The sequence below is a fragment of the Hordeum vulgare genome, chromosome 5H (assembly GCF_904849725.1).
Source record: "Hordeum vulgare subsp. vulgare chromosome 5H, MorexV3_pseudomolecules_assembly, whole genome shotgun sequence".
Lineage (NCBI taxonomy): Eukaryota > Viridiplantae > Streptophyta > Magnoliopsida > Poales > Poaceae > Hordeum > Hordeum vulgare.
Genome location: NC_058522.1, coordinates 566231694 through 566375075, shown reverse-complemented (window position 1 = coordinate 566375075; position 143382 = coordinate 566231694). Strand labels below are relative to the sequence as shown.

The 143382-nt window shown below is 45.6% G+C and overlaps 8 protein-coding genes and 1 pseudogene across 12 annotated transcripts; 4 read left to right on the top strand and 5 right to left on the bottom strand.

Moving 5' to 3' along the window:
- The first annotated feature begins 33810 nt into the window (after positions 1 to 33810).
- On the top strand, positions 33811 to 39146 carry LOC123453120 (kinetochore protein NDC80 homolog). The gene is made up of 4 exons (XM_045129886.1): positions 33811 to 35010; positions 36601 to 36847; positions 38468 to 38614; positions 38704 to 39146. The coding sequence occupies exons 1-4, from the start codon at positions 33863 to 33865 to the stop codon at positions 38881 to 38883; spliced, it is 1722 nt and encodes a 573-aa protein (XP_044985821.1). The 5' UTR covers positions 33811 to 33862; the 3' UTR covers positions 38884 to 39146.
- Positions 39147 to 43573: 4427 nt separating this feature from the next.
- Positions 43574 to 51469, bottom strand: LOC123397334 (annotated as a pseudogene).
- Positions 51470 to 56926: 5457 nt separating this feature from the next.
- Positions 56927 to 59438, top strand: LOC123399286 (calmodulin-binding receptor-like cytoplasmic kinase 1). Its single transcript, XM_045093703.1, has 5 exons — positions 56927 to 57759; positions 57923 to 58080; positions 58162 to 58327; positions 58442 to 58531; positions 58668 to 59438. The coding sequence occupies exons 1-5, from the start codon at positions 57354 to 57356 to the stop codon at positions 59237 to 59239; spliced, it is 1392 nt and encodes a 463-aa protein (XP_044949638.1). The 5' UTR covers positions 56927 to 57353; the 3' UTR covers positions 59240 to 59438.
- A 2078-nt stretch (positions 59439 to 61516) lies between these two features.
- Positions 61517 to 84733, top strand: LOC123399284. Its single transcript, XM_045093702.1, has 3 exons — positions 61517 to 62149; positions 62275 to 62361; positions 83815 to 84733. Exons 1-3 carry the CDS (start codon positions 61529 to 61531, stop codon positions 84625 to 84627), a joined length of 1521 nt encoding a protein of 506 aa, XP_044949637.1. The 5' UTR covers positions 61517 to 61528; the 3' UTR covers positions 84628 to 84733.
- A 2225-nt stretch (positions 84734 to 86958) lies between these two features.
- Positions 86959 to 94161, bottom strand: LOC123453117 (protein DEFECTIVE IN EXINE FORMATION 1). Its single transcript, XM_045129884.1, has 13 exons — positions 93853 to 94161; positions 92282 to 92392; positions 91779 to 91861; positions 91413 to 91530; positions 91132 to 91343; positions 90254 to 90705; positions 90088 to 90158; positions 89344 to 89600; positions 88857 to 89038; positions 88142 to 88425; positions 87923 to 88040; positions 87625 to 87807; positions 86959 to 87533 (listed from the first exon to the last, which is right to left on the bottom strand). Exons 1-13 carry the CDS (start codon positions 93987 to 93989, stop codon positions 87216 to 87218), a joined length of 2526 nt encoding a protein of 841 aa, XP_044985819.1. The 5' UTR covers positions 93990 to 94161; the 3' UTR covers positions 86959 to 87215.
- Positions 94162 to 97684: 3523 nt separating this feature from the next.
- On the bottom strand, positions 97685 to 99757 carry LOC123399283 (cytochrome P450 709B1-like). Its single transcript, XM_045093701.1, has 4 exons — positions 99379 to 99757; positions 99080 to 99303; positions 98742 to 98989; positions 97685 to 98625 (listed from the first exon to the last, which is right to left on the bottom strand). Exons 1-4 carry the CDS (start codon positions 99677 to 99679, stop codon positions 97821 to 97823), a joined length of 1578 nt encoding a protein of 525 aa, XP_044949636.1. The 5' UTR covers positions 99680 to 99757; the 3' UTR covers positions 97685 to 97820.
- Positions 99758 to 102347: 2590 nt separating this feature from the next.
- Positions 102348 to 117790, bottom strand: LOC123453115 (cycloeucalenol cycloisomerase-like). Of its 2 annotated transcripts, XM_045129879.1 has the most exons (8): positions 117521 to 117790; positions 115916 to 115999; positions 109026 to 109067; positions 108485 to 108595; positions 107643 to 107714; positions 107305 to 107496; positions 106606 to 106703; positions 102348 to 102819 (listed from the first exon to the last, which is right to left on the bottom strand). In XM_045129879.1, the coding sequence occupies exons 1-8, from the start codon at positions 117695 to 117697 to the stop codon at positions 102630 to 102632; spliced, it is 966 nt and encodes a 321-aa protein (XP_044985814.1). In that variant the 5' UTR covers positions 117698 to 117790; the 3' UTR covers positions 102348 to 102629. The 2 variants fall into 2 exon arrangements, with proteins under 2 accessions (XP_044985814.1, XP_044985815.1); XM_045129880.1 differs by lacking the exon at positions 107643 to 107714 and having other exon boundaries at positions 117521 to 117779.
- Positions 117791 to 126838: 9048 nt separating this feature from the next.
- LOC123453112 (protein GRAVITROPIC IN THE LIGHT 1) lies at positions 126839 to 128992 on the top strand. Its single transcript, XM_045129877.1, has one exon. The coding sequence runs from the start codon at positions 127277 to 127279 to the stop codon at positions 128753 to 128755; it is 1479 nt and encodes a 492-aa protein (XP_044985812.1). The 5' UTR covers positions 126839 to 127276; the 3' UTR covers positions 128756 to 128992.
- Positions 128993 to 129595: 603 nt separating this feature from the next.
- On the bottom strand, positions 129596 to 133183 carry LOC123453113 (transcription termination/antitermination protein NusG). 4 transcript variants are annotated; one of them, XR_006632702.1, is made up of 8 exons: positions 132714 to 133183; positions 132167 to 132345; positions 131361 to 131682; positions 131176 to 131258; positions 130458 to 130592; positions 130300 to 130370; positions 129921 to 130100; positions 129596 to 129837 (listed from the first exon to the last, which is right to left on the bottom strand). XR_006632702.1 is itself a non-coding variant. In XM_045129878.1 (5 exons), exons 1-4 carry the CDS (start codon positions 133131 to 133133, stop codon positions 131178 to 131180), a joined length of 1002 nt encoding a protein of 333 aa, XP_044985813.1. In that variant the 5' UTR covers positions 133134 to 133183; the 3' UTR covers positions 130296 to 130592; positions 131176 to 131177. The 4 variants fall into 4 exon arrangements, 1 of the variants encoding a protein (XP_044985813.1); XR_006632701.1 differs by having other exon boundaries at positions 130300 to 130592; XR_006632700.1 differs by lacking the exons at positions 130300 to 130370; positions 130458 to 130592.
- Between the last annotated feature and the right edge of the window lie 10199 nt (positions 133184 to 143382).

Genomic DNA, 143382 nt, shown 5'->3' with positions numbered 1-143382 from the left:
GCATCGATCTTGTGCTTGTTGGTGAACTCCATGATCATGTAGTTGGCGTTGAGTCCACACTCCACCATCCCTTGGCACTTGAAGACTTGTTGCTTCATTGCTTCGAGCCTCGCCTCCACGCTTCCGGTCTTCTTGGGCCCCTCAACATCACGGATGTGCAACATCCCCTCACGCATCTTGATAGATTGAGGGTGTTGCAGCACTCCCGCGAGGTAGGGATTGATGACCTTCTCGAAGATCTTGTCCTCCGGAGCTTTTGGGGACGTCATAGCGATCTAAATCTGCAGCAGAAACAGGCTCGAAACGAAAACAGAGGAAATTTGCGTGATACGAGATTAAGACCTTACGGGAGAATATATAATGATTTTTTCCATACCAGAAAGAGTACTCCGCAAGAAAACAGAGTCCGGGAGGCACACGAGGTGGCCACAAGCCCCCCAGGCGTGGCCAGGGGGTGGCCCACGCCTGGCAGGCTTGTCGCCTCCTCGTGCGCTTTCCGGACTACTTCAATTTTTTCTATTTTTTCAAAATATTCCAAAACGGAGAAAAAAAATCCTACTAGAAAAGTTTTAGAGTCTGTTTACTTACCGAATCACATACCTCTTCGTTTTCAGAGTCTGAAACAGGCTGATAAATATCCCCTAGGTATTCCTCCGGAGTTATGGTATTGATAATATTGCTTTCAACATTTATGGGAGTACCTGAGATATAATGCTTGATTCTCTGCCCATTTACCACTCTCGAAAAATTACCTTTCGTGTTGTTGATCTTGATGGCACCGGAACGATATACTTCCTCAACAATGTAAGGACATTCCCATTTAGAGAGAAGCTTGCTTGCAAAAAATCTTAAACGAGAATTATATAGCAAGACATAATCGCCTACATTGAACTCACGCTTTTGTATCCTTTTATCATGCCACCTCTTAACCTTTTTTTTTGAACAACTTGGCATTCTCGTATGCCTGAGTTCTCCATTCATCAAGTGAGCTAATATGAAATAACCTCTTCTCACCAGCAAGTTTGAAATCAAAGTTGAGCGCTTTGATTGCCCAATAAGCCTTATGCTCTAGCTCAAGAGGTAAATGGCATGCTTTACCGTAAACCATTTTGTACGGGGACATGCCCGTGGGATTCTTATAGGCAGTTCTTTAAGCCCACAGTGCATCATCGAGCTTCTAAGACCAATTTTTTCTAGACCTATTCATAGTCTTTTGTAGAATTAGTTTAATCTCTCTATTGCTTAGCTCTACTTGACCACTGGACTGAGGGTGATAGGGAGACGCAATTCTATGATTGACATCGTACTTAGCAAGCGTTCTACGGAAATCACCATGAATGAAATGTGAACCACCGTCTGTCATAAGATATCTAGGGACTCCAAATCTAGGGAAAATAACTTCTTTAAGCATCCTGATAGAGGTGTTGTGATCAGCACTACTAGTTGGGATAGCTTCTACCCACTTAGTGACATAATCGACAGCAACTAGGATATGAGTATACCCGTTGGATTTTGGAAAAGGTCCCATATAATCAAAGCCCCAAACATCAAATGGTTCAATGACAAGTGAATAGTTCATAGCCATTTCCTGACGTTTACTGATATTACCTATTCTTTGACATTCGTCATAAGACAGGACAAACTTACGGGCATCCTTGAAGAGAGTGGGCCAATAGAAACCTGATTGCAATACCTTGTGTGCAGTTCTATCTCCCACATGGTGTCCTCCGTAGGGCTCAGAGTGACACTTCTGTAGGATCTGTCCCTGTTCATGTTCAGGTACACAACGTCTACTAACACCATCTACTCCTTCCTTATAAAGGTGAGGATCATCCCAGAAGTAATGTCTTAAATCAAAGAAGAATTTCTTCTTTTGCTGGTATGTGAAACTAGGTGGTATGTATTTGGCAATGATATATTTTGCATAATTAGCATACCACGATCCACTACGTGAAGTATTGATGACATTCAATTTCTCATCAGGAAAGCTATCATCAATAGGTTGTGGGTCATCAAGAACATTCTCCAACCTAGACAAGTTATCTGCTACTGGGTTATCAGCACCCTTTTTGTCGACAACATGCAAATCAAATTCTTGTAGCAAGAGAACCCATCTGATAAGTCTAGGTTTAGCGTCTTTCTTCTCCATGAGGTACTTAATAGCAGCGTGATCAGTGTGAATAGTGACTTTGGAATCAACTATGTAAGATCTGAACTTTTCACATGCAAACACGACTCCTAAAAATTCCTTTTCCGTAGTAGCATAGTTTCTTTGGGCACTGTCTAGAGTTTTACTAGCATAGTGAATAACATTCAACTTCTTATCAACTCTTTGCCCTAGGACAACACCAACAGCATAATCACTAGCATCACACATGATTTCAAAAGGTAAGTTCCAATCAGGCGGTTGAACAATAGGTGCAGTTATCAAGGCCTTCTTAAGTATCTCGAAGGCTTCCTCACAATCATCGTCAAAGACAAAAGGAATATCCTTTTGCAAGAGATTGGTAAGAGGCCTAGAAATCTTAGAGAAGTCTTTAATGAACCTTCTATAGAAACCAGCATGACCAAGGAAACTTCTTATACCTTTGATATCTATGGGGCATGGCATTTTCTCGATTGCATCAACCTTAGCCTTATCGACTTCAATACCTCTTTCAGAAATTTTATGTCCTAAGACGATGCCTTCATTAACCATAAAGTGGCACTTCTCCCAATTCAAGAGAAGATTGGTGTCTTTACATCTCTGCAAGACTCGATGAAGGTTGTTGAGGCAATCGTCAAAAGAAGACCCGTAAACGGAGAAGTCATTTATGAAAACCTCAACAATCTCTTCACAAAAGTCAGAGAATATAGCCATCATGCATCTTTGAAAGGTGGCAGTGCCTTACATAAGCCAAAGGGCATACGTCTATAAGCAAATGTACCGAAAGGGCAGGTGAAAGTGGTTTTCTCCTGATCAGATTGTGCAATAGGTATTTGGGAGAAACCAGAATAACCATCTGGAAAGCAGAAGTGTGTGTGTTCAGATAGTCTTTCTAGCATTTGGTCGATAAAAGACAAAGGGTAATGATCTTTCCTAGTGGCCTTATTCAATTTCCTAAAATCGATCACCATCCTATAGCCAGTAATTATCCTCTGTGGGATCAATTCATCCTTATCATTAGGGACAACGGTAATACCTCCCTTCTTAGGGACGCAATGCACCGGACTCACCCAATCACTATGAGCAACATGATAGATAATACCTGCTTCCAGGAGCTTTAGTATTTCTTTTCTTACTACCTCTTTCATCTTAGCATTTAATCTCCGTTGATGATCAGCAACTGGCTTGGAATCAGGATTAGTTTTAATCTTGTGATGGCATAGAGTGGAACTAATGCCCTTAAGATCATCAAGAGTATATCCAATAGCAGCACAGTGCTTTCTCAGAGTTTTTAGTAACTTCTTTTCTTCATGCTCTGAGAGGTTAGCGCTAATTATAACATGATATATCTCTTTTTCATCAAGATAAGCATACTTAAGAGTATCAGGCAACTGTTTAAGCTCGAACACAGGATCACCCTTTGGTGGGGGTGGATCCCCAAGCAGTTCAATAGGCAAATTATTCTTAAGGATACGATATTGTTCTAAGACAACTCTATTTATCTCGTCCCTTTCATCCATATGCATATCATTTTCATGCTCAAGCAAGTATTGCTCTAAAGGATCAGTAGGAGGCACGGCAATAGAAGCTAGGGCAATAATTTCATCCTTACTAGGCAACTCTCTTTCATGAGGTTGTCTACCAAACTTGGAGAAATTGAACTCATGTGACACACCTTCAAAGCCAACAGTGACAATTTGCTTCTCACAGTCAATATTAGCATTGACAGTATTGAGAAAAGGTCTGCCAAATATGATGGGACAAAAGCTATCTTGTGTGGTAAGAAGAACTAGGAAATCAGCAGGATGCTTCGTTTTACCACACAAGACTTCAACATCTCTAACAATTCCCACACGGCAGATAGTATCTCTATTGGCAAGCTGAATAGTGACATCAATGGGTTCTATCTCGACAGGTGCAATCTCGTCTTTAATTTCATCATATAAGGATTGAGGTATTGCACTAACACTAGCACCCACGTCACATAAACCATGATAAAAATGATCTCCTATCTTAACAGAAACAACACGCGTGCCAACAACAGGCCTATGTTTGTCTCTAGCATGTGGTTTAGCAATTCTAGCAGCATCTTCACAGAAGTGAATATCATGGCCATCAACATTGTCGGACAGGAGATCTTTGATAATAGCTATGCTAGGTTCAACTCTAATTTTCTCAGGGGTGTAGGTGTTCTAATGTAGCCCCTACATATCAAAGTAGAAGCTTTAGAATGATCCTTTATCCTAACAAGGAAATGTGGTTTCTCAATGTAAGCACTGGGAACAATAGGATCATTATAGGCAATGAATTTCTCTTCAACTGGATTGGGTTTAACTACATTGACTTCTAAGGGAGGATGATATTTAAACCACTACTCTTTAGGGAGATCAATATGAGCAGCAAATGATTCACACAATGAAGCTACTATCTCAGAGTCAAGTCCATACTTAGCGCTAAAATCACAAAAAGTATTTGTTTCAACAAAGGATTTAACGCAATCAAACTTGAAATTCATACCTGACTCCTTACCTTCATCAAGCTCCCAATCTTCAGAGTTGCATTTAATTCTTTCCAATAAATTCCATCTGAAGTCAATATCTCTCTTCATAAAAGAACCGGTACAAGAAGTGTCAAGCATGGTGAGATCATCATGAGGAAGCCGAGCATAGAAGTTCTGAATGATAATTTCTCTCGAGAGCTCATGGTTGGGGCATGCATATAACATTGATTTAAGCCCCCCCAAGCTTGAGCGATGCTTTCTCTGTCATGAGGCCAAAAATTATAAATATAATTCCGATCACGATGTACTAAATGCATAGGATAAAACTTTTGATGAAATTCCAATTTCAACCGATTGTAGTTCCATGATCCAGTATCATCACATAGCCTATACCACGTCAACGCCTTATCCCTCAAAGATAAGGGAAGGACCTTCTTCTTGACCTCATCCTCGGGCAAACCTGCAAGCTTAAATAAACCACAAACTTCATCTACATAGATTAGATGCAAGTCTGGATGTGATGTTCCATCTCCTGTAAAAGGATTAGCCAGCAGTTTCTCAAGCATACCTGAAGGAAATTCATAGCAAATATTTTCAGTAGGTGCAGCAGGTTGAGGAGCAACTCTTTGTGCTTCCGCTCGAGGTGAAGATACCCCAAACAAGCCCCTCAAAGGATTAGTTTCCATAGTGATAAGTGACAAAAAATTCAGCACACTATATAAATGTTTCCTTACCAAATTCCACTTACCAAAGACGCTTCACTCCCCGGCAACGGTGCTAGAAAAGAGTCTTGATGACCCACAAGTATAGGGGATCTATCTAGTCCTTTCGACAAGTAAGAGTGTCGAACCCAACGAGGAGCAGAAGGATCTCACAAGTGGTTTTCAGCAAGGTAATATCTACAAGCACTGAAATTATCGGTAACAAGTAGTTGTGTGGTGAGATGATTCGTAGCAAGTAGCAAGTAACAAAAGTAACAACGGTGCAGAAAAGTGGCCCAATCCATTTTGTAGCAAGGGACGAGCCTAGACAAACACTTATAGGAGGTAAAACGCTCCCGAGGACACATGGGAATTTCTGTCAAGCTAGTTTTCATCATGTTCATATGATTCGTGTTCGTTACATTGATAGTTTGATATGTGGGTGGACCGGCGCTTGGGTACTGCCCTTACTTGGACAAGCATCCCACTTATGATTAACCCCTCTTGCAAGCATCCGCAACTACGAAAGAAGAATTAAGACAAAGTCCAACCATAGCATTAAACTAGTGGATCCAAATCAGCCCCTTACGAAGCAACGCATAAACTAGGGTTTAAGCTTCTGTCACTCTAGCAACCCATCATCTACTTACTACTTCCCAATGCATTCCTCTAGGCCCAAATAATGGTGAAGTCTTATGTAGTCGACGTTCACATAACACCACTAGAGGAAAAACAACATACAACACATCAAAATATCGAACTAATACCAAATTCACATGACTACTTCTAGCATGACTTATCCCATGTCCTCAGGAACAAACGTGACTACTCACAAAGCATAATCATATTCATGACCAGAGAGGTAATGAGTAGCATCAAAGATCTGAACATATAATCTTCCACCAAGTAATCCAACTAGCATCAACTACAAAGAGTAATTAACACTACTAGCAACCTTACAAGTACCAATCGGAGTCGCGAGACGGAGATTGGTTACAAGAGATGAACTAGGGTTTGGAGATGAGATGGTGCTGATGAACATGTTGATGGTGATGAGTCCCCTCCGATGAGAGGAGTGTTGGTGATGACGATGGCGCCGATTTCCCCCTCCGGGAGGGAAGTTTCCCCGGCAGGATCGTCCTGCCGGAGCTCTAGATTGGTTCTCCTCAAGTTCCGCCTCGTGGTGGCGGCGAATCCTCCAAAAAGCCTCCTCCTAATTTTTCCAGACCGAAACCCTTCTTGTAGAAAAAGAGGGGGGCCAGAGGGCCAAGTGGGAGCCACAAGCCCCCTAGGCGCGGCCAGGGGGAGGCTGCGCCTAGCAGGCTTGTGGCCTCCTGCTGGCGCCCCTCTGGTACTTCTTCGACCCAGTATTTTTTATAAATCCCAAAAAAATACTCGTTGATTTTCACGGCTTTTGGAGTTGCACAGAATAGGTATCTCAAACTTGCTCCTTTTTCAGGCCAGAATTCCAGCTGCCGGCATTCTCCCTCTTCATGTAAACCTTGCAAAATAAGAGAGAAAAGGCATAAGTATTGTACCGTGAAGTGTAATAACAGCCCAAAAAGCGATAAATATCAACATGAAAGCATGATGCAAAATGGACGTATCATATGCCAGGACCGGAATTGGCAGAGCTAAAGAAACTATTGGACGAATTACTCCAAAAAGGATACATCCGCCCAAGCATATCACCATGGGGATCACCAGTACTGTTTGTCAAAAAGAAGGATGGAGGTTTGCGAATGTGCATAGACTATCGTCAGCTAAATGAGGTCACTATCAAAAACAAGTACCCACTACCACGCATCGATGACCTATTCGACCAGTTGAGTGGAGCACGAGTATTCTCCAAAATTGACCTCAGGACTGGGTATCATCAGCTAAAAATCAGAAAAGAAGATATACCTAAGACAACGTTCACCACCCGATATGGCATGTATGAGTTTACGGTCATGTCATGTGGACTGACAAATGCTCCATCCTATTTCATGAGCATGATGAACAAGGTCTTCATGGATTTCCTGGACAAATTCGTGGTAGTGTTCATCGATGATATCCTGATATATTCTAGGGATGAAGAGGATCACAAGCGTCACCTCCGTGTTGTCTTGGAAAGACTGAGATCCCATCAACTGTATGCTAAGTTCAGTAAATGCGAGTTCTGGCTAAAGGAAGTGGGATTTTTGGGACACATCCTGTCAGAACAAGGTGTGGCCATCGACCCCAGTAAGGTAACATCAGTGCTAAACTTGAAAACACCAGTCTCGGTGACCGAAGTTCCTAGCTTCCTGGGATTGGCAGGCTACTACCGACGATTCATAGAAGGCTTCTCCAAGATAGCCAAACCATTGACAGAATTGCTCAAGAAAAACCAGAGATTCATATGGACGACAGCATGCGAAAGCAGTTTCCTGGAATTAAAAACACGACTAACGACCGCACCTATTTTAATCCTCATGGATATTCACAAGAGTTTTGACATTTATTGTGATGCTTCCCGACGAGGAATTGGTTGTGTGCTGATGCAGGAAGGGAAGGTTGTAGCATACGCATCTCGACAGCTACGAGCGCATGAAGAGAACTACCTCACTCATGACTTGGAGCTAGCAACCGTGGTTCATGCCTTGAAAATTTGGAGGCATTACCTCATTGGACAACGGTGTGAGATATATACGGACCACAAAAATCTTAAGTATATTTTCACCCAGCCCGATCTGAATCTCAAGCAATGACGATGGCTTGAACTAGTCAAGGACTATGACCTTGGGATCAACTATCATCCGGGAAAAGCCAATGTGGTTGCAGACGCTCTTAGTCGAAAGCCAATCACGATAAATGCATTATTGGGAAGTATGCATCCGAGACTGCAAGAAGAATTCATTAGTCTCAACATGATACTATGCGGTCCAATTACCCCACAGACCCTGGAAATTACCCCCACCATCATAGAAGAAATCAAGAAAGCTCAAGGATCAGACAAAGGAATCAAGAAGATCAAAGAGTCACTGCCAAAAGGGAAGAACAAATCCTTCCGAGTAGATGACCAAGGCATCCTATGGTTCGAAAAACGGATATGCGTCCTCGACCAGAACAGCCTGAGACAGCAAATACTCAGAGAAGTGCATGATTCCGCATATTCTATTCATCCAGGAGGAACGAAGATGTACCAAGATCTGAGAAAGATATTTTGGTGGTCAGGGATGCGAAAGGATATAGCATATTATGTCGCCTGCTGTGATATATGCGACAAGGTTAAGGCGGAACACCAAAAGCCCGCGGGGTTACTATAGCCTTTACCGGTTCCCCAATGGAAGTGGGACGACATATGCATGGACTTCATTGTCGGACTACCCAAGTCGACGAAAGGCAATGATGCTATCTGGGTCATTGTGGATATGCTCACGAAAGTAGCCCAATTTATCCCAGTAAAGACTACCTTCAACGCCAACCAACCGACACAGCTATACATGTCCCGGATAGTAAGACTACATGGGGTACCCAAGTCGATCACCTCAGACAGAGGCTCTCTATTCACCTCAGCATTTTGGCTACGACTACACCAAGCCTTGGGAACCATGCTAAAACACAGTACCGCATACCACCCTCAGACGGATGGACAAACAGAAAGAGTGAATCAAATACTAGAGGACATGCTTCGGTCATGTGCCCTCACCCATGGGCCCAAATGGGAAGATAGCCTACCCTATGCAGAATTTTCCTACAACAATAGCTATCAGACAAGCCTGAAGATGTCACCCTTTGAGGCACTGTATGGCAGAAAGTGCCGAACCCCGTTGAATTGGTCACAAACAGGAGACAGTCGCATCTTTGGAACTGACTTGATGCTGGAGGCCGAGAAATAGGTCAAGGATATTCAGGAACGCCTTCAGGCAGCAAAGTCCCGTCAGAAAAGCTACTATGATCCAAAGCACCGAGAAGTGACCTTTGAACCAGGAGAATATGCCTATCTCCGAGTAACCACCATGAAAAGAGTGAGAAGGTTTCGCACACGGGGAAAGCTCGCACCGAGATATATCGGTCCCTTTCCAGTGATCACAAGAAGAGGCAGAGTCGCCTATTAGTTAGAGCTACCGCCCGAATTGTCATATGTGCATGATGTCTTTCATATCTCACACCTAAGAAGGTGTATTGCACCTCCAATTAAGCAGACATATATGAGTGAGCTAGAATTGGCTAAGGATGAGAAGGAAAGAACTACCAGGAGTAAGGTGGTTAAGTTTTATAAGGTACTATGGGAACACCACACTAAGGAAGAAGCTACATGGGAGAGAGAAGATTTCTCGAGATCTGCATATCCATACTTGTTCCCTGAGCAACCGAATCTCGAGGACGAGATTCATCCTAAGGGGGGTAGGTTTGTAACACCCTGATTTTTCAAACTTTTTCTTTTTAAAATATTTTTGAAGATCACTTGCATTTTGGTCGATTTTCAAATTCTCAAAGCAAGTTGGATTGTGAAATCTCTGATTTCTTGTCTCAAACAACCCAAAACCTTTTTCTTCTTACTAAAACCATTCTGAGATTTATTTGCAATATTTCATTCCTTCAAATAATTCTCTTTTTCTATTTTGGGAATTATAGCACCACTATGGGTTGTGAAGCAACCTATAGCTTGGATGAGCTTTAAGACCCAAAAAGTTTACAACATCTTCTCAATACCATATGATTTAAAAATATTCAAAAATATTTCTTTGTCCAATGGAGAATTGTGGCCAGAATAATTATTTCTTTTCTGACCAGAATTGTCCATTTGTGAAGCAACCCCATGATTCCTATTTTGGAAAATTCCCAATAAATTCCTATAGCTGCTAGGGATCATAAATAGTTGCAATATGTAAAGACATCCCATGGTTCAATACAAATTTTGAGCAAAAACACGTGGCTAAGTTTCTACTATAACTGAACCCTTGTGAAGGAAGTGCTAGCTAGGGGTGCACAATGGAGCTACAAATTTTTGGGCATGTGTGCTCTACCAAATGACACTTCCCCACCAAATCTCAGTGATAGCAAAGCTTGAAATTGAGTGCTAGGAGCTCATTTGTGTTCTGGACCAGAATGATGGTTTTCAAAGGAACTATATTCATTTGATCTTCAAACCTTGCCAATCTTTGCCAGTTTAGAGTCTTTTCTATGCTGATACTCCTAGACATCTTACCTAGCTCCAACCCCAACCCAATTGAGCCCTAAAACCACCCAAAGTCTATAGACAGAAACTGTTGTTGATGTTCCTAGTCGGAGGAGAGAGTGTATGATCAGGCAAGCAATGGATGGTGACTAAAGGGAGGCTGGTCGACGCAATGGACAAGGTCTCCAGGCCTGCATGGCATCAGGGTAGCCACAACCCTGGTGATCACGGTACTGGCATGCCACAAAGCGCGCTCTGCGCAACTCCAGTGATAGCCAAGCCGCCCCGAGCCGTCCTTCGCCGCCCCATCCTTGTCCTAAGCACCGACGAGGTCCCTGGTAGCCGCGTGGCACCTCCCGAAGCCTCTGGGTCGCCGGAGAGGGCCGCCGCCGCTCCCAGCCAAGCTCAGCCACGGGCAGCACAGTGGGCTTCGGCCACTGTGATCGTCCGCAAGCCATTAATGGCTCCGGACCCGTCTCGTCGCTCCCCTGACCTCCTCCATCACCTCACCCCCACGCCGCGACAGCCAGCTCGCCGTCCTTGCTCCAGTGGCAAGCCCGAGCCTCGCCGCTTCGGGAGAGCTCGGCAGCGCTCATCGCTGGCCTATATAAGGCGCTGCCCGAACCCCTCCTAGCCATCACCCCTTCCCTCTACCCCTGGATTAGCCCTAAAGACCCCCCAGCAAGAGCCGGGATCTCATCTCCCTCAGCTCCGGCGAAAGGCTCCGCCGCCAAATCGCCTCTGTCGCCAGCCACCTCCGCCCTTCCCCAGTCGAATCCAAGGCCTCCATCGTGTTCCCTTGGTCTCTCTGGTCCTCCTCGACCCTTCGGTGAGCCAAACCCCTGCTGGAACCGTCGCCGTCGACAACCACCGTAGCTTCCACCTGCCGGAGAAGAAGGGGCGACGCCGTCCGTCCACCTCCGGAGGAGCTACGGGTACAGGGGAAACCGGCGTCGAGAGCCCGATCCATTCCCGTCGTCTCCCAGCCCCGCCGTCGTCTCTATCGCCAGTGAGTGATAACCCACAAGTATAGGGGATCGCAACAGTTTTCGAGGGTAGAGTATTCAACCCAAATTTATTGATTCGACACAAGGGGAAGCCAAAGAATATTCTCAAGTATTAGCAGTTGAGTTGTCAATTCAACCACACCTGAAGGATTTAGTATCTGTAGCAAAGTATCAGTAGCAAGGTAGTGTGATAGCAACAGTAGCAACGGGAACCAGTAGCAATAGTGACACCAGTAGCAGCAAAGTAACGTAGCAAGGACCAGTAGGAAAAACTCGTAGGCATTGGATCGGTGATGGATGATTATGCCGGATGTTATTCATCATGCAACAGTTATAACACGGAGAGATATGTAACTAGCTCCAGTTCGTCAATGTAATGTAGGCATGTATTCCGTATGTAGTCATACGTGCTTAGGGAAAAGAACTTGCATGACATCTATTGTCCATCCCTCCCGTGGCAGCGGGGTCCTAATGGAAACTACAGGATATTAAGGTTCTCCTTTTAATAAAGAACCGGACCAATGCATTAACACTTAGTGAATATATGAACTCCTCATATTATGGTCATCTCCGGGAGTGGTTCCGACTATTGTCACTCCGGGGTTGTCGGGTCATAACACATAGTAGGTGACTACAACTTGCAAGATAGGATCAAGAACACACATATATTGACGAGAACATAATAGGTTCAGGTCTGAAATCATGGCACTCTGGCCCTAGTGACAAGCATTAAGCATAGCAAAGTAGTAGCAACATCAATCTCAAAACATAGTGGATACTAGGGATCAATCCCCGTCAAAACTAACTCGATTACATGATAGATCTCATCCAACCCATCACCGTCCAGCAAGCCTACGATGAGATTACTCACGAACGGTGAAGAGCATCATGGAATTGGCGATGAAGGAAGGTTGGTGATGACGATGGCGACGATCTCCCCTCTCCGGAGCCCAGAACGGACACCAGATCTGCCCTCCAGAGGAAGAACAGGAGGTGGCGGCGCCTCCGTATCGTAAAATGCGATGAACTCTTCTCCTTGATTTTTTTCCGGACGAAAGGGACTAAATAGAGCTGAGATTGGAGGCGGTGGAGCAACATGGGCCCCACAAGCCTGCCAGGCGCGACCAGGGGGCCCCGCACCTGGTAGGCTTGTGGGCTCTCAGCTCCACCCCTCCGGTTGATTCTTGCGCCGGTATTTTTTATATATTCCACAAAAAATCCCCGTAAATTTCCAGGTCATTCCGGGAACTTTTATTTCTGCGCAAAAACAACACCATCGCAATTCTGCTGAAAACAGCATTAGTCCTAGTTCCATTCAAATCATGCAAATTAGAGTCCAAAACAAGGGCAAAAGATTTTGGAAAAGTAGATACGACGAAGACGTATCAGTGAGCGCCGCTGGTGAGCCGCCCTCCTCTGTTCCCCTCCTCTCTCTCTATTTTAAAAAGGGAAGGCCCCACCCGTCAGTGTCTGAGGCCCGCGGCCGAAGCGGTAAGTGGAGGCGCCCCTCCACTTTACGCCTTCGACGTGGCCCCTCCCAGGAAATTCTTTTCTTTTATTAACTCCAGATTCAAACAGAAACTTTGACCATTTAAATCTTTTTATTTACAAGTCCAAATCACTTGATTCTTTTTACATTGAGTTGGTATTTAAATTTTGGTATTTTTCCCACACTCATAGAATTTCTGGTTAATAAAAAGGTATTTAATGATTTTCCTTTTCTTTTGCTATTTCAAACACATTTTCAGAGGGAAACTTTGAAGACCAGGAGTGTTTGAACAACCCCACTGATCAAGGCAAGCCATCATATCCATGTGATGTAGTTTTGCATAGCATAACTCACATCTTCATGCATTATATTTGCTTAAATTGTTAAGAAATAATCATTTAATAAATAATCATATAGAGATATATGCTTATGGTTATAAATCACTATGGTTACTATAGCATAGTGGTTGATCACGAGTCACCTGTCCAGGCATAATCGTACAACCACATCTTGCCAGTATGGGAAGGCCGTGACTTGGGCTGTCCACGTGATCTCTCACTGATATCCCCAAAGAGAGAGGGTTATGCACGCGTGCTACCTTGGCCCGGTGGGCGGTGATAATCCTGTGAGTCCAGTTAAGTTGAGTTGGGCCTGTCCCCGGTTGGGACAGTTTTGTTTGGCCACGATGGTGGCAGGTGTCATGAGGACACAGGGCCACCCAGGGCAGGACTCCAGAAGGGAGTGGTTGCCGGGGATATGATGAGGGAGTCATGGGTCAGGCAAGTTTCGTTGGAGCAATGCTGGTCCACCCGAATGGGATCACGAGGTCAGTGCTCCAGAGTGTGGGTAAAGTGTGCAACCTCTACAGAGTGTCAAACCTATTCGAATAGCCGTGTCCACGGTAATGGACAGCCCGACAAGACCTCAGTAGATGGTCAACTGTGTTGATGTTAGTAATAATGGAAGAACCCTCCAGTTGAATGGAGATGCTTGGTAAGCATTTCGGTGGTTGTGAGACAACCCCGGACATGAGTAAGTGGATATTATAAAGCCAAGTGGCATTATTCCTAATTTGTTGTCGTGCTATTGTTTGTTGCATTACTTGGTTATTATGAGCTTGCGAGTACATTCCAAGTACTCACCTGGCGTATCATGCCAGTGTTGGAATTATGCCCTAGAGGCAATAATAAATATAGTTATTATTATAATTCCTGTATCAAGATAATCGTTTATTATCCATGCTATAATTGTATTGAATGAAGACTCATTTACATGTGTGGATACATAGACAAAACACCATCCCTAGCAAGCCTCTAGTTGGCTAGCCAGTTGATCGAAGATGGTCAGTGTCTTCTGATTATGAACAAGGTGTTGTTGCTTGATGACTGGATCACGTCATTAGGAGAATCACGTGATGGACTAGACCCAAACTAATAGACGTAGCATGTTGATCGTGTCATTTTGTTGCTACTGTTTTCTGCGTGTCAAGTATTTATTCCTATGACCATGAGATCATATAACTCACTGACACCGGAGGAATGCTTTGTGTGTATCAAACGTCGCAACGTAACTGGGTGACTATAAAAATGCTCTACAGGTATCTCCGAAGGTGTTAGTTGAGTTGGTATGAATCAAGACTGGGATTTGTCACTCCGTGTGACGGAGAGGTAGCTCGGGGCCCACTCGGTAATACAACATCACACACAAGCCTTGCAAGCAATGTAACTTAGTGTAAGTTGCGGGATCTTGTATTACGGAACGAGTAAAGAGACTTGCCGGTAAACGAGATTGAAATAGGTATGCGGATACTGATGATCGAATCTCGGGCAAGTAACATACCGAAGGACAAAGGGAATGACATTCGGGATTATATGAATCCTTGGCACTGAGGTTCAAACGATAAGATATTCGTAGAATATGTAGGATCCAATTGATGGGGAACGTCGCATGGGAAACAAAAATTTTCCTACGCGCACGAAGACCTATCATGGTGATGTCCATCTACGAGAGGGGATGAGTGATCTACGTACCCTTGTAGATCGTACAGCAGAAGCGATAAGAGATCGCGGTTGATGTAGTGGAACGTCCTCACGTCCCTCGATCCGCCCCGCGAACAATCCCGTGATCAGTCCCACGATCTAGTACCGAACGGACGGCACCTCCGCGTTCAGCACACGTACGGCTCGACGATGATCTCGGCCTTCTTGATCCAGCAAGAGAGGCGGAGAGGTAGAAGAGTTCTCCGGCAGCGTGACGGCGCTCCGGAGGTTGGGGATGATCTTGTCTCAGCAGGGCTCCGCCCCGAGCTCCGCAGAAACACGATCTAGAGGAAAAACTATGGAGGTATGTGGTCGGGCAGCCGTGAGAAAGTCGTCTCTAATCTGCCCTAAAAGCCCCATATATATAGGAGGAGGGAGGGGGACCATGCCTTGGGGTCCAAGGGATCCCCAAGGGGTCGGCCGAGCCAGGGGGGAGGACTCTCCCCCCCCCCCCCAAACCGAGTCCTACTTGGTTTGGTGGGAGGGAGTCCTTCCCCTTTCCCACTTCCTCTTTTTTTTCCTTTCCTTTGATTTTTTTCCTTCCTTGGCGCATAGGGGATTGGTGGGCTGTCCCACCAGCCCACTAAGGGCTGGTGTGACCCCCCCCCCAAATACCTATGGGCTTCCCCGGAGTGGGTTGCCCCCCTCCGGTGAACCCCCGGAACCCATTCGTCATTCCCGGTACATTCCCGGTAACTCCGAAAACCTTCCGGTAATCAAATGAGGTCATCCTATATATCAATCTTCGTTTCCGGACCATTCCGGAAACCCTCGTGACGTCCGTGATCTCATCCGGGACTCCGAACAACATTCGGTAACCAACCATATAACTCAAATACGCATAAAACAACGTCGAACCTTAAGTGTGCAGACCCTGCGGGTTCGAGAACTATGTAGACATGACCCGAGAGACTCCTCGGTCAATATCCAATAGCGGGACCTGGATGCCCATATTGGATCCTACATATTCTACGAAGATCTTATCGTTTGAACCTCAGTGCCAAGGATTCGTATAATCCCGTATGTCATTCCCTTTGTCCTTCGGTATGTTACTTGCCCGAGATTCAATCGTCAGTATCCGCATACCTATTTCAATCTCGTTTACCGGCAAGTCTCTTTACTCGTTCCGTAATACAAGATCCCGCAACTTACACTAAGTTACATTGCTTGCAAGGCTTGTGTGTGATGTTGTATTACCGAGTGGGCCCCGAGATACCTCTCCGTCACACGGAGTGACAAATCCCAGTCTTGATCCATACTAACTCAACTACCACCTTCGGAGATACCTGTAGAGCATCTTTATAGTCACCCAGTTACGTTGCGACGTTTGATACACACGAAGCATTCCTCCGGTGTCAGTGAGTTATATGATCTCATGGTCATAGGAATAAATACTTGACACGCAGAAAACAGTAGCAACAAAATGACACGATCAACATGCTACGTCTATTAGTTTGGGTCTAGTCCATCACGTGATTCTCCCAATGGCGTGATCCAGTTATCAAGCAACAACACCTTGTTCATAATCAGAAGACACTGACTATCATCGATCAACTGGCTAGCCAACTAGAGGCATGCTAGGGACGGTGTTTCGTCTATGTATCCACACATGTAAATGAGTCTTCATTCAATACAATTATAGCATGGAAAATAAACTATTATCTCGATACAGGAATTATAATAATAACTATACATTTATTATTGCCTCTAGGGCATAATTCCAACAGTCTCCCACTTGCACTAGAGTCAATAACTAGCCCTCACATCACCATGTGAATTACATTGTAATAAATCTAACACCCATACAGTTCTGGTGTCGATCATGTTTTGGCCGTGGAAGAGGTTTAGTCAGCGGGTCTGCTACATTCAGATCCGTGTGCACTTTGCATATATTTACGTCCTCCTCCTCGACGTAGTCGCGGATGAGGTTGAAGCGTCGTTTGATGTGTCTGGTCTTCTTGTGAAACCTTGGTTCCTTTGCCAGGGCAATGGCACCAGTGTTGTCACAGAACAAGGTTATTGGATCCAGTGCACTTGGCACCACTCCAAGATCCGTCATGAACTGCTTCATCCAGACACCCTCCTTAGCCGCCTCCGAGGCAACCATGTACTCTGCTTCACATGTAGAATCTGCTACGACGCTTTGCTTGGAACTGCACCAGCTTACTGCACCCCCATTAATAATAAATACGTATCCAGTTTGCGACTTAGAGTCATCCGGATCTGTGTCAAAGCTTGCATCGACGTAACCTTTTACGGCGAGCTCTTCGTCACCTCCATACACGAGAAACATCTCCTTAGTCCTTTTCAGGTACTTCAGGATATTCTTGACCGCCGTCCAGTGATCCACTCCTGGATTACTCTGGAACCTACCTGCCATACTTATGGCCAGGCTAACATCCGGTCTAGTGCACAGCATCGCATACATGATAGAACCTATGGCTGAAGCATAGGGGACGGAGCGCATATGCTCTCTATCTTCATCAGTTGCTGGGCACTGAGTCTTACTCAATCTCGTACCTTGTAACACTGGCAAGAACCCTTTCTTGGACTGTTCCATTTTGAACCTCTTCAAAACTTTATCAAGGTATGTGCTTTGTGAAAGTCCTATCAGGCGTTTTGATCTATCCCTATAGATCTTAATGCCTAGAATGTAAGCAGCTTCTCCTAGGTCCTTCATAGAGAAACTTTTATTCAAGTAACCTTTTATGCTCTCCAAAAGCTCTACGTTGTTTCCAATCAGTAATATGTCATCCACATATAATATTAGAAACGCCACAGAGCTCCCACTCACTTTCTTGTAAATACAAGATTCTCCAACCACTTGTATAAACCCAAATGCTTTGATCACCTCATCAAAACGTTTGTTCCAACTCCGAGATGCTTGCACCAGTCCATAAATGGATCGCTGGAGCTTACACACTTTGTCAGCATTTTTAGGATCGACAAAACCTTCGGGTTGCATCATATACAACTCTTCCTTAAGGAAACCGTTAAGGAACGCCGTTTTGACATCCATCTGCCAGATTTCATAATCGAAAAATGCAGCTATTGCTAACATGATTCTGACGGACTTAAGCATCGCTACGGGAGAGAAAGTCTCATCGTAGTCAATTCCTGGAACTTGTGAAAAACCCTTTGCCACAAGTCGAGCTTTATAAACGGTCACATTACCGTCAGCGTCCGTCTTCTTCTTAAAGATCCATTTGTTCTGAATAGCCTTGCGGCCCTCAGGTAGTATCTCCAAAGTCCACACTTTGTTCTCATACATGGATCCTATCTCGAATTTCATGGCTTCTAGCCATTTGTTGGAATCTGGGCCCACCATTGCTTCTTCATAATTTGCAGGTTCATTGTTGTCTAACAACATGATTGATAAGACGGGATTACCGTACCACTCTGGAGCAGCGCGTGATCTCGTCGACCTGCGTGGTTCAACAGAAACTTGAACTGGAGTTTCATGATCATCATCATTAACTTCCTCCTCAACCGGCGTCGCAATGACAGAGGTTTCCCCTTGCCCTGCGCCACCATCCAGAGGGATGAGAGGTTCGACAACCTCGTCAAGTTCTATCTTCCTCCCACTCAACTCTCTCGAGAGAAACTCCTTCTCGAGAAAAGTTCCGTTCTTAGCAACAAACACTTTGCCCTCGGATTTGAGATAGAAGGTGTACCCAACTGTCTCTTTTGGGTAACCTATGAAGACGCATTTTTCCGCTTTGGGTTCCAGCTTTTCAGGCTGAAGCTTTTTGACATAAGCATCACATCCCCAAACTTTAAGAAACGACAACTTTGGCCTTTTGCCACACCACAGTTCGTATGGTGTCGTCTCAACGGATTTCGATGGTGCCCTATTTAAAGTGAATGCAGCTGTTTCTAATGCATAACCCCAAAACGATAACGGCAAATCAGTAAGAGACATCATAGATCGCACCATTTCTAATAAAGTACGATTACGACGTTCGGACACACCATTACGCTGTGGTGTTCCAGGCGGTGTTAACTGCGAAACAATTCCACATTGTCTTAAGTGAGTACCAAACTCGAAACTCAGATACTCACCCCCACGATCAGACCGTAGGAACTTGATCTTCTTGTTACGATGATTTTCCACTTCACTCTGAAATTGCTTGAACTTTTCAAATGTTTCAGACTTGTGCTTCATCAAGTAGACATAACCATATCTACTTAGATCGTCAGTGAAGGTGAGAAAATAACGATATCCGCCGCGTGCCTCCACGCTCATTGGACCACACACATCGGTATGTATAATTTCCAACAAGTCACTTGCACGCTCCATTGTTCCGGAGAATGGAGTCTTAGTCATCTTGCCCATGAGGCATGGTTCGCGCGTGTCAAGTGAATCAAAGTCAAGTGACTCCAAAAGTCCATCAGCATGGAGTTTCTTCATGCGCTTTACACCAATATGACCCAAGCGGCAGTGCCACAAAAATATGGTGCTATCATTGTTTACTCTAACTCTTTTGGTCTCAATGTTATGTATATGCGTATCTCTATCAAGATTCAATATGAACAATCCTCTCACATTCGGTGCATGACCATAAAAGATGTTACTCATAGAAATAGAACAACCATTATTCTCAGACTTAAAAGAGTAACCGTCTCGCAATAAACAAGATCCAGATATAATGTTCATGCTCAACGCAGGCACTAAATAACAATGATTTAAGTTCATCACTAATCCCGATGGTAGTTGAAGTGACACGGTGCCGACGGCGATTGCATCAACCTTGGAACCGTTTCCTACGCGCATCGTCACTTCGTCTTTCGCCAGCCTCCGTCTATTCCGCAGTTCCTGTTTCGAGTTGCAAATGTGAGCAACAGAACCAGTATCGAATACCCAGGCACTACTACGAGAGCCGGTTAAGTACACATCAATAACATGTATATCAAATATACCTGATTTTTCTTTGCCCGCCTTCTTATCTGCCAGATACTTGGGGCAATTGCGCTTCTAGTGACCCATACCCTTGCAATAGAAGCACTCTGTTTCAGGCTTAGGTCCAGCCTTGGGTTTCTTCGGCGGATTGGCAACAGGCTTGCCGCTCTTCTTCGAATTGCCCTTCTTGCCTTTGCCGTTTCTCTTGAAACTAGTGGTCTTGCTCACCATCAACACTTGATGCTCTTTACGGAGTTCAGACTCTGCGACTTTCAGCATCGCAAACAACTCGCCGGGAGACTTGTTCATCCCTTGCATGTTGTAGTTCAACACAAAGCCTTTATAGCTTGGTGGCAGTGATTGGAGGATTCTGTCAGTGATAGCTTCTTGCGGGAGTTCAATCCCTAGTTCAGCTAGACGGTTTGAGTACCCAGACATCTTGAGCACATGTTCACTGACAGACGAGCTTTCCTCCATCTTGCAAGCATAGAATTTATCGGAGGTCTCATACCTCTCGATCCGGGCGTTCTTCTGAAAGATAAACTTCAACTCCTGGAACATCTCAAATGCTCCATGACGCTCAAAGCGACGTTGAAGTCCCGGCTCTAAGCCATACAAGACTGCACATTGAACTATTGAGTAGTCCTCCTTACGTGCTAGCCAAGCGTTCTTAACATCCTGATCAGCCGTAGCGGGTGGTTCATCTCCTAGCGCAGCATTAAGGACATAATCCTTCTTTCCAGCTTGTAAGATTAGCTTAAGATTACGAGCCCAGTCTACAAAGTTGCTTCCATCATCTTTCAACTTAGCTTTCTCTAGGAACGTATTAAAATTGAGGATGACACTTGCGTGAGCCATGATCTACAACACAAATATATTCAAAGTGGACTTAGACTATGTTCAAGATAATTAGAGTTCAACTTAATCAAATTATATGCTAAACTCCCACTCAAAAATTACATCTCTCTAGTCATTTGAGTGGTTCATGATCCACTTACACTATCCCAAGTCCGATCATCACGTGAGTCGAGAGTAGTTTCAGTGGTAAGCATCCCTATGCTAATCATATCAACTATATGATTCATGATCGACCTTTCGGTCTCATGTGTTCCGAGGCCATGTCTGCACATGCTAGGCTCGTCAAGCTTAACCCGAGTGTTCCGCGTGCGCAACTGTTTTGCACCCGTTGTATGTGAACGTTGAGTCTATCACACCCGATCATCACGTGGTGTCTCGAAACGACGAACTGTAGCAACGGTGCACAGTCGGGGAGAACACAATTTCGTCTTGAAATTTTAGTGAGAGATCACCTCATAATGCTACCGTCGTTCTAAGCAAAATAAGGTGCATAAAAGGATTAACATCACATGCAATTCATAAGTGACATGATATGGCCATTATCACGTGCTTCTTGATCTCCATCACCAAAGCACCGGCACGATCTTCTTGTCACCGGCGCCACACCATGATCTCCATCATCATGATCTCCATCAATGTGTCGCCATCGGGGTTGTCGTGCTACTTATGCTATCACTACTAAAGCTACATCCTAGCAAAATAGTAAACGCATCTGCAAGCACATATGTTAGTATAAAGACAACCCTATGGCTCCTGCCGGTTGCCGTACCATTGACGTGCAAGTCGATATTTCTATTACAACATGATCATCTCATACATCCAATATATCACATCACATCATTGGCCATATCACATCACAATCATACCCTGCAAAAACAAGTTAGACGTCCTCTAATTTTGTTGTTGCATGTTTTACGTGGTGACCAAGGGTATCTAGTAGGATCGCATCTTACTTACGCAAACACCACAACGGAGATATATGAGTTGCTATTTAACCTCATCCAAGGACCTGCTTGGTCAAATCCGATTCAACTAAAGTTGGAGAAACCGTCACTTGCCAGTCATCTTTGAGCAAAGGGGGTTACTCGTAACGATGAAACCAGTCTCTCGTAAGCGTACGAGTAATGTCGGTCCAAGCCGCTTCAATCCAACAATACCGCGGAATCAAGAAAAGACTAAGGAGGGCAGCAAAACGCACATCACCGCCCACAAAACCTTTTGTGTTCTACTCGAGAAGACATCTACGCATGAACCTAGCTCATGATGCCACTGTTGGGGAACGTCGCATGGGAAACAAAAATTTTCCTACGCGCACGAAGACCTATCATGGTGATGTCCATCTACGAGAGGGGATGAGTGATCTACGTACCCTTGTAGATCATACAGCATAAGCGATAAGAGATCGCGGTTGATGTAGTGGAACGTCCTCACGTCCCTCGATCCGCCCCGCGAACAATCCCGCGATCAGTCCCACGATCTAGTACCGAACGGACGGCACCTCCGCGTTCAACACACGTACAGCTCGACGATGATCTCGGCCTTCTTGATCCAGCAAGAGAGACGGAGAGGTAGAAGAGTTCTCCGGCAGCGTGACGGCGCTCCGGAGGTTGGTGATGATCTTGTCTCAGCAGGGCTCCGCCCGAGCTCCGCAGAAACACGATCTAGAGGAAAAACTATGGAGGTATGTGGTCGGGCAGCCGTGAGAAAGTCGTCTCTAATCTGCCCTAAAAGCCCCATATATATAGGAGGAGGGAGGGGGACCTTGCCTTGGGGTCCAAGGGATCCCCAAGGGGTCGGCCGAGCCAGGGGGAGGACTCTCCCCCCCCAAACCGAGTCCTACTTGGTTTGGTGGGAGGGAGTCCTTCCCCTTTCCCACTTCCTCTTTTTTTTTTCCTTTCCTTTGATTTTTTTCCTTCCTTGGCGCATAAGGGATTGGTGGGCTGTCCCACCAGCCCACTAAGGGCTGGTGTGACCCCCCCAAATACCTATGGGCTTCCCCGGAGTGGGTTGCCCCCCTCCGGTGAACCCCCGGAACCCATTCGTCATTCCCGGTACATTCCCGGTAACTCCGAAAACCTTCCGGTAATCAAATGAGGTCATCCTATATATCAATCTTCGTTTCCGGACCATTCCGAAAACCCTCGTGACGTCCGTGATCTCATCCGGGACTCCGAACAACATTCGGTAACCAACCATATAACTCAAATACGCATAAAACAACGTCGAACCTTAAGTGTGCAGACCCTGCGGGTTCGAGAACTATGTAGACATGACCCGAGAGACTCCTCGGTCAATATCCAATAGCGGGACCTGGATGCCCATATTGGATCCTACATATTCTACGAAGATCTTATCGTTTGAACCTCAGTGCCAAGGATTCGTATAATCCCGTATGTCATTCCCTTTGTCCTTCGGTATGTTACTTGCCCGAGATTCGATCGTCAGTATCCGCATACCTATTTCAATCTCGTTTACCGGCAAGTCTCTTTACTCGTTCCGTAATACAAGATCCCGCAACTTACACTAAGTTACATTGCTTGCAAGGCTTGTGTGTGATGTTGTATTACCGAGTGGGCCCCGAGATACCTCTCCGTCACACGGAGTGACAAATCCCAGTCTTGATCCATACTAACTCAACTACCACCTTCGGAGATACCTGTAGAGCATCTTTATAGTCACCCAGTTACGTTGCGACGTTTGATACACACAAAGCATTCCTCCGGTGTCAGTGAGTTATATGATCTCATGGTCATAGGAATAAATACTTGACATGCAGAAAACAGTAGCAACAAAATGACACGATCAACATGCTACGTCTATTAGTTTGGGTCTAGTCCATCACGTGATTCTCCCAATGACGTGATCCAGTTATCAAGCAACAACACCTTGTTCATAATCAGAAGACACTGACTATCATCGATCAACTGGCTAGCCAACTAGAGGCATGCTAGGGACGGTGTTTCGTCTATGTATCCACACATGTAAATGAGTCTTCATTCAATACAATTATAGCATGGATAATAAACTATTATCTCGATACAGGAATTATAATAATAACTATACATTTATTATTGCCTCTAGGGCATAATTCCAACACCAATATGGGCATCCAGGTCCCGCTATTGGATATTGACCGAGGAGTCTCTCGGGTCATGTCTACATAGTTCTCGAACCCGCAGGGTCTGCACACTTAAGGTTCGACGTTGTTTTATGCGTATTTGAGTTATATAGTTGGTTACCGAATGTTGTTCGGAGTCCCGGATGAGATCACGGACGTCACGAGGGTTTCTGGAATAGTCCGGAAACGAAGATTGATATATAGGATGACCTCACTTGACTACCGGAAGGTTTTCGGAGTTACCAGGAATGTACCGGGAATGACGAATGGGTTCCGGGAGTTCACCGGGGGAGGGGGGGCAACCCACCCCGGGGAAGCCCATAGGCCTTGAGGGTGACACACCAGCCCTTAGTGGTCTGGTGGGACAGCCCAAAAGGCTCTATGCGCCAAGGAGAAGAAAATCAAGAGAGAAAGAAAAAAAAAGGAGGAGGTGGGAAGGAAGGGGGACTCCCTCCCACCAAACCTAGTCCAACTCGGTTTGGGGGGGGAGAGTCCTCCCCCTTGGACTCGACCGACCCCCTTGGGGCTCCTTGAGCCCCAAGTCAAGGTCCCCTCCCTCCCACCTATATATACGGAGGTTTTAGGGCTGATTTGTGACGACTTTTCCACGGCAGCCCGACCACATACCTCCACGGTTTTTCCTCTAGATCGCGTTTCTGCGGAGCTCGGGCGGAGCCCTGCTGAGACAAGGTCATCACCAACCTCCGGAGCGCCGTCACGCTGCCGGAGAACTCTTCTACCTCTCCGTCTCTCTTGCTGGATCAAGAAGGCCGAGATCAACGTCGAGCTGTACGTGTGCTGAACGCGGAGGTGCCGTCCGTTCGGTACTAGATCGTGGGACTGATCGCGGGATTGTTCGCGGGGCGGATCGAGGGACGTGAGGACGTTCCACTACATCAACCGCGTTCTCTAACGCTTCTGCTGTACGGTCTACGAGGGTACGTAGATCACTCATCCCCTCTCGTAGATGGACATCACCATGATAGGTCTTCGTGCGCGTAGGAAAATTTTTGTTTCCCATGCGACGTTCCCCAACAGTGGTATCAGAGCTAGGTTAATGCGTAGATGTCTTCTCGAGTAGAACACAAAATTTTTTGTGGGCGGTGATGTGCGTTTTGCTGCCCTCCTTAGTCTTTTCTTGATTCCGCGGTATTGTTGGATTGAAGCGGCTTGGACCGACATTACTCGTACGCTTACGAGAGACTAGTTTCATCGTTACGAGTAACCCCTTTGCTCAAAGATGACTGGCAAGTGTCGGTTTCTCCAACTTTAGTTGAGTCGGATTTGACCGAGGAGGTCCTTGGATGAGGTTAAATAGCAACTCATATATCTCCGTTGTGGTGTTTGCGTAAGTAAGATCCGATCCTACTAGATACCCTTGGTCACCACGTAAAACATGCAACAACAAAATTAGAGGACGTCTAACTTGTTTTTGCAGGGTATGCTTGTGATGTGATATGGCCAACGATGTGATGTGATATATTGGATGTATGAGATGATCATGTTGTAATAGAAATATCGACTTGCACGTCGATGGTACGGCAACCGGCAGGAGCCATAGGGTTGTCTTTATACTAATGTTTGTGCTTGCAGATGCGTTTACTATTTTGCTAGGATGTAGCTTTAGTAGTAATAGCATGAGTAGCACGACAACCCCGATGGCAACACGTTGATGGATAATCATGGTGTTGCGCCGGTGACAAGAAGATCGTGCCAGGTGCTTTGGTGATGGAGATCAAGAAGCACGTGATGATGGCCATATCATGTCACTTATGAATTGCATGTGATGTTAATCCTTTTATGCACCTTATTTTGCTTAGAACGACGGTAGCATTATGAGGTGATCTCTTACTAAAATTTCAAGACGAAATTGTGTTCTCCCCGACTCTGCACCGTTGCTACAGTTCGTCGTTTCGAGACACCACGTGATGATCGGGTGTGATAGACTCAACGTTCACATACAACGGGTGCAAAACAGTTGCGCACGCGGAACACTCGGGTTAAGCTTGACGAGCCTAGCATGTGCAGACATGGCCTCAGAACACATGAGACCGAAAGGTCGATCATGAATCATATAGATGATATGATTAGCATAGGGATGCTTACCACTGAAACTATACTCAACTCACGTGATGATCGGACTTGGGATAGTGTAAGTGGATCATGAACCACTCAAATGACTAGAGAGATGTACTTTTTGAGTGGGAGTTTGGCATATAATTTGATTAAGTTAAACTCTAATTATCTTGAACATAGTCTAAGTCCACTTTGAATATATTTGTGTTGTAGATCATGGCTCACGCGACATTCATCCTGAATTTTAATACGTTCCTAGAGAAAGCTAAGTTGAAAGATGATGGAAGCAACTTTGTAGACTGGGCTCGTAATCTTAAGCTAATCTTACAAGCTGGAAAGAAGGATTATGTCCTTAATGCTGCGCTAGGAGATGAACCATCCGCTATGGCTGATCAGGACATTAAGAACGCTTGGTTAGCATGTAAGGAGGACTACCCAATAGTTCAATGTGCAGTCTTGTATGGCTTAGAACCAGGACTTCAACGTCGCTTTGAGCGTCATGGAGCATTTGAGATGTTCCAGGAGTTGAAGTTTATCTTTTAGAAGAACGCCCGGATCGAGAGGTATGAGACCTCCGATAAATTCTATGCTTGCAAGATGGAGGAAAACTCGTCTGTCAGTGAACATGTGCTCAAAATGTCTGGGTACTCAAACCGTCTAGCTGAGCTGGGGATTGAACTCCCACAAGAGGCTATCACTGACAGAATCCTTCAATCACTGCCGCCAAGCTATAAAGGCTTTGTGTTGAACTACAACATGCAAGGGATGAACAAGTCTCCCGGCGAGTTGTTTGCGATGCTGAAAGTCGCAGAGTCTGAACTCCGTAAAGAACATCAAGTGTTGATGGTGAATAAGACCACTAGTTTCAAGAGAAACGGCAAAGGCAAGAAGGGCAATTCGAAGAAGAGCGGCAAGCCTGTTGCCAATCCGACGAAGAAACCCAAAGCTGGACCTAAGCCTGAAACGGAGTGTTTCTATTGCAAGGGTATGGGTCACTAGAAGCGCAATTGCCCCAAGTATCTGGCAGACAAGAAGGCGGGCAAAGAAAAATCAGGTATGTTTGATATACATGTTATTGATGTGTACTTAACCGGCTCTCGTAGTAGTGCCTGGGTATTCGATACCGGTTCTGTTGCTCATATTTGCAACTCGAAACAGGAACTGCGGAATAGGCGAAGGCTGGCGAAAGATGAAGTGACGATGCGCGTAGGAAATGGTTCCAAGGTTGATGCAATCGCCGTCGGCACAGTATCACTTCAGTTACCGTCAGGATTAGTGATGAACTTAAATCATTGTTATTTAGTGCCTGCGTTGAGCATGAACATTATATCTGGATCTTGTTTATTGCGAGACGGTTACTCTTTTAAGTCAGAGAATAATGGTTGTTCTATTTCTATGAGTAACATCTTTTATGGTCATGCACCGAATGTGAGAGGATTGTCATATTGAATCTTGATAGCGACACGCATATACATAACATTGAGACCAAAAGAGTTAGAGTTAACAATGATAGCGCCATATTTTTGTGGCACTGCCGTTTAGGTCATATTGGTGTAAAGCGCATGAAGAAACTCCATGCTGATGGACTTTTGGAGTCACTTGACTTTGATTCACTTGACACGTGCGAACCATGTCTCATGGGCAAGATGACTAAGACTCCGTTCTCCGGAACAATGGAGCGTGCAAGTGACTTATTGGAAATCATACATACCGATGTGTGTGGTCCGATGAGCGTGGAGGCACGCGGCGGATATCGTTATTTTCTCACCTTCACTGACGATTTGAGTAGATATGGTTATGTCTACTTGATGAAGCACAAGTCTGAAACATTTGAAAAGTTCAAGCGATTTCAGAGTGAAGTGGAAAATCATCGTAACAAGAAGATCAAGTTCCTACGGTCTGATCGTGGGGGTGAATATCTGAGTTTCGAGTTTGGTGATCACTTAAGACAATGTGGAATTGTTTCACAGTTGACACCGCCTGGAACACCACAGCGTAATGGTGTGTCCGAACGTCGTAATCGTACTTTATTAGAGATGGTGCGATCTATGATGTCTCTTACTGATTTGTCGTTATCGTTTTGGGGTTATGCATTAGAAACAGCTGCATTCACTTTAAATAGGGCACCATCAAAATCCGTTGAGACGACACCATACGAACTGTGGTATGGCAAAAGACCAAAGTTGTCGTTTCTTAAAGTTTGGGGATGTGATGCTTATGTCAAAAAGCTTCAGCCTGAAAAGCTGGAACCCAAAGCGGAAAAGTGCGTCTTCATAGGTTACCCAAAAGAGACAGTTGGGTACACCTTCTATCTCAAATCCGAGGGCAAAGTGTTTGTTGCTAAAAACGGAGCTTTTCTCGAGAAGGAGTTTCTCTCGAGAGAATTGAGTGGGAGGAAGATAGAACTTGACGAGGTTGTCGAACCTCTCATCCCTCTGGATGGTGGCGCAGGGCAAGGGGAAACCTCTGTCGTTGCAACGCCAGTTGAGGAGGAAGTTAATGATGATGATCATGAAACTCCAGTTCAAGTTTCTGTTGAACCACGCAGGTCGATGAGATCACGTGCTGCTCCAGAGTGGTACGGTAATCCCGTCTTGTCAATCATGTTGTTAGACAACAATGAACCTGCAAATTATGAAGAAGCAATGGTGGGACCAGATTCCAACAAATGGCTAGAAGCCATGAAATCCGAAATAGGATCCATGTATGAGAACAAAGTGTGGACTTTGGAGATACTACCTGAGGGCCGCAAGGCTATTCAGAACAAATGGATCTTTAAGAAGAAGACGGACGCTGACGGCAATGTGACCGTTTATAAAGCTCGACTTGTGGCAAAGGGTTTTTCACAAGTTCCAGGAGTTGACTACGATGAGACTTTCTCACCTGTAGCGATGCTTAAGTCCGTCAGAATCATGTTAGCAATAGCTGCATTTTTCGATTATGAAATCTGGCAGATGGATGTCAAAACGGCGTTCCTTAACGGTTTCCTTAAGGAAGAGTTGTATATGATACAACCCGAAGGTTTTGTCGATCCTAAGAATGCTAACAAGGTGTGCAAGCTCCAGCGATCCATTTATGGACTGGTGCAAGCATCTCGGAGTTGGAACAAACGTTTTGATGAGGTGATCAAAGCATTTTGGTTCATACAAGTGGTTGGAGAATCTTGTATTTACAAGAAAGTGAGTGGGAGCTCTGTGGCGTTTCTAATATTATATGTGGATGACATATTACTGATTGGAAACAACGTAGAGTTTTTGGAGAGCATAAAAGGTTACTTGAATAAAAGTTTCTCTATGAAGGACCTAGGAGAAGCTGCTTACATTCTAGGCATTAAGATCTATAGGGATAGATCAAAACGCCTGATAGGACTTTCACAAAGCACATACCTTGATAAAGTTTTGAAGAGGTTCAAAATGGAACAGTCCAAGAAAGGGTTCTTGCCAGTTCTACAAGGTACGAAATTGAGTAAGACTCGGTGCCCAGCAACTGATGAAGATAGAGAGCATATGCGCTCCATCCCCTATGCTTCAGCCATAGGTTCTATCATGTATGCGATGCTGTGCACTAGACCGGATGTTAGCCTGTCCATAAGTATGGCAGGTAGGTTCCAGAGTAATCCAGGAGTGGATCACTGGACAGCGGTCAAGAATATCCTGAAGTACCTGAAAAGGACTAAGGAGATGTTTCTCGTATATGGAGGTGACGACGAGCTCGCCGTAAAAGGTTACGTCGATGCAAGCTTTGACACAGATCCGGACGACTCTAAGTCGCAAACCGGATACGTATTTATTCTTAATGGGGGTGCAGTAAGCTGGTGGAGTTCCAAGCAAAGCGTCGTAGCAAATTCTACATGTGAAGCGGAGTACATGGCTGCCTCGGAGGCGGCTAAGGAAGGTGTATGGATGAAGCAGTTCATGACGGATCTTGGAGTGGTGCCAAGCGCACTGAATCCAATAACCTTGTTCTGTGACAACACTGGTGCCATTGCCTTAGCAAAGGAACCACGGTTTCACAAGAAGACCAGACACATCAAACGACGCTTCAACCTCATCCGCGACTACGTCGAGGGAGAGGACGTGAATATATGCAAAGTGCACACGGATCTGAATGTAGCAGACCTGCTGACTAAACCTCTTCCACGGCCAAAACATGATCAACACCAGAACTGTATGGGTGTTAGATTTATTACAATGTAATTCACATGGTAATGTGAGGGCTGGATTATTGACTCTAGTGCAAGTGGGAGACTGTTGGAATTATGCCCTAGAGGCAATAATAAATATAGTTATTATTATAATCCCTGTATCAAGACAACCGTTTATTATCCATGCTATAATTGTATTGAATGAAGACTCATTTACATGTGTGGATACATAGACAAAACACCATCCCTAGCAAGCCTCTAGTTGGCTAGCCAGTTGATCGAAGATGGTCAGTGTCTTCTGATTATGAACAAGGTGTTGTTGCTTGATAACTGGATCACGTCATTAGGAGAATCACGTGATGGACTAGACCCAAACTAATAGACGTAGCATGTTGATCGTGTCATTTTGTTGCTACTGTTTTCCGCGTGTCAAGTATTTATTCCTATGACCATGAGATCATATAATTCAGTGACACCGGAGGAATGCTTTGTGTGTATCAAACGTCGCAACGTAACTGGGTGACTATAAAAATGCTCTACAGGTATCTCCGAAGGTGTTAGTTGAGTTAGTATGGATCAAGACTGGGATTTGTCACTCCGTGTGACGGAGAGGTAGCTCGGGGCCCACTCGGTAATACAACATCACACACAAGCCTTGCAAGCAATGTAACTTAGTGTAAGTTGCGGGATCTTGTATTACGGAACGAGTAAAGAGACTTGCCGGTAAACGAGATTGAAATAGGTATGCGGATACTGACGATCGAATCTCGGGCAAGTAACATACCGAAGGACAAAGGGAATGACATACGGGATTATATGAATCCTTGGCACTGAGGTTCAAACGATAAGATCTTTGTAGAATATGTAGGATCCAATATGGGCATCCAGGTCCCGCTATTGGATATTGACCGAGGAGTCTCTCGGGTCATGTCTACATAGTTCTCGAACCCGCAGGGTCTGCACACTTAAGGTTCGACGTTGTTTTATGCGTATTTGAGTTATATAGTTGCTTACCGAATGTTGTTTGGAGTCCCGGATGAGATCACGGACGTCACGAGGGTTTCTGGAATAGTCCGGAAACGAAGATTGATATATAGGATGACCTCATTTGATTATCGGAAGGTTTTCGGAGTTACCGGGAATGTACCGGGAATGATGAATGGGTTCCGGGAGTTCACCGGGGGGGCAACCCACCCCGGGGAAGCCCATAGGCCTTGAGGGTGACACACCAGCCCTTAGTGGGCTGGTGGGACAGCCCAAAAGGCTCTATGTGCCAAGGAGAAGAAAATCAAGAGAGAAAGAAAAAAAAGGAGGAGGTGGGAAGGAAGGGGGACTCCCTCCCACCAAACCTAGTCCAACTCGGTTTGGGGGGGGGGGAGTCCTCCCCCTTGGACTCGGCCGACCCCCTTGGGGCTCCTTGAGCCCCAAGGCAAGGTCCCCTCCCTCCCACCTATATATACGTAGGTTTTAGGGCTGATTTGTGACGACTTTTCCACGACAGCCCGACCACATACCTCCACGGTTTTTCCTCTAGATCGCGTTTCTGCGGAGCTCGGGCGAAGCCCTGCTGAGACAAGGTCATCACCAACCTCCGGAGCGCCGTCACGCTGCCGGAGAAATCTTCTACCTCTCCGTCTCTCTTGCTGGATCAAGAAGGCCGAGATCAACGTCGAGCTGTACGTGTGCTGAACGCGGAGGTGCCGTCCGTTCGGTACTAGATCGTGGGACTCATCGCGGGATTGTTCGCGGGGCGGATCGAGGGACGTGAGGACGTTCCACTACATCAACCGCGTTCTCTAACGCTTCTGCTGTACAGTCTACGAGGGTACGTAGATCACTCATCCCCTCTCGTAGATGGACATCACCATGATAGGTCTTCGTGCGCGTAGGAAATTTTTTGTTTCCCATGCGACGTTCCCCAACAGCCAGATGCAGGAGAAGCCGAGGACGGAGGTCCTGATGATGCGTACTAGGAAGTGTCCACAACAGTGTCCGTGTGTATGGAGTTGCTGCTATGTTCTGCTACGATGTAGAAGTACTTAGTAGTTTCGAGGCCCCACTATGTCTCATAAATAATGTAGATACTGTTGTAGCACCAAGGGTGCCTTTGGCCTCACTATCATTGTAAGATATGTACCTGTCACCTTGTTCTATCAATAAAGTCAGTTCAGTTCTGTTTCAAGTTGTTGAGTGTTTCAAGAAGACATGATCTCTGGGTTAGAAACACTGGTAATCCGATTCATTGAATCGGGGTGCCACAATAGTTATTACGTTGAGTTTGCTCCCACTATTATGAATGAAAATAAGTTTGTTTATGTGGAGAGTGATAAATTTTCTATGCTTGTAGATCATGAAAAGAATGATGTATGTGATAGTTATATTGTTGAATTTCTTCATGATGCTACTGGAAATTATTATGAGGGAGGAACATATGCGTGTAGGAATTGCAATAATATCAAGTTTCCTCTCTATGTGTTCAAAGTTTTGAAGTTATGCTTGTTTTGCCTTCCTATGCTAGTTGATTCTTGCTCCTATAAATTGTTTGTTCACAAAATCCCTATGCTTGAGAGAGACCATCTTCATCCTACGCCTCCCACGGATTGAAACCTTAGGTCATCCAGTTGAGGGAAACTTGCTATTGTCATAAAAACTATGCGCTTGGAGGCCCAACACGAGTCTATAAGAAAAGGTTGTGTAGTAGACATCAAGCTTCACCGGTGGTTGCTATGGAGCTTCACCGGCGACGTCAAGATCTGCGCTGCAGCGCCCCGCGTTGCAATGAAGATTCACTCGCGCTGCAATGGAGCTTCATCGGCGGCTCGTTGCAGCGTCGCTGGAGCTAGAGTGGCACCCGCTGATCTGTAGCAACGGTCGCCGGCGGCTCGTTGCAGCGTCGCCGGCGCTGCAGTTGCACCCGCTGATCCGTAGCAACGGTCGTCGGCGGCTCGTTGCAGCGTCGCCGGAGCTGTAGTGGCACCCGCTGACCCGTAGCAACGGTCGCCGACGGCTCGTTGCAGCGTTGCCGGAGCTGCAGTGGCACCCGCTGATCCGTAGGAGCGGTCGACGGCGGCTCATTGCAACGTTACTGGAGCTGCAGTGACACCCGCTGATCCGTAGCAGCGGTCGCCGACGGCTCGTTGCAGCGTCGTCGGGTGCTAGCTGCTGGAATCAACGTGTGATAGGTTGACCGAATCAAACGGGTGGCGATCGTTGAATCCGATGGCCAGGGACCTGGCTGGCTGATCTGTAGTATAGCTGGCCAAATGGACCAGGCTAAACAGGCCGGCCGCGAACCCGCCGGCATTGCCTGCCATGGGTCATGCACGACACGACTTAAACGGGCTCGTGCGAGGCACGCGATACGCCTCGGGCTGTGCCTGGGCCTGAAGGCTGGGCACGCGGGCTTATTTAATTTTTTTAATATATATATATATACATAATATATGATCAATAGGTTTAAAAATAAGCCTGTAAGGCTAAAAATATACGGACCATCGTACTAATCGGACCAACATGCTGATCCGTTTAATAACTGAGTTGTGCCTGGGCCTGAAGACGCAACCCACAGGTTGACACGACACGACCCGATTAATAAACGTGCCGGCCGGGCCGGGCCTGTTTACCGCCCGTTGGGCCAGGTATATGCCTTTGGTCCCAAGTCCCAACTTCGTCCCAAAATCGAATCGCAAGCCCGCAATCTCCCGAGCAAACCCCAGAGCCCCAACTCCGGCACCGGAAATGCGGCGCGGGCGCGGCGGCGGCGGGCGGCGCCCGAGGGCGCCTCCCTCCTCGGCGTCCGTCGACCAGACCCCTATGACGGACCTGCCGTTCCACCCGCGGAACCTCGACCACGCCTTCTCCCGCCGCGACTCCGACGCCGTCAGCATCTGCAGCAGCCGCCCCTCCTCCATCCGCACGGCGGCGACCTCCCACGCCGGCGGGCCCATAACCAGCCTCTCCGACCGCGCCTCGCAGGCCGCCGCCCTCCGCGCCGTCAACGCCTACCTCGCCCCCGCCGCCATCCGCCTCCGCCCGCCCCTCCCGTCCGCCAAGGACATCGTCGCCGCTTTCCACCACCTCGCCCACCGCCTCCGCTACCCCCTCATGGCCGCCGGCTGGGAGGACGACCTCATCGCCCTCCTTCGCGCCCTCGCCTGCCCCTACAAGGTCACCAGATCCGCCCTCAAGGCCCCCGGGACCCCGCACTCCTGGCCGCCGCTCCTCTCCATCCTCTACTGGCTCACCCTTCTCTGCCGCTTCACCGACGGCCTCGACGCGTCCCCTCCCGACCCCGCCTCCAATGACCTCATGATGTACCTCACTCAGAGCTACTGCCTGTACATCTCTTGCTGTGATGAGGCCGCCGACTCCCTCGACGAGGACTACCACTCCAAGGCCCGCGCCCAAATCGATGAAAAGCGAAGAGACATGCAGGAACTGGAGAAGGAGCTTCAGGATGTCGAGGCGGAGCGGAACAAGCAACTGTCGGCGCCCTCTCGCCTCAAGGCGATGGAGGAGAAGAAGGATGCATTTACTGCCGACGTTCAGAAGTTTGAGGCGGTGGTGGAGAGCTGGTCCACCAAGATCAAGGAGAAGGAAGAGGCTTTGCTGGAGAAGGAGAAGGAGCTTGAGGCCAAGGTGTTGAATTGCCAGCAGATCATGGCCGAGAATGAGGAGCTGGTGAAACAGGTGGAGGTGCAGGTGGTCAATGTGAGGGACGTCAATAGGATGGCTAGGGAGATGCAAGCGGTGGAAAATGATATTGCCAAGTTGGAGAATATGAATGCCGCACTGGAGGAGAAGGGGTGGGAACTCGAAGCTGCGCTGGTCAGTAAGCTTGAGGAGATCGAGGGCCTTGCCGAGCTGTGCAACCAGTCCCTCAGAAAGTATGAATTCCCCCAAAGAACTTTGATCTCCTGATTCTTTGATTTTTTTTCTCCATATTTGTGTTTCTTTCACCAATGGTTCGATTGTTATTTAAGCACCTTAAAACTGATGTTAACTAAGTAATCATGCCTCTCTTATTTGATATGTAGAAATGTACTGTAGTACTTAAACAAGCATCTGTCTATTCTAATTCTGACATGGTGCTTCAAACCTCAATATGTTTGGTCTTCTTAAGCTCCATAGTTCAAATAGTAGTTCATTCGGAAAATCAACTAATTTTGTTCATGCCCAAGCGCTTCAATTTCTCAATGTCAGAAATTTATTTTTAAGATATTTTGCTTTCTTAAGGATATGCGGTCACGCAGTTTACAAGATTGTGCTTTAGCTTGCGACAGTACTCTCCTGACTGTGCAATTAGTCTTCCGTCTTTCTAGGTTACCTTTTACCTTGATGTTTGTCAGTCTTAAATTGTATTGCTGCTTGGTTCTTTACGGTTTAGAGTACACTCTGCTGGTCTGGTATATGTTCAATTATATATGTCAGGAGAAGGCCTGATTCTTTTATGGATGATGGTTGAGATGTCAGGTTAAAACAAGTGAACTGCAATAGTTATACTGTCAGCCACTTGTTATTGATATCTGCGCATACATATATTTCTGAATGAGACAATAAATAAGCACGTGCACAAGGCAGACCTCTAGTAGGTAAATGAGCTGAGTAGAGACGGTTCAATGTTGCAGTCTTACACATCAAAAAGTGCAGGAAAGTTGTAGGACGTCGTTTTTTATTCTTGCCCTTGATTCACCCTCTGTTCCTTATTCCTTTATTTAGTTCTGCTGTTGAACATGGTATCATGTTGCAAATCGATGACTTCATATGTGAAAGCAGTTCGAACTGTGCTATGAAGCCATGTGTGTACTCTTTGGTATTCTTTAGGAATCTGATAAGTACCGAATGTTTGATACGAGCACATGGCAACTCCGAACGTTTTCGACGGCAAGTTTAGTGATGCGAGGATGGCACCTTTAGTTGCCAAGCATGGCGACTTTCGTGCTTCAGTTTATTTTTTGACAGAAAATTGCCGTGCTTGCCAACTAACTTGCCTTGCCATTGAAAACGTTCGGAGTTGTGCTCGTACCTGACGTTGGTACTTATCATTTTTTTTAAATCTTTCTTTTGGGTGACACACGTTTATGCATACATACTTGGAATTCATGCACACTGCTCCTCTATTGCTACCATATAATATATCTCATGCCTATACATACATATTTAGGAAGAGCTTCTAATATGTTCTGCATCATTATATTCTTCATAATTGAGAAAAATAGAAATGAACATTATGCTACCATTTTTAATTAAAAAAACATCGCCCAGATGGATTTTGTGTAACGCGGTATTCTTAAGTATTGTCCCTCAGTGCTCAGTTAGTGGCAGACTGAAGCAAACAAAGATCAAGATATCAGAAAAGATATCATCTTATTGTGGTTCCCTATCTGTTGTTTATTCTGACTTCTGTTTTGTCAATTTATATGCAGAGCAGTAGAGCTTGTTTCCTTACAGTCAAACACTTCTGTGCCATTTTGCAGGTTGAAACCCAGGATTGATTTCCAGTACGAGGTAAATTCAAAAGGATCCTCCCCGGCTGAGATCCTTGGTACCACCTACAAAACCGCCCTGAAGCCCGCACTCAATGCTCTTCTTAGTGAGACTAACATGCTAGTTACCTCAAAGCATGGTGAGTCAGTTGATCTACAAAAGAAGTTGCAAGGAATTGTTAACATGTTGGAGGAGAAAAGGAATCATGTTTCTGTTCTACAGGCTAAACATAACGAGGTTAGTCAGCTTATACTGTATTTGATATATCATAGAATGAAAAAATAAAACAGAGGCATCAACTCCGTTTAACCCGTAGTATGTTCATGATTGACTTATAAAAACTCATGCATCAAAGTGGAAATTCTTTCTATATATCTTTTAGTGAAACCTGTTCACAATCCTGGCAATATGGAGGTTCTGTACCATGAGTTGATCATGGTAGCCCAGTAGTCTGAAAATGTTTACTCTGTTTCTCATTGCAGTGTAGAAAATAGTTGGCTTGTTATTTATGTGCTGTGCATCATGCAAAAAGTACTCATACTGAACTCTTTTTGTTATGGAAAGTCTCAAGTCAACACTGGCCAATGGCTTACTTCCTTGTCCTATACTCCCTGGCCATGTTTTGACTTCTGACATGGTCTCTAGTGTGCAATTTTGGCCGTTAGTTTTCATATGAATAGGTTAGCAGAGTCATAAGATTATAATTTTAATGAATATTTTCATGGCAAACCTAATCGCTGTTTTCACTCTGCCAATCCAAATTATAAACATCACTTGTCAAAGTTAGAGACGCGTTACATACATTCCCAAATAGAGATACTAAGTCACAGTAGTTACAAAGTTCCATTGACCTGCATTTATAAGGTTTGTTTTATTTCTCATCTGCTGCAACTGCTACTGTTTGAGAACCAGTGTTCTGAGGGTACATACAATAGGGTGATGTCAGTCTTCTCTTGGTAATGGCACTGCCGTGTAGGATAATTGCTGAGTTGTAAGAGAGAGAAGTGAAAAGAGTGGTGTACCTTTACTTAACTAAGAGATGTTCTCTTAGCGCTTAAGATAAGACATTTTTATTGATTGAGTCAGATGCTACATCTTGGTCTTATATTTAATTATCACCACAAAAATATAGGGGCATGCAAATATTACTAGCTAGAAATAACATAAGGAGATAATCCATTGTCTAACATGTTCACGTTATCATCTTAAATGACATGGAAGCTTAAGAGAAGGCTGCCTTGTCAACCACTGTGCATGCCCTTTAAGGAAGGCATCACCTATGAACTAGCCAAGCCCTCCTGCCTATTTGGCAATTAGGCCCTTCTGAAAAGTGTCTAGGGTCTTGGTGAACACTGAACATAATGTAATGAATGATGTTCATGTGTAACCTGTTACAAGTGGTATGCTATGCATCTTCACATGATCTTATTTGTGCTGCATAAACTGGTTAAGATGCCTAGCTTGTGTTAAACTCACACAATTAAGCTCTGCTCAGAATATGGATATTTCCCTGTTCCTGTGGGAAATAAAATGATTCCTGTAAAATTCTATCTTTCCAAAGAGTCCCTTTAGTTTGAAGAGAGTGGACTTTGTGCAACCAGTTGCCGCTACACCCCATTATTCAAAAAACTTCTTTTGGAGTTTCCAAAAATTGTAAACGGTTCCTGGAGTTGATGCCTACTTTTCTTTTCATGCAATTGTTCTGATTAGTTCATTTAAGAATTGATCCCTATTTTGCATTCTTGTCTCGTACTACAACAAAATCACAATGTCCGAGCTTCTGGATGATTGATGCAAAGCACTGAAGCCAGTTACACTTTATATGGTTGCTGTTTACATTTTAGTTTCTGATCCCAGATGACTGCTCAGATGGACTCACTGGATCGTGAAATCCAAAGCCATGTTTCACGCTGCGCAACCGATGCTAGAAAAATGAAAGACAAGTTTGAGGAAAAAGAACATCACCTGAACACCGTCGAGAAGGAGGCAGAGGTCTTTTTAAAGGTAAAACCGTCTTATAGACTCTCTCTGCTCCTGTAGCATGACTCACGATCCACTATCAGATAACTTACATCAATGTTGTGATTCGGCAGAACTCCGAGGAGGGTCTCCAAGCTGCGTTGAGGGAGACCGACGAAGAAACCCAGATGTGCGCCAGGGAGCTGCTCAAGCTCATCGATTCCATCTCGGAGTACAAGGAGTTTGTGGAGCTGTTGATTGCCGAGATAGTTGAAGAGCTCCACGAAAGCGCCGAAAACATGGCTTCGCTGTGATCCAAGACTCTGGTGTGAGGTCACAGGTTTGAAGCGAGTTGTATTTGGTGCTGCTGCTGTAGAGTTTGTCCGTACGCGAATAGGTACCTTATTGGATTGTTTAACGTCGTCTTCGTTGTAGTGTGATAGTTTGAGGGCTTGATTGGAGTTGTAGTCGTGCGCAGGTGAGATGAGTTTGGTGTGCGTGTTTCTTGCTGCATTGGCCAGATGAACATGCAGAGTACTCCCTTCATTCCCAAATATACAAGTCCTTTTAGAGTTTCCATTAGGGGACTACATACCGAACAAAAGCATGTTTATATACATCCGTATATAGATTTTCAATGAAATCTCTAAAAAAAATTATATTTAAGAACGAAAGGAGTAGTACTTATTTGTAAATACCTAAGCACCTAGTATGTGTAAAGAGGACCGGCGATAGAGAGGACGGGCTTGCCTGCTCCTGGAACGTGTGCCAATGAGACAACACCGTGTCCATGTATGAAATCACCGCGCCCACATATGAAATCAATGTGATCGTATGGAGAAAAGAATGATACGGCGACGGGGATGTGGTATGTGTCGTTAGGGCGTCCACCGTTGGAGATGCCATTAAAACGTGATGCAACCTGACAGTCTGTAAAACATCCTTTTTTTTGTAACTGATATGCAAATGTGACGCCGGACGTCCACCGCTCCCCCTCTTTACTAGGCCCTTGAAAAAAAACATATCCCTTGCGGCGCCGCACAAGCTCCAGAGCTCAGTTGCTCAAAAAAAAAAAGCTCCAGATCTCGGAGCTATGGCGATGGCGGAGGCGGAACAACTAGATGAATTTGAGTTCCTACCAGATCCCCTTGATAGTGATAGGTATGTTCCATGCCGTCGCTTCATCCTTTTTAGTTGGGCGCGCTGTAAGTAGCAGATCAGTTTATTGACATGCTCTTTTTTTTCATAGATTTCCCCTGCCAGATCTTACCGGCGGCCTCAATGATGGACACAAAGGCTATATCAGGATGGACGCAAAGGCAAAGGTGAGCTTCTACCCGTAGTGATGTGATGGTGTCCTGTTGTGTGTTGCCCATGTCGAGTGGTTCCATGGATTTGAGTTGTGATTACAAGCGAGCGAGTCGATATGACTATTTATTGTTTGCAACTTGGAATGCAAAGCTCGCGTTGAGCACAGCCGCCGTGCGTCGGGAGGTTCTGTTCACCCGACAAGACTTGAATAGGATTCGCGGAGAAGAAGAGAGACAATTTAGCTGTTCCTGGAGTTAGGCCTACATTCGAATCACTTGGCCACGGGTATGACCTGTACAACTTGTGCAGGTGTACTCTTTTCTTTTGCGAAAATGTGCAGGTGTACTCTTGGGAACAGTAATTGATTACGGTACAACAAGAGAGATTGCACGTGTACTCTTGATTCATATTTTACCTTATGAATGAATTGTTACTCTAGCTAAAAAAAATGTCAATATGTGTTGCTGTTTTAAAGATAGCTTCGGAGTTCGAATATACGCTTTGATGAGATAATCAAAGCTTTTGGGTTTATACAAGGTTTATTAGAAACTTGTATTTTCAAAGAAATGAGTGAAAGCACTATGGAATTTCTGATAAGTATATGTGGTTGACATATTATTGATCGTAAGTAATGAAGAATTTCCGGAAAGCATAAAGGATTGTTTGAAAGAAGTTTTTCAAAGGAAAATCTGGATTAAGCTACTTGAACATTGAGCATCAGGATCTATAGAGATAGATCAAGACGCTTGATAAAAACTTTCAATGAAATGCGTGCCTTGACAAGTTTTTAAAGGAGTTCAATATAGATCAGCAAAGAAGGAGTTCTTGGTTGTGTTGTAAGGTGTGAATTTGAGTAAGACTCAAAGCCCGACCAAGGCAGAAGAAAGAGAAATGACGAAGGTCATCCCCTATGCATTACCCGTAGGCTCTATAGTATGTTGTGCTGTGTACTGCACCTGATGTGTGTCTTGCCATGAATCTGTCAAGGGATACAGAAGTGATCCAGGAATGGATTATTGGACAACGGTCAAAAGTCATCCTTAGTAACTAGTGGACTGAGGATTTTTTTCTCGATTATGGAGGTGATTAAAGAGTACGTCGTAAAGGGTTACGTCGATGCAAGCTCTGACACACTAATCCGAATAACTCCGAGTAGTAAACCGGATTCGTACAGTGGAGCATTCATTTGGAATAGTCTCAAATGGCGCGTGGTAGCAACATCTATAGGATGACACAGAGATTTGTAAAGCTCACACGGATCTAAAAGGTTCAGGCCGTTTGACTAAAACCTCTCTCACAAGCAAGACATGATCAAGCCCCAGAACTGTATGGGTATTAGATTCATTACAATCACATAGTGATGTGGACTAGACTATTGACTCTAGTGCAAGTGGGAGACTTTTGTAAATATGTCCTAGAGGCAATAATAAATTGGTTATTATTATATTTCCTTGTTCATGATAATCATTTATTATCCATGCTAGAATTGTATTGGTTGGAAACTCAATAACATGTGTGGATACATAGACAACACACTCTCCCTAGTGAGCCTCTAGTTGACTAGCTCGTTCATCAATGATGGTCAAGGTTTCCTGGCCATAGACAAGTGTTGTCACTTGATAACGGGATCACATCATTAGGAGAATGATGTGATCGACAAGACCCAAACTATGAACGTAGCATATGATCGTGTCAGTTTATTGCTACTGTTTTCTGCATGTCAATGTATCTGTTCCTATGACCATGAGATCATGCAACTCCCGGACACCGGAGGAATATCTTGTGTGTATCAAACGTCGCAAAGTAACTTGGTGACTATAAAGGTGCTCTACAGGTATCTCCGAAGGTGTCTGTTGGGTTGGCATGGATCAAGACTGTGATTAGTCACTCCGTATGATAGAGAGGTATATCGGGGCCCACTCGGTAATATAACATCGCAACAAGCCTTGCAAGCAATGTGACTAAGGACTTAGACACGGGATCTTGTATTACGGAACGAGTAAAGAGACTTGCCGGTAACAAGATTGAACAAGGTATAGAGATACCGATGATCGACCATTATTGCAAGATCTTCTTTTCTTAATTTTCTGTAACAATACCTTTATTATAAAATCATTTATTTTCTAATTTTCTGTAATAAGATTTATGTTGCACAACCTTTTTTCTAATTCTCTGCAATAAGGCTCGTGTTGCAAAACCATACCTTTTTGAGAGCAATTAGTTAGCGAGCTGTCCTTTAGTAGCTTCCCAGCGATCACTCCCGCGCGTAGTCATTTGACGCGTTCTCAGCCGCCGTCACGTGTCGGGCTCTGAGTTTTTCCGTCGTATTTTTTTTTAAATTTTTTCACACGTGTTTTCGGCTTTTTAGAGTGGTTTTTTCACGTCGCGGTTTTGCTATCGCAAGAGGCACGACCGTGCCTCTCGAAAAGGGAAAAAACACGTTTTCTGTTTTTCTTTTTTTGTCACGAGAGGCACGATTTTGCTTTCGCGAGAGGCACGGTTTTGCTCCGTGCCTCTAGAAAAAAACGTGTTTTCAACTCTTCCTTTTTTAACGATAGGCACGTTTTGCTTGGTGCCTCTCGAAAAAACGTGTTTTCAGCTCTCTTTTTTTTAGCGAGAGGCACGGTTTTGCTCCGTGCCTCTTGAAAAAAAAACGTGTTTTCAGTTCTCTCTTTTTTTTGCAAGAGATACCGTTTTGCTTCCACGAGAGGCACGGTTTTGCTCCGTGCCTCTTAAAAAAAACGTGTTTTCAGTTCTCTCTTTTTTTTTGCAAGAGATACCGTTTTGCTTCCGCGGGAGGCACGGTTTTGCTATCGCGAGAGGCATGGCCGTGCCTCTCGGAAAGAGAAAAAAAAGTGTTTTCTGCTCTCTTTTTTGCCATGAGAGGTACGGTTTTGCTTCCGCAAAAGGCACGGTTTTGCTCCGTGCCTCTCGAAAAAAACGCGTTTTCAGCTCTCTCTTTTTCCACGAGAGGCACGGTTTTGCTCCGTGCCTCTCGAAAAAAAGCGTTTTCAACTCTCTCTTTTTTCAGCAAGAGGTACCGTTTTTCTTCCGCGAGAGGCACAGTCGTGCCTATCGGAAAGAGAAAAAAACACATTTTCTGCTCTCTTTTTTCGCGAGAGGCACGGCCGTGCCTCTCGGAAAGGAAAAAAAACGTTTTATGCTCTCTCTTTTTTCAGCGAGAAGCACGATTTTTTGCTTCCGCGAGCCTCTCGTAAAGAGAAAAATAACACATTTTTTTATGAGAGGCACGACTTTGATATCACGAGAGACACAACTTTGGTATCGCGACCGTGCCTCTCGGAAAGGAAAAAATGTCGGTTTTTTTATGAAAAATAGTTTGTTAAAATCTATCAAAACTGAATCTAGTTTTAAAAATCTCGACGCAAGAAACCCAACGGTGAAAACAGTTCATAATTTAAACGCGTGATTTAGAAGATAAAATGTTTTAAAAATACGGATCTACGAAAAAAGAAAATAAAATCAAGTTACTACAAATGACATGTATGAAGTGCGCCACTTATTGCAATCTAGAAAGATGATAATAATCATTGAAAGGTGTACTCTCAACCAACTAGGGATTTCGGCCTCAGCGTGGTCTGTATACAACAAGGAACAAACACAGATCAATCAATTTGCCCAGCTAGTCTCGTCGACTGAGACTTAGCACCTCCGTAAGACATGCGGAGTATGCTATGCTCTGCTCGGCCTCTCACCGAGGCCGAGAGCACTGGGCACAGTGACGTAAACGGATGGCTCCAGTTGAAACGAGGCATGGCCTCCGGCGGCCCGGCTCTGAGACGCCGCCGTCAGCCACTGCGACTAACGCCTGACCGTGCTCGCCGTACTCCCCTGGAGATTACTTGCCACCGACGTGCCCACGCTATCATCACCGTCCCAGCTGGCCGCCCATTCAGGCGGAGGCCACACGAACCTTGGCTTCATGAGAGGCACCTCGGGCGGCGCCGCCGACTTGGCGATGACCTGCACCACCTCGGGCATCGTCGGCCGGTCCGACGGGTTTGGGCTGCTGCACGCCAAGCCCAGGAGCAGCAGGCGTTCGGCGTCACCGCCAGCGTGGAGGCCGTCCTCATCCGGAGAAGAACTAGCGATAAGCATTGCATCCACGCACTCCATTAGCCTCCCCTCACCGTGGAGACGCCACACTCTATTCTCTATCCGTGATATGGACGTCGTCCTCATCCTCCGCCCATCGAATCAGCGCCCGCTGGCCGGTGACGACCTCCAGGATGAGCACCCCGAGCGCATAGATGTCGGTCTGCCGCGTCGCCTTGCCGCACACGGCGTACTCTGGTGCGTTCCGGCGTGGCCTGTGGCGGAGTTGCGACCCACGTCCACGGCGCAGGCCAGGCCGAAGTCACCGAGGCGGGCACGGAAGCTCGAGTCCAGCATCACGTTGCTCGCCTTGATGTCACGGTGGAGCACCGTCGGCTCGTACTCCTGGTGGACGTAGTGCAGACCGGTGGCTATATATGTCCCTGACGACTTCATACCGAGCAGCCCATTGCTGGATGGCCGCGTGAGTGCCTTGCACCCGTGTCTGCCCCTGCTGTCCGGGGTGGCCGCCGCCTCTGGGGAAGAGATGTTGGTCCAAACTGCCATTGGTCATGAACTCGAACACAAGCAGTGGCTCTCCTTTATTGTACTCCCTCGGTTCCTAAATATAAGTCTTTTTAGAGATTGCACTAGTGGACTACATACGGATGTATATAGACATACTTTAGAATATAGATTTATTCATTTTGCTCCGTATGTAGACCACTAATCAAATTTCTTAAAAGACTTATATTTAGGAACAGAGGGAGGATGACCAACCTGAAACACATGCACATTTGTGTATGCAGCATGAAAAATTGTCTTTGCGGCTTTGCATTATTGTACAATTAGATACGTTGCAACCTACAGGCTACAGATTATGTGTAAGTAAAGGCATAGCATATTTTCACGTCGCAAACCAATCTGCGGTTGGATGGTTGGAGGGACCGTCATATGCCCAGCCCATCAGGGCTCAAGTCCTGGTGACTTCGTAAATCTGAATATGACATGCCGGCCCAGTCTCTCGAAGGTACTCATAGGGGGTAGGGTATGCGCATGTGTGTGTTCATAGGGGTGAGTGTATGTGCGTGTATATGAACGCTTGCGTCTGTACCGTGTTTAAAAAAATTGTGCTCACGCTCACCGCCACTCGATATATATGAGATTCAAACCGCACTTGTTTTTCAAATTTGCAAACTTTTCACAATTTTATGGTTCGTCAACAATTTGTTCTGATTGAGATAAAATTTCAGGAATATCCATGGAAAACAGAAAATGAAATGATTTTCCATGCATTCTAAATAAACATATTTGAGGTTTTCTCTTTTTTCTTTTTCAGATGAATATGGTATTTTTTCTAAAAAAATTGTTTTGACTAGTAAAATTATGTATTTTGATATAGTTTTTCTGGAATATCTTTTATTTTCATACTTCACAACTTTAAAAATATAAAGTTCAATGAATACTAAATTTACTTAAAATGAATTCTTCAACAATTAATGAAAGTTAAAACTCAAATGTGTCTGCCTTTGGACTTTAGGGACCAAAATTGAACTTGATCAATAGTTGATGATCAGTGGTAGACTATTCTTGATAAACAGGGTGATCGGTAAAATAGTGCAGTCAACAAATAAAGAATATGTCCAGCCATCATTTTCTTGATTTTTCTTCATCTTAAAATCAGTAAAATAGTGATCCCATGGATGAAACGATGTGAGTTTTAATGAAATGCGCCCTTCAATCATATAGTGGTCGGGCACTTGAGATTCTTTTGACCCTTTGGAAAATAAAATCCATATAATCATTATCAATACCATTAATATGCCAATGACTTGGTGATCACAGTGATGAGATCTTTCCCGTCGACCCGAAAACACCGTAATCTATGTTGAATTTTAAAGGGATAAGTGTTTTTTCGTTCATCGGGTCTTCCCAAAGTTTAAAAATGCCCCCTCGACTCCACAACCACCAAAACTTAGTCCCTCAACTTTCAAGATCGAAGAAGTTTAGTCCCTCAAGTGATTTCCATATGACATGGAGAGTGTCTCGACGAACAGTAAATTCGAATTTTGTTAGCAAAAATAGACTAAAAAAACGAAATTTTGTGGGTTCAAAGATACTCGTGCGTGCAAAACGTGTGCAAAATTCCGTGCTATTTCGACGTTCCAAGACCTCCTGAACAGTATTCCGTGCTGTCAAAGGAAAAAGGATAAATTTGTATAGCAAAATTCCGTGTTGTACAAAATTCCGTGCTGTCAAAGGAAAAACGGTAAATTTGTATGTCCCTGAACAGTAAGTTCAAAATATCAAAGAGGCTTGGATAGGAAGGTGCTTGCAAGTTTTAGCGATCCAATTATATCCGAGCAGCTCTAGCAAAAAACAAAAACTGTGCACTTTTTTAAAGTGTGTTATGAGCCAATTTTTTGCTATTTTTTTTGAATTTAGTGTTCACCGATGGACTATTCACGTCGGACGGAAACTGCTCAAGGTACTAAACTTATCCGATTTTGAAAGTTGAGGGACTAAGTTTTGGTGGTATTACATGTTTTGTTGGATGTTTTCATACAAATGAAACGGTTTTTGATACAATTTGATTATATGTTATATACCTGCAAAAAGATAATTATATTATATTTAGCAAATACACAAATTCCTAGAAAGCATGTATAAACTTCTCTAACTCAGATTATTGATGTATGTGATGTATTTATTTTATGAACACAACAAATTATCCTTACATACATCACCAAAAATACTTTATATGCACAATTTCATAATTTATTACTACCACACAGGTATGGAAATAGTGGTTGTAGAAACGTATTAAGCACCATGTACAACGTTAGAAGAAGATCAGTGATTTGGTTGGCAACCTGATGAGTAGAACACATCGGTGAAAGAGTTAAGGGAGCACCACTGATAAATAATTATTTCTAAGTTGATGAATTATAACGCTGATTATTTATCTAATGGTAAAGCAACGTAATTAATCACATATCAAGTTTGTGGAAGGGTTAATCAATGGGTCACTGTGTTAGAAATAACGAATTTGCTAGTATTTCACATCTAGATGTGAAATAGTTATCTCACATATAATTTTCTAACCACATGATTTAGACATTAAGATTCACATTGTTTGATCTTTTTATTCGTTTGTTGTTGTTCTATACGGGTCACGTGTGTGAGGAGGCCCCGTCGCTTCTGTTTTCACAGCCTCGCGGGTTGCATCAGCGTGGGCTCCAGCCAGAAGTGATATTTATTTTTGTTTCTTTTTATCTTTTGCTTTTTTAACTTTTTCTTCCTATTCATTTATTTTTTTTCTATTTCATATTCTTTTAAATTCATGAATTTTGTTATGTTTTATTTTTCTTTTCTGTTTTCAATTTTTTTGAGTTTTTTAAATTTTAAATTTTTTTCATTTTGTTAGTTGACTATCCATCCCAATACAAAAGGGTTGTCTTTTTTTGTCCCGCTTGCATATACGTCCTTGACTCGTAACTCGAGTCTGAAATTTTTTCAGCCCCACATGCAATCCATCCTTGACTCGCAACTAGATTCAATATTTTTTGTTCCAGTTGCAAGTTTATCCTCGACTCTCAACTAGAGCTCGACCTTTTTCTTGTATTAGTTGCAAGTCCATCTTATGCTCGCAACTGGTGTCTAACACTTTTTTTGGTCCTGGTTGCAAGTCTATCCTCGACTTGCAACTAGGGCGGGACTTATTTTTGTCCTAATTGCAAGTCCAGCCTCGACCTGCAACTCGTTTGCGACCTTTTGTTTGCCCCAGTTGCAAGTCCACCCTCGACTTGCAACTGGATCTTGACTTTTTGTTCGCCCCAGTTGCAAGTTCATTCTCGACTCATAATTGGGCCCATAGTTTGTTATTGTTTCAGTTGCAAGTTCACTCTTGACTTGCAATTGGGATATCTTTTGTTTTTCATCCGAGTTACATTTCCACCCTTAACTTGCAACTCGTACCATTATTTTATATAGTTATCTTAATTACAACTCCACCCTCGACTCGCAACTAGACATGTAATTTGTTTTATCCCAGTTGCAAGCCCACCCCTTGCTCGCAGAGGGCATGTATTTTTGTCTTTCATCTTAGTTGCAATTTTATCCTTGACTCACAATTGGAACCGTAGTTTGTTATTCAGTTGCAAGTCGACCATTGACTCGCAATTGGTACAATAGTTTCTAGTTATCCTGGTTGCAAGTCCATTCTCAACTCGCAACTCAACTCATAGTTCTTCCAGTTGGAAGCTCACCCTTTGACTCACAACTAGACTTGTGATTTGTCTTGCAACATGCAACTTGCCCCGCCTCCTATCTAGTTTCATCTCCAACCTTACTATGTAAACCCGCTCGACCCAGTTGCATCTTCAAGCTAAACATGCAACTCATGCCCGACATAGTTGCATGTCCACTCTGGACGTGCAACTCATTTCCAACCCAATACCCCTATATAGTTGTAGTTTTGTTTTCCAAATATTGTTCATTTTTATAATACACACGGTATATTTTCCTGTATACACATGACGTTTTAACACACATTGGACATTTAAAAAATGCATGATGAATATTATTTTCAAATACAGATCCGAGCATTTTTTAGAATACATGATAAAACAATATTAAAATTCCTACTTATCATTTTTTTCCAAATGGTACGAAACTCTTAAAAAAATGAGAAAACATTGTCGTGACTTTTTTTCTGAAATGCGTGAAGTTTCTTTTTAAAAAATCACGAACATTTCTTTAAATGTTATGATTTATTTCATTGTATAATGCATTTTCTAAAGATCTCAAATATTATTTTGAAAAAACAAACATTTCAAAATGATAATATTTCAAACGAATTTTTTATTTGAAGTTCACTATTGAAATAAAAATAGAATACATGTATTCTTGTTTTGTAAAATTGTATTTTACACAGGGTTCCACACTCTAAAGACTGTTCAGGGATTTTTAAAAACTTCCCATGTTTTCAAAATTTGTTCGAGAAGAAATTGTTCGAAATACCAAACTTGTTCTTACTTTTCAAAAACACGGAATCATAAAGTTTATTCACATTACAAAAGTATTTTACAAAGTTTTAAAATTGTTTATGTTTTCAAAAGTATTCGAGATTTTGAAAAAATCACAATCTGTAAAAAAGGATTCGAAAAATTCAAACATATCTTTTAATCAGGACGCTGTGCTCTGTTTTTAAGTTTTGCCCGTTTCACAATTTTCATTAGAGGCTAGTTGTTGCATTGGTAGGAGCTGTTGGAACCAAGCGTGAATTGCCGAGTTTAAAGGCACCGTGTCTATTTACATTTCCTTTTGTTGCGCTCCATTCAAGAAAAAGGCAAATAAGAAGAACTACCGCTGCCGCGCTCCATTTAGAAAAAAAGACAAATCAATTTGTCGCGCTTCACTCCGGAAAAAGATAAAAATATTTTTGTCGTGCTCCATTCAGGAAAAAGACAAATAAAAAAACAACCGATGTCGTGCTCCACTCGAAAAAATGATAAATTTATTTTTACGGCGCTCCACTCAGAAAAAAGATGAATTTTCTTTTGTCGCGCTCCACGAGAAAGACAAATAAGAAAATAACCGCTGTCGCGCTCCATTCAGAAAAAAGACAAATATTTTTTTGTGCTCCACTCAGGAAAAAGATAAGTAAGAGAACGATGTCGTCCTCTACTCTGAAAAAAGCCAAATAAGAGATCGACCGCTGTCACAACTTGGACGAATGTTATAATATTATATATTTCACATCTAGATGTTATATAGTCAGACCCTAAAGTACACGTGCATCTTCCAAAACTAGAGAATGTCCTCTCCCGCGACCTCGTCGCCCCCGTGGGCGACCGACCGCGGCCAGCCTTCCCTTCCTCCAGCCCCACCCTCTCCCTCTCCTCTCTACCGCCGTCGCTAGCACCAGCAGCCGTCCTGGCCCCGGGTTCGCTGGTGGCGGCGGCCCCCTGACCTTCCCCTCACGGTGGCTTTTTGACGCGGGGCGGTGCTGCACCAGGGGTGCTCCTAGGCGATGGCGTTCCAGGTGGCGACGGGGCTCCTCGACGCGGCGTGGGCGGATGGCTGGGCGGCGGCAACGTCATTGGCGGCTGGGTGACGCTGTGGCGCGATCTGGCGGCGGCCTCTCGGCCCAGATCTGGGTCCATCTGGGCCTGGGCGAGCCAACGGCGGAGCGGGTCTGTGGCGGAACTTCCGGGAGTCGGTGGAGCAGCAAAGAGCGGCTCGATGCTAGTGGTGTCGTTGCCAGCCCGCTATAGCATGGCCGACAGGGCTTAGCGGGCCCGTTTTGGGCCCGACTGGGCCAGGGGTGGCCTGGTATGCCTTGCTGCCGGAGGTGCAGGCCTCCCGCACGTCGGCGTTGGAGGTGAATCTCCTCCCGCTCGATTTCGGAGCTACTGCTCCATCGTTTGGCGCAGCTCTACCGTCTTCTTGGCCTCGTGTTCGTGTTCGCAGTGAGACTGCATGGATGATGGCACCACTATGCTGGTGCTGGGATTATTAGGCGGTGGTTTGGCTAGTCGGCTCTGGTTGGGCGGTGGGGTTTGGAGTGCCGGAGAAATCCTTGCCGCTTCGTCCGGCTCCGATGCGGTGATACCGGCGGGTGCCACAATTCCTTCGTGAAGGGTGTCGGTGGTAGCTATTCCCTACCTCCTTTCACGTGTCGGGGGAAACCCTAGGAGCCTTGGCCGTCGTCAGCCTTGCCGTCCGCGTCAGCCTTGCCGTTGTCGTCTTCACATTCCTTGATGAGTTCCTTGACAAGAAGCCTTGGCCGTCGTCAGCCTTGCCGTTGTCGTCGATGTCGAAGAAAGGGAAGCCCTGGATCGTCGCGTTCCAGCGAACTCGAGAGCTGCGTACCTGCTTCGCCGTAGAGAGGAGGACGAACTGGACGTACGGGCCAACGCTGGTAATGTTCACGGGCACCTCAGCTATGTTGTTGTCAGGCTTGGGATTGGCTTGAAGGCCCGCGTAGACTGACAAGCTGCTCATCTCACCGTCGTAGTCGATCCACACCGCATAGCTGTTTGGGACAGCCGCTGCTAACGGATCGATATTGATATCCACAACAATGATGCCGCCATACTTCTCTTTGTTAGACAGCACACCGATCCTGACAGGGACGGAGCTGCCGGAGATGGAGGCGCTCCCGGATGTAGGGTTGGTGAGGTCGATCGGGCCAACATCTCTGGCCAACTCCATCAGTGCGGTAGTGTTTAGCCAGAAAGGGAGGATGACGAAGGCGAGGCCACTCCAGCTCTGGTTCTGCAGTGGCTGATAGACGATGGTGGTGCTGAACGACACCTCGTCGACCTCCAGCCCGTCGGGGCTAATATGCCATAGTCCTACCCCATGACCTATGGTGGACAACACTCGGCTGTCGTTCACGTCGGAGTCGAAATCGAAGTCGTAGTCGGAGTCGGAGAGGTTGGCGACATACCCGGCGGATACTTGGGCGAGCTTCCGACTATCGTGTGCGTGGTGGATATCGTCATTGGTGTTGGTGTAGGAGAACATGGTCAATAGGAGGAGGATGCCGTATAGACATGGTATGAGTATGACAAAATGCTTCAGCCGAAACCCGTAAGGCCATCTCATGCTTCGCCCGGTCTTAGCTAGCTAGCAAAGCTGCCTCTGTCCGCCTCACACACTCTCGTGCATCTTATCAACTAAAGCTTGCTTCTTGGTTACATACTACTAGTGGCCAGTGGGATCTTATCAACTAAAGCTCGCCCGGTCACAGAAGTTTGGATTAATTATGTCACTCTTGTAGAACGGAACAAATTTACTACTAGTATAACTCTCCACCAGAAGTTTGGTACTTCCTCCATTTAAGTTTATAAGTCCGGCACGTGTATCTAGGTCGTCAATTTGACCAACTTAATGAGAGACATATATTACAAAAAATATATCATTAGAAACTTTGAATGTTCTATTTTGTAATGATATAATTTTTATGTTAAATAATATATTTTATATAAGTCAAATTGACGACCTAGATAAGACGTGCATGCCTTATATGTGACGGAGGGAGTATGTTTGGGCGGAGCTATACGAGCTGCCACAGATCCAGCAAGTGTTTCAAACTTTGACCCGACGAAGACGGACTGCCCCAATCCTCAAACCTTCTAGTGACTAGTTGTAGATACGCCTAACTCTGAAGATCCCAAGTTTTTCCACATTCCAAGCCCAGCTGGTTAGTGGGAACCCTGCAGATGGTGTCTACATCTGGAGCAGCGAAGTTTCCTTCTATCATTCCCCGTTCCACGCATGTTCCAGTGTCCACATGCATCGATCAGTTCATCCAACCAAGACATATTATTCTTGCAGCAACGGAGTGATTTTCAGCTTTGGTTTCCGGCAAATTTATTAACTAGAACTTCTCTTCTCGGAAGGGAACAAATGGAAGATGGGGGCATATGGATCCGTTTTTAAAAAAAAATGATTTCAAAAATGGTCGAAAATCACAAAAAATGCTGGCAAAATTTTTGATGAAATTTTACACTCGCGTATATTGTCCTGGACAATTTGTTTTTATGCCCAGATTTTATGGGGAGTTTTTTATCCTTAATTTTTTTTCCATGGAGAGCGCCTATGGCTCGGGTGCTTGAAAATTTTATCTGTTTCAGTCGATTTTCTTCTGAGCCGTTGCATTAACATCGAAGGTACATCATGGAACGTTTCAGTCATTTGAAATACTTGCAAACCTGTTGTACAAATATATATGTACACTTTGCTTTGACAGGTATATTTACATCACACACATACATCATAATAAAAAATAGTAATAGAGGGGAAAAGGGGAGGAATTAAGGCCAAAACTTTGACTATTATATTTAGCAAGCAGCATACTAAATCTTAGAATTGGAATCACACAAAAAATTGCATTTGGTCATATCAAATTTATATAACATTTTGCAACGTGCGCTTTAAGATGTGGGTTTGTGATCAACCCAATGACTTGGTTAAACAAAATTGTTGCAGATCAAATTACTACATGGAAATTAAAATTTCATGAAGTCGGTTAAATAACAACAATAATAAATTCCATTGACACTAGCGAACTGGACAATCTACAAATGGACAAGAACAAACAAAAAAACAAAGAGACGGCTATCTATTAGGCATCTGAATTAGTTTTTGACATTCATTTAAATTCAGTGGGAACGTTAGATTGAAAATTAACGGTCATTTTTATGTGAAATCTAAAACAAAACTATTTTTCGAAGGATGAATTAATTATTGGCATTGGTATTAACATAAAAGAACCCAAAAAAGGAAATAAAATAAGCAATGATAGTGCTACTTTTTCAATCTAGTAAAATTTATAAGCAAACTATATACTACTTGTGTGTATACCCAGGCACACAAAATAAAAATAAAAAATTATAAGACAAAATTAATTAGTCGTATTGGTATTACCCTTAAGAAAGAAGAAAATATGAAAAAAAAATAAACAAATGGCAAAAAACTGCACACAATTTACACAAAATATACTTTTTATAGTATGCAAGAATAAACAGATAATAGTGAGAAAAAATACTTCCCATATAATTTACACACATATTATATAGCACTTGCATGCCTACACTTACACAAATACAAACAAAAATATACACAAAAGGGAAAATAAAAAATGACTAAAAAGTAAACTAAACAAAAGAAACGCGCTTAAAAACAAAGAAAAACTGATTGAACTGATTTTTATTAGGCACCTATAAAATATAAAACCCTAAAAAGTAAAAACCAATTAACCTAGAAGTGAAAAAAATAAGGAAATAGGAGAATAGATTGATGTCTAAGGAAGGAAAAAACTTGGGAGTGGTGTTACTCAGAAGAAGAACGTGAAAAACAATAGAAGCAAAAATAGTCTAAGGAAGAAAGAATTTTAGAAGTGGTGTTAGTTCAAAATTATGCAAAGCATAAAAATATACTAAAGAAATAATTGTGAAAATGATTACTGAAACTAAAAACATAAACAAAAGGTATTCTAAGGTAAATGAATTGAAGCGACTATATGTAAGGCAAACATATATATTTTTTGGTTTAAGTCACTCTTTCTTTGCAACATGTTACTAGATTTTTTATCACACATGTAGACGGACGCCAGGACCAGGCGGGACAGGCGGGCAGCCGCTGCAGGGCAGGGCAGGCGGCGGCAAGCGGCTGCTTCAGCCGATGCCTAGGCACTCCTAGCGGCAACAGCAATAGCCCAAGGTGAACGAGCCATCCATGATCCATCCACTCCTCTGATGCTCTGCATCCATCGTTCTTCCATCCGGCACTTCTAATCCATCCAATTGCCCCCAAAATTGCTAATTGTTTGTAAAAAAAAATTCTTTCCGGCGAAGCTCCAACCAGATTGCGAGAAGATGCAAAGGAAGGGGAAGGGAAAGCCAAATCCAAAGGAAAGGGGAAAAGGTAATTTCTCATTTTTTCTGAAATTTTGCAACATTTTTAACAGTACCTTGAAGCCTTTAATACAAGCAAATTGGAGTGACGTATTAATGTCGTGAATACTCTGGTTGTGAATTATAGGTTTGACAAGATATTTTGAAGTGCTTGGTAGTGGCAGGAGCTTGGTAGTGGCACTAGTTTTAGGTTGTTTTACGATTGAAATATGTCTATATTTTCATTGTACTATTTGGTTATTTATTTGTAGTGTGCATTGTTAGTGTGTGTTGACTCTTTTGATTCGCATCAAAAATATTCTTAGTGAGATTTTGCCCCACCTTAATTTTTTTCGTGTTCCGCCTCTGCATGTAGACTTGCACAACCTTTCCAAAAATAAGTATCTATATGATGTCTAGTGTTAAATCACGTTTGTGGTTGTGCACTTGGTTAAAAATGCCGACTGCAAACCAGATGTAGTACCCATAATATATTTTTCTTGCCATTAAACATAATCAAGAAACACAAAAATTCTTAGGTAAAATTATTTAGGGGCATTGGTGTTACCCTAACCTTTAGGGAGAAAGAAAATAAAGACAAAGTTTTGCACAAACATTATGTATAAATTATACAATTCCATAATATGCAAAAACAACTATATAAACATGTGTAGAAATTGTGTTAATTAATGCAAGTGGTAATCCACCTAATTATAATTACAAGCTGTGAAGCGAATGTACAACACCCACAATCACTTTTTGTTTCCATTACACATAATCATAAACTAAAGAAATTAGAATAAATTAGGGGCCTTGATGGGCCCTAGAAAAAGAAAGAAACTGAATAAAAAACAAAAGTTGTTCTAAATTAGATTGAATTAGGGGCACTGGTTCTACCATAAAAGAGAAATAAAATGAAGGAAACATAGCAATAAAAGTTATGATACTCATAATCTCTATTTATGTCCATTACAAATAATCATAATTTAAAAACAAAAGCAAAAGTTATGCTGAGGTAAAATTAATTAAGGGCATTGGTGTCACCCTGAAAAGGAAAACAAAAAAAACCTAAAATTTGCATACAGATTACGCAGAGTTTGCACCATTCTATAATATGCAAAAACAACTATAGATGTGTGTAGAAATTATGTTAACTAACATATGTGGTCATACTCTTGGTTAAAACTATAGACAACAAAGCGGATGTACGACACCCACAATCACTTTCTCTTCACATTACATCTAATTATAAACTTAAAAAATTGATGGTAGAATGAATTAGGGGAATTTGTATTACCCTAAAACGGAAAGAAAATTAATAGAAACAAAAATGTAAAAGTTATTTTAAAGTTCAATCAATTAGGGGCATTGGTGTTACATTAAGAAAGAAAGAAATAAAGGAAAATTAAAAAAAATTATTATAAGCTAGCATGGGTGCACTCATGTTATCCAAAAATAAAAAAATGAAGAAAAAATAATAAATATAAACACCCACAATTACCCATAGGGCCAATTCTTTTGAACGGCTTACATAATAAGTTGCCTCTCCACAGCTTAAAAAATAAGTCGCTCCAATATTTGTTAAGGCTTTCAACTTAGTAATCTTATATCTAGTTCAAAAGACTCAATGAATGAGGAAGGCGACTTATGAAAAAAGCTGGAAAGGAGGCGTTCATTTTTTAAGCCGCCAAAATAATTTGCCCATAGTATTTCTCCCCAGCAACCCGATAAACACACACACATAGAACACATGCACACATACAAGTGCGGGACACACACACAATTACCTTTATACATGGAATGTGGGCTGCAGCCCAGCAAGTACCGATCACCTTTATATGGGCTGCTACAGTTGGAAGAAAAAATTTGAGTAACACAAACTAAAAAATCAGGCATCTGACTATTAGCAAAACTGTTTTCAAGTATGCTAACATATCAAGTTTGTACCCTTCAAAAAAATCAGATTCATTAATTTTTTTTTGACTTTTTCATAAACTGCTAAAACAAAATTCCTAGAACATAGGTTATGGGGTTCATCTACAACCAGGTGTATCCTATAATTTTCCTTCTCTTCGGGCACTATGATCTTTTGAATTGATGTTCATTCTACCATGAGCTTTGGTATGTGCGAGGTTATGATTTGTTGGACAGCTGCTTTTTTAAGAGAAAAATGTATGGTTATGATTTGGTGAACACTTTGTCAATCTCATTTTCATTTTTGCATATTGGCGAACTAGATAAGCCTGTATTTTGGGTTTTTGGAAGCCTGATGGCTTGTCTTCCAAGGCTGCTTCTTGCATATATAAACTGCACCAAGATCCAACTGAGGTTTCCCATTTGCCTCATGAAAAGTCAACTTCCTTCATCCTTGTTCGAACCACCATATATACATATGTAATCTTGTACTACCTTCGTCTAGAACTATTTGTCACTGTAATAGATATATCTAAACGCATTGATATATCCATTTCAGCGACAAGTAAATCCACGCGGTGGGGGAGTACGACACAAGTGTTCACGGGACAGAGTTCACTGTCATACGTGTGTCTATGTTTATATCCTTAAATCTGTCATCAAATTCCCATTATAACCTCAACTAATTTCCCCCCAACTCGCACATGATTAGCACCACTACAACTAAGTCCCAAGACTAGGTCCTTGGTCCTTGTACCAACCAAAAATTGAGACAGGTGTGTGTGCAAACATTCCATGAACAACAACCAGCAAAAAAAGAAAAAAGGAACGAAAAATAAAAGTTTCAACCATGATAACATTCCTCGAAAACAAAACATCGGTACAGCTATTTGGTCAAACAAATCACCAGTTGCTGCTGGAATTGGGCCACAAGCAGCCAGCACGCGGGTTGACCCTGCAACCTCCGACGCCGTCGACCGTATCATTGCCCCATAATTCCGATAACCGATCAATCCCAACCCATCTCATCTCCATGTGAAGATACATGAACCACAATCAGCATCAGCAAGAAGCAGATCATCATCAAGGTCTGCGCCATGGAATCGTCTGCGGGGAGGAGGCAGCCGAGCACGAGCAGCAGCAGCATGAGCAGCCAGCAGGTCTCGGGCTTCAGCAACTTCAGCAAGGCGGCCTCCGACGGGTACCCGTACCCTTCCTCCTCGCCGGACACCTCGTACCGGCACCGGCGGCAGGCCTCGTCGCGCAGCGCCCCGTTTTCTTCCCAGCTGAGCCGGAGCTCCACCCGCAGCAGCAGCAGCAGCTCGTTCAAGGCGGCGGCGCGGGGCGTCGCCGGCGTGTTCGGCACCTGCTTCGTGCGGCGGGTCAGGAAGGAGACCGAGGCTGAGCAAGAACCGGAGGTCTCCCAGGTGTCTCGGGGGAGCAGGAGCGGAGGGTACTCTCAGGGGAGCAAGAGCGTCGGCTTCCATGTCTCCACGGATTCAGGTACCATTAGAACTTCTCACCCTCTGTTTTAGCCAGTAATTTCTTTGTTAACCATGATCTTCCTGTGGTTTAAGCACCAAATTAATCAGCATGGAAATCCTTGAGAAGATCAGACTGTTTATGGAATATGGTCTATGGATGTTGACAAATTTGATTGCAGCAGGGACAGGCAAGGAGAGTGGAGGGCTCACCGTTGCGGACGTATTCAGAGCGACATCGAACTTCAGCGAGAACAACATGGTCAGGGAGGGAGCTTCTTGCAGCGTCTTCAAAGGGAAGCTCAGGGACGGATCCCAAGTTGCCGTCAAACGAGCCAGAAAGGTCAGGAAAATAAAGATCATAGTAATATTTGGCAACTATCAGGAGCAACTAATATAACTGAATATTTTGGTTTATACGCAGCTAAACGGTCAGTATCTATCTGCTGAACTTGCCAGGGAGCTCGAAACGCTTCAGAAGATCGAGCATCACAATCTGGTGAGGTTCCTCGGGTTCTTCGAGCAGAGAGACGAAACACTGATCGTCGTCGAGTACGTCGACAATGGCTCCCTTAGAGAACACCTGGATGGTATGCATTTCAAATTGATCACTGACAGTGCTGAAATTTGTATTCACATTTCCAATTTCAGTTAGTAATACTAGAGAGATGTACTGACCAAAGATTTCTGCGAAATGTTCGCAGAATCGCGCGGAACCGGGCTAGAGCTTGCGCAGCGGCTCAACATCGCCATCGACGTGGCTCACGCCGTCACCTACCTGCACGAGTACGCAGGTAATTCCAATCAAAACTCATTGTTCATAACAGTAAGAAACAGAGGAAGTGAAAGATGACAGGCGGTATCAGTAGTATTGGTAGCAGAGTGTGCATGATGGTGTTTATCTGAACTTGGAAACGCATGGCATGGCAGAACGGTCGGTGATCCACCGTGACATCCGGTCGTCGAACGTGCTGCTGACTGGGGCGCTGGCGGCGAAGGTGGCCGGGTTCGGGATGGCGAGGGTGTCGGGCGACGGCGAGGAGGCGACGCACGTGACGACGCAGGTGGTGGGCACGGCCGGGTACCTGGACCCGGAGTACCTGGGCACGCTCCAGCTCACGGACAAGAGCGACGTCTACTCCTTCGGCGTCCTCCTCGTCGAGCTCGTCAGCGGTCGCCCGCCCATCGAGCGCCGCCGCGGCCTCGAGCCCCGCGCCACCACCAAGTGGGCGCTGCAGAAGTTCCGGGGAGGCGACGCGGTGGTGGCCATGGACCCGAGGGTGCGTAGGAGCCCGGCGTCGGTGGCGGCCGTGGAGGGGATGCTCCGGCTGGCCGAGCAGTGCGTGATGCCGGCGAGGCAGGACCGGCCGTCCATGCGGCGGTGCAACGAGGCGCTGTGGACCGTGCGAAGGGACTTCCACCGGAGGCAGGAGCCGCGGCAGGACGTGCCGGTCGCGGCGGCCGCCGCCGGGGACAGGAGCTCCGAGTGGGTCAGCCGATGACGACGACGCCGAAGTTGCCGTCCTTCGGAAAATTCCGACGCTGACCGGTGTCTATACCAAGGAAGATTTGCAGCTTTCTCAGAAGAAGACCATTACACGTGTAAAGCGAAACCAACTTATGAATTCGTATTTCAGAAACACTTGTAAAAATCGAACCAATAAAGCAGATATTTGGAGAAATTCTGCTTGCTGCTCGAAATATCCTCCGTACCTAACTATTTTTAGGTGGACGCTGAGAACCATTTGATCTGAACACTGAGACTTGTATAAATGGACTTGCAGCCAAAAAAAGAGTGTAAATGGACTAGCAGATACAGTATTTATCTGAATGCTATGGAACAATTGCTCATAACTGAAGAACGTGTGCCCGATTAGGATTAGATATCATTCGAAACTCTGGGATCTCAGGTTGAATTTTACTGCAAGCAAAGATCACCTCGTCATCTCACTCATAAAACAGTGAAGGTTTTATTTTCGATTATCATTCTCAATCCCCGGCCTCTGCTTTTAAAGAGGAAACTGAAAACCAGCAGTTCAGAATCTGGAACCTTCATATATAAGATAAAACTGAAGAAATACAGACCAGACCAACGCCTGAAGCCGAACAACAAACGCCATATGGACAAAACGCCAGGCCAGTCCGGCCATAGCATAGCCCTAAAACAATCAATTTTAGCTCCACAGGTTACCCATGGCTGCATTCAACGAACGTGCATGAATAAAATTTTTATTTTCCTCTTCAAAAGAAGGACGCGTACGTGAAACACTTGCTTGTGTTTTGTCACTCACTTTTAAAAGCATCTTCAACAGTCCGTATGTTCAATCGTTGGTATAAGTGTCTACATCAACAACCAACAACACATCATACAAGCTCTTCAATGGAGTGTATGTTAATCGTATGTAAAATAACTAAGCCGGTCCATTAAACATGAAAGAAATAACCATGCTTGCTTCGGAGCTTGTGCGTGAACCGTTGCTTCAAGTTCATACGATTTCATTCTCTTTCTTCTTTTATTATGCGCCATGTCATCAAAATCATCTATGTGGCAATATTACCAACGATGATCATACAACCATTGAAGATGCCCTAAGACGCGGAAACGCAGTTTCATGTTCAGAGCCGATACCCGAAGGACAGGCATCCAGTGACTGCCGTGTGGCAAGTCATGCCGTAACTGACGGAAGCCAGCCGTTGGATGAAAGATGAATAAACCAGATCAAACACTGTAGCAAAAGTAGTGCAGAAGATACCCATACCCGAAGCACCCGAATTACGAGCGCATGTAAACAAAGGCCCCACCCACAACGACTCACCGTCCCACTCACTCTCGAGTCTCCACAGCTTTCTCACCTACCCACCCTCCACAGCTTGTGTGGAAAACTCGGATTCAGGAGCACCGAACCCTTGGTAGAGCTGCTGCTTGTTCATGGGAAGAAGCGAGAAGTACAACTAATTGTGAGGTATGTCCCTTGTTTCTGCAGTATTTGATCCGTTCTCTCCTGTAAATTTCGTCCCTAGTTTTCAAGATTGAGAGCAATACCGTGATTTGTTGGCTCAAGTTTTACTTGTGTCATTTATCCAAACAAGAAATCGATAACAAAAACTGAGGTTGGGCTCCCGTGTCGCTCCCGCCCCGGCTCGGGAGCAATCCCTAGCCGCCGCCAGCAACCCAGTTAACACCCAGCCGGCAGCGGGGCCCCTTTCTCCTTCCGTCCAGAAGCGCAGGCGCGGGCCGGGGTCCTTCGGCGAGAGCGAGAGCGGCTGCGCGCGCTCGGGACGGCGCGGCTAGCCGGCGAGGTAACGCAGGGCGCGGATGCGCCGTGTGGTTGCGACGGGGGAGCTGCTCTGGCGCGGGCGTGCGGGTGAAGGGCGATCCACCATGTAAGTGTAGTGTTGTGATGCATTTAAGAGCTTTGTTACAAGTACGGACATTTTTACAGACAAAGCTGAGGTGGATTGTTTTGATTGATACTTAGATGAAGCCGGCCCCATCCTGAGAATCAAGGAGAGATTAGTGAGGGAATAAACGTATCAGTCCGTAACCTCCTATAAAAGAAATCTGTAGGTCTAGCATTTTTTGCATTTAATAGGATGTCGTTTTCTTCTTTTTCTTAGATCTACGGATCCTTTCCATATTGTTCTTTAGCTGCGTTTTGTTAAATTTAATTAAAGCCATCAACTCGTCGGATCTTTAAAAAAAAATGTTTATACTCTAGGCTCTAATAAATCTGACGCCGTGCAGTAACAAAATTATCTCATCAGATTCTCACAGGAACTTGTTGGCCTGAATGGAACCTGCAAGGGGGCGCACAGCGTCGTCCGAGGGCGCAGACGCCTACTTGATGGACCTGGACACGGTCCAGCTGCTTCTCCCCCCCGGCGACGGCGACGGCGACAGTGGGTCCCCTGAATTGGTGATCGAGGCGTCGCCAAGCTATCCCTGCATCAACCAGGACCTGGACCAGCACCTTGCTAATTATTCGCTAGTTCTACCCAGCACGCCTGAATTGGCGATCGATGGGTCAAGCTCTCCCATCATCGACTGGGCCGCCCTGGACAAGATACCTCTGTATAACGGCTCGTGCCTTGAAGTGGCTACCACCATTATCCCCTCAGATGCCGAAACCACCATGGCGTCCGAAAATGCGATGAGTGGCTCGGATTTGAACGAGCCGCTCCACCGCGACAACACCTGTCTTCAAGCGGCGACCATCGCTTCAAGCCCCTATGCTTCTCCCCGCACCATCCCCTCAGATGCCACAACCAACCACGTCGTCCCAAGGGGCTATTTGACTCAAGAAATAGAGGAAGCTATAAGACTTGCTATGGATACCCTGGCAATCAAGCGATCTTCCATGATAGAGCGTGTACTCAAGCCCTTTTGCTCCAAGATTCAAGATACCATTCAGGTAACCATACATCACTAATTGACCCGTAATACTAGTAATACATAGGACCCACAAGTATTAACTAGAGTGGGGACTACTTAGTTTTACTAAATTTTGGTATTATTTCTCATTGGCACGGCTCCTAGCATGTAGTGGAATCGACGATGAAGACCTACTTTTTGCAAAAAAAGAAGCGGACCATCACACATGTTTCAAGCATTCCACGTACAAAGGTAAGCAACATAAGAAATCCCAACTAGCATAACTTTGAGTATTTTTTTTCTATTATTTTTGAAACAAAGGGAGCGCTTCTACCTCATATACCTGAAAAAAGTTGTCCCACCAGTCACTTTTATTCTGGACCGCTAGATCGTCATCCAACGGCCCAAAACAGATCCGAACCATCTACGGTGATGGGGATATAGCCCTAGGGTAGGGTCATAGGCCTGCTCTATATGTCCTACCCAAAGACACCTCATTATTAGCTTAAGGACCACAAAGGAAGTTCCGACTGGATGGAGACAACATCTACTCCACTCGGTGTAGAACCACTCGGAGGATCCCTCATTCACTCGACAGTTAACTTCCACTCGGAGATGCCCGAAACCAGTCGACGCAGGAGACCAGAAGCCACTCCAGGGAGGCCAACGGGCAGGCATTCAGCTGGTCGTAGTAAACATCATTTATTACGTATATTATCACTAACGTACGCATTTAAACCCCACTTACCGCACCCTTGCATGTCGGACACTTATGAGGAACAACGCACTCTATATAAGCCACCCCTCGCTCTGGCACAAGGGTTCGCATCCCTGTAACACTTATATTTCCACTCGACACAAGCTCCAAGAGCACTCAGACGTAGGGCTATTAGCTCCACGCAGAGGGGCCTGAACTCATACAACATTGCCGTAGCTAGGACTCTGCCCTCTTCATTCGTACCCTACTCATCTACTGTCAGGCTTATACCCACGACAGTTGGCGCCCACCGTGGGGCAGGCGTCTAGGCGACTTCCGACAAGTTTGCATTTTCACTTCTTCATGATGTCTTCGAGCGGCGACCTGTGCTTGGGTCACGAGATCCGTTTCGGCGCACTCGTCTTCGTCGCCGACGATTCGGCATGGCTCCAGGAGGCGCCTCTCGATGTCGATGTGCTCCCAATTCGCGGAGCAATACACTTCCGAGCTAGTTCCTGCGGAGTTCTTCTCCGCCAACCGTCGATTTCGCTGTCGACCACACTCCCCGATGTACGTCGCCACAAGTGATCCGGCCGCTTGCGGCTTCAGTGCTGGGCGCGCCACGCACTGGCGAGTCAAGCGTCATCACCACAAGTTGCAGCCATCGAGCCCGCTGCTTCTCTGCACGGTGCCTCTGACTCGACGTCAGACCAGTCTGGCGCTCCTTCCGAGTGCGAGAGCTGCAGCCCAGTGGCGGAGGTTTTCATGGCCGGCTCACATGAGAGTCCTCACAAGTTCAGTCGCAACAAGCGTGAGACTGGAGAAGCGTCAGGTGGTCATCTCCGCCAGCGCCCTCCTACTTCCAGTCGACGTCAACAACCACTCTTCTCAAGCGGACCTCAGGACAATGTTGAGGTATTTCGCACGCCCATTCTGAACGTAGCTGCTGCCGTAAAGATAGCGGATTACATCCAGCCGACAAACTCAGAGGCAGACAGAGGCTTGGAGCAGATTCGCACTCTGCTGCAAGTGGCGCAGCAGCAGAGTTCTGTTGTTTCTCAATCGTTCAACATGTTACACAGCAATTATGGCGAGCAGATATGATTCAGACGGTCTATAGTCCAGGTTCCCCCTCAGCGTCGTAGAGGTGGAGATCGCTTAGATGATCGGCACAGAGACCAGGGCAGAATCCGCTTCCCCCCGGTAACATCATGATGATCTCCACCGGTCGCGCTCTCCTCCACGGAGTGGATCGTACGTGCCCCGGCACTACGACGAAAGGCGCTCGGTGGGTGATGAACGCGACCCCAGGAACGATGCAAGAGACTATCTCACCCAGAAGCGAGTTGATAGAGGCCGAGCCCATAGAGACGGCTATGACAGAGATCGTCCAAGTGGAAGCAACTATGTCATCTCCGGTCCCGAGTGTTTCAGCCGAGCAATCTACTCCGCTGATATTCCAACTTTAGGTTGGCGGACGGAATTAGCAAGTTCATCGGAGAGTCCAAGCCGGAAACATGGCTGGACGACTACCGAGTCGCAGTACAAATTGGCGGCGGCAATGACAACGTTGCAATGAAGCACTTGCCCCTGATGCTAGATCATTCGGCCCGTGCATGGCTGAATCAGTTGGCTCCCTCAAGCATATACCATTGGGCAGATTTGGCCCGAGTGTTCATCAAGACCTTCGAGGGCACCTGCAAGCGCCCTGCCGGCCTTTCTGAGTTACAGCATTGCATACAAAAGCCGAGTGAGTCCTTGCGCGATTACATCCAGCGTTGGACCACTCTCCACCACACGGTGGAAAATGTTACCGAGCATCAAGCAGTTTGCGCCTTCAAAGCGGGCTCAGGTACCGAGAGTTGTATCTGAAGTTCGGTCGGACAGGCGACATGTCAATGAGCAAGATGATGGAGATAGCAACCCGTTATACGAACGGGGAAGAAGAAGACTGCCTCCGTAGCGGTAAGGGTAAAGCAGTTGACACTAATGCCAATTCCAATCGGAAGCAGAAGCGGAAGGTTGAAGGCACCGTGTCGGCAGAAGCAGCCGCTCTGGCGGCAGGAAAATTCAAGGGGAAGGGCAAGAATCAGTTCCCTCCAAAGAAGTCGAAGAAACAATCGGGACATGATGTCCTAGATTTACCGTGTGCAATCCATACGAAGACAGATGATGAGGGCAATGTTATATTGCCAATGCATACTACTCGACAGTGCATATTATTGATCCAAGGATTCAAGGAGGATTAGTTGAGTGAAATAGACCCTGATAAGGAAGATGAAGAGGGAAAATATGTTTTTCCAGAGATCCAAGCAACTTTGATGATCTTTGCTGACGTAGAGAGCAAGAGTCGGCTGAAGGTTGTCAACCGAGAAGTCAACATGGCAGCTCCTTCCACCCCCACATACCTCAAGTGGTCGCAGACTGCTATCACATTCGTTCAGTCGAATCACCCAGCCCATATCCCCACTCCTGGTCGTCAAGCTCTCGTCGTTGACCCGGTGGTTGATGGCATTCGGCTTCGCAAGGTGCTGATGGATGGAGGGAGTGGCTTGAATATTATATATGTCGATACTCTCAAGGGAATGGGCATCCCGATGTCTAGACTCAGCGAGAGCAACATGCTGTTTCACGGAGTTATCCCTGGCAAGAAGGCTAAGTCACTCGGCCAGATTACGTTGGACGTCGTTTTCGGCTCTGACAAAAACTTCCGCAAGGAGAAGCTCACGTTCGAGGTGGTGGACTTTCAGAGTGCTTACCACGCCATCCTTGACCGCCCAGCCTATGTACGTTTCATGGCCTGACCATGTTACGTATACCTGAAGATGAAAATGTCGGGGCCGAAGGGATTTATCACTGTCACAGGGAATTGGCAGAGAGCATCAGAGTGCCTGCAGCGGGGCTCCAAAATCACCGATCAGCATATGGTAGTGGTAGAGCTCAACAAGTAAAGGAAGACAGCAGATCCTGCCGACCTAATGCGCTTAAAGAAGCCCGCTTCTGAGTCCAATTTCAGTCAGCGGGATAAGTCAAGAAAGTGAGCATCCACCCGACAGACCCCAACGCTGCCCCGACCAACATTTCAACAACGCTCGATCCTAAATAGGAAGCCAAGCTCATCCAGTTCCTCCTTGAGAACTGGGACATCTTCGCCTGGAAGCCCGCTGACATGACTGGTGTACCCAGGGAACTGGCTGAGCACCGACTGAGATTCGACCCGAAAGCTCGGCCCGTCAAGGAACACTTGCGTCGATCCGCCACGCAAAAAGGAAAGCAATCGACGAGGAAGTGGCTCGACTCCTGGAGGCCAAATTCATTCGCGAGGTCTACCACTCCGAGTGGCTCGCGAATGTCGTCATGGTCCCCAAGAAGGACAAGTCAATCCGCATGTGTATATATTTCAAGCATATCAATCGTGTCTGCCCGAAGGATCACTTCCCGCTCCCCCGCATCGATTGTTGACTCGACTGTTGGATGTGAGCGCTTATATTTCTTATATGCTTACTCTGGTTACCATCAGATCCGTCTGTATGGTCCAGATGAAGTAAAAACGTCCTTCATCACCACTTTCGGGTGTTTTTGTTACATCACCATGCCTTTTGGTCTGAAGAATGCAGGCGCTACATTCATGCGTATGATCCAGAAGTGTCTGCTCGACCAAATCAATCGGAATGTTGAAGCGTACATGGACGATATCGTTGTCAAGTCTCACAAAGGTTTCGACCTGCTGACTGACTTGGCAGAAACATTTGCCAACCTGAGAAGGTACGATATCAAGCTGGACCCAGCTAAGTGCACATTCGGCATTCCCAGCGGCAAGTTACTCGGTTTTCTCGTTTCCGAACAAGGAATCGACGTCAACCCCGAAAAGATCGGTGCTATCGTCCGAATGAAGAGCTCTGAGCGTGTGCATGACGTCCAGAAGCTTACCGGTGCTTAGCAGCACTAAGCAGGTTTATATCTCGCCTCGGAGAAAAAGCTCTACCCCTTTACCGACTCATGAAGAAGTCTGACACCTTCGAGTGGACTCCAGAGGCAGAGGCCGCATTTGTCGAGTTAAAAACACTGCTTTCCACCCAGCCGGTTCTTACTGCTCCGTACAGCAAAGAGCCTCTCCTCTTATACATCGCAGCTACAAATCAAGTCGTCAGCACAGTCCTGACTGTTGAGCGAGAGGAGGAAGGCAAAGCATACAAGGTCCAACGCCCAGTATATTATGTCTCTGAAGTTTTGACCCCTTCCGAACAGAGGTATCCCCATTATCAGAAGCTTCTTTGTGGAATATACTTATCAGCAAAAAAGGTGGCACATTACTTTCAATACCACTCGGTATCAGTCGCCAACGATGCTCCATTGTTTCAAATCCTTCACAATCGAGACGCATCTGGTCGAGTGGCAAAATGGGCTATGGTGTTGTTGTACCGTGACATTAAGTTTGAAGCCAAGAAGACCATCAAGTCCCAGGCTCTCGCTGATTTCATGGCTGAATGGGTGGAACAGCAGAAACCGGCTCAGATTCACTCGGCACACTGGACCAAGTTCTTCGACGGTTCCAAGATGTTGACTGGTTCTGGTGCTGGTGTGGATCTGATATCCCCAAAAGGCGACAAACTCAATTATGTACTCCAGATTCACTTTGAATCCTCCAACAACGGGGCAGAGTATGAAGCGCTTCTCTACGGGTTGCGTATGGCCATCTCACTCGGCGTCCGTCGCCTCATGGTATACGACAACTCTGATTTGGTGGTCAATCAGGTGATGAAAGAATGGGATGTGAGAAACCCCGCCATAACTGGGTACTGCAATGCGGTGAGGAAGCTGGAGAAGAAGTTTGAAGGCTTAGAATTGTTGGGGAACATCGCATGGGAAACAAAAAAAAATCCTACGCGCACGAAGATCTATCATGGTGATGTCCATCTACGAGAGGAGATTTGGATCTACGTACCCTTGTAGATCGCACAGCATGAAGCGTTAAGAAACGCGGTTGATGTAGTGGAACGTCCTCACGTCCCTCGATCCGCCCCGCGAACCATCCCGCGATCCATCCCACGATTCGCTCCGATCTAGTGCCGAACGGACGGCACCTCCGCGTTCAACACACGTACAGCTCGACGATGATCTCGGCCTTCTTGATCCAGCAAGCAAGACAGAGAAGTAGATGAGTTCTCCGGCAGCGTGACGGCGCTCCGGTGGTGGTGAAGGATCTACTCCTGCAGGGCTCCGCCCGAGCTCCACAGAAATACGATCTAGAGGAAAAAACGTGATGTTTTGTGGTCGGGCTGCCGTGGCAAAGTTGTCTCAAATTAGCCCTAGACCTTCACTATATATAGGAGGAGGGGTGGGGAGACTTGCCTTGGGCTCCAAGACCCCAAGAGCCCGCCGACCAAGGAGGTGGAGGAGTCCACCTCCAATCCTAGTCCAACTAGGATTGGAAGGTGGAGTCCTTCCCTTCCTTCCCACCTCTTTTTTTTTCTTTTTCCTTTGATTTTTCTCTCCTGCGCATAGGGCCTCTTGGGTTGTCCCACCAGCCCACTAAGGGCTGGTGCGGCACCCCCAAGGCCTATGGGCTTCCCCCGGGTGGGCTGCCCCCCCCTCCTCCGGTGAATATCCGGAACCCATTCGTCACTCCCGGTACATTCCCGTTAATGCCCGAAAACTTTCAGGTAATCAAATGAGGTCATCCTATATATCAATCTTCGTCTCCGAACCATTCCGGAAACCCTCGTGACGTCCGTGATCTCATCCGGGACTCCGAACAACATTCGGTAACATATAACTCAACTATACTAAAACATCATCGAACCTTAAGTGTACAGACCTTGTGGGTTCGAGAACTATGCAAACATGCCTCGAGGTACTCCTCGGTCAATATCCAATAGCGGGACCTGGATGCCCATATTGGATCCTACATATTCTACGAATAACTTATCGGTTGAACCTCAGTGTCAAGGATTCAGGCAATCCTGTATGTCATTCTCTTTGTCCTTCGGTATGTTACTTGCCCGATATTCGATCGTCGGTATCCGCATACCTATTTCAATCTCGTTACCGGCAAGTCTCTTTTCTCGTTCCGTAATACAAGATCCCGTGACTTACACTTAGTCACATTGCTTGCAAGGTTTGTGTGTGATGTTGTATTACCGAGTGGGCCCCGAGATACCTCTCCATCACACAGAGTGACAAATCCCAGTCTTGATCTATAATAACCCAACGGACACCTTCGGAGATACCTGTAGAGCACCTTTATAGTCACCCAGTTACGTTGTGACGTTTGATGCACACAAGGCATTTCTCCGGTGCCAGTGGGTTATATGATCTCATGGTCATAGGAACAAATACTTGACACGCAGAAAACAATAGCAATAAAATGACACGATCAATATGCTATGTTCATAGTTTGGGTCTAGTCCATCACATGATTCTTCTAATGATGTGATCCAGTTATCAAGTGACAACACTTACGTATGGTCAAAAAATTTTAACCATCCTTGATCAACTGGCTAGCCAACTAGAGGCTTGCTAGGGACATTGTTGTGTCTATTTATCCACACATGTATCTATGTTTTCATTCAATATAATTATAGCATGGATAATAAACGATTATCTTTAAACAGGAAATATAATAATAACTATTTATCATTGCCTCTAGGGCATATTTCCAACAGTCTCCCACTTGCACTAGAGTCAATAATCCTGTCCTCACATCGCCATGCGATTTACACTGTAATAAATCAAGTCTAGGGCATGTTCTGGTGTTGATCATGTTTTGCCCATGGAAGAGGTTTAGTCAGCGGGTCTGCTACATTCAGATCCGTGTGCACTTTGCAAATATTCACGTCATCTAACTCGACGTAGTCGTGGATGAGGTTGAAGCGTCGTTTGATGTGTCTGGTCTTCTTGTGAAACCTTGGTTCCTCTGCTAAGGCAATGGCACCAGTGTTGTCACATAACAGAGTCAATGGATCTAGTGCGCTCGGCACAACTCCAAGATCTGTCATGTCATCCAGACACCCTCCTTTGCTGTCTCAGAGGCAGCCATGTACTCCGCTTCACATGTATAATCTGCTACGACGCTCTTCTTGGAACTGCACCAGCTTACCGCACCCCCATTAAGAATAAATACGTATCCGGTTTGAGACTTAGAGTCATCCGGATCGGTGTCAAAACTTGCGTCGACGTAACCTTTTACGACGAGCTCCTTGTCACCTCCATACACGAGAAACATTTCCTTAGTCCTTTCAGGTACTTCAGAATATTCTTGACCGCCGTCCAGTGATCCACTCCTGGATTACTCGGAACCTGCCTGCCATACTTATGGCCAAGCTGACGTCTGGTCTAGTGCACAACATTGCATACATGATAGAACCTACGGCTGAAGCGTAGGGGACGGAACTCATTGTCTCTCTATCTTCCGCAGTTGTTGGGCACTGACTCTTACTCAATTTTATAACTTGTAACACTGGCAAGAACCCTTTCTTGGACTGATCCATTTTGAACTTCTTCAAAACTTTATCAAGGTATGTGCTTTGTGAAAGTCCTATCAGGCGTTTCAATCTATCCCTATAAATCTTAATGCCTAGAATGTAAGCAGCTTCTCCTAGGTCCTTTGTAGAGAAACTTTTATTCAAGTAACCTTTTATGCTCTCCAAAAGCTCCACGTTGTTTCCAATCAGCAATATGTCGTCCACATATAATATTAGAAACGCCACAGGGCTCCCACTCACTTTCTTGTAAATACAAGATTCTCCAACCACTTGTATAAACCCAAATGATTTGATCACCTGATCAAAACGCTTATTCCAACTCCGAGATGCTTGCACCAGTCCATAAATGGATCACTGAAGCTTGCACACTTTGTTAGCATTCTTAGGATCGACAAAACCTTCGGGTTGCATCCTATGCAACTATTCCTTAAAAAATCCGTTAAGGAACGCCGTTTTGACATCCATCTGCCAGATTTCATAATCGTAAAAGGCAGCTATTGCTAACATGATTCGGACAGACTTAAGCATCGCTACCGGTGAGAAAGTCTCATCGTAGTCAATTCCTTGAACTTGTGAAAAACCCTTTGCCACAAGTCGAGCTTTATAAACGATCACATTACCGTTTGCGTATGTCTTCTTCTTATAGATCCATTTGTTCTGAATAGCCTTGCAGACTTCAGGTAGTACTTCTAAAGTACATACTTTGTTCTCATACATGGATCCTATCTCGAAATTCATGGCCTCCAGCCATTTGTTGGAATCCGGACCCACCATTGCTTCTTCATAATTCACAGGTTCATTGTTGTCCAACAACATAATTGATAAGACAGGATTACCGTACCACTCGGGAGCAGTACGTGATCTCGTCGACCTGCGAGGTCCGACAGTAACTTGATCCGAAGTTTCATGATAATCATTATCAACTTGTTCCTCAACTGGTGCCGCAGCAACATGGGTTTCCCCTTACCCTGCACCACCATCAAGAGAAATTAGAGGTTCGACAACCTCATCAAGTTTTATCTTCCTCCCACTCAATTCTCTTGAGAGAAACTCCTTCTCAAGAAAAGCTCCATTTTTAGCAACAAACACTTTGCCCTCGGATTTGAGATAGAAGGTATACCCAACTGTCTCCTTTGGGTAACCTATGAAGACACACTTTTCCGCTTTGGGTTCCAGCTTTTCAGGCTGAATCTTTTTGACATAAGCATCACATCCCCAAACTTTAAAAACGACAACTTTGGTCTTTTGTCATACCACAGTTCGTATGGTGTCGTCTCAAAGGATTTTGATGGTGCCCTATTTAAAGTGAATGCAGCTGTTTCTAATGCATAACCTCAAAACGATAACGGCAAATCGGTAAGAGACATCATAGATCGCACCATCTCTAATAAAGTACGATTACGACGTTCGGACACACCATTACGTTGTGGTGTTCCAGGCGGTGTCAACTGTGGAACAATTCCACATTGTCTTAAGTGAGTACCAAACTCGAAACTCAGACACTCACCCCCACGATCAGACCGTAGGAACTTGATCTTCTTGTTACGATGATTTTCGACTTCACTTTAAAATTGCTTGAACTTTTCAGACGTCTCAGACTTGTGCTTCATCAAGTAGACATAACCATATCTACTTAAATCGTCAATGAAGGTGAGAAAATAACGATATCCGTCGCGTGCCTCCACACTCATCGGACCACACACATCGGTATGTATAATTTCCAATAAGTCACCTGCACGCTCCATTGTTCCGGAGAACGGAGTTTTAGTCATCTTGCCCATGAGGCATGGTTCGCACGTGTCAAGTGAATCAAAGTCAAGTAACTCCAAAAGTCCATCAATATGGAGTTTCTTCATGCGCTTTACACCAATATGACCTAAACGGCAGTGCCATAAAAACATGACCTATCATTGTTAACTCTAACTCTTTTGGTCTCAATGGTATGTATATGTGTATTATCACTATCAAGATTCAATATGAACAATCCTCTCACATTGGGTGCATGACCATAAAAGATATTACTCATAGAAATAGAACAACCATTATTCTCTGACTTAAACGAGTAGTCGTCTTGCAATAAACAAGATTCAGATATAATGTTCATGCTTAACGCAGGCACTAAATAACATTTATTTAAGTTCATAACTAATCCTGATGGTAACTGAAGTGAAACTGTGCCGACGGCGATTGCATCAACCTTGGAACCATTTCCCACGCGCATCGTCACTTCATCCTTCGCGAGCCTTCGCTTATTCCGCAGTTCCTGTTTCGAGTTGCAAATGTGAGCAACAGAACCGGTATCGAATACACAGGCACTACTACGAGATCTGGTTAAGTACACATCAATAAAACGTATATCAAATATACCTTAATTTATTTGGCCGCCTTCTTATCAGCCAGATACTTGGGGCAGTTGTGCTTCCAGTGACCCATACCCTTGCAATAATAGCACTCCGTTTCAGGCTTAGGTCCAGCTTTGGGCTTCTTCGTTGGATTGGCAACAGGCTTGCCGCTCTTCTTTGAGTTACCCTTCTTTACTTTGTCGTTTCTCTTGAAACTAGTGGTCTTATTCACCATCAACACTTGATGCTCTTTACGGAGTTCTGACTCTGCGACTTTCAGCATCGCGAATAACTCGTCGGGTGACTTGTTCATCCCTTGCATGTTATAGTTCAACACAAAGCTCTTATAGCTTGGTGGCAGTGATTGAAGAATTCTGTCAGTGATAGTCTCTTGCAGGAGTTCAATCCCCAGCTCAGCTAGACGTTTGAGTACCCATACATTTTGAGCACATGTTCACTGACAGACGAGTTCTCCTCCATCTTGCAAGCATAGAATTTATCGGAGGTCTCATACCTCTCGATCCGGGCGTTCTTCTGAAAGATAAACTTCAACTCCTGGAACATCTCATATGCTCCATGATGCTCAAACCGACGTTGAAGTCCTGGCTCTAAGCCATACAAGACTGCACATTGAACTACTGAGTAGTCCTCCTTGCATGCTAACCAAGCGTTCTTAGCATCTTGGTCAGCCGCGGCGTGTGGTTCATCTCCTAGCGCAACATTAAGTACATAATCTTTCTTCCCAGCTTACAGGAGGAACTTAAGATTACGAGCCCAGTCTACAAAGTTGCTTCCATCATCTTTCAACTTAGCTTTCTCTAGGAACGTATTAAAATTCAGGTTGACTGTCGCGTGAGCCATTGATCTACAACACAAATATTTTCAAAGTGGACTTAGACTATGTTCAAGATAATTAGAGTTTAACTAATCAAATTACTTGCTAAACTCCCACTCAAAAAGTACATGTCTCTAGTGATTTGAGTGGTTCATGATCCAATTCCACTAGCTCAAGTCCGATCATCACGTGAGTTGAGGATAGTTTCAGTGGTAAGCATCCCTATGCTAATCATATCAACTATATGAATCATGATCGACATTTCGGTCTCATGTGTTCCGAGGCCATGTCTGCACATGCTAGGCTCGTCAAGCTTAACCCGAGTGTTCCGCGTGTGCAACTGTTTTGCACCCGTTGTATGTGAACGTTGAGTCTATCACACCCGATCATCACGTGGTGTCTCGAAATCACGAATTGTAGCAACGGTGCACAGTCGGGGAGAACACAATTTCGTCTTGAAATTTTAGTGAGAGATCACCTCATAATGCTACCGTCGTTCTAAGCAAAATAAGGTGCATGAAAGGATTAACATCACATACAATTCATAAGTGACATGATATGGCCATCATCATGTGCTTCTTGATCTCCATCACCAAAGCACCGGCACGATCTTCTTGTCATCGGCGCCACACCATGATCTCCATCAACGCGTCGCCATCGGGGTTGTCGTGCTACTCATGCTATTACTACTAAAGCTACGTCCTAGCAATATAGTAAATGCATCTGCAAGCACAAACGTTAGTTTAAAGACAACCCTATGGCTCCTGCCGGCTGCTGTACCATCGACATGCAAGTCGATATTAACTATTACAACATGATCATCTCATACATTCAATATATCACATCACGTCACTAGCCATATCACATCACATGCATACCCTGCAAAAAGAAGTTAGACGTCCTCTAATTGTTGTTGCATGTTTTACGTGGTTGCCATAGGTATCTAGTAGGATCGCATCTTACTTACGCAAACATCACAACGGGGATGTATGAATTGCTATTCAACCTCTCTCCAAGGACCTCCTTGGTCAAATCCGATTCAACTAAAGTTGGAGAAACCGACACTCGCCAATCATCTTTGAGCAACGGGGTTGCTCGTAGCGATGAAACCGGTCTCTCGTAAGCGTACGAGTAATGTCGGTCCGAGCCGCTTCGATCCAACAATACCACGAAATCAAGAAAGGACTAAGGAGGGCAGCAAATCGCACATCACCGCCCACAAAAACTTTTGTGTTCTACTCGAGATGACATCTACGCATGAACCTAGCTCATGATGCCACTGTTGGGGAACGTCGCATGGGAAACAAAAAAATTCCTACGTGCACGAAGACCTATCATGGTGATGTCCATCTACGAGAGGAGATTTGGATCTACGTACCCTTGTAGATCGCACAGCAGGAAGCGTTAAGAAACGCGGTTGATGTAGTGGAACGTCCTCACGTCCCTCGATCCGCCCCGCGAACTGTCCCACGAACCGTCCCGCGATCTGTCCCACGATCTGCTCCGATCTAGTGTCGAACGGACGGCACCTCCGCGTTCAGCAGACGTACAACTCGACGATGATCTCGGCCTTCTTGATCCAGCAAGCAAGACGGAGAAGTAGATGAGTTCTCCGGCAGCGTGACGGCGCTCCGGTGGTGGTGAAGGATCTACTCTTGCAGGGCTCCGCCCGAGCTCCGCAGAAATACGATCTAGAAGAAAAACCATGATGTTTTGTGGTCGGGCTGCCGTGGCAAAGTTGTCTCAAATCAGCCCTAGACCTTCACTATATATAGGAGGAGGGGTGGGGAGACTTGCCCCCAAAAGCCCGCCGGCCAAGGAGGTGCAGGAGTCCACCTCCAATCGTAGTCCAACTAGGATTGGAAGGTGGAGTCCTTCCCTTCCTTCCCACCTCTTTTTTTTCTTTTTGCTTTGATTTTTTCTCTCCTGCGCATAGGGCCTCTTGGGCTGTCCCACCAGCCCACTTAGGGTTGGTGCGGCACCCCCAAGGCCTATGGGCTTCCCCCGGGTGAGCTGCCCCCCCCCCCCCCCCGGTGAACATCCGGAACCCATTCGTCACTCCCGGTACATTTCCGGTAATGCCCGAAAACTTTCTGTTAATCAAATGAGGTCATCCTATATATCAACCTTCGTCTCCGAACCATTCCAGAAACCCTCGTGACGTCCATGATCTCATCCGGGACTGCAAACAACATTCGGTAACCACACATATAACTCAACTATACTAAAACATCGCCGAACCTTAAGTGTGCAGACCTTGCGGGTTCGAGAACTATGCAGACATGCCCCGAGGTACTCCTCGGTCAATATCCAATAGCGGGACCTGGATGCCCATATTGGATCCTACATATTCTCTGAATAACTTATCGGTTGAACCTCAGTGTCAAGGATTCACGCAATCCCGTATGTCATTCCCTCTGTCCTTCGGTATGTTACTTGCCCGATATTCGATCGTCGGTATCCGCATACCTATTTCAATCTCGTTACAGGCAAGTCTCTTTTCTCGTTCCGTAATACAAGATCCCATGACTTACACTTAGTCACATTGCTTGCAAGGCTTGTGTGTGATGTTGTATTACCGAGTGGGCCCCGAGATACCTCTCCGTCACACGGAGTGACAAATCTCAGTCTTGATCCATACTAACCCAACAGACACCTTCGGAGATACCTGTAGAGCACCTTTATAGTCACCCAGTTACGTTCTGACGTTTGATACACACAAGGCATTCCTGTGGTGCCAGTGGGTTATATGATCTCATGGTCATAGGAACAAATACTTGACACGCAGAAAACAATAGCAATAAAATGACACGATCAATATGCTACGTTCATAGTTTGGGTCTAGTTCATCACATGATTCTTCTAATGATGTGATCCGGTTATCAAGCAACAACACTTTGCACATAGTCAGAAAACCTTGACTATCCTTGATCAACTGGCTAGCCAACTAGAGGCTTGCTAGGGACATTGTTGTGTCTATTTATCCACACATGTATCTATGTTTTCATTCAATACAATTATAGCATGGATAATAAACGATTATCTTTAAACAGGAAATATAATAATAACTATTTATCATTGCCTCTAGGGCATATTTCCAACAAGAACTCCACCATGTACCTCGACTGAAAAACCAGGCATCTGATGAATTGGCTAAGATCAGATCCACTCGGAAGCGTGTACCCAGTGATGTGTGTTTGGAACACTTGCACACCCCTTCGGTGTAAGAAGACCCTTTCACTGAAGAGCCCCTGCAACCTATAAGTTCTTCCAACCCGACTGAAGTCGATGTTCCAGCGGTCGTCGATCTGATCATGGAAATTCTGGTAACCATGCCCGACTGGACAGTGTCGTATATTGCATACATCCTAACGCGAGAGTTGCGAGAAGACGAAGACGAAGCCTGACAGATTGTTCGCAGGTCGCAAGCCTTCACAGTGATGGGTGATCAGCTCTATAGAGAGAGTGTTACTGGCATAGCTCAACGATGCGTCTTCCTGAGAAGGGCCGACTGATTTTGGAGGAAATCCACTCGGGGACCTGTGGTCATCATGCGTCCTCTCGGACCATCATTTCCAAATCATACCGAGCCGGATTCTTCTGGCCACGCGCAAATGAAATGGCCAAAGATATTATTGATCATTGTGAAGGTTGTCAGTTCTTCTCCAACTTGTCTCACAAGCCTGCATCTGCTTTGAAGACTATCCCTCTCATCTAACCGATCGCTGTCTCGGGCTTAGATTTACTCAAACGTTTTTATGCTTGACCACTGATTGATCTGATGTAATAGATGAAGTTTTCGGAATAATATGCTTGTCAAAGTTGTGATTTCTACAATCTCTGTCGACTCCAGTCGAAAAATCTTCTCCGGGTGGCGAGCAATCCACTCACTTGGGGGGCTTAGCCGCTAACCCTTAGCCTAAGTACAAACTTACTCCGAGTGATGAGCTACCCTCTCACTCGGGGGCTTAGCTGCGAACCAGTTTTCGCCTAAGTGTCAAACCTTCTCCGAGTGGCGAGCAATCCTCTCACTCGGGGTCTTAGCCGCTAACCCGCTTAGCCTAAGTACAAACCTTCTCCGAGTGGTGAGCTACCCACTCACTCGGGGGCTTAGCTGCGAACCAGTTTTTGCCTAAGTGTCAAACCTTCTTCGAGTGACGAGCAATCCTCGCACTCGGGGGCTTAGCCGCTAACCCACTTAGGCTAAGCACAAACCTTCTCCGAGTGGTGAGCTACCCTCTCACTCGGGGGCTTAGCTGCGAACCAGTTTTCACCTAACTGTCAAACCTTCTCCTAGTGGCGAGCAATCCTCTCACTCGGGGCTTAGCCGCTAACCCGCTTAGCCTAAGTACAAACCTTCTCCGAGTGGTGAACTACCCTCTCACTCGGGGGCTTAGCTGCGAACTAGTTTTCGCCTAAGTGTCAAACCTTCTTCGAGTCGTGAGCAATCCTCTCACTCAGGGGCTTAGCCTCTAACCCGCTTAGCCTAAGTACAAACTTACTCTGGGTGACGAGCTACCCTCTCACTCGGGGGCTTAGTTGCGAACCAGTTTTCGCCTAACTGTCAAACCTTCTCTGAGTGGTGAGCAATCCTCTCACTCAGGAGCTTAGCCGCTAATCCGCTTAGCCTAAGTACAAACCTTCTTCGAGTGACGAGCTACCCTCTCACTCGGAGGCTTGGCTGCAAACCAACTTCCGCCTAAGTGTCCAACGTTCTCCGAGTGCAGAGCAACCTCTCACTCGGAAACTTACCAACTAAGCAATCGAATCCAACCAATATGGTTAAACTTAAAATTATTTGACGCAGATCAAGATTATCTGCACGAGCAAAGGTACGCAGGTTAAATACCCGAACGAAGTTTTAACGGTTACAAAATCACTCGGCATACCGAGGCGAACAAAAGTTTTTTTAGGCGATCAATGCTCTTCTTCATGGCTCTCCTGGACTTGCTGGCTCAACAAAGGTGTCTAGGTCGATCCCGTCGGCGATGTGGGTAGCCGTGTCAATGAAGGTCTCCATGAAGTCTTCAAAGCGGAGCTTCTTCATGTTTGTTACTTCTCCCGAGCTTCCTTGCAGTGGACTCTGACCAGCGAGAGAGCCACATCAGCTCCGCAACAAGCAGCCAATTTCTTCCATGCCTGCACTCGGAGAGGAATTTGATCCAATCGGGCCATCATCACCTCCAGATCAGTCTAGAGATCGTCTTCAGGCCATAGCTCCTTGTTGATTTTGCCCACAGCAGTACATAGTCGAGCGACATAGCTTTACACCTTCAGGAGACGGGAATCCACACGGAACATATTCAGAGCCGCAGTATACATAAGTAGCACATTGATGGGATCGAGACATGGCTCAACTTCCTCGGTTTCCTTCTCCAAGTCTTGAAAGAAATCTGCGGGAAAGAAAGATTGCAAAGTCAGCCTTGAGACAGTCGGAAACATACAAAGAAATTCTCTCGACGAGATTCACTCATTGGTGAGTGTGCCAAGCATCTTAGTTGCGAATTCCCCTACAAACCTCTCTTGAGCATCCCCTCTCTTGGACATCCCCTCGAGCTGTTTCGTCCAGTCATGCCTCTCCTTCTTAAGTTTGGCATTCTCTGCCTCTACGCTGCTGACTTCCGATAACTTCTTATTGGCCTCTGCCAGAGCCTTGTATTTGTCCTCCACAACCTTCTTCAAGGCGTTCAAGTCATTCGTAGCAGCTTCCAGATTCACTTGAAGCTGATTTTTCTCCGCCACTAAGTTGGCATATTCAGTTCCTATCTCATAGGTTTTCTGAAAACATCAGAGGGAAAAGTCAGTCGACGTCAAGATTCTTTCACTTATGAGTGGAAAGACATGGTTCAACTGGACATTCAAAATATTTGAAGACAAACAAAAAAATGTGCTTTTCGATCAGACCCATGCCGATGCAAGCACTCGACAGCAGTCTCGGGGACTACACCCAGTGGGTTCACTCGGCGTGACCCCACTGGTTACTACAACACTCGACCAGGTCCGCCCTGGTGAGTCAAAAGGACCCTGCGTCCAAGTTCTTAAGACTATTGCCATTCATAAACGATGACAATAGTCTCGGGGACTACACCCAGTGGGTGCACTAGCGTGCCCCCATTGGGTACAAAAACACTCGACCAAGGTATCCTCTCGGTCGAGTCAAAATCAAAGAGAAAGTATTTCTAACGATCACACCCCTGCCGATGCAAGCACTCGACAACGGTCTCGGGGACTACACTCAGTGGGTTCACTCTGCGTGACCCCACTTGAATGGAAACAACAACCATGCGACACTACTAAACTCCCACTAGGTGAAAAATCAAGATTTAAACGGAATATCGAACTTACTGTCGCACTTACTCGGATGTTGGCTCGAAGCTCCGAGCTGCTGTCACATACCGACTTGATGGCGTCGTAAGCTCCTTTGGCCTGCTGCATCATCAAGTCCGCCTGGATCATGTTCTCTTTAGCACCAGTCTGGTCCTCTGGGACTCGGCACATTGTAAATACAGGCATCGTAGGAGTTGGAGCCGCGGAAGTTATGACTGAAGTTCCCAATTGCAGTGCAGTCGGCGCAGTGGTGACAACGACCGAACTGACAGGAGGAGCACTCACCACAGGCGTCTTGGACACAGTTTGGTCCAACTCAACAACCGTCTGCGGCTGATCATCGTCTTCCAAATGGATGACATTTGTAGCTGGCAAAGCTCACAAACAATAATGTCAAAAATTCCAATCGGAGGACTATACGCACGAAGACATAAAACAGAGTGAAAATTTGATTGCACCTCGCTGAGAAGTGGCCACATCCGCGATGTCTAAATCCATGAGATCCTCGTCTTCTCTCTGCGGCGATGTCACGGAAGTTGCAGCTCTAGCAAAGAAACTCCATTCGATCAACATCAACCAGGGAAATTCACTCGGATTAAATGAAAATAATGAACATTTACGTCGAGGCGACTGGTACGGAGAGCCTCATCGGAGGCAAAGCCTTCCGAGGCTTTGACGTGCTGGGCTTTAGCAGCTTCGCGGACTTCTCCGCCGGTTCGCTGGATGCTCCCCTAACCCTCTTAGTACTTCGGTCACTCAACGCCAAGGTCTTGTTTGGCGTAGCTGCTGGATCGTGGCGCTGCTTAGATTGAGGTTCAAAGCGATAAGGAGATGAAGCCTCCTCTTCGCTCTCTCCCGAATCATCCTCGGTCTCCTCGCTGTCTTCAACATAGTCACTTTCAGCGCTACCCTCCATGCTCCCTTCCTCGACCTCAAGCGGGGCACCATTCAGAACTGGTGAATGCATGTTCGTCCATGCCTGCGAGATACAGATCACCAAGTCAGTCGATGGGAATTTCAATCACTCGACTGCAATGCAAATATATACAACAAAGCACGACTTACCACATTATTCGATGGGATTCTGAGAGGAATAGGGTAAACCCCGCTTCGATCCTAGAGGATTGTCACAAGGACCAGTAATGTTGCGGATCCACTTCGCCACCGTGTCCTCGTCTACCTCCTCCGCATGAGACCGGGTGGAATCCTCCAGGCCCGAGCAATGCCACATGGCATGATCCCTAGCCTAGAGAGGCTGGATGTATCGTCCGAGGAACGTCTCCAGCAAATCCATCCTTGTCACGCCGTCGCAGACTAGGCCGATCAATGCGTTCAATAAAGGCTCTACTTGGGTTTTCTCCTCTCTCGACATTATCAAAGCCCTAGGAACACTCGGTCGCGCTAAAGTAAAAGGAGGAAGACCACTCGACATGTTTGGAGAGGCAAGATCATTGCAATAGAACCAGGTGGATTGCCAATTGCGAACTGACTCCGGAAGGGTCATGTGGGGATAGGTGATTTTGCTCCTCTTCTGGAGCCCCAAACAACCGCACAATTGTATAATGTGAGTTTTGTCATCAGTCGGATTCACTTTCTTCACCGACTGGGAGTGCACGGTGAAGAGATACTTAAACAACCCCTATGAGGAGGACATCCCAGGAAACACTCATACAGAGTGACGAAAGCAGAAAGATGAGCAATGGTGTTTGGGGGAAAATGGTGCAACTGAGCCTCGAAAAAGTTCAAAAACCCATGAACGAAGGGATGGGGAGGCAGAGAGAAACCTCGCTCGACGTGGGTCAAGAGGAGGATCCGTTCCCCTTCACAGGGCTCTGGGTCAACTTCATCGCCGGGCAGCCTCCATGAATTTTCCGCCAGCATCCCGTGCTCTACAAGCTCGAGGAGATCTTCTTTTTGGACCGTGGAACGGAGGAAATCCCCCTAAATCCATCCTGGCGTCAGCGCCGGCTTCTTCTGCTTGCTGCCTTTCTTCTTTTTGGCCTGCTCCAACTTGCTAGTCTGGCCCTTTGTCATCTTGGCGGCGGCGAGATCTATCTGGAGATTGATCTTGGAAGGGCGAAAGTGGAGGAAGAGCCGAGGAGGAGAAGGACGATGTCGTTCAAAACCCTAGCACTGGCTGGTTTTATAATCAGTCGATCGGGTCTTTGGTCGGTGGGTCCGCCAGATCCTTGCTTATCCCTTCGCCAGAAAATGCGAGATACGTGGCGGAGATCAAGGCGCGGTAATCGAGGCGACGCCTCCCACTTGCCTAGCGATGGCGTCATCACCGCGAGGCGTGCGGTAACCGAAAATTTCAAATCCTGAAAAATCCGGAACTGACAGAATGATCTGTCACATCCCAAGATCCTGTTGGTCACTCGGATCAACAAAATTCACTCGGACGAGTTACTCAGCAAAATCGATCAGGGCGAATGTTGAAGACTTCAACGGACATCCAATTCAGCAAGGCCCTGAAATACATTCAAGTTCAGACTGCTGCTACGAGATTTACACTGTCACCTTCACCACTCGAACCCCGCTCCATTCGGGGGCTAATGACGGGGATATAGCCCTATGGTAGGGTCATAGGTCTGACCTATATGTCCTACCCAAGGGCACCTCATTATTAGCTTAAGGACCACAGAGGAAGTTCCGACTGGATGGAGACAACATCTAATCCACTCGGTATAGAACCACTCGGAGGATCCCTCATTCACTCGACAATTAATTTCCACTCGGAGAAGCCCGAAGCCAGTCGATGCAGGAGACCAGAAGCCACTCCAGGGAGGCCAACGGGCAGGCGTTCAGCTGGTCATAGTAAACATCATTTATTACGCACGTTATCAGTAACGTACACATTTAAACCCCACTTACCGCACCCTTGCATGTCGGACACTTATGAGGGGCAGCGCACTCTATATAAGCCACCCCTCTCCTCTGGCACAAGGGTTTGCATCTGTATAACACTTATATTTTCACTCGACACAAGCTCCAAGAGCACTGAGATGTAGGGCTATTACCTCCACGCAGAGGGGCCTGAACTCATACAACCTTGTCGTAGCTAGGACTCTGCCCTCTCCATTCGTACCCTACTCATCTACTGTCAGGCTTATACCCACGACATATGGCTCATGCCAATCACTTCTCTCCCTTTTATGAACACAATACAACCAAAGTAGTGGACTTTTCTCCCTTTTATGAACACAATACAACCAAAGTAGTGGACGGAGACGCGAAAGTGCTATTATGAGCTCGAGCTCACATGCTCTCGGATGAATAGTAAAATCCAAAAAAATAGTAAAACAATTCTAAAAATTCTAAAATTTTGTGGCAAGGAACATTGATGTTTTTCCTACATGCATGCAAAAATTCATAACGGAATCACATTCCTGGAGGTGTAGACAAAAAAAACAAAATTGATGCTCCAAAATGCTTTTGAAAACACTATTTTTGAAGCATTGATTTTATTTTTCCCCCACGCCTCCACAAATGTGATTTCACCATGGAATTTTGCACACATGTAGAAAAACATCAATGTTTCATTCCCCAAAATTTCAGATTTTTTCGATATTTTTTACTATATTTGCCGATTTTACTGTTCATCCGGGAGTATATGAGCTCGAGCTCATATACTCCATGTCCACCGAGACGTCTCCTCCCACTGAATGATATATTGATCGGGAGCCTGAAATAAATTCAAAAATAATGCAAGCACAAATGGCAAGTCTAAAATTTGAAATACCACTGTCCTCTAACTATCTAACTACGACCATCCAACAACGGTTGGTTCGCGTCACTTTTCCCTCTTTATCACCGTGTAGTCCACTAGCCTACATCTCAATACATTGTAATAACATCAGTGAGTAGTAGAAGCTACAAATCTCTAACGGACAATTAGAGGGATTCCTCCCCCTTTAGCCAAAGGTTTAGAATAAAACTAGTAAATCTACTAAAATGGAAGAAAAATATTGGTACTTATATTTTCTCATCACGTGTCTGCTCTTACTGATTATCATGCAGTTCAATATTAATTCCTACGAAGAAGCTATACGGGAGATATTACAAGTCTTAAGAGCAGCCTGCGTCATCCACAATCTACCATTAGCACAAACATGGGCCACCTGTGCTCAACAAGGGAAACAGTGCAAACACCACTCATATGAGAACTGCCGATACTGCATATCTACCATTGATGCAGCATGCTATGTAAATGACCCTCGGATCCAGATTTTTCATGAGGCCTGCTCTGAGCACCACCTTCTGCCTGGGCAAGGGGTTGCAGGGAAAGCCTTCGCCACAAACCAGTCGTGCTTCCTACCAGACGTTGGATCTTCAACTGAACAGGAGTACCCATTATGTCACCATGCTAAGATCTTCAAGTTAAAAAGTGTGATGGCAATCCGATTAAGAAGCACACGCACTGGGACAGCGGACTTCGTGTTGGAGTTCTTTCTGCCGACCGACTGTGAAGTAGAAAATGAGCAGAATGCATTGATGAATTCCTTGTCAAAAACCGTGCCATGTCTTTACCCAACACTACGCATGGTTACAAACAAGGAGATGGAGGATGACCCGGTGTGGGAAATGAATGAGATCAACTCGCTTGGTCTTCACAAGAACAATAAGGTGAAGAAAAGAAAATCAATGGCACGAAGATCACCTGTGTGGAAAAGCTTTACAGAGGTCATGGTTGGAGATACTGTTAAGGCTAAGTGCAACCATTGTGGTATTGACCTTTGCTGTGACTCGAAAACCCATGGTACATCCTCCTTGGCAAATCACTTGAAAATTTGCAAACTTAATCCCAATAATAGGATCACGGGCCCCATGTAATTAAGCAAAGTACTAGGCACTTTGCATCTGCAACAGGGAATAGTAGTTACTGCAGCAGAGACTAATGTTAACTTATGTTTTGTGTTATGATCTTTTGAATTTATGTTAGTTCTACCATGAGTTTTCGTATGTGTGATGTCGCTGGTTATGGTTTGGTGGATGGTTGCTTTTGTTTTCGAAAGAAAAACGCACGTGACGACGCAGGTGGTGGGCACGGCCGGGTACCTGGACCCGGAGTACCTGGGCACGCTCCAGCTCACGGACAAGAGCGACGTCTACTCCTTCGGCGTCCTCCTCGTCGAGCTCGTCACCGGCCGCCCGCCCATCGAGCGCCGCGCCACCACCAAGTGGGCGCTGCAGAAGTTCCGGGGAGGCGACGCGGTGGTGGCCATGGACCCGAGGGTACGTAGGAGCCCGGCGTCGGTGGCGGCCATGGAGGGGATGCTCCGGCTGGCCGAGCAGTGCGTGATGCCGGCGAGGCAGGACCGGCCGTCCATGCGGCGGTGCAACGAGGCGCTGTGGACCGTGCGAAGGGACTTCCACCGGAGGCAGGAACCGCGGCAGGACGTGCCGGCCGCCGCCGGAGACAGGAGCTCCGAGTGGGTCAGCCGATGACGATGACACCGAAGTTGCCGTCCTTCGGAAAATTCCGACGCTGACCGGTGTCTATACCAAGGAAGATTTGCAGCTTTCTCAGAAGAAGACCATTACCCTTGTAAAGCGAAACCAACTTATGAAGTTGTATTTCACAAACACTTGTAAAAATCGAACCAATAAAGGGCTACAGCAGCAGACTCCAGATGATGGATTTGTGCACCATGGAACGTACGGGTGCTGCGCAGCACACCGGAGATCAGTTAGCCCTCGCCGCCAGCGACAACAATCTGCCACGATCTGTAAAGATACAAAGCACAAAACTCACGACCAACTTGGGAATTTATAACTCAGCTGCGCCGTGTACTTTGTTCTCAGTGCAAAAGATTTCTTAAATGGATTTCAGATTTGAACTTCAGCTATGCCAGAAAATAACATGCAGTTTTTACAAGAAAAATCTGAAGCAAGGCAACAGGATGGTATTATATCAACAAGTTTATTCAATTATTTGGCAATCTCCACTTTTGCCTAGCAGCTGAGCTCATGCTTCATTATCTACTTACCATGCGTGAGGGGGTGAGGTTCACCCATTGCATGTTTGTCCCGACGATGATGACACATGAGGGTGTCGTTGCCTGCCATGCGTATCATCGTGGAGCTCCGAAGCCTCTCTTGCCTCGTGATTTTGGCCTTCGCTTGAAAATCTTCAATCACAATTTACCAAATCAGATGATGGTGTCATTCCAATGCATGTCACTTCCCTTTGGGGGTGATGATGATGACATATGTAGGCAACATTGGCTTTGGCATTCTTTTTGATGGTGTGTCCACTTCACGTTGGTAGCCAAGCTAGTCATGTCATAAATGTTTTCGTCCAGTTTTCCATAAATAAATCAGGACTCTTTTTTTCCTTTTTAACAAATCGAGATCCTTTGAGGCTGACTTTAAAAAATGTGTACCTATGTTGGTGTTGCAGTTTGGAAACTGCAACCCTCATCGGTGTTTTGTACAAATGTCATTATTATTTGTGTGGCACTTCGGCGCTGATGTTTTTCTTCGGAGAAATGGCAAATTCTAATGACAAGTCAAGTTTCTATCAAAAATAATCTAAAACACAAAAGTTGTCATGCTTGACAATTAAAATTGTCATCCTCACATCACTAAAATGTGTCATAAAAAATATTTGGAGTTGACATGTGCTCGTATCTGACGTATGACATTTATCATGCTGTTTTTAATAGAGGGAGACTATTACACGGGGGGCAAACCGCTTACTAATCCAGTCAAGAAAACAAAAGAGCCAGGAAAGTAAAAACTGAGAGAATTGGTTCCAACATTCCCCGGTAGCATCTCAGACGTCACGCACAAAAGGGCTGCTAGACTGAGAGTTCTCCTTCCAAATTTGACTGAAAACAATCTGGTCTAAACATCGAGACTGGCGCAAGCATAAATGGGTTGATAGATCTTCATCTAACTGCTAATTTTGGCACAAGCGAAGATAAGCCCCTCATCTCACTAATAAAACAACAAAGGCATGCACATATTTCTTTCATTCCCTGACCTGCTTTCAGATAAAAAACAGAAACCCAGCGGTTCAGAATCTGGACCCTTGTGGCCTTGCACATAAACAAGCTCCGGACATCACAAGAAACTGAAGAAATGCAGACCATCGCCTGAAGCCGAACAACAAAAACAGGGACCCCTTGAGTACATACATCAGGTCGACACAAAATGGGGTTACGATGTCACATCACCAGTTAGAAAATAATTCAACTGTGTCAAAAAATTCTTCCTCAAAACTCAACTGTATTTCTATACTGTAAAACTATATCTGCCCTGCCCAATTAGTTAACTGGTGGGTGGGGAGCGGCATACAGGATTTCTCATCTCATGGTGCAGGTCGCGCTCGCTCCCCGGTGTGTTACGGTGTGCAGAGGCCCTGTCATGGGAGAGCCGGCGGGCCGTCCCCTTGATCTGCTTCACCGTGGGAGCCACTAATCGATGTTGTTCCGCGAAAACGATGGCAACGGTGCACCTTCTTGGGGCCGTAGGATGACGAGGACAAGGAACATCCCAAGCATCGGCAGAACCACGAGCCATTTCAGCAGCTTGAAGTAGTGCACGTGGAAGGTGAGTGAGTACTCGTCGGCGAAATGCAGCCCGTGTTTGTCCACCATCTCCACGAGCACGGTTCCTGTGGTTCTGACTGGCACAGTGGGGAGCTGCATCCGCTTGTGTCCTGGTTCATTGTAGACTTGACTGACCACAATGCGCCTGTCTCCCTGGTAATTCCCTGGGACAAGTAAAGTTACCTGAAACCCAGCAGTAGAATGGAGAAAGTTTGGAGTTAGTAAAAGTATTTAGTTTGTCCGTCGAGTGAGGTTTCAGGCTCACAGGATGTACCGTGACGTTGTAAGGAGCTTGATTCCCATAGGGAACCCTGTATTTGTCTACAATCTCAAATTCAACCCAGAAATGCTTGCCCTCTTCGTCACGGAATGCCCTGGAACCATGCTTAACATAAATACCTTGACGGTTGTGCCTATATGCAGCATTATTCCTTCCTTGGTTTGACGATCTCCATTCCTACAATCAAATTAGAATGGGAAATAACATTCTTAGCACGCTTTATGCCCTCTACGTATAAACCAAGCTCAAGCAGAAATTGCAAACAGTTCAACCGAGGCTACGCATCGCCTACCTTGAGAGGATGGTGTGGTGAGGGAGTGGAAAAGCAAAAGACATTGCCATTCATGGTAGTAACAATCAGATCAAGGTCATCTCCACCATCCACATTGTCAGCCAAAACCATAGTGTACCTGTCAATGTGCAAAGCAGTGAGCACATTCTGGTGAAATGCAAGTACAAATATCCAAAAATGCTACCAAATGTCTTTAAGAGCAGAGAAGAAATGGCATACGAGGTCTCTCCAATGTCAACAACATCTGCACAGCCACTAGAGCCCTCGATCAAATACAAATAACCATCAAAGGACGTAGTAGCAAGGGTTAGTCCTTGCGTCTTTTCTCCACGTTTGCTCATGTCAACTAACAAGACAGGACTCATGATCCTTCCATGTGTTCTATATGGGAAAGGCTGAACTTTTGAGCCATCCTTTCCACTAAGAACGTAAATGTTTCCAGATACAGTTGGGACCACAACATCGGTGTGGCCATCTCCATTGACGTCCCCGACAGTAGGTCTCTGTCATCATATGATAATAACAATCAGATTGAATATAGAAAAGCCAAAATGCAACAAAGTAAAGAAGATGAAAGATGCTGTGATAGAAATATGTCTATTTTAACTAAAACCAAATATGATGTTATGAATCCGTGTTAAAACAATTTTTAATAGAACCAGAAGGCGGAATGGTTGAATATTAAGAAGATTGAAGGAAGATTCTAAATGAATCTTATTCTCCTGAGCTAAACTAGGCAAGCATCTTCAGCATGTGTAGCCATTGCAGAGTATAGATTGTCAAGGGACATGGATTACAATGGCATATGAATAGACAACCAAATTATATAAGCATTCGGTTATCAGCAACCTAGCCTACCCCAACTTGTTTGGGCTAAAGGATTTGTTGTTGTTGTATTCGGTTATCACCGTACAAAGAATATGGTGAAACTTGCCTGTGGAACAAGGCTCTTCAGATGCACCTCCCAGATTTCGTCTCCCTCTGCAGTCCAAGCTGCTACATTACCATGCACATCAGCAGTGACCATCTCGATCTTACCATCATCATTGATGTCTGCCGCAATGACTGGTGCATGGATCTCAGCCATCTCAAGGGGGAAATTTTTCCTAGTCTTACCTATATTAACAAATCAACAACACAGAGCTCATGGTTACTTCACACATATCAGCACAGCAAAGATAAAAGTATTAACGATGTGGAAATTCCTGTTTTCCCTGTGAGGATTTCAGTGGATTATAAACGATTTTTCCAAATGGAAAATAGAATGATAAAAACTGATTATACTTTACACCAGGTCTTGTACAATTCTAGTGAAGAAACACTAGGCTACAAGAGTTAAATATATGCAGTATATGGAATGACAGCTCAGCCTAAATCTGCTTTTGGATGCAATACTTCACATTATGAGGTTAAGAATTTACCGTGATGATCAAGAACATAAAACAAGCCATAGGAAGTTCCAACAAGGATATCCAAATTTCCATCACCATCCAAATCAACCACAGTTGGAGACGAATATGCATGGGCAAGGAATTTCCCGCTTTCAGTGCTCAAATCGAGTTCTGCTGTCCATTTGACTTGTTTTGTATCAAGGTTAAAAACAACTATACTGCTTGCAATATATTTTCCTGTGTCAATCCCTCCTAGCTCTTTTAAATGCTCTGCGTTATCATAATACCTGCCAGTAAAAGACAGCAAATTACTATACTGCAAAAGGAACACCACCACGGTAACACAGGCAATATATAATGAAGTGCTCATGTTGCGGTTGAAAACTTTGCATTAAGAAAAATCATATCAATAATAACACAGCAAAATAAAAAAACACCTAGCTTCTGGTTTAGCACCTTCAACTCATTACTCGAACAAGCATGATATAGAACAAAAACAATCAAAGCAAAGCATAAATTTAGTCAGGGAAGCAAATGCACAATCTAATTGAGCTAGCCATAAGCACCATCATCAACCAACCAGTCCATGGTAAGAGAGAACAAATGGATGTCCTATTTTTGAAAAAATAATCTTGGAGAGCATTAATGAAACATGCACGCAACATAGGACATCACAAATAAACTGACGTTCAGAGATTCTTATTTATGAGTCATCATCCAGATGTCATGATCAACACGCACGAAATGCATTAGTAACAGAGAAAGCAGCCTTACTCGCGGTCAAAGAAGTAAGATACAGCAATAACCATTTCTTGTACACCGTCGTTGTCAATATCTGCAATTACCTGTAGAAAAAATGTCAAACCAAGTAAATAACTCAAGAACATTACTAGAACAAACATCAAAATATATGTAAAATGGAACAAAAAGGCTCACTTACTGGGGTCGACAATATGTGAGCATCTATGCTCACATAATCTTCCGCTTTCTCATGCTCTTGTTCTGTCCAATCCTCGTCTCCCCACCAGGTATCATTAACATAATCATCATAATCATAACTGTACTCTTCAGGGAGATCTTCTGCATCCCGGAACAAATCAAATGATGCATTAGCTTCGTCCTCTAAAGGCTCGTCATTTTCAACAGTTGCTTTTCCTGTTGTTCCTGCATCACTACCATGAGTTTCTGCACTTCCCGTTTGATCATCACTTTTATCTGCTGTTTGAAGCAACCTTCTCTGAGCATGTGATGCACTCTCTGTTGTGGTTTTCGGATTTTTTGGCAACTCTGGATTCTCCTTTTCAGCGGTAGAATTAGGTTTTGTTTCGGCCGACTGTACCTCAGATGGATGTTTCAAGGGATCAGCTCCCTGTGGTGTGTTGGTTGTACTTCCTACAGTAATAAACAGAAAATGTCAAAATGCATCCTTCCTGCATTCACACCCCCACAGCAGGACGGCATGGATAGTCCACTACCCACATCAGAGTAGTGCAATGATTACTATATGCATGCAATGTCAAATTTCTTTAAAACATTTATCAATCCTCATACTGATGAACTTAGTTGACAAATATGTTCACCACACAGCAATACTTTGTGGTGGAGCAAATAAACCTTTTTAGTTTTCTGATAGGGAAAAAGACGAACACCAAACTAATAGCCCCTGATTCAAATGTAAAGAAACAGTACATATACCTTCCGCAAAGCCTACCAGATACAAATTGCTAGTGAAAAATCTTTACATCCAAATGCAGAACTAAAACAAGGCATTAGTATAGACCAGTGAGAGATGTGGCATCAGATTATAAGCTAACTTACGTGACTGAGGTTCCTTTGAAGATTCATCACCAACCGATTTGTGCTGAATGTCTGAGTGAGATTCCTCAGAAGCAGCTTGTTTCGCAATTGAACTGTCATTAACATCCGGGTGGGAACGATCTACTGGATCTGGATTTAGTCCAACATACCAATCTTTATGAACTTTCCTACGAGGTACCTCTAGCTTGTCCATCATCAGATAACCTGATATCCTACATAACAAACAAATAAAGATCCGCATGTTCATAGAAATAAAGATGGCCACATATTGAGTTCCTTACCTGAAGAAATTCACTACACCGTTGTAAGTAGCCAACACTATTTCCCGTGTGCCATCCTTGTCAATGTCATAGAGAAGAGGACTTGAATGAACATTTGACTGGTGAAACGCAGGCCATCCTGGAATTAATGTTTCAACAAATATATATTAAAAAGAGAAGTAAACCAGACCAATTAAAAGAAAAGTAAACCAGACCAATTAAAAAGAAAAGTAAACCAGACTAACAAGGATATGGATAACAGATATTAACTGAAAGTTCTTCAGGGCATAGCAGGGTGTATCTTAAACTAAATATAGTTCGGTTGAAAATTTTCGAGAATATGTAACAAAGAGCTCATAGCATGTGAAATGAGAGGTGAAGCCTCACCTGGTAGTTTGTCTCCATCGGAACCTTCAAGCACTTCTAAGTAATGGACAAATGATGGCACCACTACTTCCAGCTTTCCATCACTATCACAACAAAAAGAAGTTCATTCAAGTGTGTTCAAAATAGAACGATAAAAAGATAGAAGGCGCTAAGGCAGCAACTGGAAGCAAAAAATATGCATGCATCTGACATTAAAATATTTAATAAGTCAAATTTAGCATGTCTATGAAATGCCTGCAGTTTGGACTTTCTAAGCTAAAATCATATAGGGGAAATAAGCTACAGCTACTCTGTTTATGGTGATGATGTACTTATCTGATATACCACATTATTACTATAGTGATCAAACAGAGGGAACACACTACTCTTTACAGAGCATGGAGCGATAATTTCATCTTTAGGTAAGCAAAAAAGGATGGAAACATGAAATGATCGGGTACATATGACACAGATCAGCGCGATACTAAAGACAGAAGAGGCTAAACAACTTCTCAAGCATATACCTGTTGATATCAGCAATCAGTGGACTTGCATAAATGCTGGAACTAACTTCGGTCTGCCATCTCAGCTCCACGTGTTTTGGACACTTGGTACTCAACAATGCATCTTCATCACTACAGAAGGTTTACAGATGTTATATTGTGAAGTGTATACATCAAACCGTACAGACTGCTGACATTATTTGCCTGGGCACCTTTGAAATATGTAATGTGCATAATGGTTAGATACAACGCATATCCTCTGGCCTAAGTAAATTACTAGAGTAAGTTGTGTGCTTGTACCATTTGCAGGTCAGCAGGTGTGCACATAAATCATGTCATGGATAAGATAAAGTGACTTCGCTTAAGTTGCAGTCTTCTTTAGCGAAAGGAAAAAAAGCAATACTAAACATCAATAACTTGAAGAAAATACATATTTTAATCTAACAAACCAAGCTACTCCGTATACAGATATAAAATGTACTAGTAAGTACTCTATTAAATAACTATGCATTGTGCTCCCTGTATGGTGTTTTCTAGCAGTTTTAAGAATTAATGTGCCAGTGAAATTCAGGTTACCAGCAAAAGCATTAGCATCGTTGATATCTAATGCCACATGATAATATGATATCTATGTGGACATGGTCGAAGCTATTTTTAGTTCTATCTGAGATCAACAAATGTTCCAGACACAGACAACAATTTTGCAGAAGCCATACATGGATCCCATGATTTTTCTGTGAATTTCAGGCGATAGTCGTGTTTTGCCGCAACTTTCACAGTAAGGAGCTATCATAAAACCACCTTCTAAGAGGCGTCGGTGAAGTTCTTACTAGGTTTTGGTGCAGGCCTCACAAAAGCAAGAGTTTCCACCTTTTCAGCTCACTCTCATGTCTTTTCATTACTTTTCTTGGTTGGGTATGGTAGAGGGGGGCTGTAAGAGCTTACTGGGGGTTTTAACTCTTATGGAATCATGGGATGTGAGCAAATTTTCTGGGTAAAAGGTTGCCCAGGTCCCAAATGATGCCACGGTTTGATAGGTGAGGCCGTGCAATCAGATCATGTGCATCATATGTGCAGGCGAAATGGAGCTCAGGTTGACACAAAAGCAACCAGACCAGCATGAATCGGAATTGGGAATCGCATTCTTCTGGACGAGTAGCCTGCTTAACTAGATAACATGACATAGAACACCAGATTCAGGTATGATGTGATGAGTTCAGTGCATCTTATAGATCAACTAGCAATGTGAAACGTCGAGTAATTTAAGCACTGAATATGCCAATTACAGAAACCATAAAGTGGTTTAACATAATTTGCGGACATAGCGCCGTTCTAAGCATAAACAGAGCCTCTGGTGTGAAGGCGTGAACTGAGCGCTGGCACAGCAATCACACACAAACTGGTTGAGGTCAACAACAGCAACGCGGCTACGAGGAACCACGCAGGAAATGGTTAACGCCAACGGATGCGGCGGGCCTAGCAGAAGCGAGGAAGCAAACATGTCATCTGATAGTTTCCGTCGCCGAGGATCTAGCAGCGATCCCAAATCTAGAGCGACTCGCGGGAGGGGCGGCTGGGCAGGGGGGACTCACAGGTGGGGGTAGCCGAGCATGTCGTCGCTGGCCTCGCGCTGGCGGAACTTGTTGGTCGTGTTGGAAGCATCCTCCCCCGCGGCGGCCGCGCCCGCCGCGAGGAGGGCGCACACGGCGAGGGCGAGGAGGGGACGCATCTGCGGCCGGAAGAGCCTTGGGGTCCACGGGGCGGCGGTCGCGACGTGGCGGCGGCGAGGGGGTAAGGAGATCTCGGCCCGGCGGGCGAGCGGGCGAGCCGGGTGGAGTGGTGGGGAAGGCGGAGCGAGCAGGAGGACGGACTCGGAGGAGCGAGCCGCTCGTCGGGGTGGAACGCTGGAATGGCGGAGGAGACGAGGGGGGTTTCTGTAAAGCTGCGCAGATATGGCCAAACGGGCCGTCGGCCCGGCCCGACAGCCCGTATGCCTGGCATGACACGGGCCTGGCCCGGCACAGACTAATCGTGCTCGGGCCCGACACGAAGCACGGCCTCAGGCCGTGCCTCAGCCTGGAGGCTGGCGCGCGGGCCGGCAGGGCACGGTCCGTTTATTTTTTATATATATATTTAGTTTTTTAATATATCTTTTTCTAATAATAAAGCACCGATGGCTTCTGTCGTCCGTCGTGACAGTTTTGTAAAAATGTTTCCTTATTTTTTTAAATCAATCCGCGGTCCTTCATTAAGTGAAAAAAAATGTTTTATTTTAAAAATAAAGCCCATGTCCTTCACCTGTACAGGGATGGGGTGGATTCGGTCTGTCTGAGGAGGAGGCCGGTCCATCGATGGCGGAGAGGGGAGGTGAGGCGACGAAGGAGGAAGGGGCAGGTAGAGGCGGCGTTGCAGGTGGGCAGGGAGGATCTCTAGGAGGAAAGGAGGCGACGACGTGTGAGCTGGAGGTTTACGGTGGCGTCGTGCGATAGGGAGGGAGAAGCCTCGCCCCTCGTACTCCATGCCTCCATCGCTCCGCTTCGCTTTGCATCGGCAGCGGCCCACCCCGTCGTCCACCTCTCCTTGCCTCGCGCATGTGGTGGCTGGTGGCAGGCCGACCTCCACCGCCCCTCCCCCTTCCCAGACGACCTCGTCGGAGGGCACGGCCTTCACGACGCGTTCCGGGCGGCCGGTGTTGTATGAGATGCCGAGGAGCAGCACCAGGTCGAAGCCGGTCATGCACACGGCGCGCTGCGCGAGGAAGCGGCGGAAGTGCTGGTCGAGGATGGCGGCGCGGATGGGCTTGGCGGTGCCCGCGAAGCGGAGACGGAGACGACGTCGGAGCACGCAACAATGTCGAGCAGCAGATCCAGCGGGAGCGTCACCCCGGCGCAGGGTCCGGGACCCGTATGGCGGCGCGGATGGGCTTGGTGGTGCTCGCGAAGCGGAGGACGGAGATGACGTCAGAGCACGCAACAATGTCGAGTAGCAGATCTAGTGTGAGTGTCACGCCGGCGCAGGGTCCGGGACCCGGAGGTGGGGCGTCGCCACAGGTGGAAATTGACAATTTTGCTCCTGTGTCTCTTTTGCTCCAGTGGGTTTCTGCTCAATTTTTGGATCTGGATTGTAGTTCTTCTATCAGCATCAGCCTGTACTTCCCAAATTTGCAATATTTTTCACGGTTAAGAAATTAAAATTGAAGCCTATGATGATGAACTGTATATGTCTGCATCCAAGCCTATCAAACGTGTATATATAAAATGTTTCTGATGTCATCCGCAAAAAAAATGTTTCTAATGTACTCCCTCCGTCTCAAAATAACTATCTTAACTTTGTACTAGATTTAATACAAAGTCGTAATAAGCTTAAGACACTTAATTTGAGACCGAAGGACTATAAAAAATTGAAAATGATGCTTATACAAACTTTATGTAAACCAATGGCTTAACTTTGATTTTTTATATTGTTTTAAACTGTTTTGCTAATGATTTTTTTTAAGTATATCGATGTTGATATGCAACCTTAAACATTTGACATGCATGTAGTTACAACTTGATTGTTTTCGATAGAGCTGTCTAATATATTTGCAACCAAATTAAGAGTTTACTTGGATTACAAATGCAAACACTTATATCAGGAAGACAAAAATAATGCTCGCATATGCTATCATTAATGAATAAAACATACTTTGTTATTTTCATCGTAATGTTTGTGGGCATCACCGAGGAGGAGAGAGACCATGCAACTTGAAACATCAAGTAAGATCATATCCATGTTTACTTATTATATGTTCATTAATAATATAAGTTTACATGACATAAATTTAAATTGGTTGAAATACATGTATGCAATATTCTTTCATGCTTTGATTTCTTGATTTGTTAATTAAATATGCATCAAGGTGTATACTCCCTTTGTAACTAAGCATATTGAACATATTGAGAGAGAGGGGGGGAGACCTTAAAATGTGATGTCATTTGGAACTAAAAGAGTGGACCTATTAAGGTCTTGAGTTGTGGTTATTGTGTTAAGAGCGAGCGCGTGTTATTTTCTTTTCCATTACAACACACGGGCTCTTTTGCTAGTATGACCCAATAGGCCTAAAAATAAACTCATAAGGCTAAAAATATGCGGCCCAACGTGCTAATCGGACCAACATGCCGGTCCGTTTAATAACCGGGTCGTCCCTGGGCCTGGAGACGCAGCCCACGGGCCGGTACGGCATGGCCCGACTAATAAACGTGCTTGTGCAGGCCGTGTTGTGCCAGGCCCGATTACAACGGGCCGTGTCGGGCCATGCCGTGCCGGCCCGTTTGGCCAGGTATGAAGCTGCGGGTCATTTTGGTCTCCTCTCCCTGAAGGGTGGGCCCAAGGTGATTGTCCTGACCGGTGGGTCCCCTCACCCCGGAATGCTTCGTTGGATGAATCAGATTTTCAAGCCATGGCAAACAAAAAGGATTAGGGGATTATACTTCCCATTCGAAAATACTTATTATATAAATGAATTTATATATATGTATTTTAGTTTTAAATACATTTGTTTTTATACATTTGTGTGACAAGTAATTTCGAACGGAGGAGTATTTAATAAAATTTAAAACAAATCAAAAGCAACTTATTCCAAGAGCAACCCAACATGGAAGCTTGTTTTCCCCACTAGGTCTCGCGACTTAGGATTCCTCTCCTTCATTTGGGACTTTCTCCGACGTGAGTCAGTCATATCCATTGTCGTACATACGATTATTTCTATTCGATTTTCTGCACGACACATGTTAAAATCCATCCATCACTTTTGGTTCATGGGGTGCGGGAATGGCTTGTCTACTCGTCTGGCCTTGGCGATGACTTGATGTCTGGGATTGATTGGTTTAAGGTTTCAGGGTCCAAACGGGGTGTCAAAAAAAACTTGAGTGCGAGTAGCAAGATTAGTGGAGGCCCTAGCGGAACTAAAGATGATCTGGATGACATATTGTGGGGTTTGGTTTGAGTGAAAAAAAGAGAAGTTTGAGGAATTTGTTTTTGAAGAAACAAAAGATGTTGCGAAGGAGTGAATCAAGTGGATGGCGATTGCACTGGTTCATAGGAAGAATCAACTCACCTCTCATGCTTTCTGTGCTCACATGAGTGTTGTGTGGCGTGCGGTCCAGAAGATCAAATTGCATGCCTTGGGAGAAAACCTATTTTATATTATTGAGTGTTTCTTGCCCTGGGGATTGGTTGAAGATTTTAGAGGACGACTTTGTGAGCTTAGGGTTTCTCGAAGCTCGGACAAATCACATATTAAGATGACAATTTTTCATACAAACACTATAGATAATGGTTGAACATGAAGCGCTGCATCGTCAGCAAGCCCAAGCTGTCGTGTGGCTTGGGGTGGTAAATTCGCCCAGTTTGCATGAAATTATTTGCAACTAGTCAGCAATGTAGTTGGATTTGTGGTTTTTTTAGCCAAAATAAAAGCTGATAACGGTTACACAAACATATCTAGTGTACAACATAAACTATACCCTAGTCAAACAAATACAAAACATTGTGTTATACTCAACACACATTACACATATCTCTACATCTCTAGGCTCTTGAGGACCATGGGAAGACCAAACTTGGGTCGTAGTGTGATCACGTCCATGGGGGCATGGACATACTTAGGGGATAGGAAGAATGAGAACCTTTGAAGAATCATGACAATCACGACCTTGGCCTCGATCATTGCGAAGTTCTGCCCGATGCACGACCTTGACCCACCGGAGAAAGACAGGAATGCATTAGGATGCTTTGCTGCCCTCATCACCCCATTTTCAAACCTGAGAGGTTTGAATTCGTCGGCATCCTCTCCCCACACCTCCTTGTCACGGTGTATCGTCGCGATGGGGATGGTGAGGACCGTGCCTTTGGGCACTTTGATGCCACCGACCTCAAGATCTGAACCCGTCTTTCTCTGAATGGTCGATATAGGAGCGTATAACCTAAGAGTTTCTAGCAGGAACATGTTGACTAGCTTCAGTTTGTTGAGCATGTCGCCGGTGGGAACCTCATTGCCGCACTCCCTCGTCACCTCCACCCTGAGCTTCTGCTGCCATTCTGGATGTGTGCTCAACAAGAACATGGTCCATGAAAGCATGTGCGAGCTAGTGTCGTGGCCGGCGAAGAAGAAGGTCTTGCACTCATCTATGATCTCGTCCATGCTTAGAAGCGGCTCGTGACCGTGCTCCTCCGGAATGCACGCCTCCAACATCAGCCCGAGCAGGTCGTGACCATACCCCATGGTGTCCTTGGTTGCGAGCCGACTCTTGATGATGTTGGTGAGCATGCCCCTCACCTCTTTGTCGAGCTTCCATATCTTGAAGTTCTTTCGGGTTGGCAGGTACCTGATGATCATCGAATTCCATGAACACATCCATGCTCAAATTTACACATTGTAATCTTGTACTGTGTTGGTTTGAACCAAGCCACAAAATGGAAAATGAAGCAAGTAGTTAAGCACCTAAATGCCCGGATCTGGACACTGAAAACGGTGGAGAAGGCAAGGAAGAGGAGCTCCCTCTGCGCCAGGAAGACTCGCTTCCCCTCTCTGTAGCTAGCCCCGAAGGCCGTATGGGAGATGACATCCGCGGTGAGCTCCTCGAACTGGCCGCTCAGCTCGACCTCCGCCGCGCCGCCTCCCTCGTCCACCTTCGCCTTCCACTCCGACATGATCGACCCGGCACAATCCGACATGGTCGCCGTCATCATCTATGGCTCGTACGAATACATAGCAGCTGTTAAGTTGGCGCTGGAGCTGGATAACAACACACGTCGTGCCGTTCCTGCATGGGTACGTACCTTGAGCTTGTCCATGTTGAAGGCAGGGTGGACGACCTTGCGGTGGCGCTTCCACACGTCGCCGTCGGCGAACACGAGCCCTTTGCCGAGCAGGCGGGCGATGTGCGGGTTCCCGGTGTTCTTGGGGTACAGCCCGGTGCGGTCCAGGAGCACCTGGCTCACCATGCTCACGTCCGCCACGCACAGCGTCGGCCGTGCTCCGAACCAGTACACGAACATGCGCCCTGCAGTGGAGATAGATCAATGGCATGGAATCATGGATGGAATCACGGGCGCAGGCCGATCGATGAGTTTGATACCGTGGATGGGGATCCAATTGCGAATGTGCGGCTGCACCATGGGGACGAGGTCGTGGGAGCCGACGTCCAGCACGGCGCCGGCGCTGGCGGCGCGGAGCCGCTTGATCTCGCCGAGGTTCCCGGCCAGGAACCTGTAGCCCGGCCCGCCCACGCCCTGCGCGCGGAGCTGCCGGGCGATGGCGCGCGGCCTCCACACCAGCGCGCTCAGGGACCACGACGCCAGCACCGCCGCCGCCGCCGCCGCCACCGCCCACACGAAATCCATCGGCGCGGTGGCGGGGAAGAAAAATCTGAAATACATCAGCGACGACCGACCTGCATGTACGCCTGAGCTTCTGCTCTTGGACAGTAGTGCTGCCTGTGAGCTGAGAGTGACCGGGAAATGTGCGTAAATGCGCGCAGCCAAATTTTCCGTCGATCTTGTGCACGCAAGCGACCAGATCCGCCATTGCAGCCGAGACATTTCATTTTTATACGGATAGTGGGGATCAAGGCGCAGATTTCAGTGATATCGTGCCCTCGTGCCTCCGCTGACTAAGTGATTAACTGGACTTTCTTTGGCCCTGTTTGGATACTCTAACCGGGTTAGAGGTTAGAGTTAGATTCTAACCCTCAACTAACCCTGAACTAACTCTAACCCAAGAGGTGTTTGGATGAGAGGGTTAGATTGACAATAAATGCCCTTTCTTAATCATTTGGTAACTTTTGTCCATATTCACTTCCGGATTTCGTGTGGCCGATCGTTGTGTGGCCGGCAGGGCGCGGCGGGGCGGGGCGGCCCGGCGGCGGGGCGCGGCGGGGCGGGGCGGCCCGGCGGCGGGGCGCGGCGGGGCGGGGCGGGGCGCGGCGGGGCGCGGCGCGGCGGGCGGCCCGGCGGCGGGGCGCGGCGGGGCGGGCCGCGGCAGGGCGCAGCGGCCGGCGGCTGGGGCGCGGCGGGGCGGGGCGGGCCGCGGCAGGGCGCAGCGGCCGGCGACTGGGGCGGCCGGGAGGGCGACGAGAGGGACAGCGACGGGAGGGACGGGGGGTTGGTGGGATCTGGTGCGGGCTGGATGCAATAGCAAGTGATTTTTTTTTGTCCCCACCTAACTCTAACCCAAAAAAGCACCTCTTGGGTGGGTTAGAGTTTTTGGGTGGGTTAGATGCATCTAACCCAATCTAACCCTACCTGTTTGGATTTTTGAGGGTTAGATAGTTCAACTCTAACCCAATCTGACTCTAACCCTAGGATCCAAACAGGGCCTTTGTAGTGATGAGGAGGATTAGGCCCTGTTTCTTTAAAAAGTCTTAAAACTTTTTTTAGTCCAAAAAAAGTCTTTAGTCCCTATCCGTTTCTTTCCATGGACTAAACAAGGACTAGAGGTCATTAAATGATATGTAAAAGACCATGTTACCCCTAATAATAGAAGTTATTAAATCACATGTTAAAAGTAGGGGCACTATTGGAAAAGGTGTCAAAAAAGACCCAAAAAGTCTCTCCCATAGGGACTTCTTCCTTTAGTTTCAAATACCCCTTTTAGTCCCTAAAAGTCCCTCCTGTTTTTTTTCACGTGGGACTAAAAGGGACTTTTATTAGTCCCTAGAGCAAAAGGTCCCTATAAAGAAACATCCCCTTAGATGATGAAACATGGATTAACAAAGTCCATTAGTCCAACATGTCAAAAGTAAACAAAGAAAAAATAAACTGTCACGATAACATCATACAAATGCGCCAAAAAAAACAGCATACATAACAAATGACTTGTACATATGTCTAGATATAGCTTTTTCTCTTATTTGTATATTATTTGTTGGAAAAAGGGGATTTCAGTTGGCCATATCGGCAAGCAATACTAAGTTTTTTTTTGTTCAACGTGTCATGTGTATCTCGCTATTTTTCGATAAAGGGGATTTCAATGACTCAATCATCGAACTTGACTCAATCATCATGTTAAGGTGATACCATGCCCAATAAAGCGTATTTTCGTTAAGCATGTATTTAATCGCTATCTTGGTAATCACCGAATACCTGATTTTTTTCTCACACAAACACTTTACTGCTTCATGCGAGGCCGAAGGAGGGGGCGACGCGAGGAGCACGGAAACAAGCATTGACCTGGGTGTGGCCAAGCCAGGACCTCACCGAAGACGTGGACGATGCTACAAGCGGTGGCTAGGTGCGGTACCCCACTTGGAGGCGAGGAGGCAGATTGATGGGTGTGTGTGTGGTGGCTGCCGACACAAAACAGAAGGTCAACGAGGCTTAGAAGGATTGTCGCGGTGACGGCAAGCAACTATGGTAGGGGGGTTGAAGAGTGGGTGAGGCGGTGCGCATTAGCGCCCGTCGGCCAGGTGAAGGGGGGGGGGTAAGGGGAGGCAGACGAATGGTGCAGGGTAGGCCGCCGGTTGTGTGGGAGGAGGAAGATGAAAAATGGCAGCGCGATCCGGGCCCTTGGATGGAGATGTGACGGCCTAAAATTTTGACTGACACTCTTTTGCAGAAAAAATGACCAGTAAAGCCTAACAGATGTCACGCGAACGTGAAGCTCGAAATGCAGTAAGTCCATTTTTAAACAACCACAACGTATTTGCCACTTTTCGTCGACTAAGAAGAGAGTTTTGATAGTACAAGACTATGGCCCTGAGCCAAGAAAAACAAATAAAGACTACTCTCTCGGCATGATGAAACTCAGGACTAGTTCTCTTCGTAATTATATATGTAATTGTAAGGACGAGCCAACTTAGCTTTCTCCTACAGCATCGTGTGAACAATGTAATATATTATTATTTGATGCTAATGAAGTGAGGTTTGATGCTAATAAAGTGTGTCACGATGATTTTTCCTAGGAAAAAATATACGACAACAACATATCAATAACAGTTTGATGCTAATAAAGTGTGTCACGATGATTTCTCCTAGGAGAAAAATATACGACAACAACATATCAATATCACGCTCACTCTTGGTGATGACCCCCATGAGTGACTAAAGATATTCAAGTGCAATGGAGTAACCACAAGTGTTCCGAAATTTGATTCCGAATAAAGATGAAGAAGGCGTGACCATGAATAAGGCTTAACAATGAAGCAACCATTGCACGTAAACAACAAACCAAGCCAACAACAAGGATTACAAATCATCCACAATTATGTACCAGGTCTACAACATCCATCTAGGGCTCTGGTGGTAAAGTATATAGTGACTAATGAGTACAGTCTGTGAAGATCTAGCACTGTCATGTGGGAAACAAAGAATTTGCAGCGTTCCTAGAGGATTAGATGTCCTCTCTTTGCACGTGGAACCATGCGAGACCTGGCTGGGCACACCGTCTTGACTCAGGGATGGCCACTATTGGCCCCAGAAATATGCGCCACAAGTCAAGTATTATCGTGACGAGCATTGCTGCACCCAGGGCATCAATGGCCACCCTCGACAGGCTCCACTTCTCTGTTTTCTCATCAATCCTAAATGTCAAGCAACAAAGGTAAACATAGTTGTATTTAGACTTGGGAGCCAATGTAAGACACGTGATATTTCGATTTTTGTGTCATAAGCTTTTTTTTAGGAGTGCCACAAGCTTACAACAGTTGTGTTTTATGGAGTTTATCCGGGATCAAATAAAAATATGGCTACCGTTTCTATTGGTCAAGCAGGTCTGTCTAGAATGCCATATGTGTTGGTCTTCTCTCCCCCTCCCTCTCTCTCTGTGTGTATTGATAAATAGTGAGGGTCTCAGTCAGCTCAGCCATGAGGCCCCTGCATATTGCTGGTAGAAGTGTTGGTGTGCCTGTGGGTGTCACTTCCCCGAGACAGACCATCTACACCGGACATTGCAAATATGTCCCCCTAAACACTTGAAGACGCGTCCGGTTTTCTATTTGTTTTTTTATATGTTCGGTCACTTGCACGTGATTGACGAAGAAGAAGAGAGAAAAATAAAAGAATGAATAAAGAAAAGAAAAAGATGGTCTGAGATGGGGTCGCGTCCTATGTGCCGGACTGACCGGACGCGTCCGGATGCGTCCGCGAGTCCTCATATTCTTTCCATATGTAAGATGGATATGAGGGTTCTCGGACAGTCCAGACATATAGGAACGATATGAGGGGTCTGATTTGGTCTTTTCTTTCACTCTCATGTCTGATCACTGACGATGCGTCCACAGATGTATAACAGATCATTTGAGGGATTTGGCTGTAGATGCTCTAACCCAACGAGTATCGCGCCAAAAGGCCATGGGAGTTAGGTAATGTCACAAAGGATAATGTACTGAGCCACTTGACCCGCTAAGTGGGATGCGACAGAAATCGAAGGGAGAAAATCTATTGGTCAATGGCGATCAAAGTGGTCAATGGCGATGAAAGTGCCACAACAGATATCGTCGCTCGTGATGTGATGGACATTGGCAACAACGACAAAGAGCCATGCACATTTGTGCAAACTGATGCCCACACGGTTAGTCAACTCGGACACCAAAAAATTGTGTGTGGAGGAGATTCCGCCAATGGTTATGCGCAGCTGCATGGTTCTAGAATCGCAGATGCCAAACAAGGCGATAAACAAAATTTTGGGTTGCCTGTCCTTCCCAGCATTGATGTCAGGGTCATCATCGTCGGGGTAGAACGTAATCTGCAACATAAAAAATTGTAGCGGTGTCCAAGGAAAAAGGGGTCACCACAGTTGTAGCGAAGGCCCTAGTGAAGAAGTTCCTCCATCTCGTTTGAATAGAGATTGAATGTCCAAGTAACGACGGAAGGTCCCGAGTAAGTGTCCCCAACCAATGCGTCCGAGGGGCAGTAGGACAGGACGAGTTACCTCACCGAGTTGGTTGGGCAACGGCCCTGACCGTCACTGACTTGACGAGAAGAACTTCACGGGGGGGGGGGGGGGGGGGGGGCTAGCCAAGGCCACTTATGTACGTGTTGTGTTGCTCATTGTCACGCAAGAATTTGCAACATGAGAGGAGACAAAAATTGTTTCTCCTAGACGGCGGCCATCCGAGCATCGAAGAAAATTAAGCTCATTGAACGAATTGTTGGGGGAGGGGGTTGTAATGCCCCGGACACACCCGCCGGCGGTCGTTACTCCTCGCGGGATCTAGACTGGCCTCACATATCAATACTAGTCTTTTCTGCGCACTTTGTCCTCACTCATGCGCACCCGGGATCAGCTTCGCGGTCGGTCACCAATCCTAGAACTACTCCAAGCCGAGCACGCTTAACCTGTGAGTTCTATTTGAATGGGTTTCCGGAAAAGAAGGAATTCCTTATTGATATGAGTAGTCTATCATCCCTAATAAGCCAGGCTATCACATACACCACCACTAAGAGGAACCGACGTGCTCGTCGGGCCACATGAGCGTTCCCTTTTGGCACAAACGTCGGTGCTTCCAGTCCAATACATGTGCCATGTCGTGTGCCACGACGGGTCACAAACGTCATGAACAACATGACCGCACACCTGTCCGCAAACATCCGTGTAACCGCGAGGGTCGGCTCTGATACCAAAATTTTAATGCCCCGGACACATCCTCCGGCGGTCGTTACTCCTGGCGGGATCTAGACTGGCCCCACATGTCAATACTAGTCTTTTCTGCTCACTTTGTCCTCACTCATGCGCACCCGGGATCAACTTCCCGGTCAGTCACCCATCCTAGAACTACTCCAAGATGAGAACGGTTAACCAGGAGTTCTGTTCGAATGGGCTCCTGGAAAAGAAGGAATTCCTTATTTGTATGAGTAGTCTATCATCCCTAATATGTCAGGCTAATCACATACACCACCACTCAGACATCCTCCATATATCTGGCGTTACAGGGGTATTCGGAAGCATCGATTGATGTGTGCAGTCAAGTCCTCCGGGGTGGACTCGCCATGCTTGTGCTCCATGTGGCAGTATCACATGTTAGTCAAGTCCGTGAGGTTTCAGGACGCTAACCATGTTTTCTTTCTCGCTAGTGTACACTGAGGTGCAAAAAATGGTCACATCGGCTAAGCTAGGGCAATGGTTGACCATCCCCGGGGTTGGTCGGGAACTTCAATGTGTGATAGTGGCAAGTCAAACTATTGGTGTGATCATTGGTGGGTGGGCACGCCACCCCTTGAGCGATATCGGCAGAGGCGACACAAACTCCTATCGCGCGCCCAACTTTGACACAAGAAATGCGGCGGAGACCACTAGCAAGGGGATCCACCATGGTATGTTGGCGGTGTTGATGGTGGCACCAACCGTCTTGGAGGCATGCGGAGAACGACCTCCCCCTCCCTCAGCTAGGTGGTGTCATCACCGTCAAGAGGCGCCTTCGGGCCCAATTTATTTCAAGCGTGCAAGGTAAAGCCCTTCTCCTTCCGATTCTCTCGAAGATCAGTGATGGTCGTCGTTCTCATCTACATGATGGTTGTGAGGGTACGAAACTCATTGAGCATGTGCTCGATGAATTCCTCAAGGGTGGTGATGGAGTCACATTTGTTGAACCCCACAAATTCACCTATGGTAATGGGTGCAACATAGATCATCTGCTTTGATACCAAAACGGTTGTGAGATGTGATTAGAGTTAAACATAGGGAGAGATGTGCGGATGGTTGGCTATGTTGTTGTAGGTTACAAGTATATAGGATGGTGTGGTTCATATTCAATAGAGGAGAGTCTCCTTATAAATGAAGGAACCCACAAAAAATAGGGTACATATTCTATCTTTGGAATAATAAAGAAAGTCTAGGATTGAAGGGCAAGAATAGTGTGGTTATGGCTCCTTAGCCTCGTGCAGCCTGGACCTGGAAGCACCTAGGCATGGCCCCTCCTTTGGAAGTGATCTTCAAGTGTACTGGCGCGTGATTTTAGTCTATCATATGTATGACATTATGCTAGTTCAATTTGCACGCAAGGGAAATAAACATTTTTATTACCACAAAAGGGAACAATTTATTCCATTTAGGGGTGGTGAGTGGCAACTCAAGGAGTTACTGGGAGTATCTCATTCCTATCAACGCAACCGAAAAAATATACAAGTAAATTGTTGCAACTTGGACTAATACATTTTTGTAGTGTCAAAGCTGTCATAGATTCTTCATACAACTAGTGTATAAGAAATATGTTGGCAAACATGAACTAAGTTAAGAACATGGAATTGTTGTCGTAATTGACAACTTTGTCAATAAGTGAATAACATGAATAGGGGTAAATTATAACATTCCTTTTAAAGAAACAATAGCTCAAGTATTTGAAACAAATCAATTAGTTACTCAACTTTACCTTGAGAACATTGGGAAGCTGACTAGGAAGTATAGGGCATAAAACAACGAGCCTACGGTGTACATTATATCCCGATCGACAAATTCATAATATGGAAACTGCAAATGTCAACAAAAACATCAGTATATAATTTATTTAAGTATAAAAATAATAATTATTATTAAATATATAGATGTAGAAGGAGAATATATTACTTTAAAGAAAGAGACATACAATGTTTCATATAACATCAATCAGAACTGGGAAAAAACACTTGTACATGTTTTCACAAGGAGATAACTCTGATCACTAACCAAACTATGAAGGACTTTTTTTGAAAAAATTAAGTTGCAGTTACTGAAGATTGAATTTTCTATTTGTGCGTATTCTAATATGTATATAAAAATAACTATTTCCCTTTTCTAAACTAGCTTCTCTTCGCTTTAGGTGCACCGATAAATTAATCTTTGATTATGCATTTCTATAGTGTGTGACAAATGGTCAACCACTAATTTGTAATTACAGACATGGATTGTGCATGGCTTTGATATATCCAAATGTTCTCTTTTAAATATTTATACACAAATCATTGGAGACTACAAGTATAAGCAAGCAGAGGAAGTTAAATAGTTTTAGATGGTGGGAAAAGCTACATAGTGTGTCCGTGTATGCATGAAGAAATAAATGTTATTTATGGGAGAAATACATGTTGGAACATACATTTGAAATGGCTAAGGTCTCCAAGTATGCTATGAAGTATGCGAGTGCTAAAATCCATGTGGCTTCAAACAACCATTGAAGAGACACCGGCAAATTAACTATAGAGTGACGTAATTTGCGAAGTGTCATATTTGATGTCATGTGATAAAACAGAAAGCAAGCATGAGTCAGGAGAAATGTTGTATGTGGTACCTGAAAAATGAAAGAAAAATCATCAAGAAATACAATGGAAAAATGGAAAGAGTGCAGTAGTATGCAACAATAACTAGTATAAAGAGAAGCATGCAACCATGCACAATAATCAAATGTAGTTACAGTCTCAAAGTTATAGAACGGACCAAGTATGGTGTCATGGCCGAGTTGCGGATTGTGCCAAGTATTCTGATTTGTTGCATTTCGACCAAGACACCCTATATGATTAAGTAGTTTAGTTCCAGCGAGACAAAACCACTCATTATTCATCTTATAACCCAATTCACTTGGTCAGGAAAGAACACCGCAATCACTGTTGTTGCAGCAACTCGGGTTTTTCTTTCATGCCATAAATTCCAGTATATGTGGGTTGTTGAACAAATACATCAACTAGTTTATCTGGTTTGTATTAGGCGGGATTACGAAATTTGCACTAACAATGTATAGCAACCAAATGATTTTTGAAATCAAATGCAAATTTAAATTTGCATCAAAGAATTGCAAAATTGAGAGACAACCGGCTTGGAACCGATCCTGTTAAGGCATGATATTCTTTCAATACATGGAAACTCAAATCCTAGTATTAACCGGCAATTAAACAATTAAAGTGGATGGAGGGAACTATATGAAGTGTTGAAGTCGTACTAAAGGTATGGGATGACACAAATTGTTGGTTTATGTAACAATGGTCGAGGTGTTAATGGCTTGACCTCGGCTGACATCGAACACTAACCATAACCAGGGGTTAGTAACTTTCCTCCCGCTTAAAACTCCTATAACTAAGTGAAAGTCGTGAAGCCTTACTATTTGATTGCCTTGTTTCCACTAACAAAATCGCCTCCGGGCACCGAGACATCGACTAAGGGTTGTCTTGTTATTACGGAAACCATGATAGTTATTTTGGAACGGATGGAGTACTATTCAATTAGTAACGAGTAACATTGTAGGTCCAATCCTCCACCCATCATTTCTTGCATCACGAACTTACATTATTCATCCTCCATGATGGAAAAGTATATGACGCACCAAGAACCGTGAAGAAGTAATGTGTCAAAAAATAGTTACCAACATAACTGAAAATCATAATCCAAACATTAGCCTGCAATTGAAACAAGTTCCCTCGATTAGCAAACAGTATTGGAGAGATAAAGTGAATCAACAATTGCCTTACCAAATATAAGGATGTCCATAAGCAATGAGAAGTACCACTTAGGTTACTTGTATTAAAAGTTTGATAACAAAGCAGGCACGAGTACTTGAATAATATATACACTAAATACTATATTGTCTAGAAATACACAATAGCATGTTCATCTTACCTTACAAAAAAATAGGAGCATCACTTCACAAAAGTTATATTCTTATTAATTTTGTAACAACTTTTTTTTTTCATTTCACAAGGTCCAAATTAATACTGAGTAAGAAATACACTTTCGAATATGAAACATACAACAATAAGGTTTCCCAAGACAACCTATATTCCTAGAACTCGAATAGTCTCATGAAAGATCCATGAAGAAAATAATTACCTTGACCGAGTAACGATCTTTCAAACTTCTAATACTGTCCGCCTGAAATGAAATGAAAATTGGGTTAGCTTGCAGATATATTATCTGTGTGCTCAACATTAGTAAACACAAGTTTGCAAATGAGTTCTAAGAATATAAATTGTTTATTTATTTATTCAAGACAATATAACATTACTCTTTTTGTTCAAACATGTGAGGAACTAGCAAAGCCATTTTTCTACATCCTCTGAAGTCAAGAATGATGACATGCATGTTAGTTGCAGGTAAACTAACACATCAACAAACACTATTTGGTGCACTAACCACCAAGATGCACCATATGCAAGGCATACATCTCTTGCTTCTCAAGGGGGTCAAGATCAGATCTTCTCCAAAAGAAATATAATTTATGACAGGAAAATAAGAAGAGAGAACAAGCGGGAAAAACACTCGATACACCTAATTTGGGCTCAAAGGCATCCCAAGTGGGGGCGTCCCAAATCTCATGATCTAATGTTTTCTTTGATCCATCATAACTGTAAACTTGAAAGAGAAAGTAACGGTAATAAAGGTCAGTTGTGAGGGAAGAGAGATCTGCTCCAAATGCGAGGAGTGCCCATCCTAAGGACATGATGAGGAGATGAAGCTAACTACTCCACTTGGATCAATTCTTTAAATGATTTTACGTGTGTACAATCATGTGCAAAGATTGATTTGTCCAAATAGCATCCATGCAGAAATAATTTTTTTGGCACTTGATGATCTGATCATGAATGTTGCGAAGCATTTATGAAGGATTTGAAATATTTATTTGCCAAACTGTTTGTTTTTCGAAGTACAATTCAGTTCCACAAAACATTTTACAAATAAAAAATCAGGTGCAATGATTTATTTATTTTGGGCAAAACTCTGCATCTGAGGTCAAATGTTGAACAATTGATGTGTGATATTTTTCGTGATTAAAGCAATTAGTTTCTACCAATTATGCGATGTTTTATCTGGAAAGTATTTAAATGCAAATATTGTGTGGGTCATAATAATATTGTCCATATCATTTGTGCAAAAAAAACGTGTGCAAAAATTTATACATACAAACAAGATCTGGATATCAAAATTCAGCATTTAGATATTACATACCTCTCAATTCTTACGCTTACCTTATGGTCCTAATGATATACTATTGAAGTACTAGATATTAGTTGTACAATTTTGTTTTGGTGTCCCATGGTTAAAAATAATTTGGAACACAAATTTATGCCCTTTTTGTAAGAAATGATTTGCAGAAAGATATTTTTTACCTATGAGAGTTTTGGTCCCATACTTATTTAGTGTCCAATAATCCGGTGCTAATAATGTGAAATGATCATGTTGTGCCAATAACTCGTTTTACGAAAACCCGAACACATTCCTGGTGCTAATTGAGGTTAACCATGCATGTATGAGGTTTGTGACAATATTGATTTTAACTGAAATAATATTAGCCCTTCATTTGTATTTATTTTTAAGGTGCAAATGTTGTTGATGCTAGCTCCAAATTCGCTAATTACGATTTGTCAGTCATGGTTTATGCACACATGATGGCATCTATTCATGTTAATGGTTCACGCCACCTTCCTCTATGCCACATCCTCACCTATCACACCACTGCATAATAGTGTCATGTATACGAGCAACAAATGTTGAGAATGCTATGCATATATACGGACGTGGTGCACCACGAATCATAAGAGCATCTCCAGTAGACCCCATATAATGCAGACCCGCATACAGTGTTTACAGGTCGACCAAGATATGTTTTGCGGGACGAAATTGTTGGAACTAAACACGACATGTATATGTGTCCGTGTAGGTTCCATACTGATCACCAAGTAGGTTTAGGAGTAGTAACCGAGTAGGTTAGATAATCTATTCTGCTACTATATATATGTTTGTGTAGCCCCTTGTAAACACACCGTGACATCAAAAGCAATAAAAGTACAAGGCTCGACACGAGCCTTTTGGCCAGCCCGGCGTGTTGTCTCGTGACAGTTCGAGCGATCCAACACCAGCCGGCGACTCCTACGTGCGTACGTCGGAACCTGGTGAATTGATCCGCGCTGCTAGCTATAGCTTGTACATGTGTATCCGAGGTCGGCTTCCTTTTGGTATGTTGCAGCTCGGTGTAAAGTATCTCGACGAGATTGCATCGGCAAGAAGTGATCCAAGTCAGCGTTGCTTCGTTTCGTCATCATTCGTCGTCAGTCGTTGCCGTTGCCGGAAAGTACTAGGCGTCGGGTCTGGGCCAACAATTGGTATCAGAGCAAGGTTGATCTTCTAGTAACGGGAGATCATGTCGAACGACGAGAAGGACAAGCAGCTGGCAGAGTACACCGATGCGGCTAAATTATTTGCTGCTCCGGCGAGCTCGTCGTACCCACAATTTGATCGTGAGAACTTCGGGGTCTGGAAGGCCCTGATGGAGTGTGGTATCCTCGCCAACGTGTTATGGGATGTAGTCAATCCAGGAGGTGGAGCTTTTAAGAAGAAGGGAGATGAGCATCGGAAGGATCGGCTGGCGGCATCGGCTTTTTATTCGGTGATGCCGATGTATGTCCTTCAACACATGATGGCCAAAGAAACGGCGAAGGAGGTGTGGGATACCTTGAAGTTCATGTTTGAGGGACACACCCGCGTCAAGCAAGCCAATCTCCAAACTCTCTTAAGAAACTATGAGACTTTGGTCATGGGCGACAATGAGTCAGTGGACGCGTTTGCTTCAATGGTATCTACTCTCGTCAATCGCATCCGCGCACTTGAAGAAAACCTCATGGAAGCCTCAATTGTTCGTCAGTTCTTGCACGCGTTTCCTCCCCGATACCTGCAAATTGTGACAACGATTTAGCAGTGCGTCGATCTCGCGACCCTCTTCGTTGATGATCTCGTCGGACGCTACAAGGGTCACGACGAGCGTATGCGGTATAGTCTCGGGGACGGAAGGAATGATGAGCATGTCATGCTCACGCGGGCTCAGTGGCAAGCGCTGGACTCAAGGAAAGGAGGCAAGGGCTCAAGAAGCAACACTCGCCAAGATCATGTGCCAAACAAACAAAATCAAAAGGACACCAGCGATGGCGCTCCGAAGAAGAAGAAGAAGTTTGACAAGCGCAAGATCAAGTGTCACAATTGTGGCATCATAGGGCACTTCAAGTCGGAGTGCAAGAATTCCCCAAAGGAGAAGGCGCTCATGGCCCAGCAAGGAGATGAAGGTGACATGATATTGATGTGTGAACTCATGGACGAGGAGGATCCAGTTCTTCAAGTGTCGGCTAAAGAAATTGCCGCACTCTGTGAAGGAAAAGTTTGCTCTCAAGATCATGGTTCGGAAACCCGTATCGATGCTATGGATGCGATGGTGATTCCGAAACTTACATCATTTCTATGGGTGTAAGTGCCAACTTTGCTAGAGCGGAGGAAGCGCTCATTGCATGCGCTCGGCCGTGGAGAAGCGGCCTTGTTACAAACATGAGGGGTGATTCCGAAACTCGTGTCGAAACTATTGATGCGATACATAATTCTGAAATTTGTGTCCATGCTAAGGACAAGAATGTCACTTCGGCGTACGTGGCGCCTGAAGACCACGAATCAAAGTATGTTGATGCAAAACTAGGCACGTGCACACCAGCCATGTCACGTTGTCCAGTAACAGACGAAGACGTGATGTCAAAAGTTTATGAAGAAATAACGAACATAGGTGCTACAACTGTTGTTGACGCTCGTGGAGAGACGAACATGGAAGCTGTTGATGCTTGTGTAAAATTGGACGCTCATGCAGCAAGAGCGGCCACATATGCAAGTACTTTAGCGGATGTGTTAGCAGGTTGTAGTGGAGGTTGTGGCCAATGTGCCATGCATGGGAGGCCCGAAGGCAGCTATTGCTTAGCAGCAAGGGACGTGCTAGTGGGGTGCAGCCCATGCACACTTGATGCGTCTGGTTGCGCATCCTGGAGGGCAGGAGACACATGTGGTGGTGCGCGTGGAGATTCAGCAATGCTAGTGCTTCTTGGTCGTTCATTGCATGAAGAAGCCACGCGTTGTGGATGCGCTTTACTTGGAGATGCGGCAGCATCTTCGTCGTATGCAGGAGAGGATGCCGCTTCAGCCCATGTTCCTCCGAGAGTAGTGGAGGAAAGGACGCCACCATCTACACCCATATTGTTTACTTTTCGTACCATTGACCCGGTAAAGATCAAAGGAAGTGGGCAAAGGTGTCTAGCAAGCGTCGAGGAACCGACAAAATTCGAAGATGCAAATATGAAGGAGCGTTGGCGTCATTCTATGAAAGAAGAGTTGGGATCAATCCACGACAACAATGCATGGGAGCTTATGGATCTTCCCAACAATGAAAAAGCCATGGATCTGAAGTGGGAATTTAAGATAAAGGAAGATGCTCAACGATGTGTGAAGCACAAAGTAAAGCAAGTAGTCAAAAAGTACATACAAGAGGAAGGCGTCGATTTCGAAGAAGTGTTCATTCCCGTTGCAAAGATGGAACCGGTGAGATTACTCATCGCTCTCGCAGCTCAAGAATCATGGAACATACATCACATGGATGTAAAATCCACGGTTTTGAACGAAGGAGATGTGTATGTGAATCAACCACCGAATTTCATCAAAGAGGGAGAAGGACACGAGGTATTGAAGCTACACAAAATCTTGTATGGGCGACGGAAGGACCTTCGGGATGGAACATCAAACTTGATAATACTATGCTTTCTCTTGGATTTGAGAAAGCCCGACTGGAACATGCAATGTACAAGAGAGGTGAAGGAAGGGACCGTCTACTAGTTGCATCTATGACGACGATCTATTGATAACTGGAGCAGATGAAGAGGTGATTGCAAAGTTCAAGCTACAAATGAAGGAGATTTTCAAGATGGATGATCTAGCTCTTTTGAGTTGCTACCTCGGGCTAGAGGTACATCAAAAGTCGGAAGGGATCACACTATACCAGGAAGCATATGCAAGAAAGGTACTTGAAAATTGTGGCATGAAAGATTGCAATCCAATTGATGCTTCAATGGAACCTCGTCTTGAACTGAGCAATAAGGAGATAGTGAAACTACTCAACTACAGTGATAGTGACAAGGAAGGAATTGTTGACGACCGTAAGAGTATCTTGGACGTGGTATATTTCCTTGATGGAAGCATAGTAAGCTGGCTATCACGAAAGCAAAAAGTGGTGACATCGACTTCAAGTGAAGCAGAGTGTCAAGGTGCGTGGCTAGGAAGGCTACACGGTGATCTCATGGATCGAGATCCGAAATGAGTGGTGCTCAATCTTGATAGCGAGTCTATATTTTTTCTATGCGGGGATGTAGTGCGGCGTGACAGGAGCAAGCACATTGATACGATGTATCACTACATGAAGGACTGCGTGGAAGAAGAGAAGACGGAGGTCAAATACGATCGCACCAATGATCAGCTGGCGGACATGCTGAATAAATCTTTGGGCGAGAGAAGATCCTGAAGATACGAAGAAGGGTCGACGTCGGAGCTGTGACGTGACGACGTCGTGTTTAGGAGGATGATTGTTGGAACTAAACACGACATGTATATGTGTCCGTGTAGGTTTCATACTGGTCACCAAGTAGGTTTAGGAGTAGTAATCGAGTAGGTTAGCTAATCTATTTTGCTACTATATATATGTTTGTATAGCCCCTTGTAAACACACCGTGAGATCAAAAGCAATAAAAGTACAAGGCTCGAGCCTTTTGGCCAGCTCGGCTTGTTGTCTCGTGAGAGTTCGAACGATCCAATTAGCAGTCGGCGACTCCTACGTGCGTACGTACGTCAGAGCCTGATGAATTGATCAAGGCTGCTAACTATAGCTTGTACGTGTGTATCCGAGGTCGGATTCCTTGTGGTGTGTTGCAGCTCGGTGTAAAGTATCTCGACGAGATTGCATCGACACGAAATGGTCCAAGTCAGTGTTGCTTCGTTTCGTCATCGTTCGTTGCCGTCGCCGGAAAGTACCCGGCGTCGGGTCTGGGCCAACAGAAATCATGCGCTGCAGAATAGACCCCGTATGTGAAACTGTATAATTTAAAGAAAACTTTCGCGGAAAAATTACAACTACATCGATCATTCATAGTTCATCACATACTACATGATCATACATACTACATTCTACTACTACTACCAGAGGAGGATGGGGGATCTCGCGGCGGCGAGGCCGAGATCGATGTACCAAAATGGACGCGCTCGCGGCCAAGGACGACACAGTCGAGGAGCTCAGTCCTCCTCATCGGAGCCGACGAGGTCGATGAACTTCTCCCTCTGCTCCTCACGGATGCGCTTCCACTCGTCGTCCTTGTCCTTCGTTGCGAGGATGGCCGCGATCGCCTGCTTGAACAGGAGGTCTTCAAGCTCCTCGTCATGGTGGAGGCGCTCCCTTAAAGAGATTCCTCGCCGCACGCTTTGTTGCGCCGTCCGCACGGATGCACCGCTCGCGCTCGGGGTTGCCACCCTCTCCGGAGCTGCGGTCGGAGCTCCACATACGGCCCCACATGACGTTTGGAGACGAAAGATGGCTCACCCGCGGCGAGAAATGCGAGGGAGAGGGTGGGGAATCGCGGCGACGGGGGATTGGGTTTCGACCCGTATCTGCCCCGAAACCCGTAAATATACGGCTTCGGGGTGAGGTTTGCAAGCCGCGACAAAAACAATTACGGATCGGACGAGTATACGGACTTTGTTCTAGTCAGAAAATTGGACCGAACCCGTATACTCGTCGAAATTATGCGGGTTCGCGTGTTATACGGAGTTTACTAGAGATGCTCTAACATGAAGTTCTAAATTTCTCCCATAAAATTAAGAGCCGGATCAAATCAAGTTAGTGACCATAGTGAGCGGATCAAATTGGTACGTCGTACCTTGCCTACGATGAAGAGCGGAATGAGGAACGCAGGCACGGTAGACACCAAACCAATAACCAAGTACTCCAACTCCGTGAACCTCTGCACATGACAGTATATAAATCCAAAAATACTTAAGAAATTGGTCCACGAACTACAAATCATAAGATTATTTGCTTTTAAAAATCCACTAGAAATTAAACAATTAACTAATGTTCCAAGTGTTGGAACTAATAATTACACGAAAAAAATGCTCTGCCTATGTTAAGGACCAACTTGGCGACACCCAAAATCTTTTTTATTTGCTACTCCATCTAGTCAGGTTAGCAATAGTTTGTCAATAAAACAATAGTTATATGTTACATGGATTATATCGTCAGATTCATGTTCAAGGAAAAATTTCAATGCTATAGATTTGTGACATAAAACTCATATTTTGTTTCCAAATTAGCGATTAAAGTTGTTATCGAAATGTGTGTGACCCAAGAGAGCAATAAAGTGTGCTTCAGCCGGACTTTGCTTCGGTGCCTTAACTACACATGCCTTTGGGTCAATGACATGCGGACCAGCTGACTGTTGGACCCACTGTCAGTGGCTCAAAGGAACTTGCAGTTACGGCAGGGAAGCTCGGTCCGCTTCATCCATATTCTCATATTTTCCCATCTGCTTGTGACACGTCATACGTCTGCAAGAGTTTTTCATAAAAAAATACTACTCCCTCCGTTTTAAAATATAAGACCTTTTAAGATTTTATTAGAAAGCTACATACGAAACAAAATAAGTGAATCTACGCTCTAGAATATGTCTTTGTACATCCGTATATAGTTTATAACAAAAATGCTACACGTACGGAAACTTTTTACAAGAGTTTTACGGACTGATCTTTCTCCTCACTAATCTCCTCCCTTGATTTTTGAGGTGGGGCCCACTTCATCTTGATTACCAATCAATACATTCCATCTTAGCTCAGCCCATAAAACTCGTGTAAAACTCATGTACGTGTAGCATTGCTCAGTTTATAATACGATCTCTAAAAGGTCTTATATTTAGGAACGGAGGGAGTACAAGACAATGGACGGTAGCCGTTTATCGTTGTTAATACACACCCTAGATTGTTTCCTTTGATGGTTGGTGTCTTGGAGCTGGGGCAGGTGATGGACGTTGGAATCAAGCTTAAAGAAGTCATCGATTATCAAGGTAATTTCTTTTTCTTGGATGACAGTCTTTTGTGTAAAGGCTAGCATTATGTTGTTTTTTTAGTTTTGTCATGTCTGTTTTTACATGGCATGTATATTAATCTTTATTATATGAATAAGACACACATTTGCATGCAAATAATTAACAACCATCTCTCCGTTCGGTCCTTTTTATTTTGCATATAAAATTTGTCTGAAGTCAAACTTCGTAAAGTTTGACCATAATTATATGAAAAAACATCAGCATCTACTGTATTAAAATTGTACAATATGAACATAAGTTCCACACACATCTAATCATATTGATTTCATATTGTGAATACTAACTATGTTGAGCGTAGCAACCTTTCTTGCAATTGAAAGAGGTGTGTGCTATATAACCAGGAGGGCATGCAGCTCCAGTAGGTAGGTTATAGGTAGGCAGTACCTCGTAGAGCTTGAAGGGGACGACGAGGCCGAGGCAGAGCGTGAGCCAGAAGGGCGTGTAGAGCAGGAAGAAGGCCTCCCCCCACCGCTTGCTCCCGTCCGCCGCCAGCCACGCGCTTCTCTTCCCCTTCCCCGCCGGCCCCCGCCGGGCTGCTGCATCAGGCTGGGACGGCACCATCGATCGATATTCAGAATTCAGATACTACAAGGTCTGAGAGCCCGGTCGGCTTTTGTATATATACACTTGATTGACTTGAAGCCCCGGCCGACGGGCGACGGCGATACAAGCCGTCGACGTACTTCGGTATCCGTCGTTGTTGCTTCCTCCAGGAAGGCAGTGTTGCTTCGTCCATTGCGCAACCTAGCTGACTAGCTACCATGCTGCACACTCTCTGGATTGGGATCCTCACCCTCTCAAGCGGAGTACGCTACGTATGGCCAATCACAGCCACTTCAACGTCTATCTAGGTCGCCCTCTTTCGAATACCACCTGCTAAAGATAGATGGTATTATATCTTGTAGCGTGAGTATCAACCAACTTTTTTTTTTGCAGGAAGAGTATCAACCAACCTACGTACGCATCAGATCTTCCTTGTTACTAGTTTATACTAGCACAAACGTCCGTGCGTTGCAACAGGAAGAACAATATTTATTTTTTTATGCGTAAAGTATAATTATTTATAGGCAAGACTCTTCGCATTTTAGTATGGATTTTGAACAAACAACTTCAAATTTAAACATTAAACTGTGCAACTAAAGCTCATTTTTGTCATTGTGTGGCCGAAACACCCACCTCTCACACGTGATGATCTTGGGTCAAGGTATAGTAGTATCTTGATGGATCCGTCCATACATAACCTTTATGTCCAACACCTACGAAAAATAGTAGGCACGATAGAAAAAACATATTAAAAGAGAAAATGAGAAAAATTGATGGTGCAAAAGCGAGATCAAGAAAAGAATGGAGATAAGGATCATAAAATCACAAGCTTAACCACTTATACCCAGAAATCCATCTCCGCATGACTAATCATGTGACAAACAAGCAGTAGGCCAGTAGCCACAAATCCATGAGACATGCGTGATCATTAGGAGGCATAAAATCCACTTGTGCATGAAAAAATCTCAGCTCAAAATGAACCATATATTGTATACGCATCAGAAAGAATATAATAGAAAATCTAGAGCACATCACGCAGTCAATTGTGCTACATACCGCACGCCCCTTCGTGGGATCCATATTTGTTTTGGTTTGATGCTAAGATGGATAGGCTATCGACGGTTGGTTGTCTCCTGTTATTCTCTTTCCATCGATTTTGTCCATGCATCGTCTCTCTAAGTCTCCATCTCTCTCTTTTCACGCAAAGTCCCTTCCTACCTTAGATCTGTGTCGCTTGGAGGCACTCGAAGTAACTGCGCAAGTGCAGCGGGCGGCGACCGGCAACCAGCGCAGCAAAGGTAGCGAGGCAAGCTCCTGCCTCTTCAGGAGCTCGATTTCGATGAGACTCACACGCGAGGGAGCGGAGGAGATATCGATTCTCCGCGGGCGAGCTCGGTGGCGTGGAGTCGCACCAATGATCTTTTTTTTAAGATTTCAGGACTGCCTGACCTATAGCCGATGGGGAGGAAGATGAGTGCGGCTGAACGCGCAGTTGCCTAGGGAGCGACAGGCGATTTCGGTAGCGAGGAGTTTCGAGGCTTGATATATTGACTGGTATTAATTTATATAGTCATGGATCGGGCCGTGATGCTTCGAGGCTCCTGCAGAGTCCTTGTCCGAAACTGGTCAAGCGAGGTGAGATCATGCAGAGAACGACGCTCGTTTTTAATTATTATTAGGTGCGCTTGGGTCGGGTGCTCTTGTGTCGTTCATGAACAAAACGGTTTTGAACTGCGGGTTGGATAATAAAAATTACAGGGGCTTTTTTATAAAAATGTCGTGGTGGGTTTTCCGACGAAAGCAATAGCCTCTTTATTATTAGGTATAGACTAGGATCATAATTAGTATTGGCTGGTTGATTGTGTTATGTAATAACTATGCCAACCTGAATATATTATTACCCACGTTTCAAAATAATTGAATTTTTGGGCTTGTCCTGAGTCAAACATGTTTAAGTTTGATCAAGTTTACATAGTAAAAAATAGTAACATATAGAGCATCAAATTCGTCTCATGAGATTCTTTGTGGAGTATATTTTTGCACCATATATATTTGGTGTTGTAGATCTTAGCATATTTTCCTATAGTGTTGATCAAACTTAAGAGCATCTCTAGCATACCCCGTATAATCGTTGGAACTGTAAAATTCCGATGACTATACAGGTTAGGACTATTTTTTTATGTCACACCAGATACTGCAAACGCGGTCCGATCCGTAAAACTTTCGCGGTGGCCCGTAAACGCGACCGCTCGAACACTACATCTGCGGGTTCGGCCGGTGGATGCGGGTAAAAACCCTATCCCCCCGCCGCCAAGAAAAGCCCCCACCTCACCGTCGGCGCCTCAGATCCGCTGTCGCGCGCCTCCATTCCAACACCTAGCCGCTCCATTCCACCGTCCTTGATGGCCAACTCCGACGGCCGTAGGAATGATGACCCCGAGAGGGCTCGTCGCGTCAGATCTGACATCGCCCGGAAGCGTGCCGCCCACCGGTAGACGCAATGGGGCATGACGTCGCGACTGTCGCTCCTCCGTCGCGAGACAGAGGAGTACGACCGCTCGCGCGGCCGCCTCTTCTCCGGCAGCTCCTATGAGGCATCGAGCTCGCGCTCCTATCCCTCCCCCCGGTGAAGAGGGAGTAAGAGGAGCTCCCGTCGGCGAAGATGGAACCGGAGGCCGAGGCGGTGCCGCAGTGACCTGCCGGGGGCGTCATTGGATCGGAGGATTTCCTCCCCCTACGGAGGCGGATAGCTTACCCATGCTGCTGGCGCGGAGTGCGCGGGAGGCGGAAGAGGACCAATAGCGCCGCCGGAGGGGAGAGGAGATCGACACCGTGCTCTATGAGCAGGGTGTCGTGTTGGCGCTCGCCTTTGGCCACAAGCAGGAGGAGTGGCGCTGCAAAGCCACTGCGCAGGAGAGCATTTACGTCGAGCTCTCCTCCGACGAGGACGATGACCGAGCGATGGAGAGCATCTACTACCGCACGAGCTCGACTCCGGTGAGCTCAATTTTGCGGGGTGCGGTAGGATAGTTGCTTCGGTGAGCTGTGCTGAGCTCCAGTAGGATAGCTTACCTCTACCCTGATGGGGAACGTTGCATGGGAAACAAAAAAAATCGTACGCACACGAAAGACCTATCATGGTGATGATCATCTACGAGAGGGGAGATCGGATCCACATACCCTTGTAGATCGCTGATGCGTCTCCATCGTATCTACTTTTCCAAACTCTTTTGCCCTTGTTTTGGACTCTAATTTGCATGATTTGAATGAAACTAACCTCGACTGACGCTGTTTTCAGCAGAATTGCCTTGGTGTTGTTTTTGTGCAGAAATCAAAGTTCTCCAAACGTCCTGAAAATTTACGGAGATTATTTTTGGAAAATATGAAAAATACCTGCGCAAAGATCCACCTAAGGGGGTGGGCCAATGGGCCACAAGCCCTCTAGCCGCCACCCCCTGGTGGCGGTGGGCAAGCTTGTGGGGCCCACGTGGCTCTACCGCCCCGAATCTTAGCTCTATAAGTTCACTTTCGTCCCAGAAAAAATAAAAATAGAAGATTTCGTCGCGTTTGCGATACTGAGGCGCCGCCACAACTTGTTCTTCATCTCGAGGGCAGATCTGGAGTCCGTTTTGGGCTCCGGAGAGGGGAAATCGTCGCCATCGTCATCATCAACCTTCTTCCCTCTCCAATTCCATGAAGCTCTTCATCGTTCGTGAGTAATCTATTCGTAGGCTCGCTGGGCGGTGATGAGTAGGATGAGATCTATCATGTAATCGAGTTAGTTTTGACGGGGATTGATCCCTAGTATCCACTATGTTATGAGATTGATGTTGCTACTACTTTGCCATGCTTAATGCTTGTCACTAGGGCCCGAGTGCCATGATTTCATATCTGAAATTATTATGTTGTCACCAATATATGTGTGTTTTAGATCCGATCTTGCAAGTTGTAGTTACCTACTATGTGTTATGATCCAGCAACCCCGGAGTGACAATAACCGGAACCACTCCCGGTGATGACCATAGTTTGAGGAGTTCATGTGTTCACCAAGTGCTAATGCGTTGGTCCGGTTCTTTATTAAAAGGAGAACCTTAATATCCCATAGTTTCCTTTTGGACCCCGCTGCCACGGGAGGGATGGACAATAGATGTCATGCAAGTTCTTTTCCCTAAGCACGTATGACGACACACGGAATGCATGCCTACATCACATTGACGAACGGGAGCTAGCCACATATCTCTCCGTGTTATAATTGTTGCATGATGAATATCATCCAAACAAATCACCGACCCATTGCCTACGAGTTTGTCCTATTGCTGCTGTTACAAGTCTTGCTCTGCTGCTGTTACTTGTCTTGCTCTGCTGCTACTGTTGCTACTTGCTACTGCTGTCACTACTGCTGTTCCTTAACGCTGCTATTACTCGTTACACTGTTGTTACCTGCTACAATCTTGATTCGCTGGTCGTTGACGGGAACTGACAATTTCCGTCAACGGGCAACTTGGCGCCATCGATACAATCGCTAGGAATAGTCTGCCGTCAACAAATCGTTTCTGACACCGTTGTTATCATACTACTTTGTTGTTACTATTTTGCTTGCAGATACTAATCTTTCAGGTGTGGTTGAATCTGACACATTCAGCTGCTAATACTTGAGAGTATCCTCTCACCTCCTGTTTGGCGATCAACAAATTCTGATCGAATACTCTACCCTCGAAAACTGCTACGATCCCACGTGCTGGTGGGCCGTCAACAACATTCTTCTAGTTTCGATTGCCGGAGAGTGCTAGCAGTATTCTTCTGGTGCCGTTGCAGGGGAAGGTCTTGTGGGGGAACGTCGCATGGGAAACAAAAATTTTCCTACGCGCACGAAGCCCTATCATGGTGATGTCCATCTACGAGAGGGGATGAGTGATCTACGTACCCTTGTAGATCGTACAGCAGAAGCGTTAGAGAACGCGGTTGATGTAGTGGAACGTCCTCACGTCCCTCGATCCGCCCCGCGAACAATCCCGCGATCAGTCCCACGATCTAGTACCGAACGGACGGCACCTCCGCGTTCAGCACACGTACAGCTCGACGATGATCTCGGCCTTCTTGATCCAGCAAGAGAGACGGAGAGGTAGAAGAGTTCTCCGGCAGCGTGACGGTGCTCCGGAGGTTGGTGATGACCTTGTCTCAGCAGGGCTCCGCCCGAGTTCCGCAGAAACGCGATCTAGAGGAAAAACTATGGAGGTATGTGGTCGGGCAGCCGTGAGAAAGTCGTCTCAAATCTGCCCTAAAAGCTCCATATATATAGGAGGAGGGAGGGGGACCTTGCCTTGGGGTCCAAGGGACCCTCAAGGGGTCGGCCGAGCCAAGGGGGGGAGGACTCCCCCCCCAAACCGAGTTGGACTTGGTTTGGTGGGAGGAGTCCCCCTCCCTTCCCACTTCCTCCCTCTTTTTTTTTCTTTTCCTTTGATTTCTTTTTCTTGGCGCATAGGCCCCCTTGGGGCTGTCCCACCAGCCCACTAAGGGCTGGTGTGTCTCCCCAAAGCCTATGGGCTTCCCCGGGGTGGGTTGCCCCCCCCCCCCCGGTGAACTCCCGGAACCCATTCGTCATTCCCGGTACATTCCCGGTAACTCCGAAAACCTTCCGGTAATCAAATGAGGTCATCCTATATATCAATCTTCGTTTCCGGACCATTCCGGAAACCCTCGTGACGTCCGTGATCTCACCCGGGACTCCGAACAACATTCGGTAACCAACCATATAACTCAAATACGCATAAAACAACGTCGAACCTTAAGTGTGCAGACCCTGCGGGTTCGAGAATTATGTAGACATGACCCGAGAGACTCCTCGGTCAATATCCAATAGCGGGACCTGGATGCCCATATTGGATCCTACATATTCTACGAAGATCTTATCGTTTGAACCTCAGTGCCAAGGATTCGTATAATCCCGTATGTCATTCCCTTTGTCCTTCGGTATGTTACTTGCCCGAGATTCGATCGTCAGTATCCGCATACCTATTTCAATCTCGTTTACCGGCAAGTCTCTTTACTCGTTCCGTAATACAAGATCCTACAACTTACACTAAGTTACATTGCTTGCAAGGCTTATGTGTGATGTTGTATTACCGAGTGGGCCCCGAGATACCTCTCCGTCACACGGAGTGACAAATCCCAGTCTTGATCCATACTAACTCAACTAACACCTTCGGAGATACCTGTAGAGCATCTTTATAGTCACCCAGTTACGTTGCGACGTTTGATACACACAAAGCATTCCTCCGGTGTCAGTGAGTTATATGATCTCATGGTCATAGGAATAAATACTTGACACGCAGAAAACAGTAGCAACAAAATGACACGATCAACATGCTACGTCTATTAGTTTGGGTCTAGTCCATCACGTGATTCTCCCAATGACGTGATCCAGTTATCAAGCAACAACACCTTGTTCATAATCAGAAGACACTGACTATCATCGATCAACTGGCTAGCCAACTAGAGGCATGCTAGGGACGGTGTTTTGTCTATGTATCCACACATGTAAATGAGTCTTCATTCAATACAATTATAGCATGGATAATAAACTATTATCTTGATACAGGAATTATAATAATAACTATACATTTATTATTGCCTCTAGGGCATAATTCCAACAGGTCTGCTGTCACAGAGTCAATCGCTAAGCGGGAAGCATTAAGAAACGCGGTTGATGTAGTCGAACGTCTTCGCGATCCGAACCGCAAGCATCCCACGAAATCCGTCCCGATCTAGCGCCGAACGGACGGCACCTCCGCGTTCAACACACGTACATCTTGATGACGATCTTCGCCTTCTTGATCCAGCAAGAGGGTCGAAGAGGTAGATGAGTTCCCCGGCAGCACGACGACATGGTGGTGGTGGTGGACTACTCAAGCAGGGATTTGCCAAGCTATGTCGGACTAATCTAGACAGGGAAGACGATCTGTGGAGAAGAGGGCGGCACGTGGCTTTTTTCCGGTGCCTTTTGCCCTCAAAACCTCCACTATATATAGGAGGAACAAGGGGGAGGGCTGGATTGCCTCCTACTCCAAGGAGGAGCTTCGACCGAGCCAAGAGGGAGGAGTCCTCCAATTCGGTTTGGTGGAGGACTCCTTCCCCACTTGTCCACCTCCTTTCTTTTTTTCCTTTTCTTTTTCTTTTTGCTCTTTGGCCGAATTGGACTTATTGGGCTGGCTACACCAGCCCACTAAGGGATGATGTGCCACTCTAAGTCCAATACGCCTTCTCCCGGGTGGGTGGCCCTCGCGGTAAAACCCCGGAACCCATTCGTCACTCCTGGTACTTTACGGGTAATGCCCGAAATCTTCCCGGAAGCCAAATGCAACATTCCTATATATCAATCTTTACCTCCGGACCATTCCGGAGCTCCTCGTGACGTCGGGGATCTCATCCGAAACTCTGAACAACTTTCGGTCACCAACATACATAACTCAATACTACCGAAACATCACTGAACCTTAAGTGTGCAGACCCTGCGGGTTCGAGAGCTATGTAGCCATGACCGAGACACTCTCCGGTCAATATCCAATAGCGATACCTGGATGCCCATATTGGATCCTACATATTCTACGAAGATCTTATCGGTTGAACATCTATGTCAAGGATTCAGTTAATCCCGTATAACATTCCGTTTGTCCTTCGATATGATACTTGCCCGAGATTCGATCGTCGGTATCTTCATACCCATTTCAATCTCGTTACCGACAAGTCTCCTTACTCGTTCCGTAACACAAACTCCCGTGGCTAACTCTTTAGTCACATTGCTTCCAAGGCTTGTTTGTGATGTTGTATTACCGAGTGGGCCCCGAGATACGTCTTCGTTATACGGAGTGACAAATTCCAGTCTTGATCCATGCTAACTCAACGGACACCTTCGAAGATACATGTAGAGCACCTTTATAATCACCCAATAACATTGCGATGTTTGATACACACAAGGCATTCCTCCGGTGTTAGTGAGTTACATGATTTCATGGTCATAGGAACGTATACTTGACATGCAGAAAACAATAGCAACAAAATGACACGATCACATGCTACGTTTATAGTTTGGGTCTTGTCCATCACATCATTCTCGTAATGATGTGATCCCGTTATCAACCGACAACACTTGTCCATGGCCAGGAAACCTTAACCATCTTTGATCAACGAGCTAGTCAACTAGAGGCTCACTAGGGACCCCTGTTCAAGAATTCGTCCGAGTAACCAGTTAACTTACCGATTAATTTCTACTCGTTAGGTCATCGAGTAGCCGATTAACTGATAAATCGTCTGATTAACTGATTAAATGGCCGATTAACTTGCCGGTTAGCCTATTAATCCCCTAGTCGCCAGCCAACCGAGCAGCTACCAGTTAACGATTTCCTCAACAATGTTAGGGACATTGTTTTGTCTATATATGCACACATGTATTTATGTTTCCATTCAGTACAATTATAGCATGGATAATAAACAATTATCTTGAAACAGGAAATATAATAATAACTATTTTATTATTGCCTCTATGACATATTTCCAACAGTCTCTCACTTGCACTAGTGTCAATAATCGAGCTTCACATCTTATGTGATTTACAATGTAACAAATCTAACACCCATACATCTTCACTCGAAGTCCGTCGGAACTGTCGATGGATCCGCCTGTCGGGACCTCGATGATCCCGCCCCTTAGGAAACGAGCACTCGTTGAGCGGACGTTATGGAGTCGCGACGGACAGATCGTGCCATCGGTCGGGCGTTGTCCTCACGGGAGCGGCAGAGTGCAATGTGAACGACCATTGCCTCCTCCACTCCGTAGGGGACGATCCCCCAGTCGATGGATCCAGACTGGTAGAAGTCGGATCCACTACCCTCCATGCCGAAGAAGGTCGAAGATCGCCAAGGTGAGGTAGGGTGGCGGATGGGAGGGAGTAAAGTGACTAGGATTTGGTCCGGCCAATGCATGAGGACGAATATATGTGAAGTTGATGCAGGCCAAGCGGGCATGTCCATGCCCGGGCTCCCCATATCCGCCCCATATTTGGGATGGATATGAGGGGTGCCGGTCAATCCGGACGTTTGAGGCCCGAATCCGGTTAGGTTGATTTTTTATGACCGATCACTGATCGGGCGGCTTGATCGGACGTTTGAGACGGATTTAAGATTCTCTAACAATGACTAGTTTTACATAGATGAACTTGACTGAAAAAAGAACCATGGATGTACAAACAAAGCCCCAGGTTGATCGATCAACAAGAGTGGTTAAGCTTAATCACACACTTGAAGGACAGTCGAAAAGAAAGGCCCCGGTGCTGCTAGTGCTAGAGTGCTAAAAAGGTCAGGACTAAGGACCGTCTCAGACGGATTAGACAGGACTGTGAGTGGTACTTTAGCAGCTAATAATAGATGGAACTGACGGTGCTCACTGTTCACTCACAGCTGACCTGAGGTTAAACACGTAAAAGTAGCAGCACAGGACGGGACCAGCTCGGCTCGGCTCACTCCCTTGTCCGCATCTAGCCGCGCTTCACACCGCAGAGCATCTCTCTCCATCACAGAGTCCAACCAAGCGAGAAGAAGGAAGATGGCGAGCAAGGCGGTCACCATCGGCGATCTGATCCACCGCGTCGCCTCCTCCTGCCTCTCCAACCGCTTCCCGGGCACCTACACCCTCGACGGCTCCGACCTCGACGCCTCCGACGACGACGACGACCCCTTCGCCGACTTTGGGGACGCCGCCGACGCCGACGCCGACGCGGAGGACGAGTGCCCGCGCCCCACGGTCCGGGCGGACGAGGGGGACGAGGAGGCCAGTAGGCTCAGGATCTGGGAGGAGGCGGAGGAGGAGAAGCGGCGGGCCAACAATGCCGCCGCGGCGAAGGAGGCGGAGGCCAAGAAGGTGGAGGGGGCCGAGCGGGCGGGCGACGCGGAGGCGCTCATGGCGGAGGTGTTCGACGCGGTCTCCGGCGTGCGGCGCGCGTACGCGGCGCTGCAGGGCGCGCACTGCCCCTGGGACCCCGACCGGATGCGCGCCGCCGACGCCGGCGTCGTCGCCGAGCTCCGCCACCTCGCGCGCCTCCGCGACCGCTTCCGCCGCGCCGCGGCTTCCCCGGGCGGCCGCATCCCGCGCCCCAGCCCCTCCGCCCCGCCGCTCCGCGAGGCCGTCGCGCCCTACGAGGCCGCGCTCGACGACCTCCGCCGACAGCTCCAGGGCAAGCAGGCCGAGGTGGACGGGCTCAAGGAGAAGCTCGCCGCCGCCGCCACCCGCCGCAGCAACGCGCGCCTCCACCCCTCCAAGAAGCACCACCACATCCTCGCCGCCGCCCCCGCCGCGGAGGTCGGCGCGCCGACGGCGGAGCTGTTCGTCGCATGCGCCGAGCAGGCCCGCGCGGCGACGCGGGCGTTCGCGGCGCACCTCCTCCACCTGCTCCGCGCGGCTGGGCTGGACCCAGCGGCGGCCACGCGGTCCGTCACCAAGATCCCGGTCACCTCCCCGCAGCTCGCCAAACACGCGCTGGAGGCGCACGCCACGGCCGTCCTGCTCGGCGGCTTCGAGCACGAGTCCTTCTACCTGGACGGGTCCCTCTCGTCCCTCCTCGACCCGGCGGCGTTCCGGCGGGAGCGGTACGCGCAGTACCGCGACATGCGCGGCATGGACCCGGGCGAGCTCCTGGGCGTGCTCCCGACCTGCTCCTTCGGGCGGTACGCCGCCAGCAAGTTCGCGTCCCTGCTCCCGCCGCGCGTGGAGGAGGCCGTCCTCGGCGGCGACGAGCACAAGAAGGCGGGGGCGCACCCGCGGACGCCGTTCTACGGTGAGTTCCTGCGGGCGGCCAAGGCGGTGTGGCTGCTGCACCTGCTGGCGTTCGCGCTGGAGCCGCCGCCCAGCCACTTCGAGGCCGGCCGCGGCGCCGAGTTCCACCCGGAGTACATGGAGAGCGTGGCCGGGTCCGCTCCCCGCGGCGGCATGGTGGTCGGGTTCGCGGTGGCGCCGGGGTTCAAGCTGTGCAACGCCGCCGTGGTGCGCGCCCGGGTGTACCTCGTGCCCCGCGGCAGCCGACAGTGACACCCACTGTGGCAGACGGGGCGAGATCACGGATGCGATCCGCATGAGCCACGGGCCACCCCATCTCTCCTGCTAGCTGGAGCCTGGTGCAGCTACCCGAGCTGCACTTGACTCCCTGCCTTAATTAGTTCCCCCATGTACTTGATCCTTGCTAAAGCTAAGCTCTCTCGAGAAATCTCATGTGTAAAACCTTGTTCACTGAAGTGTTCCAACTAACAGTACAATTTTCCTGGCTCATTCTGTACTGATCAGTACAATTTCCTTGAGTGGCCGTGTATCATTCGGGCATTCAGTTGGCTCATCATTGTGTGCATTGATGTGGCACTGTGCAGCCACAATGCACCGATGTGCACCCTTGTTTTTAGGCAGGAGAGATGAGGAGACATGCAAGGTTCTGAGATGTGTGTTGTGTGGCCAAGAACATCAAGTCCCTACCAAGTACCATCATCACCTTTGATTTGATCAATTTGTCTGAAAAATATAAGTTGTTTGGAAACACTGATTGAAAAAGAAAACATTTTGGGCGGCAGCAAGAAAGATGGGAGGTGTCTTGTTCGATGCATGTCACTGAAAAGCATGGCATGAAAAAGGAACGAAGATGATAGATCTGCTCAGGTGGAGACGTTGCAGGCTTTGTTCCAAGCATCATCATAGCACATTGCCACAAACCGTAGGTAAAAGGGAGGAAAGTAGGAAACTTGTACTGTAAGCCTTTTGGTCTCAAGGATGGCACACTGATGAAAACAACTCGATTGGAACTGTTTCTCCGAAGTGGCCTCACTCTGTCAGAAAGCAAAGCAGATGGGGCAGCACACTTCAAGATTGCTAGACATAACGATCTCCAATGAAAACCGGCCTTCTTTTACCACCATTTGATTTGGTTGAAAAATGAATGTACTGATCAGAATTATGAAATGAATTAGTATCCTGTGGTGCTAAAAAGGAATACAAAGTGTTGAAACATTGCTCTCTACATGATAGTAGAACTATAGGTCGAGGTGAAACTTTAGCAACCAAGTCGGCGATTTCCTGTTGAACCAATCCTGGTCCGCAAAAACCAGCGTTTCCAAACACTTGCCAGGCTGAAAGAAGAGATTATTTAGTTCAGGATCCATTCACAGAGCTCGTTTAGTTGTTTAAACACATGGTGGTGGAGAGTACTTACGGCTTAATGTTTACTGTGGCTCACAGGCTAACTATTCTGTTGTGTTTGTCACCCAATCCGGTGGTCTTCAACAGATCCATATACCCCAAGTGCTTTATTCATATCTCCAGGGCCCAACTGACAAAACTTCTGAATCTATTTCGACAAACAAAACTACTGATACAGTGCGTCTGTGCCTAGCTGTTCAGACATGAAAAATAAATGTGAGATACAATTTATTTTTGTAAGAACACAAAATATATGAAAACCCAGAATGGAAAAAGGCCCACGAAGCTTAGAGGATCTGAAATATATGGAAGCGCTGTGGGGGAAAAGTCAATTTGATGGACGCCCTACTGACATATCATGGAACAATGATAAAATTTTCTTACAGAAGAACCTTAAATATACTTGATTTACTTCACTTGGGGCCTTGGGGAAGCAGCAATGATAACGAATGATTGTCCTATCCTATAACCAAAGGCCCACATGTGAGGTCACATACTCCAGATACACAATTTATTTTGTGCATGAAAAATATGCAAGTCTTCTCCCTACATGATTCTTTTCAGGTCATGGCCAGGGGAAAGAGAGACTCCCCACTTGTACTAGTAATTCCCTATATGATTCTTTTCAGGTCATAACCAGGGGAAAGAGGAGAGCGAAGTTTGTGTGCTTGGGCACCATGGCGTCCTTTTAAAAAAAATCAAAAATCAGTCAAAAGTTCCAAAAACATAATTCTGTGTAAACTTGTATGTATTCACTACTGATCCATAAAACTTTGTTTTGAAAAAATATAATTTGTAAGCTGTATAAAAAAACAAATTTCCGGCCCAAAAACAAAAAATTCTGGCCCATTTGAAAATACATATTTGTCTTTTTTTGTACGCCACGTATGAATGTAAAATGAAATGAAATTTTGCACATGTGTAGTATGTATGCGTGTGTGTGTTTGTAAAAAGTTTTGAATTTTTTTGTGCAGTAAAAAATGTTTTTTTGAAACGGGCACCGTGGTGCCCGTCCACAACTACAAATATTTGGGGGAAAGAGAGCCTTCCCACTCGTACTAGTAACTCCCTATATGTTTCGAATGCATTACAGTTTGACTCAGGTATTCTGTTACTTTATCACTACCTGATGCAGGTTCGGTAGCACATGTTCATTCCTGGAAAATGTTGGTTAAATTCTAGTATTGTCCAGTGCTCAGTCATAGCTCAGTGAACTAAGGGAAAACATAATTCAGAAGTGTTCAGGTATCAGAGACAACTCTCATTACCATTAAGTATTGAGTGCCTCAATTTGATCAAAATCTAGATCTACAAAGCTCTCCTTGCCAAAAAGTGTCATCTGGACAGTAACCTGTGGGAGATAACACTTCTTAGTAACCAGATAAAACGAGAAGAAAAGGCAATGGAGAGCAGAAAGACAATTAGTTCACTATGAAGCTGTCATCAGCCTAACCTTCTTATTTTTACGAATTACTTCCAGAAGAGAGCCAGTGAAGCCTGCAAAAGGCCCGGAGAGAACATGAACACTGGCACCGAGCGTAAAAGTGTCGTTGCTGGAGGCACCTTTTGAAGTTGATTTCTTGACCTGTTTCTTGATCTTATTAATTAACATAAGTTCAGAGTCTTCAACAGGTTTGCTAAAGGAACCGACATTATTCCAGTTTTCCAGGTCTTCAAATTCTTTGTCAACTTTCTCTTGTTCCTCCTTTTCCTTTTTAATAATTGATTCGACTTCTTCAGCTGGAATTGGTTTAGGCTTCTTAATCTGCCTTTTACTGCACGGTGGAAGTATTAGTATGATGGCAGCCACAAGAAGGGCAAAACTGATCATACAACATATACGAGATATGATCAGCTGCTGTATATATCACAAATCTACTATCATTCATACACTGCTACAATTGCAGCAAACAAGTTATTGCTTCAAAAAAGTTCTTCATGTGAAGTGCAGATAGCACACTTGTGCTCCAAAAAGAAGTCCAGATCATCAAATTGGTACACTAGCTGTTTTGGGGAAATTGGGTAATGAGCATTGCCTGTTGGTCACTTTGTGGGTTAAAGGACAATTCTGAAACTACGGACGGCATACAATTGTACAATATACAATACTCATCGCAAACACTTGAAAAATCCAGGGTGGCAAGCTATCTAACATCAGCTGTCTACGCAAGAGTATGGATAATTCGAACAAGAATATCGAAGCAAAGAGCAAATAAAGTTGCAAACAGAGGTATGATGAATGAGTTGAGAAGTACCCACATAGAACCTCTTGTAGCTCCAATAAAACCATAACAACCTTCGGTGTCTCTGATGAAGTCATGAAGCTCCTTGTTTAAAGTGCAATACAGAAAGACCAGCCCAGGATGCAGAGGTTTTGACTTGGTACTGATTAAACCACTTTTCAGTCTCTTCTTCACTTGGATTGCAGGATTGTATATCTGCAGAGAATATCTGTGAGAAAAACAGCTCAAGGCAACATGGTCTGCAAATTAGATGGAGGTGTTGAAGTGTATCTTAGTTGGATTCACCTCACATCTCACTAGCCCAAAATTTAACATACTGTATGATTACAGTAATAAGGACTGAAACTTTAGTTACCGAAACTGAAACACGACGGCAAGCGTTGCCATGTGAAATGTGAGTGATGGTGACAGTTTTGCGCCGTGGCATTGCTCATAACACGATCCACGTACCCCATGGGCTTCAGGTGTTCGGCAAAATGCTCGTGAGAGAGCAGGCCAATGAACTGCACGAACGATCCATTGCTCCGTTCGGGGGCGAGAGGAGAGATTGGGGGCGATACTACCTTGAAGGAGACCTCGGAGAAGCGGCGGGCGACGGCCTTGGTGATGAGGTCGACGTAGTCGGTGCCGGGCGCCATGGAGACGCGCACGAGCCACCACTGCGGGCCGTGCTCGGCGAGGAAGTCGAGGTTGAGCTCCTCCCGCCACGTCCGCTTCGGCGGCTTCTTCCGCCGCCGCGCCGGCTCGTGGATGAGCTGCTCCTCCACCTCCTCCTTCCAGTCCCGCGCCTTGAGCTCCCTCGCCTCCCTCCGCCTCTCCCGCCTCTCCCGCGCCGTCAGCTCCTCGTCTCCGTCACCCCCGCCGTCCGCCGACGAGACCGAGGCCGAGGCCGACAGAGACACCACCGACGCTGCGGCGGCCCGCGGCGCCGCCGGGAGGGCGCAGCGACATGGGAGCCGCAGGAGTGGATAGACCAAGCTCATTGCTCCCAGCTCTCTCAAGCCGCTCGGGAACGAAGCGATTGAGTATTTTTCTTTTCAAAAACAAATGAAAAAAGTATAGAATACCTGGCCAGACGGCCCGGCACGCCACGGCACGAGCATGCCTGCTGAACGTGCCGCCCGCCACGGCATGCAGGGACACGTTTAGCAATGGAAAAAGTTCAATTTTAACCTTGAATTTGTATTGGTCGAACGAAATAAACTCTCAACTCAAAATCCCGATCGATTGCATCCTGAATATGCAATCCTGGTCTAAATCAAACCTTCGCACCATGTCAACCGGGATTCATTTTTTGGGCCGGCCCGTTTTAAAATCACGAACATATTTAATATTTTTAGAACATATTTCGAAACGGACAACACATTTCCAAACAAATATTTTTTTCCCTAAAACACGAACATTTTTTATAATATGTGAACCATTTTATAAAATGGAAAAGTCTTACCTTCCACCGGTGGATCTGTGCGATCCATCCGCCGCCTCCTCATCCGTTGATTTTTCCCATCCCGCGCCTAACGTTTTCCTGAAACTGGGCAGTTGTTTCAGAAACTGCCCAGTCCGTTGTCAGCCTACCGCGGCTCCGCACGCACGCCGTCACCGGCCTACCGCCGCCCCTGCTCCGCCGCCCTCCACCGTCGGCCTGTGCGCTGCCCCGCCGCCCTCCACCGCCGGCCCGCCCCTCACCAGATCCCCACCTCGTCGGATCACCGGATCCCCACCTCGCGCGGCGAACGAGGAGGTGTGGGGCACGGACGCCGGCGAGCTCCCGTCGCAACAACCATGGCCAGCCCCGGCTCCCTCGGCCTTAGGAGCAAGGTGGTGGAGGAGAAGGCCGTGGAGGTGGTGGACGGGAAGGCTGACGAGGCGGCAGCGGAGGACGAGGAGGAGAAGAAGATGGAGAAGGCGGAGGCGGAGGCCGGGGCGGTCATCGAGGGCACCACCGCGTCCTTCAAGGAGGAGAGCAACCTTGTCGCCGACCTCGCCGACCCCGAGCAAAAGGCGCTCGCCCAACTCAAGGAGCTCGTCGCCGCCGCGCTCGCCGGCGGGGAATTCGACCTGCCCCCGCCGCCGCGTTCTGTAACTCGACCTTTGTTGCAAAAAATTCTTCCGTAAAAATATCTATGTTACAGAAAGACGAAGAAAAAAAAATTCTGCAACAAGCAAATTGTTTCTGAAACTCGACCGTTGTTTTAGGAATTAACGGATCCAAAGTTTATTTTTTGCAACAAAACGAAAGTTTCTGCAACTCGAGCATCGTTTCAGAAATTGCGTCCAGAGCGGATCAGACGCAACGGATCGGACGGCTACACGCGCGAGATCGAACGGCTGTCGAGGTGGTGGATATTTAATAAATATCCACCGATAGATGCGTAGCAGTCCCCTTATAAAATCTCTCAAAAATAGAAAACGTGAATATTTTCAAAATCAGAACATTTTTCAAATTGGAAAATAATTTTTGGATGCGCGAACATTTTTTCTTGTAGTTGTGGAGTGATGCATGCATTTGTTCTTGTAGTTGTGAGTATATTAAAACTGTAGCTTAAGCTCTACCTGGTCAGCATTTTTCTAAATTTGTTAATCTTTTTTAAAAATGACGGACCTTTTTCAAATATTTCTTACAATGTGTTGGGACAAATCCGGTCCAACGATGAATGTCGAATAGCCTACAGGTACGCATAATACACACCATGACAACCCACACATACACGTGCATGCACACTCGTAATATATAATAAATATTTTAACGACACACAATGAACTCTATATAATATAAGAGAAAATAAACAGTAACAAAAAAATCAAAAACTATAAAAGTATAAAATATAAATTGAAACAGAAAATAAAAATAAAAACAAAAGGAAAAAAAGAACCAGAAAACAAAAATATAAAAAACAAATAACAAACAAAAACCTGAAGCAAAACAATGTGTAGCACCCGTTGCCGTGAAAAGGGAGCTTCATTGTTCGAAACTAATGTGTTGAGAATGTACACGGTCATTAATTGATGACTGTAAAATAATGTTAGAGCCAACGACCTAGCGCTGAGGTTCAAAATATATTTCAAAAATATAAAAATATACATGTGTGTAATTTTAAAATTACTGCATTTGGAAAATGTTCATACATTCCAAAAAAGTGTTGGGGACGATTAAAAAAATGTATATGATGTACTATTATTTTTAACATGTATTCTAAAAAAATGTTAATCATATGTTAAAAATCTTTTAAGGTGCTTCCTACTTACTATAAAATAACCTGTGGACTTCACAATGTTTTTGAAAATCCTTGAATTTTAATTTTGAAAATCCATTTACTTGTTTGCAAAATCGTTGAACTTTTTTTTATACCCGTTGTTTTCTTCAGAATTCGTAAACTTTTTTTCTCACTTTTTTTAATTCCATAAATATTATGATGTCTGATAGTGAGATGGGCCTGACTGGTCTGGCCCAGTCTTTTCCACGCGTGCACAGGCCAATCCCGGTCAAGTCAGCTGTCCCAGTTTGCCAAACGAATTCACGGTTCTTTTTTAGACGAGGATTGCATAGTTCAGGGTGCAATCGACAGGGATTTCGAGTTGGAGATTCATTTCGTCGAACCTCTACAAATTCAGGGTTCAAAATAGACTTTCCCTTTAGCAATCGGGTTGTGTCGGACCACCTGTGAACTCCACCTTTAAATTCATGCACAACCCGGTTATTAAACACGCGGTACGTTGTACAGCTTAACACGCTCGGCCTCATATTTTAAATCTATTGAGCTCATTTTTAGGTTTATTGGGATGTATTTTATTTACACACATATATATTAAAAATATATTAAAAAATAAACGGGTCGTACCGTGCTGGTTCGCATGCCCGGCCTCCAAGCCCAGGCATGGCCCGAGGCGTGCCGCGTGCCGGGCCCGGCCCGTCTAGGTCGTGTAGTGTGTGCCCTATGGCGGGTCGTGCCGGCGTGCTCGCGGGCTGGCCTTGTTGGCCCGACCCGTTTGGTCAAATTGTTGGAAATATGTCAGAGAGGCAATAATAAAATAGTTATTATTATATTTCCTTGTTCAAGATAATCATTTATTATTCATACTATAATTGTATTGATTGAAAACTCAAATATATGTGTGGATACATAGACAACACACTGTGCCTAGTAAGTCTCTAATGGACTAGCTCGTTGATCAAAGATGGTCAAGGTTTCGTGGCCATAGACATGAGTTGTCATTTGACAACGGGATCACATCATTAAGAGAATGATGTGATGGACAAGACCCAAACTATAAACGTAGCATATGATCGTGTTAGTTCACTACTACTGTTTTCTGGATGTCAAGTATCTGTTCCTATGATCATGCAACTCTCAGACACCAGAGGAATGCCTCGTGTGTATCAAACGTCACAACATAATTGGGTGACTATAAAGGTGCTCTACAGGTATCTCCGAGGGTGTTTGTTGGGTTGGCGTGAATCGAGAGTGGGATTTGTCACTCCGTATGACGGAGAGGTATCTCTGGGCCTACTCGATAATACAACATCACAATGAGCTTGCAAGCAATGTGTCTAAGGAGTTGGTCACGGAATTTTGTATTACAGAACGAATAAAGAGAATTGTCGGCCACGAGATTGCGCTAGGTATGAAGATACCGACGATCGGATCTCGGGAAAGTAACATATCGATGGATCAAGGGAATAGCATACGGGATTGATTGAATCCTTGACAATGAGGTTCGACCGATGAAAGATCTTCGTAGAATATGTAGGAATCAATATGGGCATCCACGTCCTGCTATTGGTTATTGAAAGGACGTGGATGTCGCCTAAAGGAGGGATGACTAGGCACTTTAAAATGATTACAGTTTAGACTTGAACAAATGCGAAATAAACCTAAAACAACTAGGCTCGCCTATGTGCACCAACAACTTATGCTAAGCAAGATAAACAACTAAGTGATAGCAAGATATACGACAAGAAACAATGTGGCTATCACAAAGTAAAGTGCATAAGTAAAGGGTTCGGGTAAGAGATAACCGAGGCACGCGAAGACGATGATGTATCCCAAAGTTCACACCCTTGCGGATGCTAATCTCCGTTTGGAGCGGTGTGGAGGCACAATGTTCCCCAAGATGCCACTAAGGCCACCGTAATCTCCTCACGCCCTCGCACAATGCAAGATGTCGTGATTCCACTAAGGGACCCTTGAGGCCGGTCATCGAACTCGTACAAACAAGGTTGGGGCAATCTTCACAACTTAATTGGAGGCTCCTAACAACACCACAAAGCTTCACCACAAAGGCATATGGCTTCGAGGTGACCACAAATGCTCGGGGAAATCTCCACAACTTAATTGGAGACCCCGACGCTTGCCCGGAGCTTTACACCAAAATGATTGAGCTCTGAGGCACCACCAAGCTTCTAGGACGCCAAAGCATCAATGAAGAACAATCTCTAGGGTACCAAGTACCCAAGGGTAATAAGCTTCTCAACTTCTCATGTATCATCGTGGAGAACTCAAACCGATGCAACAGATGCAATGGCAAGAACACGCGAAGTGGTCGAGTCCCTCACACTCAAATCCCTCCATAACAAAAAAAGCTATGGAGAAATATGAGAGGAAGAACAAGGAGCTCACAAAGAACTCCAAGATCAAGATCCAAGGGGTTCCCCATACATAGAGGAGAAAGTGATTGGTGGGGATGTGGATCTAGATCTCCTCTCTCTTTTCCCTCAAGAACTAGCAAGAATCATTGGAGGGATTGAGAGATAGCAAGCTCTAAGAAGGTCAACAATGGGGGAAGAACACGATCTCAACGGATGGATTAGATCCAATGGGGAAGAAGACCCCCACTTTCAGCCCGAGCACAGCGGTACTACCGCTGCTAGGAGCGGTACTACCGCTGCTAGGAAGTAAAAAATTACTTTCAAGCCTACCTCCGCTAAGACCGCGGTTGTGCAAAAGTTTGACGCGGCGGTAGTATCGGACGGTACTACCGCCAAAGAGCGGTAGTAAAAAAACTACTACCGCTGGCACCTGCAGTACTAGCGCTGGCACGTGTGATACTACCGCTCGCCAGTGAAACTGCCATAACTTTCGCATACGAGCTCCGAATCGAGCAAACTCAAGCTTGTTGGATTCAGGAAATCTTAAGAACATGCAGTTGTGAAAATGCCAATGATATAGAGATGTGAGACGTCTATGAATGAAGAACCAGCAAAAACTTCCATCATCAAAAACATCATAGAAGATGCATATGGACTCTGTTTTCGATGAACTCAAGCTTGTCATGAAGATGACCAAAAGATCTACAACTCACAAAAGAAACATAAAACAAGAACCAAGAAATATGATGAAGGATGCGAATGGTTTGATCTCTCAACGAACATGCGATCAAGCTACTCACTTGAGAGCCCCCCTTGACAGTACGACAATCTATCCTAAAATAGAGAAACCTATCAAGGGCAAACATGTACCTTGCACCTAGTCCTCTTGAGCTAGATGACGATGACCTTGGATTCCTCAAGATGGACCACCTTTCTTGATTGCGTTGGTTTGATGGAGACTAGTTGATTGCCCCCCCATACTCACTATGGGTGAGCCACTCTTCAACACATCTTCACAACTCCATTGCCACCACAATGGACGTCAATCTTCAAGCATGATATCTTCGTGACGCTCCCCTTGAACTTGCACACCGCAACCTTGATGACGATCACTACTTCATGTCATCCTTCACAGGTTGAATGAGATCTCCCTCTTGACGCAAACCCATGGAAATACACCTAATCCCACATATAGCTCTCACGAAGACCATGGGTTAGTACACAAAAGCGTTATGGACAATGCTTACCATACCATGGGATCACTTGATCCCTCTCGGTACATCTTGTACACTTTTTTGTGTTGATCATCTTGATTTAATCTTTGCTTAGTCTTGATCAACCTTGTGTCTTTATGACCAATCTTTGGATAATACTTTGAATACCACCTTGGCCATCAAATAAACTCCTTGAAACCAACAAATGGACTTCAAGAAGTGCCTATGGACAAATCCTTCGAATATAACTCAATGCAACCATTAGTCCATAGGGATTGTCATCAATTACCAAAACCACATACAGAGAAATATGCTCTAACAGTTATTGATCGAAGAGTGTCTCGGTCATGTCTACATAATTCTCGAACCAGCACGGTCTACACACTTAAGGTTCGGTGACGATATAAGCATAATTGAGTCATTGTGTTGGTCACCGAAGGTTGTTCGGATCCCCGAATGAGATCCCGGACGTGACGACGAACTCCGGAATAGTCCAGAGGTGAAGATTGATATATAGGATGAAGGCCATTGGAATCCGAAAAGTGTTCCGGGGTGTATCGAGGGAATAACAGAGTGTCGAAAGGGGTTTCGGGAGGCCCCGGCAAAAAAAATTTGGGGGGGGCATTGGCCAAGGAGAGTGGGCACCGCAGCCCACCAGGGGGCTGGGCGCAGCCCCTCTCCCCAACCCACTTCGGCCGAAGGGGAGGAGGGCTCCTCCTTGGGGCGCGGCCAGGCCAACTTGGGTGGCAAGGCACCCAAGTGGGAGGGCCACCCAACCCTAGCCAACGCCCCTCCCTTGTCCGCCGCTCCCTAGGGGATATACTAGGGAGCCCTCCCCTCTTCCTTCTCCCTATAAATAGAGATGTAGAGAGAGGGCAGCCACATGACAATCTTGCCGCGGGGCTGCACCTCCACTCCTTTGTAGTTATCTCCTCCAAACACCGCATGGTGAAGCCCTGCTGGGCTGTTGATACGTGTCCAACGTATCTATAATTTTTTATCGTTCCATGCTATTATATTATCAACTTTGGATGTTTTATATGCATGAATATGCTATTTTATATTATTTTTGGGACTAACCTATTGACCTAGAGCCCAGTGCCGGTTCCTGTTTTTCCTTGTTTTTGACCTTATTCAGATAGGACCATGGTCTTCATGATAGAGAGTCTCATATATTGTCACTTTCATATACTAGTGGGAATTTTCGTTATAGAACTCGGCTTGTATATTCCAATGATGGGCATCCTCAATTGCCCTAGGTCTTCGTGAGCAAGCGAGTTGGATGCACACCCAGTTAGTTTCTTTTTGAGCTTTCATGAACTTATAGCTCTTGTGCATCTCTTTCATGACAATCCCTACTCACTCACATTGATATCTATTGATGGGCATCTCGATAGCCCGTTGATACGCCTAGTTGATGTGACCATCTCCTCCTTTTTGCCTCACAACCACCACCATATTCTATTCCACCTATAGTGCTATGTCCATGGCTCACGCTCATGTATTGCGTGAGAGTTGAAAAGGTTTGAGAAAGTAAAAGTATGAAAACAATTGCTTGACTAGTACTGGGGTTGTGCATGATTTAAATACATTGTGTGGGGAAGATGGAGCATAGCCAGACTATATGATATTGTAGGGATAAATCTCTTTGGCCATGTTATTTCGAGAAGACATGATTGCTTTGTTAGTATGTTTGAAGTATTATTGTTCTTATATCAATATTAAACGTTGTGCTTTGAATCATATGGATCTAAATATTCATGTTACAATATATGTTAGGTAGCATTCCATATTTTTTTTGTTTTTATCATTTACCTGCTCGAGGACGAGCAGGAATTAAGCTTGGGGATGTTTGATACGTCTCCAATGTATCTATAATTTTTTATCGTTCCATGCTATTATATTATCAACTTTGGATGTTTTATATGCATGAATATGCTATTTTATATTATTTTTGGGACTAACCTATTGACCTAGAGCCCAGTGCCAGTTCCTGTTTTTTCCTTGTTTTTGACCTTTTTCAGATAGGAATATCAAACGGAATAAAACTTTCGTCGTGTTTTTTTGGAAAATATCAAAAATACCAGAAGAAAAAGATACCGGAGAGGAGTCCCGAGGAAGCCACGAGCCAGGGAGCCCCCCCCCCCCCGGGGCGTGCCTGGGGGGCTCGTGACTCCCTCGTGGGTCCCCCTGACTTGTTCTCGACGCTATCCGCTCCTATAAATACAGAAACCTCCAGAAATAAACCTCGATCGGGAGTTCCGCCGCCGCAAGCTTCTGTAGCCACCAAAAACCAATCGGGAGCCCGTTCCGGCACCCTGCCGGAGCGGGAACCCATCTCCGGTGGCCTTCTTCACCCTGCCGGAGCGGGAACCCATCTCCGGCGATCTCCATGACGAGGAGGGAGTAGTTCTCCCTCGGGCCTGAGGGTATGTACAAGTAGCTATGTGTTTGATCTCTCTCTCTCTCTCTCTCTCTCGTGTTCTTGAGATGTCATGATCTCGATGTACCGCGGGCTTTGCTACTATAGTTGGATCCTATGATGTTCTTCCCCCTCTCCCTTCTTGTAATGAATTGAGTTTCCCCTTTGAAGTTATCTTATCGGATAGAGTCTTTAAGAACACTTGATGTATGTCTTGCACGTGTCTATCTGTGGTGACAATGGGATATTCATGTGTGTACTTGATATATGTTTTGGTGATCAACTTGCGGGTTTCGTGACATCGGGAACCTATGCATATGGGTTGGCACACGTTTTGACTCTCCGGTAGAAACTTTGGGCACTCTTTGAAGTTCTATGTGTTGGTTGGATAGATGATTCTGAGATTGTGTGATGCATATCGTATAATCATGCCCACGGATACTTGAGGTGATAATGGAGTATCTAGGTGACATTAGGTTCTTGGTTGATGTGTGTCTTAAGGTGTTATTCTAGTACAAACTCTAGGATATATTGAACGGAAAGAATAGCTTCATGTTATTTTACTACGGACTCATGAATAGATCGATCAGAAAGAATAAATTTGTGGTGGTTTCGTACCCGACAATAATCTCTTCGTTTGTTCTCTGCTATTAGTGACTTTGGAGTGACTCTTTGTTGCATGTTGAGGGCTAGTTATATGATCCAATTATGTTATCATTGTTGAGAGAACTTCACTAGTGAAAGTATGAACCCCAGGCCTTGTTTCCACGCATTGCAATACCGTTCGTGCTCACTTTTATTATTAATTACCTTGCTGTTTTTATAATTTCAGAATACAAAAACATATATCTACTATCCATATTGCACTTGTATCACCATCTCTTCGTCGAACTAGTGCACCTATACAATTTACCATTGTCTTGGGTGTGTTGGGGACACAAGAGACTCTTTGTTATTTGGTTGCAGGGTTGCTTGAGAGAGACCATCTTCATCCTACGCCTCCCGCGGATTGATAAACCTTAGGTCACCCACTTGAGGGAAAATTGCTACTGTCCTACAAACCTCTGCACTTGGAGGCCCAACAACGTCTACAAGGAGAAGGTTGTGTAGTAGACATCAGCTGTCACCACCAACACCTCACCACACCGTCGTGCTGCAGGAGGACCCGGACTGCTACTTCACCATCGCTCCCTGGATCGAGGAGGTGAAGGCGTCACCAAATTGTACGTGTGTTGAACACGGAGGTGTCGTCCGTTCGGCACTTGATCGGGAGATCGCGGGACGGTTCATGATTGGATCGCGAAGACGTACCACTACATCAACCGCATTCTTGAACGCTTTCGCTTAGCGATCTACAAGGGTATGTAGATGCACTCCCCATCTTGTAGATGGTCATCACCATGGATAGATCATGTTTGCACGTAGGAAATTTTATTTTTGCCATGCAACATTCCCCAACAGTGGCATCATGAGCTAGGTCTATGCATAGATGACATCTCGAGTAGAACACAAAAGAGTTTGTGGGCGTTGATATTCAGATTGCTTCCCTCCTTAATTAGTATTTTCTTGATTCAGCAGTATTTTTGGATGAAGCGGCCCGGACCAACTTTACTCGTCCACGTACGAGAGACATGTTCCATCGAGTGACATGCAACTTGCTGCATGAAGATGGATGGCGTGTGTCTATCTCTCGTACTTTAGTTGAATTAGATTCGACAAAAGGCGGTCCTTGTAGAAGGTGAAATAGCAACTTGCATATCACCGTTGTGATTTTGCGTAGGTAAGAAACATTCTTGCTAGATACCCATAGAAGCCATGTAAAACTTGCAACAACAAATTAGATGACGTCTAACTTGTTTTTGCACGGTATGCATGTGATATGATATGGCTAATGACATGATGTGATATATTTGATGTATGAGATGATCATGTTGTAATAGTTCATATCGACTTGCATGTCGGTGCTACGGCAACCGACAGGAGCCATAGGGTTGTCTTTTATTTTTGAG

Excerpts from the sequence above, each read along its gene's own strand:
- LOC123453115 (XM_045129879.1), bottom strand. The coding sequence starts at position 117,697 with ATGGTGCCGTCCCAGCCTGATGCAGCAGCCCGGCGGGGGCCGGCGGGG. Across the intron at positions 108,596-109,025 it reads AAGATCGTTACTCGGTCAAG|GCTAATGTTTGGATTATGAT; the intron begins GTAATTATTTTC and ends TTTCAATTGCAG. Across the intron at positions 102,820-106,605 it reads AGCTTCCCAATGTTCTCAAG|GATTGATGAGAAAACAGAGA; the intron begins GTAAAGTTGAGT and ends CTTGACATTTAG.
- LOC123453117 (XM_045129884.1), bottom strand. The coding sequence starts at position 93,989 with ATGCGTCCCCTCCTCGCCCTCGCCGTGTGCGCCCTCCTCGCGGCGGGC. Across the intron at positions 91,862-92,281 it reads CTGATTGCTGATATCAACAG|TGATGGAAAGCTGGAAGTAG; the intron begins GTATATGCTTGA and ends TTGTTGTGATAG. Across the intron at positions 87,808-87,922 it reads CACCACACCATCCTCTCAAG|GAATGGAGATCGTCAAACCA; the intron begins GTAGGCGATGCG and ends ATTTGATTGTAG.
- LOC123453120 (XM_045129886.1), top strand. The coding sequence starts at position 33,863 with ATGCGGCGCGGGCGCGGCGGCGGCGGGCGGCGCCCGAGGGCGCCTCCC. Across the intron at positions 35,011-36,600 it reads TGCAACCAGTCCCTCAGAAA|GTTGAAACCCAGGATTGATT; the intron begins GTATGAATTCCC and ends GCCATTTTGCAG. Across the intron at positions 36,848-38,467 it reads TACAGGCTAAACATAACGAG|ATGACTGCTCAGATGGACTC; the intron begins GTTAGTCAGCTT and ends TTCTGATCCCAG.
- LOC123399286 (XM_045093703.1), top strand. The coding sequence starts at position 57,354 with ATGGAATCGTCTGCGGGGAGGAGGCAGCCGAGCACGAGCAGCAGCAGC. Across the intron at positions 58,081-58,161 it reads CCGTCAAACGAGCCAGAAAG|CTAAACGGTCAGTATCTATC; the intron begins GTCAGGAAAATA and ends GTTTATACGCAG. Across the intron at positions 58,532-58,667 it reads CTACCTGCACGAGTACGCAG|AACGGTCGGTGATCCACCGT; the intron begins GTAATTCCAATC and ends ATGGCATGGCAG.
- LOC123453112 (XM_045129877.1), top strand. The coding sequence starts at position 127,277 with ATGGCGAGCAAGGCGGTCACCATCGGCGATCTGATCCACCGCGTCGCC.
- LOC123453113 (XM_045129878.1), bottom strand. The coding sequence starts at position 133,133 with ATGAGCTTGGTCTATCCACTCCTGCGGCTCCCATGTCGCTGCGCCCTC. Across the intron at positions 132,346-132,713 it reads TCTCCGAGGTCTCCTTCAAG|ATATACAATCCTGCAATCCA; the intron begins GTAGTATCGCCC and ends TATTCTCTGCAG. Across the intron at positions 131,683-132,166 it reads GGAGCTACAAGAGGTTCTAT|TAAAAGGCAGATTAAGAAGC; the intron begins GTGGGTACTTCT and ends TCCACCGTGCAG.
- LOC123399284 (XM_045093702.1), top strand. The coding sequence starts at position 61,529 with ATGGAACCTGCAAGGGGGCGCACAGCGTCGTCCGAGGGCGCAGACGCC. Across the intron at positions 62,150-62,274 it reads AGATTCAAGATACCATTCAG|CATGTAGTGGAATCGACGAT; the intron begins GTAACCATACAT and ends CACGGCTCCTAG. Across the intron at positions 62,362-83,814 it reads CAAGCATTCCACGTACAAAG|TTCAATATTAATTCCTACGA; the intron begins GTAAGCAACATA and ends ATTATCATGCAG.
- LOC123399283 (XM_045093701.1), bottom strand. The coding sequence starts at position 99,679 with ATGTATTTCAGATTTTTCTTCCCCGCCACCGCGCCGATGGATTTCGTG. Across the intron at positions 99,304-99,378 it reads CAATTGGATCCCCATCCACG|GGCGCATGTTCGTGTACTGG; the intron begins GTATCAAACTCA and ends TCTCCACTGCAG. Across the intron at positions 98,626-98,741 it reads GTCCAGATCCGGGCATTTAG|GTACCTGCCAACCCGAAAGA; the intron begins GTGCTTAACTAC and ends GATGATCATCAG.